Source organism: Nyctereutes procyonoides, unplaced genomic scaffold (genome assembly GCF_905146905.1).
Source record: "Nyctereutes procyonoides isolate TBG_1078 unplaced genomic scaffold, NYPRO_anot_genome, whole genome shotgun sequence".
NCBI lineage: Eukaryota > Metazoa > Chordata > Mammalia > Carnivora > Canidae > Nyctereutes > Nyctereutes procyonoides.
Window position 1 is genome coordinate 19,291,654 of NW_026575052.1, and position 144,179 is coordinate 19,435,832.

Consider the following 144,179-nt stretch of genomic DNA (forward strand, 5'->3'; position numbering starts at 1 on the left):
CAGGAGATCATTCATTCATTCATTTATCCAACAAGTTATTTACTGAGTGCCTTCTGTAGTTCAGGAATTATTCTCAGCAGTGAGGATATGGTAGAAAAACAGACAAATTCCCTGCCTTTAAGAGCTTCTATTCTATTAGGGATGTAATGTACAACATGATGACTATAGGTAACATTGCTGTATGATGCATAGGAAGGTTGTTAGGGAGTAAATCCTAAGAGTTCTCATTACAAGGAAAAAAATAGTTTTTGGGTCTTTTTCCATTTCTTTTTATTGTATCTATATGAGATGATGGATGTTAACTAACTCAACTGTAATCATTTCAAAATATATGTAAGTCAAACCTTTATGCTGTACACCTGAAACTCATACAGTGATGTATGTCAATTATATCTCAATAACACTGAAAAAAAAGAGGGTCTATTCTAGATGGGAAAGACAGATGATAAAACAATAGTCAGAATAAGTAAATATTGAGTATGTTAGAAGGTGATAAAAGCTATGGAGAAAAATAAAACAAAGGAGAGAGCATGGAAAATGCCACAGGAAAAATGTTTGCAATCTAATGTAGTGTGATGCCAGCACAGGCCTCAGTGAGACATGAAAGGAGGTAATTCCTATAAAGATACAGAGATTTTAGCTCAGTGCTGGTACAGCATAAGGCCTCAGTAAGCCAATTAACCGATTAACAATGATGATGATGATCGTGGTGATGGCAATGATGGTGATGATGATGATGGTGATGATGATGATTGTGATTATGGTGATGATGATGGTGGTTGTGATGATGGTGGTGATGATGGTGGTTGTGATGATGGTGGTGATGATGATGGTTGTGATGATGGTAATGATGGTGATGATGGTTGTGATGGTTTTGATGATGGTGATGATGGTGATATTGATGGTGATAATGATAATGATGGTGATGGTGATAATGATAATGATAATGATGGGGATGATGGGCATGGAGGAGACAAAGGAGAGACAAAGAGAAGAAGGGGGATAAGTCAACAATGGAAGTCCTTTGTAAAGAACCCTCTCCTAACCAGCTCATCACCAGGAGGTACCCTTCGCTCTTTTTTGTCCATTAGTGCCTCCTGCAGCTCTTTGGGCCTGGCACGGTCTCAGGCAGCAATTTCCAGTACCAGGAGAGGTGCACAAATGGTAGCCAATTCTTTCAGAAATTCATCTTCCAAAAATTGCTTTCCATCCATTTTGCTCCAATTCCATTTTATTTATTACCTAGCAGTGAGCAGATGGAGCCATTTTTCCTCAGAGCTGCTTGAAAGAGACGCATGGCAATTGTGCAGCAGGCTCAGGGGCTGATTTATGGGCTGTGTGCCATAGGAGCCAGGCCTATGCCCCTGCCGTAGCTACAGCTGGCAGGACGTGACACTGTCTGGCCTGACTCCCTTGTGGGCTGCCATTTGGGGACAGAGGTGATAGGTGCTGACATGTTACCTGGTCAAAGATGCCCCATCCGTTCCCATCTCATGCCTGCGTGGAGTCTCTCCCACCAGGCCTCCAACTCTGATCTCACTCTAGTGAGCAGGAAGGACAGAAAACGTTTCTCAAACACAGGCAATTTCCTACTGCCAAAGGAAACATTCGACTACGTCTTTAATCATCTGAATTTTCAAAGAGCTGGTGAGTTGGGCCATTTAGAAGTTATTATAGAAGCTAATTTCTTCTTTGACATTTTCTATTGAATTTTCAGTTCCCTCATTCAAACTTGAAAAGATTATGACCCATAATGTAACCTGTAAAACCACATTATAATTGGACCAAATCTTTATCTTTCCTCCCTCCTTGCTGTGTGACTTTGGGGAAATTGTTGAACTTCTCTGAGACTTAGTTTCCACATCTGTAAAATAAGCTGTCTCTTTGTGTCTGTCTCACAGGATCATGGTGAGGATTAAATGAGGTAATGGATGGGACTGCTTAGCTCTGCACTGGGTATATAATGAATGTACAAGAAATGTTGCCTTGGCCTATTAATAGTATTGTTTAAATGTTAGTGTCTTTTAAAGCCAAATTTCCTCTGTTAATTTGGAATCTACAGGCTACCTAAGTTTCTACTCATGTGATTTAAGATGGGTATTTTACTCACACTGATCCTCATATTTTATAACCATGAAATAGGGATAGCAACTATTTCCAGAGGGCTCTTGAAATAAATTAAACACTGTATGTAGAGGTTTCTTGTAAAAGATAAATCCCTGAATAAAGGCTGGGTATTTCTATCATTTTATAAACAAGATCTCTATTTATTTTTCAGGCAGGTCTATTTGAGAGTAGAGACACACACCGGCCTCCTGCTGCTGAATGTCACACAGGGTCTTGTTACCACTCCTCCAGATGCCTGCATCCTTTGGGTGACAGGGACAGAATGAGTCTCCTCCACTGCCTGGATGTTTCCCCAAAATGGATTCTGCAGGAGATGAGTCTGGGGCTCTCGTTGGTTCAGATGACTTCAGCATATTTTAGGAGCCTATGAGGACCCTGCACTTAGCGGTCAGAGTCTGGAGTCTTTGGTCCAAGATCAGGATGAGGTGAGCCTCTTACTTTATTTTTGTTCTGTGACCTCCTGGCTTTTCTCCCAGATGGACATCTAGGCTCTATTTTAGTTTTGGTTACTGACCGAATGATGCTGGGCCCAGGGAGAGACCTAAAGGGCCAGGAGGCTGGTAAACTCTGTATCTTCAGTGTTGTGAGGGATGCTGATGAATGTACTGTGTGCCTTGAGGCAAAGGTTATAGGGGCAGGGGGGAGAATCCAGTGGGGAGTCACACTTATACTGTCCATCCTGATAGAAATCCCTTCTTTTTCTTTTAAGATTTTATTTATTTATTCATGAGAGACACAGAGAGAGAGAGGCAGAGACATAGGCAGAGGGAGAAGCGGGCTCCATGCAGGAAGCCCGATGTGGGACTCGATCCCGGGTCTCCAGGATCACACCCTGAGCCACAGGCAGACAGATACTCAACCACTGAGCCACCCAGGTATCCTGAGTTCCCTTCTTCTGCCTCTTCCTCCTGCCTCCTGTCCTAACATGTCATACTGATGGGAGAGCTATATTGGGAAAGTTCAGCTCATAACATCTTTGTGAAAGCCCGGGCCCCTGAATCAGTCCTTACCTGTGATATTAGGTAACTCCTAACGTATGGAAAGCATTCTGATCAATATCATTCCTAAGATTCCTCTGGGCCAGTTGTGCCCTGTCTCAGGCTCAGAAACCTAGGTTCTATGGTTATAGCTCCATGGGGATGAGTCCTCATCTCATTATCCACACTCTTTTTATATGTTCTAGATCGGCATAGCCCAGTAAAACTTCCTGCAATATGGAAATGTTTCATATTGGTGCCATGCAATACAGTAACCACTAGACCCAAGTGGTCACTTGTGTGACCAAGGAACTGAATTTTAAATTTAATTTATATTCATTTAGTAGCCACACTGTGGCTGGTGGCTACCATACTGGACAGCATTGCTCTCTACAGTCTCTCCTTTATCTTATGGAGGAATTATTTGCCCAAGAGGAATAACTTGAGACCTCTGAGGTGCCAACCCCTGTGCCAGGCTCTGTAGGGCACACAGGAGAAGAGAGCACTTAGCCTCGGAAAAGTTTCACTCCTCACTTGGGAGGAGAGATGGAGGTGAAAAAACTTAAGGCAGAAGCAGGTGCTGGGCCAAGGATCTGTAGATGCTGTTAGTCTTATCCATCAAGGAGAGGAAGGTCCCTGCTCAGCCAGGGCTGGGTGCACAGTGGTTGTACTGATAAGGCCACATGTGCTAACAGACATGCTTTTTAGTCAGTGCCCACTCAGCACTGTCTGGGCAGCTTGGCATGGCTGGGAAGGTAGGAGTTCCCTGGTTTTACCTTAGGGGAGGAGACAGAGCCCTGAAAAGATACTGGCCAATCCTCAGAAAAACCCCCAGGGCTCCCCTCTCTACCCCACCCAGCAGCACCAGTCCTGGTACTCCTGAGGAATGACCGGCGACATTCAAACTTTGTTGCTTTCCATGACTTTCTGGAAGGATGGTCTGATCGAACTGCAGGCAGAGACCAGGGGTATATCCCAGCCTCCTTGCCTGACAGCTGAACTCACCAAAAACATTGAGGACAGCTGGCTTGCTGGCCTTTCTGTGCAGGGCAGATGGGTTCTGTCTGTCTGTCTGGAAGGAATGGTTTCCCTGAGTCACACACAGCCCTGCCTGTCCCTGAGAGCTGTGCCTCCTTCCACTTTCACCTCAAATAGCTTGGAGATAGTCTTTTCTCTAGGACAATGCCTCTTGCTCAAAGAATGCCATGGTAGATTTTTTTTTTTTTTTTGGTAAATAATTATTTTGAGAAATTTTCCCTACTCAAGAAGGAAGCAAATGGCAGTGGCATTTCTTTAGTAAACACTCTTGGTGCTTTCTATGTGCCAAGATTGTTCGATGTGCATTTCAAATAAGAACGTGTTTCAAATTTATAACAGTGGTAGGAGGCAGCTCTGTTTATAACCCCGTTTTAAACACTGATCAAGCTGAGGCGAACATAACTTAAGAGACTTGCCCAAGGTGACCTAGCTAGTAAGTGGCAAGCTTGCAGGTGAACCTGTAAGGTGACCAACCATCCTGGGCCTGAGGGGGTTGCCTGGGTCATGGAACTTACAGTGCTAAAACCAGGAAAGTCACAGGAAAACTGGGATGTTGGTCATCCTATATATCCTGGGGAAGTTTGGCTCCGGACTTATGGCTCTCACTCTCCATGTTGTCTGCTCAGTCATGGCATTGAGGTCACCTGGAAGAGGACTAGTTAATCAGAGTTAGCAATGTCTCCATCTCCTCATTCTATAGATGAGAAAGCTGAGGCCCGGCTAATTTTCACCCACACCTCAGGGAAGCCAGATACGGAGTTGGGACCTCACCTTTTTGTCTACCGTGTCCTGGCCTCTCTGCTCAGTCCATAGTTTCCCGGATATTTCTTTATTTAGAAGGTTTTTTTTTTTTCTCTTGACCAAATCATTATTATTCAAAATCTTTAGATAGGGATTATTTCCTAGGAGAAATAGCTTGGTGCTAGCTTCCTGTGAAGGCACAAGCATGTATCCATCATTGCTCATTATAACAGCCCTTCATACAAGCCAGGGCATCTTACTTGAAGGGCACAAGACAAGAGAGTGACCCAGAAAGTGGCTGAATTAAGGTGGTCCAGCTTTGATGTCCTCTGAGGGCTCGGACAAAATCCCAATAAAGTCTGAGGCAGAGGTGCATCTTATAGCCCAGATACAACTGAGGGTGTGGGGTCTGGAGCCCTGCCTTATTCCCTCCTTTTACCCTCACTGCCTGAGGCATTCCACAGGGCCATAAAGACTCTGGACTGAATTCTCTACTCAGGGTCCTGCCAGAAGACAGACCCAGGCCTCTGGAAGCTTGCATGGTACTTCTCTGGACTTGATGGCATCCTGAGCTTTAGGGTAAGTGCCCACAAGCATCGCTTCATCCCATCCTGTGCTTGAGAGGCCAGGTCCCGGCGGGGCAAAAGGCAGTATTTCCTGTGGTAGGGGGTGCAGCTGGCGAGCACCATTAGACCCTTCCTTGTTGGTTTTTCATTAGGATCTTAGTTGGCTTTTAAACAACTTCTTGGGTTTCTTTCAAGGTCGAGGAGGAGAATGCCACTGAAGGAAGGGGGGGGGGAGTCCCACTCTAATCAAATTTGAGTGGAGACAGGATAAAAATTAACCTTCATTTGAATATGTAAACAAATACAGTGTTTGGTAACTTCCAGCCGTCCTTGGCTTGGGTCGCTGAGGAGCAGCATAGAGTGATTCATCTGCCAGGTCTCTTCCTGGCAGGAAAAACTTTTTTCTTAAGGCTTTTTACACTTGAATAAGTGCTAAATAATAATAATAGGCCAAGACTGAAAGAAACTCTTTCCCCTGGAAGGGTGTCAACACAGGCAGGATGAAGAACTGGGAGTTCTTCTAGGGAGTGAGGGGGTGACAAAATCTGGGTTGATGAATGCTGACGTTCTGAATAAAATCACTCCATGCCTTCACCTAGGTCAAGAAACGACATTGTTTTCCTGAGCTGCGGTGACAGCGAGGTGACAGAGATTAATAGCTTGGTATTGACTGAGCAACTTCGAGTTCCTTATCTCTGTCAAGTCAAGGCTGTGTCCAAGGGCTGAAAGTGTTATTAGACTTATAATTGCAAAGACATTTAAAGGGTTTCCCCTTAAGGGACTATGAAATCCAATAAACCTTTCACAAAACCTCAAGCGCTGGAGTGCAAAGCCCCCGTCTGGGAGAGCTGCATGCTCCCAGCCAAGCGCTAGGGAAACCTTGAAGCCGCCAACATTGAATAATGTTTGATTTATGAAGTTGGTTTTGAATTTGTATCAGTTGTTTTATTAAAAATATATGAAAGGAAGTTTTAAATATGAGCAAGCCCTGTAGGCGCTTGTCTGCACTGAACCGCCTGTCTGAGCCCCGCGCTTCCTCCTTGCTCTGCTGCTGGTTCCTGGAGAAGCGAGGAGGGAGGAACCGGGTGGCTAATTTGCAGGGTTAATTTGGTCTGGCAGGGACTAGGTCTCAATTTCTCACCCAGGTCTATGGAAGAGGGTGGAGGGGCAGCAGAATATCGGAGTGGGCAGGCTTGATTTGTCATCTGTAAGGTGGCCCGGGGACATCACTCAGTGAGCGGGGCTGCGTTTACTTGTCTGTAGTAGCACCACGGAGTATATCAACTTCTGGAAAAGGCATTTCTGTTTCCATTCAGGAATGTTCTGACACCAGAGTCTGTGGCTGGTTTATAGGAGACTCATTTAGGGGCGCTGGATGTAGAGGTGAGGTGTTGCAGAGCAGATTAGGACTCTGGGCCTGAGTTTCTCTATGTGTCAAATGACAGGATTGGACTGCACCTCCCACTCCCATCACCTCTGGTCCTAATGTTCTTTGGAGCCCACCCGACATGGTAAGACCTCTAGGCCAGTTCCTCATCACTTCATGGCCAGAGGAACACCCACAGAGAACAGTGCCGTGAGGAAGGCAGGGCCCAAGGTCGAGCAAGCTGCTGGCCCTGGGAATGATCCTGTGGGTTCTTTAAGCACGTTGGTAAAGGGGGACCTCTGTCTCCAGGGCCAGCCTAGGGTGGCAGCCAGCACACAGACTGTGCTGGAGGGGCTGGGGGAATTTGTATGATTTGGGAGGGCAGCTATTTCACGTTCTATCTGGGAAATGTCCCAACCGACAGATGCTACTTTAGGTGTGAAGTCCTCTCTGCTGCTCCCCTGCTCTGGGACTTCAGTGAGGAGTATGTGACAGTCAGAGGTGCAAGGTGTGAGGTGTGACGGAGTCTGGGGGTCCTCCACTGTCTTTCCCAGAGGACACCACTTGTTCTCTCTGCCCCATCCTGGAGTGGGGCTTCCAGGGGCCTGCCTATCACTGCCTCATTGTGTCAGGCACATAGCAGGTGTGTAATCAGTATTGGAGCCATGAGTGGATAAAGGCCAACCATCAACTACTATTTTCCCCTCCACACCAACAGTGCTAGTCAAAGGTGGCCAGCCAGCATGGCGGTTCTGTCACAGGTCTGTGGGTGCTTGTCAAAACTGGGGGGAATGGGGCTGATTTCAGGTTTGACCTGAGAACCTCCCAACAGGTGGGTGGATTTTGAAGGTCCAGAAGTACTCTCTCGTGCTCGAATGCTGTACCAGAATGAGGAGGCTTGGAGGAGTGGGAGTAATAGTGGGCTCCAGGGATGAGCCCCAGGAGCCCGTTGTAGGGGTGGTCTTGCCCTCTCTCTACTGCCTTCCTGAAGTGAGGACAAAGTCTAGGTGCCTTGGGGCCCCCACAGCCACTCTTACATCACAGCTCCATCACCCTCACACTGCTGCTTTGTGCCTGGCACATTGTGGATAAATGCGTGTTGAGTGGATCAATGAATGAAGCCATCCACCAACTCCAACCCCACCCCCTCCATCCTGTAATGTTACCCAAGGGTGACTGGTCAACACTGACTCTGCCAGGGAGCTACGGGCATTGCAGAAATTGCCCCACTCTGGACCATGGTGTGCCATTCCTCCATCTTCCTAAATTCTGTCTGTAGGTATTATAACTCATTACCTCAGGCCTTCTAATATCATGACCTCCCAGTACCTTGCACTTATCCTGAAGACAGTTTAGCAGCCTTCCCTGAATCCCTTCTATGTGCCAGGCACAGCTGAACAGGCCATGACAGATGCCAGGGAGGGCAGTGATTAGGTAGCCAGACAGACTCAGCTGCAAGTCATGACTCTGCTACTTTTCAGGTTGGGCAAGTGATTTTCTCTCTCTGAGCCTCATTGTTGTCATCCATAAGATGAAGATAAATATTAAGATCTGCCTTAAAGGGCTCTCCTGAAAGTGAAGGATGTTAGCACCAAACATGTATTGACCATGAGCAACATGCTGAGGTCTTGATGGCTAATGCTCTGAGGTACATACCATTATCATCTCAAGAATCCCCACTTGACAGGGAAGCACACCAAGTCCTAGGTTAAATGGTTTGACTGAAGTGGCACAGGTCACAAGTGGCTGTTCAGGGCTTGGACCAGAATTTGAGCTGATTCCAAAGCCCACAATCATTGATAGCTTGCTCCAAACATTAAATGCTTCCATGGATGTTTTGGGGTGGCCCCTTGGTGCTAAGAAGGGGAGGGAGTACTTCTTCCTACTGCTCAATGAAGGCCACAGATTGAGCATATCCTTTGTGAGTACTTCTCATCTGGAGGTCCACAACTTTGGGGTTGGGATTGCAGGTTTGATTCAGGTAGACCTACAGTCAGTAACATTCCTGCTCCAAGGTTTTCCTTCAAACTATGGAGGACTGGCTTGATGGAAGCCTTCCCTGGGTGGTAGAGAAGTGTCCTGGTAGTAATAAACTTGCCCAGGTGGTAGAAGACTGCCCAAATGGTGGAGGACTGCCCCAGGTGGGGAAGATTACCTCTGGTAGTGAAGTGCCCCAAGTAGTCAAGGACTATCTAGATGGTGGAGGAGTACCCCAGGTGGTAGAGAAGTGCCCTAGGTGATGGAGAAGTATCCTGGATGGTAGAGGAGTGCTCTGGATGGTAGAGGAGTGCCCTGAGTGACGGAGGACTTCTCCAGGTGGTAGAAGATTTTCCCTGGTGTTAGAGAAGTGTTCCAGGTGGTGAAGGGCTGCCCTGTATGGTAAAGTACTGCCCCAGGTAGTGGAGAAGTGCCACTGGTGGTGGAGGACTGCTCCAGGTAACAGAGGACTGTCCTGGTGGTGGAGGATTGCTGCAGGTGGTAGATGATTATCCAGGTGGTGGAGGAGTACCCCAGGCAGACAGAGGAGTTCCCTGGATGTTGGAGGAGTACCACTGGTGATGAAAGATTGCCCTGTTGGTGGAGGATTGCCCCAGGTGGTAGATAACTGTCCCAGTTGGTGGAGGACTGTCCCCTGTCATAGAGAAATGCTCAGGTGGTGGAGGAGTGCCCTAGGTTGTGGAGGACTACCCCTGGTGGTGGGGGAATGCCCTGGTGATAGGACAGGGTACAGAATGCCCAGTTAGCTGATCCTCTGATTTGGAAAACAAGGCCTAAGCTTTCTCCCACTCTGATTCTGGGGATCCCTAGGACTCCCCACTTTTCCTAGGTTTAGTAGGCTGAGAGTGTGTCTCTCTGGACAAAATAAGGACAAGGCAGTAGTCGTATTGCACTTGAGCCAGGGCCTGTGAAGTCCATGCGGTTGCAATCCAGCTGAGAGACCACATATAGCATATGGGTTTCAAGGCAAAGCTAGTACTGTTGAGCTAGCACAGCCCTCCAGGAAGCAGGAGGAGTGAGGGACAGCACATCTCTGGCCCTTCCTCTGAGTGTGGGCACTGCCCCCTCTGCCCAAGGAGAGACCATGTCAGTTGGCAAATCTTTAGGGAAGATGGCAGAGAGGGACTACTCCCCATCCTGCTGAGGTTGTTAAGCCTTTCAGAAACTCTCTGCCCCTGCTATGGCCCCTCTGTTTGTAAAACAGATGGCCCCAAGGCTTCATCTCATCCCCCTTCCTGATCCCTGCTCTCCTCACTGTGCATGCTTACTTGTTGTGGGCAGGCTGGGTGTTCTGTGATGTCCCCATGACCTTGCATGGCTTCCTAGCCTCCTGGATTTCTCATTAATCTCCCTGCATGCTCAGGCTCACCACATGTCTTCCTGTACCAACTAAGCTCTGGGGCCCCAATATCTTGAGTAAACAGTCCTGGGAGGCATCACTGGAGAGGTGTCACCTCTCAGCATGCAGGACCCTGCTAACCTTTGCTCAGCCAGCCTTGTTACACGTGAACTTTGGGCCCTGCCTACTGTCTGGCAGCTTTCGGATCTTGTAATTTGCGAAACTCTTTGTTCTTCCCTGCCTGCTAGGTGTTTCAGGCAGACTCATTCCTTTCAGAAGTGAGCTCTTGTGACATTGAATCTGTGGGGTTGTGGACTGTTTGGAAGTTTGTCTTGAAGGTTGGCCTTCAACAGTCTGTCATGCTTTGTGCTTTCCACCTGCTTTTGATTAAGTTTGAACAGAAATTTTCAGTTCTGTGGTTTTAGCCACTGGAAACACCAAGGATTATGAAGACCTTGAAGGGAGACAGAAAAGGGTCTATAGACAGCTCCCCTTGAAAGAGCTCTCACGCGCTGCCCAGTGGCTCCCATGCCGGCTGTATACTCATATCATCTGGCTTCCTTTGCCGCAAGTGAACTCCAGCCTGGTGTTGGAAGACAGGTACAAAGTGCTCTGGCCACCAGGCCATTTGGAGGGCAAATCTGGCTGATGGAGCTTTCACTGTCCTGTGTCTTTCCTATGGGATATTGCAGGGATCAGTCAACTTTTCTGGTGAATTAACCCATGCAGGTATATCAGTGGGGGAAGAGAAGGTGTTCTTCTCCTCCCAGAGAACTGGGCTGCCCTTTAATTGGGAGTGAGGCAGGTAGGATCCTTTGAAACCAAATGACCGAAACCCAAGCCAGGTTGATTGGATCTAAAAGAATTGGTTGGTCCTTGCAACTGAGAAGCAATTGTGGTATCAGACAGCAGAACTCGGGGCTCAAACATTGATTTTGGAGCTTGGTCTCTCCTTATCTCTCAGCATTCTTTTCCTATGGGTTCACTCTTCTCAAGTAAGCTGGTCCCAAGTGATACCACCAGCAGTCCCTGATTTACACCACTTTCTTGGTTGCTAGGATGAAATTCTGGAGACTGAGTCTCACTGGCCCCACCTGGGCAACATGCCCATTCCTGCACCAATCCCTGGGTGGCAAGAAGTTGAATGGCTAAAACCAGTCATGTGCTCAGCTCTGGAGTTGGGTCAGTGTCTGGTGAAATAGCATGGATTCAGGGGAGTGAAATTAATGCCCATTAAAGGAGTCATTGGAAACCTTTGAACTTTCCAGCTACCCTTTGCTAATATTTTTTCTACGTGGAGCTGTCACCTATCTTCTCTGTTTCGTATCCCTGCCCTTCATTTCCCACCTCCTCATGTCTAGTGGGTCATTAATGTGACGTCAGTGTGTTACTTGGATAGACCTTTTGTTGTTTCATGCCTCAGTTATGCAAAGAAGGGGGATTAGAATAGTTCAGCTCCATGACTTCTTCTAGCTCCTTAAATACTAAGCTTAGCTCTTCCTTCAAGGCTCAACTGGAGTGCTGCCTTCTCCAGGCAGGCCTCCACTATGTGCATCCCCTGCCCAGCACTGATTTTGCCTTCAGCCTTGGATATTATGTATCCATTTTGTCTTCTTCCTACCCCATGAGCTTTTTGAGGGTAGGATCATATGTGATTCATTCCTGATTTCCTGACAGCCTGACAGTCACAAGACTTTTAGGAGTAGAAAGACATGTGGTAATGTCCGTATTTTGATTCCTCCTCTATATTAAAAAAACGAATAAATACCAAAATGGGGTAACAAAAATTGTATATTTTAAATGTTTTCTTTGAACAAATTAATGCTTTTATACTAAAGCAGATGCAACGGAATAATTTACTACTCTGCTCCTATAAAACACATGACTGAATAATTTTGACTAATGCAAAATGTCAGAACATTTATGGAAAAATAATGACACTTCAAAAATTTTGGTATAACAGGTAGTGTTATACCAATTACGGTCTGAATGATAGCTACACGTCACTCATAATCCTGAACTTAATTCTGGTCTTCAGTGTTCTACCGCAGGTGGCAATATCCTACAATGCAATTTGCTATTCACAAGATAATTACAGGATTTATTTTTAAGAACTTAATTTACAGCACCCACCAGGTGGTGGGGTCCAGTGAGGGGACCCATGTTTAAAGTTGGAAGATGAGGGTCTTCTCTCAGTGCTCTTGTGCATCGCTGTGACTTTATTTATCACATCATTTGGTGACAATGTGGAGTCTAAGTTTGAGGCCTTCTGTGACTCCACGGCCACCCCCTTCCCCTCACGGCCACACCTGCTAAGATCAGCTGTGTGCGGACTGGGATCGTGGAGATGCCTTGGGTGCATCCAGAGACGTGACAGTGCAGGGGAAATCTAGGACTGACGGGAAGGGAGAACAGTGCTGGGCAGGTTGGCACGGATGTTTTTGGCGACAGGCTGCAATGACACTGCGGGTGACTGGACAGCCTTCTTGGCCCATGCATATGCATCATGCCAGCCCTAGGGAGCTGGGGGCTTGGCCGGCCTCCAGAAAGGGCACCATATGGAAAGTGTGTGAGGTTTTAATTTTTTTTTTTCAAGACTTCACCAAAACAAAAGAAGTAAAAAAGAAAACAGGAGACAGGAAAAGAAAAGTTAAAAGTTAGGATCATACAAGGTTAATGATTAAAGAGTCACAAACATCAACAAACTGCTCCAATCCCCATATGGCCCAGATGGAGAAGCTGAGGCACAGAGAGTCAAGGGAGTATGTTCAAGTCCAAGCAAAGGTGGAAGGAGAAGCCAGGGCTCTAGCATAGTCCCTTGGAGAAGCATGACCTTTGGTTCCTCAGTTTCCTCCTGGTTCTTCTTGGGATTTCCTGACAGGACAGGGTAGCTTTACACTTCTAGATTCCTCTAATAACCAAGTAACTCCTTAGCAGGTGGTGTTTTACATGATCAGTTCTCCAAATCTATTACTCAAGATAATTCTTTTTAACTACATGAGCCTTTAAATTCTTCTTTTGGCTTAAACAACAACAAAAAAGTTTAATTGTGATAAAATAAGCATAAAATTTACCATCTTAATCATTTTGGGAGACAGTATAGCATTTATTGACATGGAAATATTTGCACAATATATTCTTTTTTTTATTGTGGCAATAAAACCAAATAACATAAAATTCACCCTCCCAACCATTTCCAAGTACACAGCATAATATTGTCAACCGAAGGCATTGTTGTACAGTAGGCCCCTAGGACACCTCCCACTCATCTTGCATGACTAGAACTGTACCCCTGTTGAAGAACATCTCCCTGCTTTTCTCTCCCTCAGCCTCTGACAATCACCATCCTGCTTTCTGCTCTATGAGTTTGACCACTTTAGCTACTTCATATAAATGGGATCATACAGTATTTGCCTTTTTGTGACTGACTTATTTCACTTAGCATAATGTCCTTAAGTTTCATCCATGTGGTAGCAGATGAGAGGATTTCCTTTTTTAAGGCCAAATAATATTCCATCGTATGTGTATATCACATTTTTTGTATCCATTCATCCACTGATGGACATTTAGGTTGCTTCCACCTCTTGGCTGCTGTGAACAATATTTCGATGAACACGAGGGTGCAAATAATCTCTTTGAGATCCTGTTTTCAATTATTTTGGATATATTTCCAGAAGTGAGATTGCAGAATCATAAGGTGGTTCTATTTTTTATTTATTTGAGGAAAATTTTTTTATAAATTTATTTTTTATTGGTGTTCAATTTGCCAACATATAGAATAACACCCAGTGTTCATCCCGTCAAGTGCCCACCTCAGTGCCCATCACCCAGTCACCCCAACCCCCTGCCCACCTCCCTTTCCACCACCCCTAGTTCGTTTCCCAGAGTTAGGAGTCTTTCATGTTCTGTCTCCCTTTCTGATATTTCCCACTCATTTTTCCTCCTTTCCCCTTTATTCCCTTTCACTATTTTTTATATTCCCCAAATGAATGAGGCCATATAATGTTTGTCCTTCTCCGATTGACTTATTTTACTCAGCATAATACCCTCTAGTTCCATCCATGTCGAAGCAAATGGTGGGTATTTGTCGTTTCTAATGGCTGAGTAATATTCCATTGTATACATAGACCACATCTTCTTTATCAAAAGATGAATGGATATTTGAGGAAATTTAATATTGTTTTACGCAGCAGCTCTACCACTTTATATTCCCATCAATAGTGCACAAGGAATCCAATTTCTTCACATCCTTACCTGATTTTAACCATTTTTGAGTGAAGAGTTCAGTAGTGCTAAGTATATTCACATTGTTTTGCAAACAGTCTCCAGAACTTTTTCATGTTGCAAAGGGCCTAAAACATTTGGTTTGGTTTCTATTGCTTGCAGTGAAAAAGTCCTAATTTATACAGCCCTCAGTAGGGTAGGCTCCAATTCCCTGGTGCATTATGTCAGACCATTGTTGGTTTGTACCAGTGGGTGGATATTGGGATGGCAGGAGGAAGCAGTGCCCTAGAGTTTCTGAGACAGAGTACCAATGCTCCCGAGAGCTTGGGGAATACACTTCGAGGTTCTTTGTGGGAGGAGAATGACAATCCAGTATGCTCAGATAGGGGGCATAGATCACATGCCCAGGCCTCTGCTCCCTGGCAGTCATGCAGAACTGTGTTTTTAAAATATTTTACTTACTTATTCATGAGAGACACACACAGAAAGAAGCAGAGACATAGGTAGAGGGAGAAGCAGGCTCCATGCTGAGAGCCCGATGTGGGACTTGATCCCGGATCCCGGGATCACGCCCTTAGCCAAAGGCAGACGCTGAACCACTGAGCTACCCAGGCCTCCCGAGAACTGTGTTTTTGTCTAACAAAAACAAATGTTCATTCTTAGCTGGTGATTCCAAATTTAGGAACATTTGGGGGCACTTGTTCAAAACATTAATGCCAGGGCCATGCCTTTTTCCTCAGGATGGGAGATTCTTCGGGAGGATATGCCTCAGGTCCAGGTAATAATTCTCAAATTTGGACTTTGAAGCAAATGTTGGTCTTTGAGCAGGAACTGCTGGCATCCCTTATGGGCTTCACAGGCCATGAAAAAGGAATCCTATTCCAATTGCATTTTCTTGCCTTTTCCTTATAGAAGGGTTGTCGAAGGTCATGTCACAAACCGGGTATGTATCATAATAGGTAGAATTCTTCCCTGATGAAACAGGTAGTTGGGGGAACAAGTGCTTGGCTTGGTGATTTCATAAGTCCTGATTTGTCAAAGCCAAGAATAACCTTGTAATAATAAAGGAAAACAATCGCTTGAGATTCCAAGGGAACCATGATTTAGCGATGGTCCCAAAGGAAAACTAGGGTATGATGGCTCCTCTCCTCCCTACTGCCTCCTGAGAGATGATGACTCATTTGTAATTTATTAGCTAATTATGCACGGGTAAAGGAGTATGAATCACTTCATTTAGATGGTAGCAATTAGTGAGGGCTTGTTGGAGTTCTTTCTGTCGGTATTCTGAGTGTTTAGACAACACAGGTGCTGTCGAGGCCAGGATACCTTTGGGGAGGAGGTACTCCATTTCCCCCTGCTCCTGCCCAGCTAGCAAGCCAGTTCTGTTCTAACTCCTCCCCTAACTTCCTCTGACTACATCACTTTCTGATTTATCTCCTCTTTATCCCTTATAGGCTCTATGAATGTGGGCAAATCACCTAACTTCTCTAGCCTTCTCTAGATCTGTAAAATGAAATCATCTACTCTTCTGGCTCCCATGTAGGAGTCTGGCTGGATATCCAGAACTTTAGACCAGGAATTCAGAACCACTGTTTGGTTTGCTCCTGACCCCTGTGAGGGTTGGGGAGATGTCAGTCCTTAGAACTCAGCAACTCCACGGCTTCATACTTACTGCAGAGACGCACTGCACAGAGGCTCCAGGATGCTTTTTGCATTGTGGCATTTATCAGCAAAGAGCAGCAGGCACCTCAGTGCCCAGGAATAGGGGAACAGCAAAAGAAAACGTAGCATATTCAAATGATGAATATCACCAAGCAGTTACAAGGATTGACCTAAACGGTCTGTATGGATAGTGGCATATGGCTAAATAATATATTCATTAGGATCTCATTTATGCTAAGAAATCAAATCAAAATAACATTATACTTTTTCTGTGGAAAAGTATCTATATCTGTATATCTGTATCAGTCAATCAATCATTTGTATTTCAATACAAATACATATTTGTATTCTGGTAAAGGATAAAACAGGTCCAGAAAAATACATCAAATTAATAGCTTAAAAGTATCAGAATTATTGTAAATTCCCTTGGCCACCTCATTCTCTGATCCCAACTATTTGATTACTTCCAAGGATAGTAGGATCTGTACTTGGGAGGATGACAAAGGAGACTTAAGCTTTATCTGAATGTTCTAATTAAATGAATTGTTTGCTAGGCAATTGTAAACACCTGATGCCCCACCTTGCTTCATGTTTTGCTCTGGACCCTAGAAGCTCCTTCCAGCCCACTGCCACCCCTGCTTCAGTCCTCCACCCCCTCTGCTCTGCTCCTCTACTTATACTAAGACAGATTTTAATAAAGTTGCTGCATGTGGAAGAGGATTATGGGTTCATCTGATTTCCGCTATTTGAAGTCCTAGGGGAAGGAAAGCCTTGTTTAACTCAATTCATAACACTATTAATCCAACCATAAACCTTCCAACGACTGGAAAGGAGAGAGGAGAATTCATTACAGCTCATCTCTAAGTGGCAGATCTTTCCTCTCACATACCAGCAGGTGAGACTCTGGGGCCAAAGGCCCCTCTGTCTCTCTGAAGGACATTCTCAGAAGCAGAATGCCAGTACAGAGCCCACTTAGTGGAGCTCTTGTTCCACACCTTCCCTATCCTTCTACACTTTCCACATGGGATAACTGGGGCCCAGAGAGGTTGTGTGAGCTTTCCAATATCACAAAGCTAAAAAAAGCAGAAAACCTACTAACTCGGCTCTTCTGATTTTATGTCAAGGTGTCCATCCACCATAAAAAGTTTTAATGCACTTTTATAGGTTTACACACAATCATTCTACTTCTGGAAGGCTAGTCCAAGAAAGTAATTCTAAATATGAACAAAACCCTACCCCAAAGTGTTCATCACAATATAAGTCAGAATTTTAAATCCTGAATGGGACTAGATGTATATCATTAGGGAAACAGTCCACTAACAGTATCCCATTTCTCAATGGGTTATTATACCAAAAATGGTTCAAAAGACTCAAATAACATAGATAATGCTCCTACTATGCTGATCAAAAATGGCAGGATGAAAATGGTGTATATAATGTTGTTTGATTATACTTTTGTGAAAAATAGATGTATAGAAAAAAAAAGATTGGAAGAAACAGAGCAAATTGCCACATAAAGCCTGCCATTGATTTCCCATGTACTCAGTAATGCATGATTAAGCATGCTTTATGGCAGTGGGGCCATGATACATATTTCTCTTTGTTGATTCTATTCCCCCTCAATTATCTGGAATGTGCTAATGTTGCTTTTTAATTAGCAAATTTTAATTTTGAACAAGTGATTTCACTTACTGTCTTAGGTCAGTTTACCTTCGAAACAGACTTTGAGTGAGAAATTTACACACTAAGTTTGTTGGGAAGAGACCTCAGCATCAAAATCTGTGTGTGGCAAGGGATGCAGGATTGGGCAGAGGCTGGGCTGCAGTGCCGTCGCAATAGAGTTCTCAGCTGATCTCACAGGCAGCTCTGCAGCTGCGGTGGGACGTCCAGAATTGAGACGGTGTACCATGGAAATGATGTACCAGCCTCTGTTCCCTCACAAGAACAGGAGTTGGATGGGGGGTGCTCCCATGGAGAAGGTGCAATCTTAGGAAAGGCAGCTTCCCTCAGCTGCAGGAAGCTTCTGGGGAGCTCTGAGCCATTAGTAGCCAATGCTGTGACAGGGCAACCAAAGGAAGGAGTGCCTTCGTTCTAAGGAGGGATCTGGGAAGTGCATCACAGCATCTACTAAATCCATAATAATTCAAGTGTACCTGGCAACAAAACTATGAGTTAGGGGACGTTGAACAGGACCCATTTTATAGATAGTGAAACTGAGGTATAGAGCACATATATGACTTTTTCCAGAGAATACAAAAAACTCTTACAAAGCCAGAAAATACATTTATTTAAGAATCATGGTAGCAAGCCCAGGACACGAAGTCAGGTGCTCTGATACCCAAACTGTCTACTTCACCACCTTGCCTAAGGCATAGCCTGAGAATTCCATCCAAAAGAGTCAGGGTGTAGGGCCAAGGAAGCTGGGGAAGCCAAGCTATGCCCTGGGGATCTAAGGTGGAGAACAAGGCTTTCTTCAGCTGGGATTGAGGTCCCTGCTGGTCTCTGGTGAGCCAGCTGGTAGGGATGATGGAATAGAGCCCACCCAGGAAGCACAAGCTTTGGTACTCTTAGCCCTGGGTGCTGACAGCAGTCTGCCTCCCAATCCCACAGGAGCTTCCTCAAGAAATGGGGGACAGAGCAGGGGAGATCAATGAGCAATCTGATCTTTGGTTTACTGGCAAACATTTTGTGTGGCACTGGGGACACAGCAGTGAATGAGGCAGATGAGGATGTCTTTGCCCTCATGGGGCTAGAGTTTTGTAGGGCATCCTAATGAGGCAGTGAATTGTATGGTCTCAGGGCTTGGGGGCCAAACAGCTTGGGTTTGAATCCTGGCTCCTCCCATCATGAGACCACGAGAACAGGGCATGCTCCCTGACCCTGCCTCATTTTTCTTACCTGTAAAAACGAGCTGGAGCACCTGGGTGGCTCAGTCAGTTAAGCATCTGCTTTCGGCTCAGGTCATGATCCCGGGACCCTGGGATTAAGCCTGGCATCAGGCTCCCTGCTAGCCTGCTTCTTTTCCCTTTTCCCCCCTCTGCCTGTTGCTCCCCCTGCTTGTACTCTCTCTCTCTGTCAAATATATAAACACAATCTTAAAAAAAAAAATGGGATGATGGTAGCAGTGCTCACCTTCTATTTCCTCTCCAATGCACATTCACACACTTTACCTCATTCAGTCCTGAACACTTAGAAATGTACCCCCACTGGGGGTGCTTGTGATGATAAAGCCCATGACGAATCTATCCCATCCCCAGGGGCTGTTGCTTCCCCTGGGGAGCCCAGACATTTTGCCAGCCAAGTGCCTCTTTAATCCCCAAGCTGCTCAAGCATTGCCACACCACTGCAGCTCAGTGACTTGGATAAAGGCTCTTATGTTTTCACACACAAGGCCTTTGGCTGCCCCTCATCAGTAGGGGGTCTCCTGCACACCTCAAGAGAAGCCAGTCTTGGCAGGGTTAGGAGTACTCCCCGGCCAGGTGTGTCCCCTCTCCCTTGCCTAGGAAGATACTCGAGATCCAGTTCTTTGACGTCAATAAATGTCACCTACTCTCCAGAGATGTTAACGGCTGCTCCTGTGTGGTCAAATAATTACTACTCCCCACAATCTAAAAAGAAATTCTAAATATAAATGCAATACAGATATATGATAAAAATGCAGATGGCATGAGAAGGTGAATCATGCAAACAACATACCTTTCTTCTCCTTCCTTCTCTTACCACACAACCCCACCTCTTCAGAATTAGATTCCCCAGGGAAATTGTTAATTTTTCAGGGTCTCTTCCAGTCAAAATATGCATACATTCTTAAAATGTAAACGAATGAGGTTATAATATAGGTATAGCTCTGCCTTGTGTCCTTTCACCTAATAATATTTGGTAGAGGAGACATGTTAGTACACATAGAGCTACTTGATCAATTTTAATGGACATAATGTTAATTCTAATTCCCGTAAGAGCTACTATTAATTTTGAATTCACGTAAATTTTCCATTCTAATTCTTTTTAATGTGTTCACCATGCCTTATTTAACTATATAGCTCTTTTTTTTAAAAAAAAAAAGATTTTATTTATTCACAGGAGACACATAGAGAGAGAGGCAGAGACACAGGCAGTGAGAGAAGCAGGCTCCCCAAAAGAAGCCCCATGCAGGACTTGATCCTGGACCCGGGATCACACACTGAGCCGAAGGCAGACGCTCAACCACTGAGCTGCCCAGGCGTCCCTAACCATATAGCTCTTGATGTGAGTTCCAGCTTTTGTATGCCCAAACAATGCTGTGATGAACATTTTTGAACATATATCTTCTAGAACATATCCTTAGGATATATTCCTAGATATAATTTTATTTTAAAGTTCCACGTGGGGATTTTATAAAACAAATTTCCTTTGTCACAGGCTTTTATGTTTACCCTCAAGATCAAGAAGTGTTTTGTTAAAGACAATCAAAATAGCCCTGTTGAGGGAGCCAATCAAGAGTCGTGGTCACATATGTGTTGTGAGGAAATGTTTGCTGAGACCTATCCCCGTCTCGTAGTGGGAATTCAGAAGGAGAGATGATGTGGTCAACCCAAAGAGTTGACCATTTTTAGAGAGTAAGTTGATTTCTGCTCCTTTACTCTAAACTTGGCAGGATCTAAGTGCAGGTGGTGGCTGAATTAAAAACTCATCTCGTGGTTTGTAATCAAGTTACAAATTGGCCTTTGTGCTTCTTGTTGCTGATGTCTGGCAGTAAGATGTGACCTGTACATATTTTTACTAGTTCTTTGGTAGACAGGTCACTCAGCAGCAGCAGTATAAATCTCTTCTCACATAGGGTGTGCGCATATGTGTGAGACCCAGGGGCAAGGGGCACAGTACGTATTATTAACTATACATAACATTTATTGAGTGCTTATTGGGTGCTGACATTATTTCAAGCATTTCCTGTGATTTAACCCAGTTAATTCCTAGAACAAACCTTGTGTAGGTTTGTAGTCTAGGTTTATTATTCGTATTTTACATGTGAAGGAACTGTAGTGGTTATTGGCACTATTCAGATGGTTTTTCAGTTTCTCTTTTGAATATATGATGAGTTTGCATTTGCCTGCCTACTTTGAAATTAGGTATAATCCTGTGAACTGCTTCGATTAAAAAAAAAAAAACTGTGAGCATAAGCTTCATGTATCTTTTCCAGATAGAAGTTTTAAGAGCTAACATGTGATTGGTTCCTTTCTGGCTGTCGCAGCGACTGGTAAAACTCTGTATGCTGGCTACTCTGTCAATTTGGGATCCAAAGTAAAAATACGTAGAAAAACCCTCAGACAATCAATAGTGACAAGAATTATACATGCAAAATAAATTTTGTTATTTTTAACCACTGTGATTCTGGGAATATTTGATATCATAGTATAACCTATACTATCCTGAGTGACACCACCAGAGAGATTAAGTGAATTTCTTAAGGTCATAGAGCTAATAAGTGGAAGACCCAGGATTTGAACTCAGATACTCTGGCTTCAGAGTTCACCTGTTTTTACCACTCTGATATACAGCATACTTGCTTAAGTTGGAATTTAAGGGACAAAAGCAAAAGGTCTTTCTAAAATTGAGTTTTGGGGAGTAGGGCTCCAGAATGTCAGGTTGACTGGAACTTCATAATCATCCAGGCTTTTCAAGTTGAAAGTGACAGAAACTCAGTGCAAATTGAACATGTATATATACATTTGTGGGGTGAGGGGCAGATGCATATGTCTAAATAGTTTATGGGTAGAATTGGCTTGAGAACCAGGGGCCCAGATAATTCCTCAGGACTTTGCCTCCCCATCACTTCACACTCCTTCCGTCTGTGTTGGCTTCCATCGAGGGCAGCCTCCTGCATTAGGAGAGCAAAGACTTCATCCTCCACTTTAGTGCCCCAGTGCACTAAAATGCATTTTTGTCCTGCCTGCCTCACAGGGAAGTTTTAAGAACCAGATAAAATGATGGGTATGAATGTGATCATGGAGAAAATGGAAGTGAAATATCAGTGTTTTAAGTGGTAATGTTAGCTGATGAGATTTTAAATGCTTCCCCTTTCATTGGAGGGAGGAAGGATTAATGACACTGAGGAAAGTCCCAGCTGCAGAGATCAGAGTTGAGGTTCCAGCACACAAAACCCAAAAGGACTATTTCATTCAAACCAGAGAGGCAGGAGCCAGCACTCATGGAGTGAGCTTATAGCAGCAGGAGGCATGGCAGTGAGGGTGTGGCAGCAGCTGTGAGTTTGTGTCATGCCTCCTTGGTATGGCAAACACCAATTGGGGAGCTCCTTGGATTAGGATCTTCCTTCTCCAGAACTGGTACTCACTCTTTATGGGGGAGCCTTCAGTGGGCATGTCTGTGTGATATGACCCTAATTGACCTGGAGAGGGAGATATGTGAGTCAAGCTAAGATAGTCAGTTTTTCTCTTTTGGTAATACAACACTTGGGACAGAGATTCAGAAGCTTGGGCATGACCATTCTTTTACTTGTAAGATTTTATTGAGGATCTACTAAATGCCTGTTATGTCCTAAATACTGAGGATTCAGATCATTCTATGTCAACATAGATTTATAAGCACACAAATATATATATACACACACACATATATATAATTTCAAATGATAACTTTTATAAATAAACTAAACAGAGAAATATGACAAATAATGACCAAGTAATCAGGGAAAGCTTCTCTGAGAAGGGTCACTGAAGCTAAGTCCTAAATGAAAATTTATTCATGGGAAGAGATAGGGAGGAGGATTCCTAGAGGGAAGAATAGAAAATACCCTGAGATAGGAAAATTAGGCATTATGTAGGGTCAGAAAGAAGCCCAGTGTGGCTTAGAGGATGGTGAGTGAGGAGGAGAGTGTAATGAAATGTCTGGAGGGTAGACAGGGACTGAGTCATGTGAGGCCCTAGTAGTCACAGAAAAGGGATTGGCTTTTATCTTATATGCTCTAAAAAGTTAGACCTGAGTACCCCCCTCATGTTGTTAAAGATTTGTTTTATTTTAGAGAGAGTGAGCATGAGCAGGGGGAAGGGCAGGGGGAGAGAATCCCAAGTAGACTCTGTTCTGAATATGGAGCCTGACGTGGGCTTGATCCCAGGACCCAGAGATCACGACCCAAGCTGAAATTAAGTTAGAGGCTTAGCTGACTAAGCCACCCAGGTGCTCCTCCCTCCTTTTTAATTGAGGTGTAATTAATATGCCATGTTGCCTTTGAAGCCAGAGACCTGCAGAGAAGGGTTCCCTCTGTGCTGCAATCCCTGGAGCTGGCCACGGTCCTGCCCTCCCAGAGATTTGCTCCTCAGCACTGCCTGATGGAGTGAACCAGGCCCCTCACCTGCCTCTCAACATCCTCTGTCACACAATCTTCATTTAGGAAAAATGTCAGCCAAAGCTGACTTCTGCTGGAGTCTGCTTATCTTTCCTTCTGCTCAAAGCATCCTGTCGAAAGTATAAGGTTATCTTTGGTTAGCTTCCCTAAAACCAGAGACTGGGAAGAAAATTATTGTTCAAGCAATCTACTGAGGGAGTATGCTCCAAAGAAACTTGAAATGGAATGAAGAAGGCAATGGAGGGTGGAACAAGAAGCAAAGATGTTTTAGTTGACATATAGCCTCAACCAGATTTCTCAGAAGTTCTCAGAGCATGCATGAATGGCTCCGTAGAGTTGAGTCCTCTTGAGGCAAGGTGATCGGGATTTTATACTCATACCCCTGTGCCAGTTCCTGCCTGCAGGCCTGTGGGCTTCTCTGGGCAAGTTGGTTCTCATTAGTCAAGGGCAATTCTCTGGATAAGGGTGCAGCTGTGAGTTCTTAGCCACCCAAACATGCAATGTATATGATTTGTAACTGGTCCGGTGATGAGGAGTTGGAAGGAGCATCAACAGCATCTTATATAAAGGGCATGGCATATTTCCCCAGAGAGAAGCTTGAGGCTGGGCCAAAGACCCAGGTTGATATGGAAGAGACAGTCCAGGCCCTGGCTGCAGAGACCAGCCAATCCCTGACTCCACCTGTTGGTGAGCTCTTGGTGACACTGGGCTTTCTGCCCTGGTTATAGCACTGGAATGAAGAGAATGGGCTGCCTGAAGGTGCCTATTCTGGGCCATGACCTGTGCTAAAGGCCACAAGTAACTTCATTTGTGTTGCTGACCAGCCTGCTATAATCTGAGGATCATTATCCTCATTTCATAGGTGGGGTAATACAGGCTCAGAGAGGTCATGTGGCTGGCTTCAAGTCATACAATCAGTTGGTCAGTGGGAAAACCAGAACTTGGATTTGATGGATCTGGACAATGACTGTGTCTACAGGAATGGGGCTGGGGAAAGGTTAGAAGGAAAAGCAGTCTCATTTAGTGAGGTCCTCTGGGGCCAGCTTCGTGTTGGGGCACCTCCATCCAACCTGGAAAACATTTTAGGCTGCAGTTTCTCACTTACTGTGTTCTTATTCATCTTCCTCTCAGGCTCAGGCACCCAAATTACATTTCTTTCCAGCTCCCACAGATGCCACATTTCTCTTCTCAGCCCATTGCTCATCCCCCTCCCTCCAGCAACTGCAGAGCCCAGCGTCAGCATGTAAGGTGCATGATAATGGCTACAGTGGGATCTCTGGCTCACTGCTCATTTCCGCCAGGGCCCTCCAAGACCTTAGCGATGACTGTAAAGCCATTGGCATGGAAGGCTTGGGTTAGTGGGTGGTAAGGGGTGACCTAGAGTTTTGTTAGTATACGAACTCCACAATTTTTGCCACACCTTCAAAAAACTTGGGGGTATCCTTTATTTACTTAAAAATGGATTGCTATTTAGAACCTAAAGACATTCACTTTATAAAGAAACTTTATCACCACTACCATAAATAGAAAACAGCACTCACTTGCCATTAACTACCTAACTTGAAGATTTATTAAAATGCTTAATAATTACAATCGTTTTGTGGACAACTGGGGTGTCTGGCATTTTAGGGAACACTGGCATAGTTGGTACAGGATTGGATATCAGAAAATTCTATCCTGGCTCAAGCTCCTCTATCAACATAACAAAACAACAGTAAGAATAATATTCAACATTTATCAAGGATATATAATGATTCAAGCATTGTGTTAAATACTTTTCTTCAAATCATTTCATTTAAGCTTCACACTCTTAGTTCGGGGTGCCAAGAAGCAGATGCTAAGAGGAGGATTCATGTGCAAATGATACTTTAAGAAACTGCTTTCGGGAGAGGTAGTAAGGCAGTGGTAAACTCTGGGGTATAATTTGGTTTTAGGAGCTGGTGGGGAATGTATTATAGGCAGACAATATTCTCGATGCTTCTCAGGTTATAGTAAAAAGACATCTCCATTAGTCAGGCATCTTTTGATTGTGTCAGAGACCCAAGTCAATATGACTTAATCCACAGGAATTTATTGACTCTGTTTAAAGAAAAATACCAAGAGTAGCTTCAGGCAAGGCTGCATCCAGTCATCAAACAATGTCCTCAGAGTTCTGTTTCCATCTCTTATCGCAGCTGTGGTCATGTCAGATTTTCCCATGAAACAGGCTCTCCCTACATTTTGGCTCCAGGCTTACATCATGCCAGATTATAACTACAGAGGAAAGAGAGAAGCTTTTTCTCATAGTTCCTTCAGAAGCCCTAGAGAAGACTCTTGCTGGCCCAGTGTAAGTCACATAATTATCCCTGAAGAAATCACTCTGGCCAGGAGATGGCTCTGATTGGCTAGACTTTGCCATGTCCCTATCTTTGGATGCTGAGGAATGAGGAGGAATCAGGCTCACCTGAACCTCATACCTTGAGATTGGGTGGTGGAGACATACCTAAAAGAGAACTTGGCCAGAAAAAAACAAATGTTTAGCTCTACCTGTCTACCTGCCAGGTTTGCTCTGCAGGTCAGGGGAGAAGTGCAAAGGATAGCAACGAACTGCTCACTTTTAAATGTGCTGACGACGTTCCGGGAGGGGGTTCCCACTGGCAGCCCGGAATGCAATCAACGTGCTGCTTTTGCTAACCCCAGCACCTGTCATATTTCATCTTCTTTTAAATAACTTCAAGGATATGAAAGTCATAAAAGCAAGCCCAGGTAGGGTCAGAAGTCACTGGCTCCTCTGGGTAGAGGGCCATCACTTTTTGGCTCTTCACCCTGCTGCACATTTGCATGGTCCCATTGGAGGCGAACACAACCCCAGAAATATTCAGATGAAGCTTATGAATATTAGTGGAAATAAATCACAACTGCTTGCCCACCCCCAGGATGTACTCAAAATAAAAAAGTACGGTGAACGTTACCTTCATCATAATTGTTATATATTTCTTTGACCTCACAGCAGCTAAAGTTGGCTTTCAAAGAAAAAAATGTTGTTGCTGAGCAGCAGAGAAACATTTTAATGAATACCACAGGGTTTACTGATCACTGTTAATGAGTAAGGAATGAGGGTCCTGCAGGAACCTTCTGTCTATCTTTAGAAAGCAGCCCTGGATGATGGAGGGTGGAAGGTGATGGAGCTGTGAGCCTGTCTGCAAACTAGAAAACAAATACATCATGTCTTCAACGCCGTCTGTAATGGACACTTCAGGAGCCAGCCAAAACTCGTTTGCACCTTTGTTTGTGCCCTCCCCAATCAATAGCGGCAGTTAAACTGAGATTTACTGACTTCTATAAAGAGTTGCAGCAGCAATATTCAAAGAAACGGAACTCAACAAAAACATTTCAATCTCTCCGGGGCTCTTCACCTGCTATTGTGGTTTGGAGGATGCTTGATGGGAAAGGCCCATTCTTGCCAAGTGCACATTTTGTGTGTGTGTATGTGCCCAAATCTTTGGTACCCACACATGAATAGACAGACCTACAGTCTATACCAGGACTGCTGAACAGTTTTGCTATCAAAAGTCACTGACCTGCACTCCTGAAATCAACTGGAAGCCCAAGGAAGTAAAAAGAAATTTAATGTAGCCAGTGTATTTGCTTTTAGAGATAGGAACATTCTCCTTGTTAGCTTATTAAAATTAAGAGCAGGGAAAAGAACAGTCTATTAACTACACATAATAAATGACACAAAATATGCTTCAGTTTTATTTTAAAACTGAAGCAAATAAGGGTGACAGAGACAGATAGGAACAGATACACGTAGAGATGCACTTAAAATAAGCAAAGAACCCCAGGGACAGGTGTGGCTGTAGTAACACAATTATTCATCAAATCTTGTGGAGGACAAACAGCTTTACACCTATAACGTTGTTAATGTGTCCCCTGACCTAGGGGCAGGCATTGTTCATATGCCCCCTTGTACAGATTGGAACAATGAGGGTGGGAAAGGTCAATACATCTACTCAAGATCACAGTATATGGGACGCCTGGGTGCCTCAGCGGTTGAGCATCTGCCTTCAGCCCAGGACATGATCCTAGAGTCCTGGGATGAAGTCCCACATCGGGCTCCCTGTATGGAGCCTGCTTCTCTCTCTGCCTGTGTCTCTGCCTCTCTCTGTGTGTCTCTCATGAATAAATAAATAAAATCTTTTAAAAAATAAAGACCACAGTGTTAGGAAATGGGAGGGCTGTGATCTAACCCTAGGCAGCTCAACTCCAAGGACTTTGCTCTCTCTGTGTCTGGACCACTTGGTTGTTTCGAATATTATTGTCCAAGAGATTGTGTGTATATGAATGTGCATGATAATTAACTATATAATCTTTTGTTTGAATGGGTAATATATTCACATCGCACAACTATCAAAACAGTCTAGCAAGATTGCAATGAGAAACGTCTGTATTGTTTCTGGACATGCCTGTATTAGTGAGGCTGACCAATCAGCCTCTCCAACTCCATCCCCACTGATTCCCTGTAGCCTCTGGCAAGCCTGGGCCCCTGGACCCCCATAGGAAACTATGCTGTCTCCCAGTCCTGGAGGCCTCAAGTCCCAGTTGGAAGAAAAGCTCACTCCTTCTCATGCTTCTCTGGTTAGGACAAAGTTCCTTGGGGAATGATCTTATCTTTAACACCTTTCTAATATTTGTAAATCTCTCCTTTATTACAACAAAGAAACAGATCTCAGGTGCAGAGCTTTCGGCCACCAACATTTAACTGGAATTTAACAGCTTTGGAGTGTTTAAAAATGCATTTTTATGATTTTCCTCTTTTGTTTGTGGCCTGCAATATTGTTTTTTTTTATATAATTGGTGAGATAAAGGTACACTTGGAAGCAAAATTTTTATTTTTTTATTTATTATTTATTTTTTTAAATCTTTTTTTTTAAATTTTTATTTATTTATGATAGTCACAGAGAGAGAGAGAGAGGCAGAGACACAGGCAGAGGGAGAAGCAGGCTCCATGCACCGGGAGCCCGATGTGGGATTCGATCCCGGGTCTCCAGGATTGCGCCCTGGGCCAAAGGCAGGCGCCAAACCGCTGCGCCACCCAGGGATCCCAAAGCAAAATTTTTAAAATAAAGGACACTTAATAGAAAAATATTAAGTAGATGAACACACAGGTAGACGAAGGAAACACCATAATTGTGAGCTTGGGAAGCTGATAGCTGAAAATGGGGAAGTGCTGCCTTTGGCTTTAGAGTTTAGAGCTAAGTTCAAAGGCACCTCATTTATGAAACTTTCCCTGATATCTTCCCCTGAAGCATTAGCCACCTCTCTCTCTGTGCCTTAAGAACATTTAGTTCACACTGTGAGTGTTATCACTGGCTCTATATCCTTCAGCCCAAATCAGAGATATTTTTTCTTTTTTAATTCCACTTAGGAAAACTCTCAGTTCTGGCAGTTCAAATGACATGGTTTTGAGTCTTTCCCCATTCTAGTCACCCTCTTCTGGATGAAGATTATTTATTCATGTTCTTCTGAAATCTGATCTTTTAATGTAGATCTGGTGATCTGGTACCTTACTTCTATTGATGTAAATGTGTGCATTGTGCATTGATGTGTATGTGTGTGTGTATGTGAGATACAAACATTTTTCCCCAATAAAAATGAGATCATGCTATATAAACTAATTTATAACTTACTTTTGTCACATCACAAGCATCTTTTTTTTTTAAATTTAAATTCTAGTTAGTTAACATACAGTGCAATATTGATTTCTGGAGTAGAATTCAGTGATCCATCCCTTACATACAATACCCAGTGCTCATCACATGTGCCCTCCTTAATCCCCATCAACCACTTAGCCCATCCCCTGCCCACCTCCTTCCATCAACCCTTAGTTTGTTCTCTATTGTTAAGAATCTTATGGTTTGTTTCCATCTCTCCTTTTTTTCTTTTCCCCCTTTCCATGTGTTCATCTATTTTCTTCCTTAAATTCCACATATAAGTGAGATAATATATTTGTCTTTCTCTGACTGACTTATTTCACTTGGGATAATACACTCTAGCTCAATCCATGTCATTGCAAATGACAAGATTTCATTCTTTTTGATGGCTGAAGAATATTCATACACACACACATATATATACATTATGTAATATATGTATATACACAACACTACATCTTCTTTATCCATTCATTAGTTGATGGACACTTGGGCTGCTTCCATAGTTTGGCTGGTGTTGATAATATTGTATAAACAATAGGGTGCATGTAGTCCTTCAAATCTCTATTTTTGTATCCTTTGGGTAATACCCAGTAATAGTGCTATTGCTGGATTGTAGGGTAGTTCTATTTTAAACTTTTTAAGAAAACTTCACAGTTTTCCAGAGTGGCTGCACCAGTTTGCACTCCCACCAATAGTGCAAGAAGGTTCCCCTTTTCCCACATCCTTGTCAATACCTGTTGTTTCTTTAAAATTAACTAATAAAATTAAAATCAACTAATAAAAATTAAATTAATTAATTTAAAAATAACCTGTGTTGTTAATTTTAGCCATTCTGATAGATGTGAGGTGGTATCTCATCATGGTATTGATTTTTATTTCCCCACTAATGAGAGATGTTGAGCATCTTTTCATGGGTCTGTTAGCCATCTGGATGTCTTTTTTGGATAAGTGTCTATTCATGTCTTCTGCCCATTTCTTGACTGGATTAGGTTATACGTTTTTTGGATGTTGAATTTGATAAGTTCTTTATATATATTGGATACTAACCCTTTATTGGATATTCATTTGTAAATATCTTCTCCTATTCATTAGAAAGCCTTTTAGTTTTGTTGATTGTTTCCTTCACTGTGCAAAAGCTTTTTATCTTGATGAAGTCTCAATAGTTCATTTTTGCTTTCGTTTCCCTTATCTCCAGCAACATGTCTAGTAAGAAGTTGCTATGGCCAAGGTCAAAGAGGTTGCTGCCTATGTTCGCCTCTAGAATTTTGACAGTTTCCTGTCTCACTTTTAGGTCTTTCATCCATTTTGAATTTATTTATTTGTTTTTAAAAGAGATTTATTCATTTATTCATTTGTTTGTTTTAGCGATAGAGATAGAGAGAGAATGAACAGAGCAATAGACAGAGGGAGAAAAAAAAATAGAGGGAGAGGGAGAAAGAACCCACAAGTAGACTCCTTGCTGAGTGTGGAATCTGATGTGGGGCTCAGTCCCAGGACCCTGAGATCATGACATGAACTGAAACCAAGAGTCGGGTATTTAACCAACTGAGCCATTCAAGTGCCCCTACATTTTGAATTTATTTTTGTGTATGGTGTAAGAAAGTGGCCAGTTTCATTCTTCTGCATGTTGCTGTCCAGTTTCCCCAAAACCATTTGTTGAAGAGACTATCTTTTTTTCCGTCGGATAATCTTTCCTGCTTTTTTGAAGATTAGTTGTCCATTTGGTTGTGGGTCCATTGATGTATGTGTCTGTTTTTGTGCCAATAGCCTACTATCTTGAGCCACAGCTTTATAATATAGTTTTAAGTCGAGAATCATGATTCCTCCAGTCACAAACATCTTTTCAAAGCAATAAATGTATATCTGCTGTATCATTGCTAATGGCTAGTGAATGGATATGCCATGATTTACTTAAGCAGTCCTTTAGGATTTTCCAAAATGTCCCCAACTACAAACCACATTATAATGAACTCAAGCCAAAATTTCTGACATAACATTGTCATTATCTCCTGAAGTGGTTTCCCTTGGGATCCCTTTCTTCATGCGATTGACTAACATTTACTGAGCATCTCTCTTGGTACCAGGCACTGTTGTAGATACACCGACAATTTATAGCACTGGGTCCTGCAGGGTATTCACTGAAGTATGTGTGAAATGTTCTGGGAGGATGGAAGGAATACTGGCTAATTCTGTCTCAAAATGGTTGAGGATGGCTCCCCATAGGCAGGGTCACTTAATTCAGGCTTTGAAGAATAAGTGAGAACCCATTTTTGAAAGACTGAATTCAGCTGTTGGCCCTGTTGAAGCCACTCTGGACATCCTACAAATCCACAACAAACACTTGAGCAAGTTATACTATGTGGAAGGACTCAAGCGCTTGGACCATGACTTTTGATAAAATGTTGGTCCCTTGGCCATCTTTACCTCTTTCTGGAAACCATGATCCTGACCTTTCAGTGAACAGGGATCTTGGGGGAAATTGAAGCCACAAGCAGCATGGAGGTAATTACAGAACCTTCTTCACAGTGAACCATGGGATATAGAACAGGTTTTTATTCACCCATCTGCACTCCTAGCCTGTTAACTGTGTGTAATCTCACCCCCTAGTCCATCTGATTGGTTCTGGCTGGTTAGGATGACTGACAGGCCATTTATTACTCCTGTCTGCCCCTGCCTGGCCCTTCTGGAGGCTTTTATTAGCCCCCTACCTAGGTGAGTTTGGGCTTGGAAAATACCTCTCCTTGAGGCAGTCTTAAGATTATGTTTTCTCACCTGAAATAACTGGCACAGTTATTGTTTTTGAAGGAAAGAAAAATCTCATAATTGAAGTAAAAGAGGAATATGTTTGATTTTTTTTAAAAGTGTATCTATAAGGCAGGGAGATGATTCTCTCATCTCAGGGACTATATTTCTGAATGAAAATGTTGAGTCCTGCAGCCATAACTCACTCCTAGAAAACTCACACCACAGCCCCTGTCTGTTAAAATGTCCACCTAATGGTTATGGAAAACGCACTCGCAAATTGACGCCTCATTGGGTTGAAAAGCTCTTAAAATTTTGGAACGTCATCAAAAGCTCTCACTTCTCCTAATGCAATAATGCTTCCCTGGATAAAACATCCTCCATGAGCCCCTTCACTACAAAACAGAAAGTCAGATGGAGACGGTTTTCAATAAATTGACAAACTGAGCTAAACTTTATTTAATTTAATTTCAGAAAGGATGGATCTGGAAATAACATCGCTGGTTTCACGTGCTAGAAAAATCGATGCTATGATTTTTTATCTTCTTCCTTTCTACTCCCTTGCCAGGGGCTGGTATAATAAGTCATTTGGACTGACCAAACAAATAACTTGCCTGCTAGCCCCTCTGGTTCATCATCAGCATCCCTCAGGGCTCCAGTGATGGACAGGCCTGAGGACTCCTTTACTGTTTTCCCACCAAAAATTAAAACGGGTTTTTTTTTTTTTTCAGTAGAGAAGACCCAGTGTGCTTAAGGGAAAACCCACCTATTTACAGAAATAGAAGCATTAGGAGCTAATTATAATCTTCCCTCAACCAAACCTCAATGAATTACTAAATTGCCAATTTGATGAGTTGAGGTAGACCATTTTGTCTTACCTGCAGTGTGGCCCAAAGCTCTTGTGCTTGAGCTTTGGACTAGGAGTTACCCTTCTGAACCCCCCTCTGGGAGGGAGTTTGAGAGGGATTTTGTCTCGAAAAGCATGAGTCCCAAAGCAATGGCCTGAGTTCAGGGTAGTTGTAGGGGCTTTTTCAGTTGTAAAATTGGGGAAAGGAGAAGTCCTATAAATGACAGCCTGTTTGCATACTATGATTATTAATTCTTTGATTCCAATTCTGTGTCTCCAAATTCCTTCTACAGCATGTTAAGCAAGAAAACAATTACAAAGTGAGACAAGTATTTTGGGAGCTAAAAGCACTGGGTAAACCCATGCTATTTATATTAGCCATGGTGTAGAGCAGAGCTTGACAAACTTTTTTCTGTAAAGGGCCAGATAATAAATATTTTAGGTTTTGTGTTGAAACCACTCAATTCTGCTGTTGTAGCAAAAGCAGACACAGGTAATATATAAGTGATAAGCAACACTGTGTTACTATGGTTTTATTAAATTTCATAGACACTGAAATTTAAATTTGAGATAACTTTTCTGTGTCATGATGTGTTTTACTTTTCTTTTTACATTTTTCAGCCATTTAAAAATGTCACACCATTCTTAGTTTGCAGGATGTACAAAAACAGACAGTGAGCCAGATTTGGCCTGTGGGCCACAGTTGGGCAAACTGATCCTTGGTGTAGAAGTCTCAGAGCAGAAGTTATCCTAAATTTTCAGCCCTTGAAGCTAACGCCATTGACCATTCACATGGCCCCTGCTCGGTGGTCAGACTGACTGTTGTGGCAGTAAAGGGCAGTCCTCAAGTGACGAAACATCCATACTCTCCTTGTTCAGTTGGTGTATTCTCTTCCCTAGGGTCACCCCATTGGCGGCTCAACTTCAACGTCAATTAGGGAAAAGGGGACTTTCTTTGACTCTTCTCTTTCCCATTCTGATCTTGTCCCAATTTATAAGAAATACTTTTTTCATTGGAATTCTTGATCTTAGGAGTTCTATTTGGGACAAAAAGGTTAAAAAAAAGGAAAAAATGCAGACACCTCACACCCAAGTGTATGCCATCCCCCAGAATGTGTCCCAGATTTATAGAGTCTCAGCAGTGACCAAACTGCCTTCCCAGCCACCTGGGAGAAGCTCCTTCTCAATCTGTTTGGCTCGAACACCCCAGTGACAATGACCTCACTACCCAAATTATTGGGGGCTCAGATGTTTAGAAAGGACTTCCTCAAATCTGCTGATATTCATTTCACAGGAATTTATGTATATTGCTCAGAGTTTTGCCTTTAAGAGCCATGCAACTTTTTATATGTGAGAAGTCACCTGAGGGTCCAGAATGAAACAGCACAAAAATAATTAATTTTCATCCAAGCAATATCTGCATGGCTAAAAATAATTAAAACATCATCTGGCCTGATCATGAGAACCAATAATACCCTGTCTCTCCCATCATTTCACTTAGTCTCCCTCCCCAGAGGCAACCACTTTTATTAAGGAAACTTTTAGTTGAAATACACCCTCCAAACAGAAAAATCACATATATCATAAGCATGGGGCTGACATTTTCATGAAGTGGACAATTTTGTAACTGGCATCCAGATAAAGAAGTGGAAAATGACCAGCACCCTGAAAGCCACTATCTGCTTCGCCTCAGTTTAGTCAAAACCTTGACTTCTAACACTGTAGGATAAATTGAAGCAAACACTGTAATTGTTTCTATTTTTAGTTCTTCTGGCAGTTTCTTCCACATGTCAAAATAATATAATTACACGGTGTTTTTTGATTGATCATTCTAGACACTGTCTTCTGACTTCCTCCCACAATAAAAGACTTAGTTTCCCTATACCAGCTCCCTACATATAATTAAATCACTATTTTCCTTCACTTACTAGTCATCTATGCAACTTTGGCTACATTCCATTTTTCTTCATTCCCTCCTAAGCCCCTCCACTCACCCAGGTGTGTTGTATCTACTTTTATATTATTAAGTTGGGTAACACTTATATTTTGTTCTATAACCAGTTAAGCCTATACAGTTTGCCTATAGATTGATGGGAAATTTGAAACTCAATAAATAGTATTTAGGTGATTTCTGTAACATTGCTCATTGCAGAATGGCTCAGTGCATAAAACACACAGTGCCCAGATTGGTGGCAGTCTTGTGTCTGTTGTTATTAGGACCAACCCTATTCAGTGTGTTTGCTTTTACTGAGAAACTGCTGAGAGGCTGGTGCTCCAAATGACAGGCAGCATTTACCTTTAAGATGACTTAACTACTTGGAAGGGCAGTGTCAAGAGCCCATGTGTTCTTAAATGCAGGTAGTCATAAAATCAGTAGCTAACTGATTTATGTCTGCACTCAGTTTTAGGAGAAGGGTGGCTCTGAGTGAAAAATACAATATGTGAAGGGGTTTAATTTTTTTTGGATTACCCTTTACCAGGTAGCGTGTAATTGCATTAGTAATCGGAGTCCTTCGAGCAGAATCTCAAACAAAGGATTAGCAGGAAGGAAGATGGAAGAATGCTGACTTCACAATAACTCACCGCCTTCCTAACATGATTATATAAATAAATTCAAGCAATATTTTCCAAGACGCTGGAGCCTGATCGTAAAGGCGTGAGGGGGCCCAGGGCCTCTGCATGGCCCCTGGTTGGCAGGCGGTAACTGATTGCTGTAGTAGAGAAGGGCAGTCCCCAGGTGGTGAAATATCCAATATCTCTGAATTATCTGTCAGCACTCAGAAATTATTGAAGCTGGGCTGACTTCTCCAGTGGGGAGCAGGAACATCTTGGCTTCATTTGGCTAAACAATGGGGTTAAAATGGAAACTCCCCTGCTGTGGCCTCCCTCCAGCCCATGTGGGCCATTCAGCTAGCTGTCAGTGATGGGAGCCATGCAGGGCTGGCTCTGGACACTGCGAACTTCTTGACCCCTGGAGTCAAGAAGTCCACAGAGCTGAATTTCAGTCTCCCATCTCACCACCAGCAGGGGATTAGCTAATCTATCCTGTTTTGTTCTTCCATCCACACCAACAAAGGCAGCAGGCACAAGTCTTCCCCGGGATGAATGGATGGAGGTCTGGATGACACATCAGAGATCAGTAACATGCTGGCTGCATTGTTTGCCAGAGAGTCCTTGAATTGCTGTTTTCACTTAAGCCAAAGCACTGCCTTGGAGGCCTTAGTTATTCTATTTTCTGGGCTGGGCAAGAAGCCAAGAGTAATGGAAGAAGTCGCTTTCCTCCTGGAGCCCCTAGACCTCTGTCCAGTTGCTTGAGAGAAGGATTGCAGTCCCAGTGGTTTTAAGCCACTCTCAAATCCAGGTCACAAGAAATTCTAGTCCCATGAACACTCCTTGGGAGGTGTAATGTGATAGGAGGTGTAATATGACACAAGGTGGTGGATACTTAAACAATGGATAACAGGACTAGGTTGTGAGGCTGGGAAATGCCAAGTAGCTGAGAAAGGCTTCAAATCCACTCTTCCTGGTTGTGTGCCTTAGGCAAGCCACTTGATTTCTTAGCCTCAGTTCCTTTATTATTAAAATGGGAGTAATTATACACTGTGTTTTTTTTCCCCTTGTAGGGACCAAGTGAAACAAGGATAGGAAAATACTCTGCAGGCCTTATTCAAAGGCAAAGGGTTGTTTCCTCTTTGGTTGTGCTCTTTGGCATATAGGCTGAGCTCCAATCGGATGAGTTTCTGTAAGGCATTTTATGAACCGAGCATTCTTCTGGTTTTCTTCATTCACTTCTCTGCCCGAAATGTTGTCTCCCTTCCTGCCTATCTGACTTCAGCCCACCCCTGATGGTTTGCCCATCACATTTCCTTGGTCTTCATGAACATCCTTTTCTCCCACAGTCTGTCCCATTAGGGGCCAGATGTCATAGTGTAGATGGTGGGTGGAGGGGGCGGGTTCCAGAGAGGAACCCAAAGGAAGCTGGTAGGTGTGGCTCTGTCAGTCCCTGATGAGGGATATAAATCATCATGAGTCTGAGAGCTTCTTGAGGGCAGAGATGGAGATTTATAACCCATCTATTGGATCATCCATTAATTTATTTTAATATCATGAATGGAGTACCTTCTGGGCCCACGCTGCACTCGCACCAAGATGAGTTGAAGCCTCCTTACATCTTGCACCCTAGACACCTCACTTTGCTTACCCTAGTCCCAGGTCTGCTTTTATGGGCCAGGCATAGTGGGGAATTCAGAGACAAATAATAAGGCATGGGTTTTGCCTTCAAGACACTTGCCATCTATTAGAAGGGACAAAGCAAGAATATAAGCATCAATAAAAAGAAATGTTCATTTCTTATCTCTAATTTATTCCACGCACTTTGCTAGATACTGAGCATTCAGGATGGGATTAACTCACTGCAATGGCTCTTGCAGAGCACCCAGCACAGTTGAGGACATGTCCATGGACAGTTACAGTCTAGTATGATACAGAGCATTGTAGGAAGGTGCAGGCTATGAGAGAACACTAAAGAGTAGTGCAGAATGGGAAAGCTGGGTAGGCTTCTTAGATAAGGAGGCAGCACTTCGCTGAGACCTGAGAGGTAAGAATGAGCTGGCCAGATTGAGGAGGGAGGCAAAGAACATACCAGGCAGAGAGAACAGAGATACACAAAGCACACATAGGAAACTGAGGTTGATTTGGTATTGCTGGAACTCGGGATGGTCACTGGGGATTGAAAGCATGATGGATCCTCTAATGAAACCTTGATTCTCTTATAAAATAGGCACTATTTTCATTATCGCTATATAATAGGTAAGGAAAACGAGGATCAGAAAGGCTGGGTAGTTTGTCCAAGACACAGAGCTAGAACAGAAAATTTGATCTTTATTGGTTCATTTCCGAAGCCCTTGCCTTTAACATGGGAACTATGGGAAGGGTTCTCTGTGAGGGGTGGTAAACATAGTGGCTAGACTGTCTGCTTCCACCTCCAAATCGCTGTGTGGCTTTGGGCGAGTTACTTAGCTACTCTGTCCTTCAGATGCCTCAGCTTGAAAATAGGGATACTAATATCTATCCCATAGGACTAGGTTTGCTGAGGATAAAATGGGTTAACATTTGTATCTTGTAGGTAGTCTAGCATTTGATGAGGGCCCCATAAATATAAATTACTATTATCAGGCTGGATTAAAAGGAGAGAGACTAAAACAAATACCACAACTCAGTTGGGAGGCCATTGCAGCTGTGCGGCTGAGAGGTGTTGGTGGTAGGGGTGAGGGAGAGAAACAGCGTGCAGATGAAATGCCACTTCCCTTTAGGCTAATGGTCTGGGGACTGGGACTTAACCAGTTTCCAGGCTGGGTGTCTGTGTCCCTTTAAGCTACCCACAGACCAGAGGGGATGTGCTGCCTGCACAAAGGTTGGTTGCTCCTGAGAATGATATAGATTTCTTTTGTGAGCTTCAGGAAACCACATCCCAGTGAGCACTGTGGTATTGGCTCAACCTGATGGGACGTGTGGTTGCCAGGGGCAATGCAATCAACTTCTGAGCCCATTCCTTCTCCCTGTGGCTCCCAATGACTTTGTTTCCATCTGAGTGGTTAGGGCCCTGTCACTTCTAGATCTTCTATTTTCCTGCACCGAAGGTGGGGAGCCAGATGTTAGGATCTGGTCGGAGGTGGAATGATTGGAGGGGCCAGCTGGGAACTCCCCACTCTGGGGTGAGAAGGGGACAGTTCATTGACTACCCTGGGCCAGGCAGCTTCAGCTTCAGTGGGATTTGAGAGGCACTGTGAAGGAGCATCATACCAGTCGTCCCTTTGTCCCTCTTCTTTGGGCCATGGAGCCTTTGCCCCTTGGCTGGCCACTCCCATGGGTGACTTGCACAATCTCTGTTCATGTTCCAGGATCTGTGGCAGAGGGAATCCAGGACAGAGAGGAGGGACGGTGATGGTTGGGGCAGTCAGGGGAGGCTTTTGGGAAGAGGGGGGCATCTGGGCGGAGAAAGAAGGAAGTACTGTGGAAGAGAGAGCATCAGATGGCATCCGAGTACTCTGACAGCAAAGTGTTCATTTAGTTTTCTCATTGCTGTATTCTCAGAACCCAGTCCTGGCTCAGAGCAGGAATCACCTGATAGATACCAGATGAGTGAATCAGATCCAAGATTAGACGCTGGTCCAAGTTTGGCTCCATCATCTTGTGTTGTGACCTTGACCCATTATAGCCACTCCTGGAACTTGGGGTATGGTTGATGCCACCCAAACCACAACACCTGAGATGGGGATATGGGGATGGGCGCTGGTCCCCCAAATTAAAAATTGAAGTGTCATTACTGTAGGCAAGAGAATGGATGGTCAGAGGGCCAACATATTTGCGCGCGCGCACACACACACACACGCATACATATAGACATTTGTTTTAGTGGTGCATTGCTCCCTGTGACTTTTTCCCCAAACCCTTCACAATTGCCAGTTTGCTTACAGTAATAATCATGGATCAGTGCATTTTAGTAGGTTATGAGTATAGTCCAAAACTCAAGCTTTTCAGCTCGGTGCTGGGTCTTCTTGCTCATGTCACACAGGCAGAGATGCTTAAAGTCCCTCAAAAGACTGAAAGTGATTTCCCAGGACCAGAGAATATTCCAGAGAGGAAAGGGAAAATCTATTGGCAGACCTATGTATTTATTCACTGCCCAGCATTTAGAGTGTCTTCTCCATGTCAGGCTCTAGAAGTGGTGAAGGGGAGTGTATGATTCAGATGAGCTATGTTATGCTGGAACAACAAATCTCCATGATTTAAACAACAAAGGATTTTTTTTGTTCACACTGTGTGGTCATTGTAGGTCAGCCTCTCATCCTTCCAGTGGGATCAAGTAAAGAGAACAGCTGAGAACAGGGGCAAATGGAGCTGGTGAGACACATCCTGGGGTTCAGTTAGAGATGAGTGGAGTGGGGGGCTAAAGCTGGTAGGGGATCAATAGTAAAAGCTCTTGAATGCCATAATAAGGACTCTGTACTTCAACTTCTAGACCTTCCTCAGAATTGGCCTTGCCTCTGGAGCTGAATCTGAACTTTCCCTCTTGGTGTCCAGGATCACAACAGTCACTTGCTCGTGACCGGCCCGTGGTCCTGGGAAGCTTCCCATCTGCAATTGCCCAGATCATCAGCTCATGCCTTGGCGTGGTCTGACCTCGAGAATCCATGACACCGAGGAGAAGCCATTTGGAAGAGATAACTGAAATGTGAGCTTTGCTTAGATTTAAGCTCTCACCAACTCACTATAATTAAGTGCCAAGTGGTTATTAAACAATACATTTACAGAATTCTGACAACTGTGTAGGAACTGTTCCTCTCCTACAGTGAATATTCCCCAGTAAATACACTTGTAATACTCCACTGGCTTTTAATTAACCCGACTCGCCTATAAACCCATTTATCTTTTAAAAAGAAGGTTGTTTCATGTGCAATATGTGTCAATAGATAATTAAAATGTTTTTCTTAGAGAATGAACAGGGAGATGTGATCTATGCATTTCAGAACCTTATTATTAAAAATGTTATTTATTGAGGTTTAAACACTTGTTACTTGGTAACTAATAGAGACCGTGTCTTTAACGCCAAAATTAAACAGGCACTGCAGACAGAATGTGCAATGTTAGCAAACCTCTTGGGTCATAATTAAATAGCACAAGTGACAAACGTTCAATTCTTGTTTAGGAAACAAACACCATGATCTGGCTTCCTTTCAATCAGAATATGGGAGGGTGTGTCCCTGTTCTTCTAGGAGTAGCCTGGTTGTGTCGCTGTTTCAAACGCAGACATTACAGATTTTCGGAGCACAGTATCTTCTGCAAATAACAGCTGCAAGCTGTTTTGGGAACTTCGGAATAAAAGACAGCATGAGACCGCTTTGGTGAATGGAGATACTTTGGCAGAACTAGAAGCTGACCAGAGCCCCATGCCACGGGTAGACCTGTGGCCTAGTGATCGCAGCCCTTGGAAATAGGCTGTTCTATACACTGGCAGAAGGCAGCTTGGCAAAGAGGGCTCTTTCCTGCTTCTCCCCTCTCCCCTTGTTATGGATTAAACTGTGTCCCCCACACTGTAGGTGTGCTAGTCTGCTAGGTCTGATGTAACAAAACACCACAGACTCCAAGGGTCGAATGAACGAGAGATACTTCTCCTCACATTTCTGGAGGCTGGAAGTCCAAGACCAAGGTGTCAGCAGGGTTGGCTCCTTCTGAGGTCTCTGTCTTTGGTTTTCAGGTATTCACCTTCTCACTGTGCCCTCACCTGGCCTTTCTCTGTCTGTGCACTCCTAGCATCTCTTCCTCTTCCTGTGAGGACACCAGTCATACTGGATGAGTACCAGACCAGTCATAACCCTACTTAACCTTAATTGCCTATTTAAAGGCCATATCTCCAATACAATCACATTGGGAGTGAGGGTGTCAACATGCAGAACAGGTCCTCCTTCCCAGCCCTCAGAGGGAACCAACCCCACCAAGACCTTGATCTCAGACTTCCAGCCTCCAGAACTGTGAGACAACGCAGTTCTGTTGTTCAAGCCATTCAGTCTATGGTTCTGTCGCGGAAGCCATAGGAAATGAATACACTCCCTGACAAAGAAATTCTATCATATTCTGGTCCTCCAGCAATCATCCTTGGGTTCTCTGGGAATGCTAACCCACTGACAGGAGGGACAAAGCAAGGTTCTCAGACATTTAAGGGGACGGAGTTGATAACAGAGGGTGCACAGATAGTCTGTTAGGGTGGGTCAAGAAGATAGAATATCATTTCCTTTTAAATTCCCATTTTGTGTGTATTTATCATGTACAAAATATTAGTATAGTAGTACATGCATGTGCTTTATAAATACATATGTGCACTTTACTGGGAGGTCCATGTTCAAAATGTTTTGATCGACAGGGATATATGATCAAAGCAACTCAGACACCACTGTTCTACGGGAGGGAGTCAGTGCTGAAAAATTAGAAAAGGCAGTTCCTGTGGAGCAGGATTTAATGTAAGAAGCAGAAGAAAAGATTTTTAAAACTCTATTGAGAATTCTTAAGGTTGTAAAAGAAGATTCAACCAACAAAGGATTGGAGACCAAAAGGCAGGTTTCTCTATTGCCCCTCGTACTGCACTGGGATTGTTTATGACATCATCATGCATGTCAGGGTTTGTAATGTTTGGACCTCCTTCAAGCCTCACCCCAAGGTGGCCGGCATCACGCCTGTCCGAGGTGAGGCTGCTGGCAGTAAATACGGCATTCTACATGGAGTGGAGTTGCAGGGTGTGAGCCAGCACCAGAACAGAGGGAGTCTTTCTCTTTAAGCCACTCCATCCTGAGAGTGACAGGTGAACTGCAGGTCAGGAGGAAGTTAGGGGAGAGTGAGAGAAAGAAGCAGGAAGTCAGCCTCAAAGGGAGAGGTAGGTAAGCAGAAAAAAATACAGAGGTAGGGCATCTGAGAAGCAGAGATAGAGCTGGTGGGGTGGGGAGTGCAGAACAAGGAGGCAGAAGGTTGGAGGCAGAAAAGCAGGGCAAAAATGAGAGATAAATTTGACACTGCTGAAGACTGTGCAAACACTTGGTAATTTTGTCAAACATCATAATTCCAATTATGTTTAGGGTTTTGCTTATACATTGATCCTGATGGGTTATCTTGTTCACACACTTGAATAAACATCTATGCATTCCTTACATCTGGTATTTTGAGCATTATAAGTTCTAGAGTGGGCCGGACCTCGGGCCTGGGAAAGTGCATAGTTTTGGGAGGCCCTCAGGCACCAGTCTTTAGGTTCAGGAATGGGAAGCTCTGGGTGTCAGCCATTAAACCACCCATGTGGGTGTCCTGGTGCTCTCTCCCTGGAAGCTGAGAACAGATGTTCTCTCTGCCCTGGTAGCTGCCTTGATTCCAGGAGAGAAGAGAAAGAGTGAGCAAGGGCTCTGGATGTTTCCCTTTCTCTCCTCCTGGTGTTACCATAGTATCTCGTTTCCTTGGTTACCGGTGGCCAAGGAAAGGACACTGGGCAAGTGCAGGATTTTGATGGAGCGCTCTAAAGAGAGATGTCAGCAAGGACCTTGTCTCTTTTAAAAGAACACTCATTCTGAGAGGTTGCTAAGGAATGGGGATGGGGAGGGGATTGGTGGATCTGTTTCCATGAAGTTGGAATTTAGAGATTTCATCTCACACAACAGAAATGAGGGGCTTAAAAGATAACCCCAAGGAATCAAAGCCAGGGAAGCCTTACCCAGCTTTGCACATTGCTGGAGATCTGAAATGGGCAGGAAGGCCATGATGCTAATTAAGAAATGATTTTTGCAATGTCCCCTTTAGCTACACCCAGCTTGGGCTAACATTGGTAACTATCCTGCTATTTCCCCCTGATAACTAAACACTTTGGGGGTATATGGGAACGTGCCATTTCTGCTATGAGCATCTGACATCAGCCTTTAACTGTTCCAAGAAGCCCCCAGTAGACCTATAAAGACTTTTCAGAGGGCCACTGGATCTTCTTTTTGGACATTTAAATGATGTGGAGGACAGCAGCCCTTAATTCTACCCTTCTTTTAAGAATCAAGCAAGATATCTCCACCTCTAGTAGATTGTCTTGACCTCTCTACCCAAGTTATGTACCCTTCCTCAAAAGCCCAAAGAGTTGCATGAACATTTTATCCTTGCATTTACTCCATTGTTCACTACTATACGGTTACTAGTCTGTCTGCTCTACCTGATTTTGAGTTTTCTTATTTTTATCTCTTTTTTCAAAGTATTTTATTTTTGGAAGGAGAGGTAGGTAATACGTAAAAGACCAGAAATGCCACCCTTTTTTAGCCCAGAGTGAGGAGTTCAGACTCTAGCACTGTGAAGGGAATGCTCTGGAGGGATAGGAGGCAGGAAATTGATGTATCTGATGGGCCAGACTATGATGTTCATGCTGCTTCTTCTAAAGTCTTTGTGTCACATTCTTAACAATTAGTCATGACTAGCCAGTACCTTAAATTTGTTAAAAAATACCACTAATAGAGAATGCTCCTGTGGAGCAGCCTTTCCCCTGTGCCCGCTCCTTCCTTTCCTTACCCCATGCCATGGCCCAGAGGCAGGATCATGGGACCCTGTCTTGTGAGCTGCCCTGAGGATATAGGAATCTGACACCCTCCTCAGTCACTAGTTGTTTCTTTCTTTCTTTTTATTTAAATTCAATTTGCCAACATATAGTATAACACCCAGTGCTCACCCCATCAAGTGCCTTCCTCAGCTGTTTCTTGAGCAGATCTCCTGTGTCTAGCACCCAGCTGGAGGCTGTGAGCATCTAGGAGTAGATGATGAGGTCTCTGCCCACTTCCTATAAGGAGCTTTGTTTAGTTATGAAGTTAAGACTTTCCTAAAATAATTAGTTAAGTGATTTAAGGCAAGATCAAAATTCGCTGTTAGATTGGATGGCTTGTAGGCAGCTAAGAACTATCGGAGCTCAGAGACCTGGTGATGTAGCAGACATGGATTCAGAGTTCCTGCAGAGACACCAAGCAGCTAGGTCCCTTGATAGAAGATTCCCAAATACATTCAAGTCCTGCCAAACCTGCTGGGAGAGAAGAGACACTCTGGAGTAAACCCAGGAGAGGACCTGATAGCAGCTGCCTCCCCTTCCACACACAGGTACACACACACACACACTTGCCCATGCACACACCTGCCTCTTTAATACCTGTAATCCTAGTAGAAGTGATAAGTTCACGGCTGAACATTACCACCCTGACCTTTAAATGTCTGCAGGTAAATAGCAAAGAGCCAGATGTGGGAGTGGGAACCCTCAGTCAGAATTTTGAAGTCCTGAGGACCGGCCCTGCAGGTTGTGCTACTAACCTGATTTCAGCATATTCAGAAAGCCCTTCTATAAAGCAATCTACTAGCCAGTTAGCCAACCAGCATTTTAAGTTTTTTTAAAATTCTTTTAAAATTTTATTTTCTCCAGTTTTATTGAGATATAATTAACATATCACTGTATAAATTTGAGGTGTATAGTATAATGGTTTGACTTACGTATGTTGTTAAATGATTCCACAGTAAGTTTGGTTAGCATCTATCACCTCATATATAGATACAATAAAAAGAAAAGCAACTCTTTTCTCTTAGGATTTGCTCTTAGGATTTACCATCTTAACAATGTTCGTTTTACCATACAGCAGTGATAACTATAGTCATCATGTTGTACACAGCATCCCTGGTGCTTATTTATCTTTTAATACATTTTGTACAAAAAATGTACAAAATTTGTACATTTTGATCATATTCCTCCTCCTACTCCTCCCCTACCTCCCCACCTCTGGAAACCACAAATTTTATCTCTTTTTCTATGGGTTTGGTTTTTCCTTTTTTTTTTTTTTTTTAGGATTTTATTTATTTATTCATGAGAGACACACACAGAGAGAGAGGCAGAGACACAGGCAGAGAGAGAAGCAGGCTCCATGCAGGGAGCCCGATGTGGGACTCGATCCTGGGACTCCAGGATTACACCCTGAGCCGAAGGCAGGTGCTAAACCGCTGAGCCACCCAGGGATCCCGGTTTTTCCTTTTTTTAGATTCCATATATGTGATATTATACAGTACTTGTCTTTCTCTGACTTACTTCATTTAGCAAAATGCCCTCGAGTTCAACCATATTGTTGTAAATGGTACAATTTCCTTCTTCCTTGTGGCTGAGTAATATTCTATATATATACCATGTGGACACTTACCAACCAGCATTTATTGGGTACCTGCTGTTTGCCTGGTGACACAGCTCTGATATGTGTCTTCAAACAGCTGGCAGCTGACTAAGAAAGGTGACATATGTATGGAATAATAACCAAGTGACAGTGAAGTGCCTGGCTCTAGACCACGAAGCCCTGAATCAGAATTCCAAACCCACCATTCACTTATGAGCTATGAAAACTACAACAAAAAGCTTCACCTCTCTATCTAGAAAATGAGTATTTAATAAAATCTTTTATTTAGTATGATGTGAGGAAGAAGCACAAGTCCTAGCAAATAGTATATACACTCAACAAATGTCAGCTCTTTTTGCAGTATTGCTTGGTAACTGTTATCCTTTTTTGCTGTACTTATTTAGATTAGTTATAATAATTGTATGTCTTAGACTGGTCTCCTACAGAGTTGGAGAAATGTGTGTGGAAGTTTTGTTGGGTGGTGCTTTTAGGAGGCAATGCCTATAAGGAGATGAGGGAGATAGGTGTGGGCAGGGAATAAAGCTGGTCCTATAGGGAGCTCTGCATCAGGGTGGTCCTTCAGAGTTGTCCCAATTAGAGACAAGGAGTTGCCTTTGTATCCTTGCATTAGCCAGTCATTGGCCCTGGGAAAGGCCTAACCCTGGATGAGGCAGTTCTCTACAGCTGAAGATGATTCCCAGAAGGGTACACAGGAGCCTACAGTAGCTGGGATTCTTAGTTGTCAATGGTTAGATGTGTCTTCCCCAAAGATGGGATCTGGGCTGGGCACCCAGAGTGCATTACAGTGTAGAAGGGACCTTCTGTAGAAGGGACATGCTGTGTTCCTTGTACGACCATAGCTTCCCCAAGATAAAATGAAAGTGTGGTCTGAAGTTACTTCCAAGTTTAGCACTGCAAGGGCTAAAGAATTCGGAGAAGGCTTTATGGAGGAGGAGTGACACGAACTGGGCCTAAAGGATGTCCAGAGTTTGGCTAAGCAGACCAAAGAAGGGAAGGAAAGCATCTGGGTATATTGGAAGGAGAGTGAGGACCCAGCCAGTATTCTGTGCAGGGTACCCTGGATCAGCTCAGTAAATAATTTTTGAATAAACAAACGAATAAAAACATAATATGTGAAATGTTACAGTAGGAATGTAGAAAACAGACCTTTGAGTCTGAAGACCTTAGTTCAAGTCCTAAATCTTCTACTTACTACCTGTATGGTCTTGATCTTGTATCTTGACCTTTCTGTGCCTCAGTCTTCCGTGATGCAAATTAGCTATTTACTAGGTTGTTGTAAGGCTCAGATGAGGTAAGATGAAGTGATGGATGTAAAAATGCTTAATGTCAATGATATCGGAGGAGATCAAATGAGTCCACCTTTCTGGTAGGGGGGGTCAAGAGAAGCTTTCAGAGAAGAAGGCATCTGAGCTGTGTCTTGAAAAGGAACATGTTGAGAAGTAGAGACTAATTTTAGGCAGAGAATAGGGCAAACAAAGAGGGATATTTGGCAAGAGAGAAGAAAAATTTTATGAAGATCCTGGAAATTATTTTCTTGCAGGCCTGGCCTAGAGATATCTTGGGGCTTCCCAGTTTCTGGCAGTCCTATCTCACCCCAGTTCACTTTTAAATTATAACCCAGTTTTATTTCCTCACCCTCCGAAGACACACCCCAAGCAAAGTACTTGAAAAGTCCCACCTTCTGGGAGGGTGCCTAGTGATTCCCTACCTCCTGGATTTTGCCATCCTGGGCTCCAGAGTGTGGGCTGGACCTAGTAATTTTTCCTAATGAATAGAATACAGCAAATGTGATTGGGTGTGACTTCCAAGATTAGGGTTGATGCCACACTCTCACATTCTGCCCCTCTCTTCCTGTTCACTCTTCTGGCAAAACCAGCCGTTATGTTGTAAGCCACCCTGTGTAGAGGCCCACATGCTGGTCAACAGCCAACAAGAAACCAGAGCTCCTAGTCCGATGGCCTTGGAGAATGCTGCCAACAACTGCCTGAGAGAGCCTGAAAGAGAGTCTTTCCAAAAAGAACCTTGAGGGACCATGGCCCTGGACTGATACCTGGATGTCAGCTCATGAGAGACAGACTTAGCAAAGCTGTGTGTGATTCCTGACACACAGAAACTGTGGAGTAAGAAATGTCTGTGTTTGAAGCCACTATGATAATAGGTAACTACCACATGAAGGAAAGGCAGAGGGAGTAAGTCAGTTGGGAATTGGAAAGTGATATTCCTTTAAGTCCCTGGGAAAAGGAGAGATAGGAAAGTGGTAGTTATCCAGAGAACATCACGAGGCATTCTAAAGCCACTGGGGAGGGGGCTTGCTCAAACACAGTGGGTGACCATCAGCTTAGGTTGCCAATTATGGACCACACTCAGCAGTAGATGAGTTTGTGTTGCCTACATAATGTTTAAAAATAGTTTTTGAGATGGTTGCTGTGTTCAAGTTCTAGATTTCATATAAGAATCTAGATTTCCAGCTTTTCTTGAAAAATGAGAAGATCTGGCAACACTATCCTGGCATTCCAACAGGATAGGGTCTTGTTATAGGAACAGGTAACTGGTCAGACGAGGTGTATGTTTCCCTAGTGTTAGGGAAACCAGCAAGAGATGGTACTGCACTCCAGGGTTGGAAACAGTGGGGGAGCCTGAAGGCACAAAGGGAGGGAACAGTTACAGCAAGCCAGAGAGAGTAGTTGTGGAAGTTGCTCTCTGATAGGGGATGTGGCCTCAACAGAGTCATAGCCAACTCTAAGCAACCTGGCAGGAAAGAAGCTGGGGAACAGACATCTTGTCCACTCCCCTCCCACCTTCTGAATAGGCCCCTGGAACTTCTCATTACTGAACTATTGCCACCCAATAGAACTTTCTGTAGTGATGGAAACGTTATATATCTGGACTATTCAAAACCATAGCAACCAATCACTTGTGGCTATTGATCACTTGAAATGTGACTAGTGTGACAGACCAACTAAAGTGTAAATTTTATTTAATTTCAAGTAATTTGAAATTAAATTTTTAAAAGACTTTATTTATGAGAGAGAGAGAGAGAGAGAGAGGAGAGGCAGAAACACAGGCAGAGGGAGAAGCAGGTTCTATGCAGGGAGCCCAATGTGGGACTCGATCCTGGAACTCCAGGATCACGCCTTGGGCTGAAGGTAGGTGCTAAACCGCTGAGCCACCCAAGGGATCCCAAAATTAAATTTAAATAGCTACATGCAATGGCTAATTTTGGGTCCACTTGACTGGGCTAAGACATCCCCAGATAGCTGGTAAAACATTATTTCTGGGTGTATCAATGAGAGTGTTTCCAAAGGGATTAGCATTTGAATCAGTAAAACTAAGCAGAGAATATTACTTCCCACCCAGTGCAGGTGGGCATCATCCATTCCACTGTGGGCTTGAATATAACAAAAAAGCAGAGGAAGAGTGAATTTGCTCTCTGCATGTGATGGGGCATCCATCTTCTGCCCTTGGATATTGGTGTGCCTGGATTTTGAACTCAGTCTGGAATTTACACCCTTGGGTCCCCTTGTTCTCAGGCCTTCAGTCTTGGACCAAATCATACCACTGCCTTTCCTGGGTCTCCAGGTGCAGATGGCAGATCATAGGACTTCCCAGCCTCCATAGGTGTGTGAGCCAATTCCTATAATACATCTCTCTTATGTATATCTGGTTCTTTATCTCTGGAGGACTCTAATACTCAACACGTGGTTAGTGGCTGACCATCTCAGATGGTTCTCAACCATCTGAGAACTACAGGGCCAGGGAGCTCTTAGATGCCATCCATAAAAACTGGCCTGCTGAGCACAGAATAGAGTGAATAAGGATGGGGGAGAGGGCTGGAGGGACAAACAGAATGTGCCCAACAGGTACCTTTGGCTGGGGCTGAGCCTGTACCTGTCTGATGTTTTTTGATACAAGTTACCACCCATGTGGGGATCACTTATTTGTTACCTCCATGGTTCTTGTTGTGACCTCCAAACCTGTTTAATGGTGTTACAGATGGAATTATTTCCCCCACCCCAAATTCATATGTCTTAACCCCTTTGGAATGTGACCTTACTTGGAAATGGAGTCTTTATTGTGGTAACCAAGTTAAAATGACATCATTAGGGTGGGTCCTAATCCAACATGACTGGTGACCTTATAAAAAGGGGAAACCTGGAAATAGACACACACAGAGGGAAGGCGTCATGAAGATACACAGGGGGAAGGTGATCAATAAGCCAAGGAGAGGGGCCAGGAGCAGACCTTTCTCTCAAGGCACTCAGAAGAAACCAGACCTGCTGACACCTTGATCTCAACTTCCAGCCTCCAGAACTGTGAGGCAATACATTTCTGTTGTGCAAGTCACCCATTCTGTGGTCCTCTGTTGTGGCAGCTCTAGCAAACTAATATACACAAGAAGGTCATTTCCCAAACCCTGGGATTGCATGAGTCTGTGTGCCCATTCCCCCAGAGCCAGGTGCAAGGAACTATGGTACTCACAGAGCGGAAGTTTGAAATACCACAAGGCATGACATATGAGGTGCCAGATCTCAGAAAGGCAGTGTGCATCCTGCGACAGCATTTCTGTGATAAGTTTTCAATGTTCTGTGAGCCCTTGGAAACCACCATCTGGGCTGCATTCAGAGCTCCAGAACTTTACAAAGGCTGCTGGCTGAGAGGTGCAGCTCTGTCAGCTGTGCTGGGCTTAGCCTCTGAGGAAGGGGTGCTTTGGTGCTTCTGGTTGCTGTGGGGTTGCTTTCATAGGGTCTAACAAGTCCCCTCTTAAATACTCAACCTCCTGTCTGTCTAGATTAATTGGTTGGTAACTGTGAGCTGTATGTGCCAGCAAAACTTACACCACATTAGCACTTGAAAATATTAAAATGGCAAGCAGACCACAGAAGAATATGAAGATGTGAATGCATATTTGACTCCCTTGGGAAGCTGTCTTCTCATCCCCTCTTCCCTGTCCGACAAGATTTTGCCTCCTATAACTATGCTAGCTAGACAATGCTGGAGAGCTGGAGGCTCCCTTGCCCCACAACCACCCTTCTGCTTGCTGGGGTTCCTGCAGGAGGGAGCTGTCACACAGGAACAATACTGAATTGACAGTGTGGTCTCATCTCATTAACAACTGAGCAAACTTCTGAAGGTCACCCTTTGAGACTTGTAACTAGAGAGAACTATTAATAGTAACAGGGCACAGATGTGACAGCTCTAGATCAAGGCAGGAGTTTGTTATCCACTCTTATGAAAGGAGTCTGGATGTGAGCGGTCTAGAACTCAAGGGGGTTATGCCATCACCAGGGTGCCAAGCTCTGGGCTCTTCCTCTTCCACCATCCTTTGCAGAATCAAGGTTGCCCTCGATCCAGAGGGTCTCTGGAGTCCCTGCTATCATAGCCACATTCCCACTAGGAAGCAGAAGAGGAATATGGCAAAAGGCCATGTGTCAGCTGTCACCTTCTTAAGAAGGGTGCCTCTACATCCCACCTGATATGTCTGTGTGCAATCTTCAAGGAAGGCTAGTAAATGAAGGATCTGCTAGCTGGGCACATTGACTTCAGAATAAAATTGGAGTCTCCTACTGAGGCAGAAGGAAGAATAGATACTGAGTGGGCAACTGGCCATTTCGGCCACAACCCAGACCAACACCTACCTAGGTCAGCTGACCACATGAAGGCAGGAATTTAGGACAGGATGATGACTGGACCTGCCCTGTGCTGGCCAGTCCTGCCCAGGGGGCTGAGTATGTGGAGACATGAAGTACAAGAAGCTTCATCATGGTGGTAACCTATGAATGCACAGGGACCCATGTGCTAGACCCTCATAGAACTTAGCTCTGTCTGCAAACATACAGACACAAATAGAGTGGTAAACAGAAAGAACAGCCAAGTGAACTGTGGCATATCCAAACTGGAGAACACTACACTGCAACAGTTAATGAAGAGGACCTCCATATACCCACAGGCAGCATGTAAACAGACCCCCGTCCTCAGGACACTGGTGCCTCCTTTCCTGTATTGTATGTTCTCCCAACTGCTCTGATCTTCTCAAGTGTGGTTTAGAGACTTTCTGCAGGAGTGGTGTGCTGCTTACAGAGAGAGAGAGAGAGAAAGAGAGAGAGAGAGGGGACTTCAGTCCAGGAGATTCTGGGAAAGGAGAGTAAATGCCCCCCAAATTTACAACAGAAAGAAAGAAATATTAATCTGGAGCAGAACTGAGAAATTCTCAAGGTCTGCAGAACCCAGGCAGAAAGCTGTGAGCCATCACAGGGCCCAGGCACACTCTTCCCCTTGAGAATTGGACCTGGGTGTACTTTTCCCTGAGAACCATTCTTACAAGCATATCATAGTTCACATAGCTCACAACAGTAAGACAAATACATATGTACATATAAAGAAAAAGATGAACTTAAAATATACCAAGGTTGTAGCAATGTTAATCTCTGAACTGTGGCACTATTGGGCATTTTGTTTTCTTTTTCTTTCTACTTTTCTGTATGTTCTAAATTTTCTATGAGGAAATATTTTGGGATGAGAGGGAAGCGAACTATATTCTACTTTATTACCTAACAAGTGGTTTTCCTTTGAAAAATTTTTGGATAATCTTTATAAAAATATGGAATTGATTCATTTAATAGAATACAAAATGGCACAAAGAAATAAGAGCAGCCATGATCCTCCTGCCAAGATAAGCCCTGTTGACTACAGTAAGCTTTTGTAATCAGAAATCAAAAAGTCACTTTAAAAAAATCAGTGAAAATTGAAGTTTACTGAAACTTCTCATATATCTATGCCAGATAGCCCCAAGTGGACTCCCAGAAATCAGGGCCCCAAGGATACAGTTCACTGTATAGTGAGAATTTTCCCACATCCATAGGTATTCCTCTAACACACAGCATGCATGGCTGTACATAGAGGGTTTCCTTATTTGATGAACCACAATTGCTCTGCCTAATTCTACTATTGTTAGATAATTATGGTGAATCTAATTTTTTTAATTGGAAACAATACTGCCTTGTATGTCCTCAGACACAAATCCTGGGGGACAGCACAGGTTAATATGTAGATACATTTTTGGAAGAAGAGTCATTGTCAAAGGCAAGCACATTTCCAAGCCTTCTGACACTGAAGACTCCTTCAGAAAACCCAGGTTAGCATTCATTCCTACCATTGGTGGATGAGAACACTGGGCTATCTTAAGGTTGGACTGAACTATAAAAACAATCAATCAGTGGTTCAGTTGAATATGCTGGTTCAGTTAAGCTAAGGGTCAAGTAGGAGTGAATGGGTAGGCCTACTGGAGGACCAACGTGCACTGTGTCAGTCATCTGCAATAGTAGTTTGGTCATCCGTGGGACTCCAAAGATATGTCCAACATAGGCCCTGCCCTCTTGCTCTTGGCAGGATAGGGAGACTGACAGAGCTCCAATGATCGTAGGGCAGGCCTAAGTCATTCAGGTATGTGATTGAGGTGAGCTCAGGGACCCAGTAGGGGACAGGACGGAAGGCTTAAGATAACTCTTGGTTATGTCTTGGTCAATTAAGGCTACTATGCAGAATACCATAGCATGTGTGGCTTAAACATTTCTTAAACAACAAACATCTCTCTCTTTCTCACAGTAATGGAGGCTGGAAGTCTAAGGTCAAGGTGCCAGCATGTTCAAGTTCCTGGGAAGGGCCCATTTCCTGGTTTGCAGATGGCTGTCTCTCTTCTTGTGTCCTCACATGGCAGAGAGAGAGAGAGAGAGAGAGAGAGAGAGAGAGAGAGAGAGAAAGAGAAATCTCTCATGTGTCTTCTTATAGAGGCACTATCTCATTTGAGGACTCCATCTCATGACCTATTAATTCACCAAAACCTCATCTCCAAAATCCATCACACTAGAAATGAAAGTTTCAACATATGGATTTTAGGAGGTCACAAACATTCAGCTCATAGCAGGCCATAAGGATACAACTAGGGCCATGTGAAGTGTGTGTGTGCACATGTGCTAGGGAATGAGGTCTGAGCAGAGACAAGAGTAGGTGCAAGGCTCACGAAGAAAGGAGGAGCCTGTAGTCTTGGTTTATTGATCATGTTCTTTATTAGCTATTAATTTGCATCTCTCTGAGCCTCTCTTTATTCACCTGCAAAGTGTGCACACTTGATGATAGCAGGCCTCCTTTGACTTCACTATGAGAACAGATGGGTATCCTGGAGGGAATATAAAGCAGGAGCTCAGACACATCTGTGTTCTAGCCCCAACCCCACATTTCAGTTTTGTGAGCCTGCAGAGACACTTAGTCTCTCCCTCCTTGTTTGCTTTCCTATAAACCGGCTAACAATAATACCTACTGTGGGGCTCTTGTGTGCTGGAGATAATGTTCATGGAAGTGGTATACAAGTGGTGGTTGTAGTTTATTGCTGCCCCCCCCCCCACATTTTCTGAGCACCTATGACGTGCTGTCTGCAAGAAAACATGGCTTCTGCTCTTAGCTCTACTCTAGTGGAGAGAAAGGACACATGAGAGCAGCTGAGATGTGATGCCATAAATGCCGAAATTGGCAGGACAGAGAGACCAGAGGAATACAAAGGAAGGCAATTGCCTGAGGGAGTCAGTGGAAGTTTTGACAGCCCTCAAAGAACTTTGGAAAAGTAATCTCAGTATTCTTCTGTAGAAGACTTAAAATAAAAAGCTTATTATATTATTGTACTTGTATGACTGCCAATATCTTGTGGGACCTTTCAAAAGTAGCAGTGAAATAGGCCAGTCACAGCAGGACAAATCTTGCATGGTTCTACTTATATATAAGGGATATGTAGCATAGTCAAATTCATAGAGGCAGAGAACAGAATGATGGCTGCCAGAGGCTCCAGACAAGGAGAAATGGGGAGATGTTCACTGGGTATAAAGTTTCAGTTAAGCAAGATGAACAAGTTCTAGAGGACTGCTCTGCTGTACAGGACAGTGTCTATAGTTAACATTACAGTATGATGCACTTCAGAATTTGTTAAGAGAGTAGATCTTATGTTTAATGTCCTTACCATAAAACAAAACAAAACAAAAAGAAAAAAAAATAAGTCACAAAGGACATAAGGAAACTTTGGAGGTGTTGGGATGTATCTGTTACCTTACTGTGCTGGTGGTAATATGAATGTTTGTATTTTTCCAAACTCATCCAATTGCACATATCAAATATGCATAGCTCTTTGTACTATTATACCTCAATAAAGCTGATTTTTAAAACAAGTAGTTGTAATAAGGCACCATCCCTGCATCATGTCTTGGAAAATTTTCAGTCTGAAGAATGCTGGGTGCTCATTGTTCCCTTCTGCTTCTCCTACTGTTCTGTGTCAGCCATCCTAAGAAGATGATTTCCAATCTTTCTTCATATAAAGAGAGGCTTTCCTTACTCCCCTGTCAGGAGTTCACAACCCTGACACTCTGGAAGAGACTTTCGTAGCTAAGCTAATGCTAACTGAAAGTTAAGTGTAAGGGGACAGCCCCTACCTCTACCCAAGACAATATGGAGCCCAGAACAAAAGGGACACATGACTTGAGCTAGCAGTTTCCCATGCCCCTTGGATAATTTGAGGGATTTGCTCAGAGTTTGCTTTTACCTGAGCCATGCACTGACCTTTCTTCAGTTACTGATGCACTTAAACACTTCTGAAGAGAGAAGAGGAAGAGAGGGTCTTATACTTTGCTTTAGGGTCAAGTTGCTTGCTCTGAGGTCCTGGCTGTGGCTCTTGGGTGAATCTTCTCTCCTTCAGCTGTTGGGAGAGACTCCTGGCCTGGATATGGCTGGATGTGGCTTAAATAAATGCATTTCAATCAATCAAAACAAAAATGGTAGATGTCTTCAAGACATAGGTCTGAGCTTACCAGCCACAAGTTGAAAGGTCACGGGTGGCTAATGAATTGGAATAGCGTGGCCATGTTGCCCAGGAAATCTGTTGGAGGTCACTTTTGTAAAGCTGCCTGTGGCTCAGGCTTGAGTGGGGAGGTTGCTGCTTCTGGCTTCATTGGCAATGGGCAGAGCTCTGAACACTTACTGTGTGTTAGGCAGTGGTTAAATAATAAGAAGTAGATACTATGACTGCAAAGTTGGCTGAGTGATTTGTCTCAGGAGGTGGAGGAGGCAAGATTGGAACTCATCTCTGTCTATTTTCAAAGCACATGCTCTGAAGTATACCCCCAGGAGAACTTGGTTCTGGCTGAGATTCCCTGACTTTTGAATCAGAAGGAACTTTGAGAAAAAAATTGTTTTTAGTCATGTGGACTCCTTTGAGAGGCAGCATGGCACCATATGTGGGGTCTAGAGCCAAGTTGGTTGCGTGGAAGTCCTGACTGTGCCAGCTGAGCATGCCTGGGTCTGAGTGTGGTGGCACTAAGCCCAAATGGGCTGGCAAAGAGGCAGCACCCTACAGTAAGCTGTTTTCTCCAGTGTGATAGGTAAAGGCATGAGTTTCAGTCAAGGAAATCTACCTTAGTGACCTGGGGCAGGTGTCTCCAAGCCCAGTCCCCTCATCTGGATACTGACAGAGGGATACTAATAGAACCCTGCCTCAGAGGGCCATGTGAAAATTAAACTAGTTTATTCATATCAAGTACTTGGAACAAAGTATAGTGCACAAACCTTTGTCAACATTGTTTACCTTATGGAAATCTATGAATTCTCTAACTTTCCAATTTTTGGACAGACCAAAAGTCATTTCTTATGCTTAGTGGACATGTCCAGCTTGATTGTGTAAGGGCATTTTTGTTTGAGAAGGCTAGGAGTGTGGACAGAGGTAAGCTACAGCCTAATGACAGCCTCACAGCCACACAGCTCACACAGAAGACTGGGCTTCCGGAGTATGTCCTCCAGCTCCTGAGCCATGCCTGCAACTAAAGAGGGCTATAGTTCTCCCAAATTGTGGGAGACACCTGTGACATTTCCCAGACACTTCCAAAACACCTTTGCCTTGCTGATTCCTCCCCCTTAGGCAGCCTGAGGCTCACCAGGTCTTTCTGCTTTTCTTTTTTTTTAATAATAAATTTATTTTTTATTGGTGTTCAATTTACCAACATACAGAATAACACCCAGTGCTCATCCTGTCAAGTGCCCCCCTCAGTGTCCGTCACCCATTCACCCCCACCCCCCGCCCTCCTCCCCTTCCATCACCCCTAGTTCGTTTCCCAGAGTTAGGAGTCTGCTTTTCTTTCTAACTATGATGATCTAACCTTCAGGTACCTATGGCAAGTGGAGTATCTGGCCTCAGCCCCTACTTTGCTCTCAGTTTCATTGGTCTTATTATGAATTCACTCTGTTACTGATTATGATAATAATTTTTAAAAGATTTATTTATTTTAGAGAGAGACAGAGAGCAGGATGGGGGGGAGAGAGAGAAGGAGAGAGAGAATTTCAAGCAGACCCCCCACTGAGCATGGAACCTAACACAGGGCTTGATCTCATGATCTTTAGATCATGACCTGAGCCAAAATCAAGAGTTGGACACTTAACCTACTGAGCCACCCAGGCCCCCATGATAATAATTTTTAAAATGATAATTCAGTGATGTTAACAATTTGCTCATATTGAAAATATGTAGTGAGTTGGGCACGATGCTACACAGTCTGTGTATCTTATCTCGGGTGATTCTCACAAAACACTAGTGATATTGTAATCTCCATTTTCCAGATAGGGAAATGGGCTCAGAGAAGAAGCTTGCCCCAGATCACACAAGGGATCCAAACCCAAGTCTCTTGGACCCTGTGGTAGTTCTCAGCGACTCTACTTAGTTATTTTCGGGTAGGAATTTGGAGACAGACCAGCAGTGGGGAGTGAAGGACTAGGGCGGGGGTTGGGGGTTGATGTGAACTCAAGTACATTTTACTTATTCTTAATTTAAGGATGTTTTGGTGGATACCAAGGACCAAGGCCCAGGGCAGTTTTGTTGATCTATCAGGGTCTCTCACTAACCCCATGCTGACTGTTCAGAACACCAGGATCAAGTCAGGACCTATCTACCCTCTAGCTAGTCAGCCAGGCATGTGGGCCAATGGTGCTTGGGAGAAGAAATGGGACAGACAGAGCATGGCCTGGGGTTGGCAGGCTGAAGCATGTCCCATTCTTACTCAGAAGAGACCCTGAAATCCAGATAGGCTGCTTCCCTCCTAAGTGTGCAAACCTCCCCACTCAAATTCTGTAGGAAGGGACCTTTCAAGACATTTGCTCCATTTCTTTCATTTATAGACTTTGTGGCCCAAGAAAAGGAAAGAACTTACCATTACTCTGCATGAGAGAGCTGAGAGCTGAGGCCACCATTTATTGAGTGGTTCCTGTATGCAAGACTCAGTTTTCTATGTTTTTCCCATTTAACCCCTGCCTCAGTGCTAAGTGGTTTTCTCTAGAACTTGGCATCTTGACAACCAGATCAGGATGGTTCATACTGCACCTCAGTGACTCCCCAACAACCACCGCTCAAGGGCATGGGGCTGCCCTCCTCTCACAGGAGCCCCAGCTTATCCAACATTCCTTGTCCATCAGAGGCAGCTGCCCACCCATCCTTCCACCCTTCCTTCTCACCTCTACTCCAGCCACACTGGCTGGCTCCCAGGGCCCTGAACAGACCAAGGTCTGTCCTTCCTCAGGGACTTTATACACACAGCTCCCTCTCGAATGCTTTCCCCATCCTGCACATCCCCCACTTTGCCTGTCCACTCCTGCTCATCCTCAGGTCTCAACTTACATGTCCTGCTCAAATAAATGTTTTCTAACTTTTCCTCCTCAGATTCATTTTTTTTTCCTTCATAGTATGTATCCCAATTTGTGAATCTAATTTTATCTGTGAGCCAATTTGTTGAATTCCTCCCTTCTGCTGAACCACGAGGTGATGGAGGTTAGTGGAATAGCTATTTTGTCCACCATAGAATGCTCTTCACCAGCACAGTGCTGAGCACAGAGCAAAGCTCCCTGGACATTTGTTGAATAAATGATAGATGGTCAGAATGGGCTGAACATGAGTCATTTAAAAATCTCCATCACTACCACTAGTTTTTGGAGTTCAGGCTTAAATGTTCAGGTTATAGAAGAAAACTGCTGAACTTTCTAAAAATTGATCAAACTAGCTAGAAATCAAAATCAGATTTGGGGGTCTAAATGGTACATTGACTCATAGCTGTCAAAGGCTATTAGGGATGCAGAAGTTGATGCGAGAGAATGTGAGTGACAGTTCAATGAGAAGCAGGCAAACTGGGGCTGTCTCCAAGTTTGAGATCATCTTTTGGAAAAGAAAGTTGTGCTATTGAGTTGTATTAATTGGTTGACAAACTCAATCCACAAACATCAAGATTTTAAGTGCAAGGAGCACCATTTTTTCTTTGGGTGAAGGGACAGTTGTGCAGGTTTGCAGGGATACAGCTACACTGGACCATCGGGAGCTTTTGGCGAGCTCCTGCACAATGGAAAGCTGTGTAATGCAGCCATTAGCTGTGTTATGATCCTCATTTATGATTTTATTTACTTAATAATTCAGTCTTTCGTGTCATGAATTTTTGAGAGAGACATTCAATTAGGAATTATGACTGCAGTTTAGAGAAATATATCTCCTCACTGGTGAGGTGGGTGCCAACTTTCTTTTATGGGTGCACCTGGATGCATTCCAGAACATTTGGAGGAAACAAATTTTAGCACTTCTCCCATTCTCCCTCAAAGCTTGGGAGTTGTGCCAGTTAGAAAAACCTTCCTGTGTCCTCTTAATTCTAGGTGTGGTGTTACACTGACAGCAGACTGAAAGGGCAGGGGTGCTCTGGTGATGTCTCCCAACTAGTTCACTTGGACAGATCTCTCTTGAAATTTCACAATCTCTAACTGCTTCCTCAGACCACACACAGGTAAAAAGTCCTCCTAATGTTAATGAAGTCTTTCTTCCAAAATTCTCATTCTGATGTTTGCTTTTAGTGTTTCCCATCTCACCAGACCAGAGAGTTCATCCTAAGCTTGCCCACGGAATACTCACAACCTCCTCCAAAAACCCCAATTTTCCATCTGGACTGTTCTCTATTAGTGTTCTTTGGTTATAAGCAATGGGAACGTACTAACAACACATGTAAAAAAATTGTATTAGTGGCTCATATTGTCATTGGAAAGCTGAAGATGTAGGTTTAAAAAAGTGAAAAACAAAGGCACTGAGGTGACAGGAGAACTGGACCATCTCTCCAGTCAAGGCAAATGGGCACCATCCTTTGTCTGTATCACTCAGCTCAACATGGAAACTTGAGGGGAGAAAATCTGATTGGTAAGCCTAAGAGGAAGAAGCCAGAGCACACTGATTGACAGTTCCAACAGACTGTGTCCACTGAGAGAGGTGGTTTTCCTCAAAGAAAACAAGGTATCACTGTCTAAAGAAAAGAGAACACATCTCGGTAGGCAGGCAAAGGGCAGCACAAGTCTGCTAAAATTGGGAGGGATCTGGACCCAAGCCACCCAAAGAATGGCCAGAAGAGTTGAAGGCCATTAGCCTAGAGGTAAGAAGACTGGGTGTTGGAATTCGGCTTTAAATTCTTGAAGAGTTGTTTGAAAAAAATATACACTTTTTTTCATTTCTTATAATGGTATCAGGAAGGTAGGGTTATTATCCCCATTTTATTGATGAAGAGACTGAGAATCAGAAAGATTGAGTAGTTTGTACAAAGTCACATTGCAAGAGGGCAAAGCTTGTTTAAACCCAGGTTTGTTGGACTCTCAAACCCATAATGAATGCTTCTTTTGTACTCTTTGAAGACAGAGTTAAGTGCAGTGGATAGAGCAGATAGAAAAATCAGGCATGGGGCATCTGGGTGGCTCAGTGGTTGAGTGTCTGCCTTTAGCTCAGGATGTGATCCCGGAGTCCCAGGATCAAGTCCTGCATCAGGCTCCCCAAGAAGCCTGCTTCTCCCTCTGCCTATGTCTCTGCATCTCTCTGTGTGTCTCCCATGAATAAATAAATAAAATATTTTTTAAAAATCAGGCAGAGACTGGGTGAATATCAAGGAGAACTTGTGTTGTTGTTTTGAACAGAGCTGTCTAGCAGTGTTCTTTAGAAATAAGGATCTTTATGGAATGGATAATCACTATTTTTGTTTCTCAACCCTATCCCTTCCTTCTTTTGGTAATCATAGGCCAATTTTGCTTTGCAGAAGACTTCAGGAATCTCCTTGGCTGGGTGGGCACTTGAGTTTGTATCCCTTATGAGAGTTTACAGTAGCTAATGTTTTTAAGCACTTATTTTCCAGGCACTATTCTGAGTGTTTTCCATCAATCAACTCATTTAATACTCATAGCAGCTTTATGAGATAGAAACAATTGTTATTCTACTTTCACAGAGGAGGAACCGGAGATATAACAAAGTTACACATGTAAAAATAGAGCTAGAATCTGAACCAGACTGCATGCTTCTGAGTCAGTATTATCTCTGTTATAGTGACACAGGACTTAAACTAAAAGATAAGTCAAGCCATTTTGTAATCAACATTTTAGAAGAGCAGAGGGGTCACATGCCAGCAGAAAATGGCAATCTGCAATGAGTAACTAGGAGATGGAGCAGGTGTTTAGGGAGGGCAGGAAGTATGGGGAGTACTATAAGAGAGAAGCACAGCTTTGGAAACTGGACATCCAGTGCCAGACCCCATGTGGCCCAACTATCTTGTTTCCTGTCCTTGGCCAGTCTCTGTTACCTGAGCTTATATGAATGAGCCTGTTTCTCACCTCTGTTTTCCATACTCTGAATTGTTCCACAACCTAAATCTCTGCCCAGAAGCAGTCAACAGTGTCTTCTCTTTACCCAAGGCTGGAACAACCCAACCAGAGGATGGGGAGCAAGGCAGCCCAAGAATGCTGGAAATTCCTCAACAGAGGATCATATAATGTTTTAAGGATCTTTGACCATGAAACAGCTCTCAGAATATCCTTCTGGCAATGACATTTTGGTTTGATGAAAATTTACAAATGCATAATATGCTTTTGAAAATTCAAGGCCTTGCTTCCACTCATACCCTTGGTAGCAAAAGCATGGCCAGTGACTCGCACCTGCCTCCAGGCAGAGGAAGCTCTCAGACTATCTGCTGGAAGTCTAGCCAAATCTGCATCTGAGGTATTGTAGGCTATCCATGGTGCTGGCCCACCCCCAGGCAGTTTGAGAGTGTAGCCAATCAGCAACAGCCAATCACTGTTCAACACAAGAAAAAGTCTCTGTGTCTCTCTCATAACTTGATCCTCTGACCTGTGAGGATCCTTCAAGGATCCTGGGCCTGGAAGGAAGGTGGCTTCCATGACACAGAAGGGCAGAGAGAAAAGATTTCTCATAGTCTACTCCTCTGAAGGATGCAAGGTCAGCATCTTGCCCTGGAAGAGGTTAGAGGCTTGCCTGCTTGGAAGACTTACTTGGGTTTATGGTCAATACATTTTGAAAATGCCCATTAGTATTACAAACCAATATAGAAGACAGGGGATCTCTGGCATCTGATGGCTGCCTTTGTGCAAGAACAATCCTGTGAACTATTCAAGTGGACCCGAACGGATTCTCCCTCCTCAAGCTAAGCCCAAGGGTGCTAGAGCAATTTCTTTCCCCAATATCTTCCTAACGTAAAGAAGGAACATTTATGGCCCTCAGACGGCCCCAGAGGAGCTGGCTTAGAATTGCAGCTTCTGACATGAGAAAAACAGCTACCTTCCAGGCACTGTGCCATGCTCTTACCCATGCCATCTCTCTAAATCTTTAGCACAGCCCTAAGAGATAGGACTGGGTGTGAATCTTCTGGGTGCTTCTTCTCTGCAGACACTTCTCCCCTAGGCCAGTCAGTAATCCTTAAGAAGGGATTGAGTTAGCAGCCAGACTTAGTAAAACCTAGTGGAAGGGGAAAGGCTATTAATTTAGCTCCATCTGTTCCTGCCCAGGAGAGAGTGCAGGATCATCCTTCCCTTCCTGGGGGACATTTCTCCCTGGCTCCAGGAATTGTCCTAAGTCATCTCCCTGCTGGTTTACTTGTTAATGAAGCAGAAGATCAGCTTTTGCACAGCAAAAGATATAGTCAACAAAACTAAAAGACAACCTACAGAATGGGAGAAGGTATTTGCAAATGACGTATCAGATAAAGGGCTAGTTTCCAAGATCTATAAAGAACTTATTAAACTCAACAGCAAAGAAACAAACAATCCAATCATGAAATGGGCAAAAGACATGAAGAGAAATCTCACAGAGGAAGACATAGACATGGCCAACAAGCACATGAGAAAATGCTCCGCATCACTTGCCATTAGGGAAATATAAATCAAAACCACAATGAGATACCACCTCACACCAGTGAGAATGGGGAAAATTAACAAGGCAGGAAACCACAAATGTTGGAGAGGATGCGGAGAAAAGGGAACCCTCTTGCACTGTTGGTGGGAATGTGAAATGGTGCAGCCACTCTGGAAAACTGTGTGGAGGTTCCTCAAAGAGTTAAAAATAGACCTGCCCTACGACCCAGCAATTGCACTGCTGGGGATTTACCCCAAAGATACAGATGCAATGAAACGCCGGGACACCTGCACCCTGATGTTTATAGCAGCAATGTCCACAATAGCCAAACTGTGGAAGGAGCCTCGGTGTCCATTGAAAGATGAATGGATAAAGAAGATGTGGTCTATGTATACAATGGAATATTACTCAGCCATTAGAAATGACAAATACCCACCATTTGCTTCGACGTGGATGGAACTGGAGGGTATTATGCTGAGTGAAGTAAGTCAGTCGGAGAAGGACAAACATTATATGGTCTCATTCATTTGGGGAATATAAAAAATAGTGAAAGGGAATAAAGGGAAAAGGAGAAAAAATGAGTGTGAAATATCAGAAAGGGAGACAGAACATGAGAGTCTCCTAACTCTGGGAAACGAACAAGGGGTAGTGGAAGGGGAGGCAGGCAGGGGGTTGGGGTGACTGGGTGACGGACACTGAGGGGGGCACTTGATGGGATGAGCACTGGGTATTATTCTATATGTTGACAAATTGAACACCAATAAAAAATTAAATTAAATTAAATTAAATTAAATTAAAAAAAAGATCAGCCTTCAACTCCATTATGTCACCTATCCAAGTAAGCCTCACACCTCTCTTTCCCCTGGGTCTCATCTTTGTATTTCTAGGCCCCATTTTGTAACTATCTCTGCTGACCTTTTACTAGGATGTATTTGTGAACACATTTTGTTTATCCCCTAGGGCCCTGGCATTCAAAGGCATTTGGAGTGGCTCTGTCATGGAGAGTTCTCTGGGGTGGTTATTTCTTTTCCCTTCTCTGGGAACCCATGACATAATAAGAAATCTATATAGGCATACCTTGGAGATACTGTGGGTCCCAGTTCTAGATACTACATTTAAGCAAATATCACAATAAAGTGAGTCAAATGAATTTTTTTTGTTTCCCACCACAGTAAAAGTCATGTTTACACTATATAGGAGTCTATTAAGTGTTCAATAGCATTATGTCTAAAATAACAGTGTATATTCTTGAATTCAATAACACATTATATAAAGAAGTTATACAACTCAACATCAAAAAATCAAACAATCTGATTAAAGAATGAGCAAATGGTCTGAATAGACATTTTTCAAAGAAGACATCCAGATTGCCAACAGACACACAAGAAGATGCTCAATATCAGTCATCGCCAGGGAAATGCAAATCAAAACTACAATGAAATACCACCTTACACCCATTTTAGGATGACTAAAATCAAAGAGACAAGAAATAACAAGTGTTGACAAGAATGTAGAGAAAGAGGAACACTGTTTGCTGTTGGTAAATGTAACTTATATGTGGTATCTGGAAAACAAACAAAGGCAGAAATAAGCACATAAATGCAGAGAACAACGTGTTGTAGAGGGGAGAAAGGTGGAGGATGGGAAAATAAGTTAAGGGGAGTGGGAGTTATAGGCTTTGAGTTATGGAAAGAATAGGTCATGGGGATGAAAGGTACAGCATAAGGAATACAGTCAATGGTATTGTAATAGGGTCATATGGTGACAGATGGTAGCTACACTTGTGGTGAGAATAGCATAACGTACAGAGAAGTTGAAAAACTATGTTGTATACCTGAAATTAATGTAACACTGCATGTCAAGTATGCTCAAATAAAAAGATTTTTTTCAATTTAAAAATACTTTATTGCTAAAATGTGCTAACCTTCATCTGAACTTTCAGCATTTGCTGGTAGAAGGTTCTGCCTCAATGTGGATGGCTGCTGACTGGACAGGGTGGTGGCTGCTGAAGGTTGGGGTAACTGTGACAATTTCTTAAAATAAGAGTGAAGTTTGCTACATTGATTGACCCTTTCACAAACAATTTCTCTGTAACTCTGTGATGTTGTTTGGTAGCATTTTACCCTTAGTAAAACTTTTTTTCAGAATTGGAATTAATTTTTTAAAACCCTGCTGGTGCTTTATCCATTAAGTTTATGTAGTATTCTAAATCCTTTGTTGTCATTTGAACAACCTTCACAGCATCTTCACCAGGAGTAGATTTCATTTCAAAAAACCACTTTCTTTGTTCATCCATAAGAAGCATCTCCTCATCCATTTAAGTTTTGTCATGAGATTACAGCAATTCAGTCACATCTCCAGACTCTAGTTCTAATTCTAGTTTCCTTGCTGTTTCACCATATCTGCTTTTCCTCTACTGAAGTCTTCAACCCTCCAAGTTATCTGTAATCAACTTCTTCCAAACTTCTGCTCATGTTGATATTTTGACCTCTTCCCATGAATCACAAGTTTTTGTCATGGCATCTAGAATGGTGAATCCCTTCCAAAACATTTTTTTAAAAGATTTTATTTATTTATTCATGAGATATATATAGAGAGATAGAAATAGAGAAAGAGAGAGAGGCAGAGACACAGGCAGAGGGAGAAGCAGGCTCCATGCAGGGAGCCCTACATGGGACTCGATCCTGGGTCTCCAGGATCAGGCCCTGGACTGAAGGCAGGGCTAAACCGCTGAGCCACCTGGGCTGCCCCTTCCAGAACTTTTCAATATACTTTGTCCAGACCCATCAGAGGAGCCACTATCTATGGCGTTTATAGCCTTAAGAAATGTATTTCTTAAATAATAAGACTTGGAAGTCAAAATTACTCTTTGATCCTTGGGCTGCAGAATGGATGTTGGGTGCGCAGGCATAAAAACAATATTAATCTCATATGTTTCCATTAGACATCTTGGGTTACCAGGTGTACTGCCAATGAGCAGTAATATTTTGAAAGGAATCTTTTTTTCTGAGCAGTAGCTCTCAACAGAGGGATTAAAATATTCAGTAAACCGTGTTGTAAACAGATGTGCTGTCATTAAGTCTTTGTTGCTCATTATTTGAGCACAGGCAGAGTAGATTTAGCATAATTCTTTAGAGCCCTAGGATTTTTGAAATGGTAAATGAGCATTGGCTTCAACTTATAGTCACCAGCTGCATTAGCTTCTAATAAGAGAGCCATCCTGTCCTTTGAAGCTTTGAAGCCAAGCATTGACTTCTCCTCTCAAACTATGAAAGACTTAGATGGCATTTTCTTCCAAGATGGCTGTTTTGTCTACACTCAATATCTCTTGTTTAGTGTAGCCACCTCCATTAATTATCTTAGCTAGATCTTCTGGATAACTTGCTGCAGCTTCTACATCAGCACATGCTGCCTCACCTTGTCCTTTGATATTATGGAGATAGTTTTTCTCCTTAAACTCATAAACCAAGCTCTACTAGTTTCAGACTTTTCTTCTGAAGTTTCCTGACTTCTCACAGCCTTCACAGAATTGAAGACAGTCTGGGCCTTGTTCAGGATCAGGCTTTGGCTTCAGGGAACGATGTAACTGGTTTGATCTTCTATCCAGACCAAGATAACGTTTTTTTAATTTTTTTATTTATTTATGATAGTCAGAGAGAGAGAGAGAGAGAGAGGCAGAGACATAGGCAGAGGGAGAAGCAGGCTCCATGCACCGGGAGCCCGACGTGGGTTTCCATCCCGGGTCTCCAGGATCGCGCCCTGGGCCAAAGGCAGGCGCTAAACCACTGCGCCACCCAGGGATCCCAGATAACTTTTTCCATATCAGCAATACAGCCGTTTCTCTTTCTGATCATTCATGTGTTCATTGGAATAGCACTTTTCATTTCCTTCAAGAACCTTTCCTTTGCAAACAACTTGGCTCACTGTTTGCCCAAGAGGCGCAGCATTTAGCTTGTCTTAGCTTTAGACATACTTCCCTCACTAAGCTAATCATTTTTACTCTTTTCCTTAAAGTGAGAGATATAGGACTCTTCCTTTCACTTATTATCACATTGGTCTGATTTCAATGATGTTGTGTTTGGGAGCACAGAGCTCTGAGGATAGAGAGATGGGAATGGTCAATCAGTAAAGCAGTCAGAACACACAAAATTCATTTATCAAATTCACTGTCTTCCATGGGTGTGGTTCACTGTGCCCCAAAACAATTATAGTAATAATATCAAAGATCACTAATCACAGATCATGATAACAAATAGTAATGAAAAAGGTTGAAATGTTGTGGGAATTACCAAAATGTGACACAGAGACACTAAGTGAGCAAATGTGCTGTTGGAGAAATGGTGCTGATAGACTTGCTTGATGCAGGGTTGCCAACAAACCTTCAATTAGTAAAAAAATTCAATACCTGCAAAGAGCGATAAAGTGAGGCCAATAAAACAAGATACACATATATACTGACCTTTGCCCCCAGTTTCTGACACAAGGCCCCTAAACCCTCATAAAAGGGTACTAGGAAAATAATTTATTCTTACATTTAGTCTTTGACTTTGGTTCCTGACGCAGAGCTCCTAAACCCCTTGGAATTTCCTGGGTGATAGGAATATGTTTGGTTCTAACGAGGTGACCTTTGATGAGCTCCTGTATGGGACTGGTTAGAGGAAAGACCAAGCCATGATAAGAACTTTCAAACTTCCCCACAACACACCCCATGCCTAATTCTCCAGCAAGGAGAGAGAGAATGGGAGCTGGAAACAGAATTAATGATTGATCATACATACATGGTGAAACCTCCATAAAAAGCCCAATAGTATGGGGTTCAGAGAGCTGGTAGGTTGGTGAACCATTTTCCTGCCAGGAGGGTGCTGTACCCCAACACTGTAAAAATAAGGCTCTCATGCTCAGGATCCTCCTAGACTTTGCCCTAAGTATCTCTTCATCTGGCTATTCATCTGTGTCCTTTATCATATTCTTTATTATATAATAAATTGATAAATGTAAGTGTTTTCCTGACTTCCGTGAGCTGTTCTAGCAAATGATTGAATCCAAGGTGGGGTTCATGAGAATTTCTAATTGGTAGCCAAGTCAGACAGAAGTTGTGGGTAATCTGGGGACCTACTAATTGTGATTTGCATCTGAAGTGGGGTTTGGGGTTTGTCTTATGGTACTGAATCCTTAGCCTGTAAGGTCTGCTCTGCACTAACTTTAGTAGTATCTGAATTGAATTGAATTGAATTGAATTGAATTGAATTGAATTGAATTGAATTGCAGGACACTTGGCTGGTGAGAAGTGCTTGGTGGGGGAAATGCTCCCTCCATGGATGGTGACGGGAAGTGTCAGAAATATAGTGTTCTGTATGAGTAGGAAAGAAGAGACACAGGGGAGAAGTGAATTTTTCCTTTACAGAACATTCTCTACCTTCCACAGAATGTTTCTCTGTGGGTCCGGATTAATGGATGCTGTGGGCTCCCAACCCCTATCTCCATCCTGGTCAGGATAATCAGACTGATATTGCCCATTAAGATTATACTAAGGGTTTTGAATTTGTGAAACCATGAGTTTAAAAGATCCATTTATCTACAAAAACCCAAACAGTATCCAAGTCATATTTTTTTCTCTTTATAGATTTATGGACTGAACCAAGGTAATTTTATTCTAATATCAGGAGAAGACCCTAATACCCACTAAGCCAGTTTGAACTTAAGTGAATTTGAAATCATCTGGAGGTTTTGGACTAGGTTCTCAAAAGTCTCGAAATGAACCCAAATAACTATTGCCACTGGGCTGCCCACACTGTTTTACTAGGACCATTTCTGATCCTGTGCCCTTTTCCTGCTGCCTGTGCAGTTTGCAAGTGTTGCTTTGCAAGGTCTTCCAAGGAATGGTAAGGTCCTGGACTGCAATGGCACCAATCCTAAGCTGGTCTTCACTGGGGACTGTCACAGGTCAAGAACCTTGGATATCCATGTGCCTCCTTCTTCCAGAGGTCCAAAGAAGGCACAGCCATCCTACCTTCTGTTCATCAGACTGATGCATTTGTTGGGCCTTCCTCCATCCCAGTGGTTCTCAATTTCAGCTCTACATCAGAATCACCTAGAAGCAAATAACCCTTCTGACCAGGAGGGAGAGGGGATTTGATTCCCTAGCCCAGCCTAGAGTGGCCACAGCTCCCACTGACCCTGGCCAAGGCAAGAAATGGTTCCATGAAGCCCACAGCTGCACATGGTGAGCCTGGGCTGCCTCCAGTCCCTCCTAGCCCCAAATCCCAATTCCATTTCCCCAACTATCATGTGAAGGTCTTAGTCTAGAAGTTATTGTAGCAGCTGCAAGTTCTTTAATTACTAGGAAGGTGAGTAATTTTACTAGAAAGGCCAGGAAAGGTATGCGAGCTCAGGTCCCTCAACTATTTTCTTTCTCTGGCATCTCCAGTGCCTACACAGTGTCTGGCACATAGTGGCATACACTAAATATTTGTGGAAGAGTAAATGAGTGAGTGAGTGAACAAATAAACAATACACACATAAAAACAACTTAGACTAGTTGCTCCCCTACTCTCTGTAGGTTCTTGTATAGATACGAATTTGTGTATTTAGGAAGGTTCTGGGATAGTACTACTGCTCGAGTCAGATTCTGATTGCATTATATTCTAACCATTTGATCTTGTAAGTTGCCCAAGCCTCAGTTTCTGTACCTGTGAAGTGGGAAAATAGTCCCTATATCACAGTGTATGAAAAACTCTTGGTGTAGTGCCCAACACACAGTAGATACTCACAAGTTAGCTATTTTCAGTGTTAGTAGGCAGGGTTTGTTTGTGTAGATGCATATCTGTACCTGTATCTATTTCCGCAGTCATTTACCCGCCATAAAGTTCAGGGTTAAACAATTGCTGTGTCTATCCTACAAATACTACTGAGTGTCTTTAGCCCCCCTGTACAGCTCTGACTTTTTGCCTCGCTTATTTTCAACTCATAAAGAGTCTCAGTCCATGTGTTAAGTGTTACATTTACACTTTCTTTTTGGTTACCAGAGTTACAGCTTATCAACAGCTCTCTTAAATTCTCCACGCCTGTTTTCTATCACTTGTCTCCCGGAACCATCCACTTGGCAAAGCTCTCAGCTCTCCCTCTTGGTATTTTTTTTTCTCTTGGTCACCTGATTTTATGCCTGTCTTGTCTACTGTTTTTATTCTTCTCAGCTTCTCTTTCTTTGGCAGGAATAGCAAATGGTTTGCATTGCTTGTGCCAGATCAGATAGCCTGGAGAGCTACACTGAGGCTTCTGAGGCCATAGCTGAGGTTGGTGGGGCAGAGCATCATGATTGATTAGCAATGTCTGCCACTGACATGGGAGGGCTGTGTGTGGTGGCCATTTGCCATTCTTATTTGGGCAGAAAGGAAGCACTGTGACATCATTTTGCAGCTTTACCATAAATCTTCAAGCAAAATCAAACATAGGCTAAAATACAAAGTCAAATCATCTAATACAGGATACCACAATTTGGACAGGCGCTAAAAAAAAATGCTTTCTTCTAACTCTGTCTCTTAGCTAGAGGGAACATCTATATCCCCCTGTCTTTGGGGAATTGGGATGCCTTGGTAAAAAAATGTTTAGAAAGCACAGACTACAACCTAACGATTGTTTCAGCACTAGTATTAAATTTGCTGAGCAAACTCAGTGATCTGTTTGGTTACAAGAAGAGCCAGGCTTTCTAAGAGATGGCAAGTGAGGACTGTGTGGTAGGACGGGTATCACTGGCCTAGGAACACCTCCTCAAAGGCCAGAATAAGGACACCTTGCCTTGTCTCCATACTTCAAGAAGAGGGAGCATCCAGGTTAGGTTAACTTGTGGGCAGAGGGCTTAGAAGCATCCATGCCAGGTGCTAATGCTTGTACCACATTTCCTAAAGATCTTGCCAGAACCAGGCTGGGTGCTAGGTACCCATGCCAGGTTCTGGCATTGACTTCTTCTGACCAGACATGAATAAAGCCCCTGCCCAGGTCTGTATACCCTGCCCCAGCATGGACCCATTACTGGGTCTTGAGGTTCCCTTGCTTAGAAAACTCTCCTCTGTGAGAAGGCACAGCACCAGCAAGGTCACTGACCCCATCTGCCTGACCATTCTTCTTTTGGCTACTCCCCTGAGCTCTCTCTTCAGTGATAACCTTTTCTGTGACTGGAGCCTCAGCATCCTTTATAGCCTGCAAGGCCCTGGGCAAGCTTCCCAACTGCTCTGTACCTCAGTGTCCTCATCTATAAGATGGTTATTGTACTAAGCACACCTACTTTGTAGGGTTGTTTTAAAGATTAGAGGGGTTAACACAAGGGAAGCTCTCAGAATATTATCTGGCACATGGTGAATGCTTCCAATGTTAACTATTATTATTAGAAGTGCTTTTTCTCTTGTCCCTTGTGACCCTCACAACACTATGAGGTCAGATGGGCCAACAAGGTTAGAATCTTTATAGGAGGCAACTGAAGTTCTGGAGGGGGAGGGTCTTTGTCCTAGAGCACCCTGCCGGGCCAGGTGCTAAGCCAGAACCCAGTTCTTTTGAGCCCATGTCTGGAACTCTGGCTTTGCCTTTGAATTTTTCACCAAAAAAAAAAAAAAAAAAAAGAGAGAGAGAGAGAGAGATTTTATAAGCAATCTGAGATCTTGATTGTGTCAAAGTCAGCTTGGAATATGTAACTCTATCTATGTACCTAAATATGTTGATTATATACCTTGATGTTACTCTTGATGATTTAGCATCCTTGAGAAAGAGAATGGGTGAAGACATTTCATCTTTTATGTCTATTGTAGAACTGCTGTTATTATTGGCTCTGAGACCATTTTAATTCCTTTGTACCATCACCCTGTTTTCCTACTAAAGAACCCTGTCTGTTATGGATCAAGGGGCAGGGCTCTTAATCCCTATTCTTATTGTTTCCAAGGGAAAGGGCTGCAACCAGAGAAACACTCTTGGCCTTCCCTTTATCTAGCCTTCATCCCTCCCCAGGGAGAGGGAGTGACTTACGTATTAGGTGCTTTGAGGGAAGGAGTTGGAAACTCCCACTTCTCTCTCATGGACTGCACAGCCCCTTCTCTTCTAAGCCGTGATTCTACAGAGTCAAGGCTCTAGGGGGACACCTGTGGTTGTCCAGTTCTGTCTATTAAGCTGGCTATTTCTGGAATTTTAGTATGTAGAAGCCTGTTGGTGAACACTGAAGCTACATTCCATAAACCTAGCTTTATCAATAATAGCTGTGACGTTTTCAGTTCTGTCTGCCTGACTCTGAATCCATCTCTCAATCCATCTCAAGTATTCTGAACTCAAGCAGAGAAAAAAGGGAGTGTTGTTTGTTAGCCCCCTTGAGACTCCAATACCCTTCCCAGCTCTCAACGCCACTTCCCAAGTCTGGGCTCCCATGTGCTTCCAGAGCGCACTCCCTATTCATTTGGCCACACTGAGAGGTCACATGATCCAAAATGCTATCCCTACATAGTGCTATGATTTCCACTGGAATTAGTCAGAGGAGCATATAAACCACACTTGTTGAGTGAAATTTTTCCCATCACAGAAGAGCCTGCCTGAGTAGAACTGACACCAAAGTAAGCAGAGCTGGAGGATGAAAGGGGACAGAGACCAAATGATAGTGACCATAAATCACCTCCACTTCTTGAGCTGATATGAGTTGATTTTCATTCTTTCAACCAGAGAGCCTTGGTTATGCAATGCTTCTCTAATAGTTTGGCAGAAAAACCCCTCAACTTGCTAATGAGACCCCGTCACACCTTGCTCCCAATATTGTCTGTATTTACCATACACGTCAATTTCCATGGATAATTCTGTGGCCCTAGCTGTCATATAGGAGCAAGTGTGAGCCTTATCTGTTGAATGGACTCAGTGAACTTCATGTAATAACTACATAGCTTAATGCACATGTGGTTCCTTTTACCTTCAGCATATTTTACATGATTCTGGAGCTAATTACAGTATCTATTATTCTCTCAAAACACATCAGAAAGGTGCCTCGCCACTCCCCGTGACCTCTGCACTAAATCTCACTGCAGACCAGAGGAGAGAGAGCAGTGTCAGTCTGGTCCTGACCATCATCATCTTTTGTTTGTTTGTTTGTTTTTTCCTTCTTTTTTTTTTAAGACTATGTCAGATAGATGGCAATTATTATTTTTTTTTTGGCAATTATAAACCCAAGGATATGATGGAGGAAAGTATTCACATGTGTATGGCCAAGGTGTGGTCTCAGAAGGGGCCCCTTGAGATGGGTGTTAACCTGGTCCTACAGTGAGAAACAGAGGCTCAGAGCTGTGCCATAACCTGTGCAGCACTCATGACTGCCTGATTCCAAAGCCTGGGTTCTTGGCCACAGTGCCACCCCAACCCTCTGGCCACAGACTCTTGATGCCTAGTGGGCAGAAAATGTTTCCATCCTCCCAAGCTCTGAGGCCCACTTCTCCACAGATCATGCCAGCAGGAAGCAAGTTCTCTGTCATCTGAACCTCAAGCATTCCCTGCCTTTATTCCTCCTTTGGTCTTAGCCTACACTGATTTGTAGTGAGGCATTTTTCTTTATCCTTCCAGCAAAAAGGTTGTGATGATATTACTAAAAAGACTCAAGTTGTAGGACAGACTCAGTGCCAGGACTAAGTGGGATCACAAAGGTGATAAGGGCTTTAGGGCTGGTGATGCATATGCATATGGTACCTGCTAGGTCAGAAGTCTCTCACTATTCTTATACACTATAGCCAGAACAATGAAACGATAAATTTTTTTTTTGGTGGAGGGAGCAATTTGGCACTATACATCAAACTTAAATGTGCATGCACAACGTATTAGTTTGCGAAGACTGCCATAATAAAGTACCAACAACTGGATGTTTAAACAAAAGAAATTTAACGTCTTATAGGTCTGGAGGTTGAAAGTCCAAGATTAAGGTGTGGACAGGGTTTGTTGCCTCTGAAGGCTGTGAGAGAGATATTTGCTCCATGCCTCTCTCCTACCTTCTGGTGGTGTACAGGCAAATTTTGGCTTTGTGTGGCTTGAATCTCTGACTTCATCTTCACACAGCATAAGCTCTCTGGGCTTGTGTCTGTGTCCCAATTTCCCCTTTTTATAAGGGCATTAGTCACATTGGATTAGGCCCCATGCTAACTACCTCAACTTAACTAATTATGTTTGTAATGACCCTATTTCCAAATAGATTGACATTTTCAGGTACTAGGGGTTAGGACTTTAACATATGAATCTGGGGTATTGGACATATTTCAATCCACACCACCTAGAAATTTCACTTCTAGGAGGCTACCCTTCCAATCTACTTGCATGTATTTACAAAGTGGTATTTTATAAGATGGTTTGGCAAAAGCAAAACTGAAATGTTATGCATTTTTAAAAAGGAGATAGATCCTTTTGATATGTACCTCTGTAAACTGATTTCCAAGGTATATTATTAAATAAAGAAGCATCTTATAAGAGGTAGTGTGCTCATAAAACAGAACGTAACTCTGATTTATGTAAATGTCCATAGAGATAATCAGAAGGATGCATGAACCAAACTGCTGAAGGTGGTAGACTCTGGGGAAAAGAGAGGGAGAAGAGTGGATAAAGGGCCAAATGGGGTTTCTTGCCACACTTCTGATCATTTAAAACTTTTATAATGAGAATGCACTCACATATTATTTGAGTAATACAAATAAAAAGTGTTTCTTTTCCACACCCAGTGGTCAAGATGGACCCAGACAATGTAGTTCTTTTTTTTTTATTTTTTTTATTTACTTATGATAGTCACAGAGAGAGAGAGAGGCGGAGACACAGGCAGAGGGAGAAGCAGGCTCCATGCACCGGAAGCCCGACGTGGGATTCGATCCCGGGTCTCCAGGATCACACCCTGGGCCAAAGGCAGGCGCCAAACCGCTGCGCCACCCAGGGATCCCAGACAATGTAGTTCTTAAACCACAGGGTCCCTAGAGGGTCTCCATGGCTCCATGGAGAAAGTGGTTCTGAGAGCCTGAGCAGGACCAAATCATTGTCTTTGAGAGTCTATGCTCAGAGGGCCGAGATGGCACTGTGGCCAAGAAACCAGGCTTTGGAATCAGGCAGTTATGAGTGCTGCACAGGTTATGGCACAGAGTTCTGAACCTTGGTTTCTCTCTGCAGGACCGGGTTAACACCCATCTCAGGGGGCCCCTTCTGAAATTACCCACTGGCCAGATGCCTATGTTCATATTAGCTCACATTTCATTATGAACCAGAAAATATATCTAAAATTTGCCTGGAGCACTGGCCCAGAATGCAGGCATCCCAATCAGGCATTTGTGAACTCTTCAAGAAAAAGCAAAGCTCTTGAGTTCGGCTTTAAGAAATGGGAAGAGCTTAGTAGGTAGGAAGAGGAGAACTGCAGGACTCTGATAAAAGTAGAAACGCTCCTCCCAACTCCCCCACATAGTCCTCTGCCTTCTTTATATTTAGTAGTATTTTTTTCTCAGATAAAGTCTTCACTTACTTTCCCTTTTTTAAAAATTTTTTTTCTATTTACATATGTATATACCGTTGATCCTTGAACAACACAGGTTTGAACTGTGTGAGTCAACTTATATACAGATTTCTTTGATAAATACAGAGCAGGATTGTAAGTGTATTTCCCTTTTTTGATTATTTTAATAACATTTTGTTTTCTCTAGCTTACTTTATTGTTAGAATATAGTATATAATACATATTACATCCAAAATATTTGTTAATCTACTGTTTATGTTCTAAGGCTTCTTCTGATCAACATTAGGCTATTAGTAGTTATGTTTTGGGGATTCAAAAGTTATATATAGATTTTTGACTTTGCGGGGGTCAGATCCCCTAATTCCCACATAGTTAAGAATCAACTGTACTTGTATGTAATGTTTATATTACAGACCATGTGGATATACATTAATCTCTGTGTGTGTGTGTGTGTGTGTGTGTGTGTGTGTGTATTGTGAAAAATGGGGAGGGGATAGAAAGAGAGAGGGGAAGGAGAGAGAATTTCTAATTTCTATTCATCTCTGATTGGTTAACTGAATAAAGAAACAGGAACAGAACTAATTAACTAGAAATTCTGATTCCATGAGATATGTCACAAATATCCCTCATAAATGGCCAGCTTTCAGAAAGATAGAGTTCAATAAATTCCCTTAAAATGGGCATTATTCAAATAATCCTCTAATCTCTTGTTTGGTATTCAGAAGGACCTTCAAGGCCTCAGTATGTCTCAGGGTCACCATTATAAACATCTGTGACCAGTGAAAACAGGTTGGTTATTTGAGTGTTCTGAGTGTTTGGATATGGATAAAAAGGAACTGATGTTTCTGTCTTATTCATCCAGCGATCTGGTGGGTTACAGCTCTGTCTGCTGCCTGTGTAATTAATCGTAGGGCTTAGCTAATGCCTCCTAAATTAATGCAATTATCAGTGTCTCCGAATAACCACCTTCGTGCAGTGCTATCAAAACACTCTGTTGATAGATCTGCAGCCAAAACAGGAACGCTCTGAGACTGGAGTTCGGATTGATTTTAATTAACTTGTTTCTCATATTACAAAGGTGAGAAAAATACTGATTCTCAGTAGCTCCAGATTAAAAGAACGGGAGAGGAGGTGTGTGGATGGGCAGAGAGACTCATGAAAATAATAGCTACAAGGTATTTTTGTTCCAGAGTCTCCATGTCCACGCGCTATGTTTTATTACCACAGTTGGCCAGGGCTCAGCCCAGAACCCGTTAGCTTGCTCTCTGCTTCTCATCCCAGGACTTCAGTCTAAGGAGCCCCTGATTTAATTTGCTTTGGGCTGAAGTGTGGCACAGTCTCAGGAGCAGGGCAACTTATCTCTCTTTGCCTCTTCCATCCTGATATTTCATTAAATATTTCATTAAATATAGAGCTCTGGAACTAAAATAAGGTGAGAGAAAAAGCTCTTTTTATGTTTGATCTTGTTTTATGCTGCGGCTTCACTTTTAAAGGCTCATGTTTCCAGAAACACAGCCAAGTCTCTTGGTGTGGAAGGATTCCTTCTCCCCTGGGTAGACGCTTAGAAAGGGGTGTCCATTCTTGGGGCTTGGATCATGAAGCAGCATCATTTCGCATGCTATTTTCCAATGTGTTGTTCTGCTGGATATTGGTCTGTCAGATGGTCCTTGGAAAAAAGGAAAGGTCAAATAAATTTGGGAAATAATGTATATCCCAGCATACTTCCCCCTTCCCACCAACCTAACGTCCTATGTACCATAACATATCAAAGACTCTGAGAAGCCCTGCATCAAGCAAGCATGTTCTTGAATCCTTGTTCAACCCCAGAACTACCCTTAATTGACCACAGACCTCTTCACTTGGACTTTATCCCTATTAGCACTGGACAGAAACAGTGTTAAGTAGAACTCACCTAAGGTACTTTCCTGCTAGGGAAGAACTTGTGATTAGGGCCTTACCTGGAGACCTCCATTTTCCCCAGGTTTGTCACTACTTACCGTGTAAACTTGGCAAGTTGCTTCCTTTCTCTGGACCTCAGACTTCCCTTATGCATGAAGAGGTTCTTCCCTTGGATCCTATGCTTCTGTTGGGATGACAGACAGAGTCATCTCGGTGAAAAATCAGAAGATATGAAGGTATCTTCATATACCTTCTGGTATCCCCCAGAAAGAGGGGGAGAGACTAATTGAAGGAAAGAAGACAGAGAAAAGAGAGGGACAAGGCTTCATAGTGAGACCACCCTGAGGAAGATAATTTTCTTTGTAGAGGGTTAGGACTAACAGTAAAGAATCTGAGATCCCCTCTTCTAACAGCCTCTGGTGCTGTTGAGAAGGGGGCAGACCGGTTGGTCCACTACCAGGAGCCACTAGTTTTGCAGCCAGTATTCCTGCTGCCCACCCCATTCCTACCTCCCAGCACCTGTTGGTGTCTGTCATCTGATCAGGAGGCAAATGCAATGTAGCCCAGTGGGAGGGACCCCTGGTCCCATCCCTGTAGCTTGAGGCTGCTCCTTTTTCCAGGAGAATGCCATTGTCACTGCAGTGGAAAAGTCCTCCCCCAGAGGTCAGCCAACTTGGCTTCAGGAAACTGGGTAGGAAGAATGTTACATTGCAACAGCTGAAAACAGAGGACTGATAGTTCTCAATGTGATCCTTATAACCATCTTCATCTGCCCCAACAGGGGGGATTTGTTGGTATGAGCAATGGAAAACTGAGGTTTGTGTTCTCAGCAGTCTCTTTCTGAGTTGCCTCCCACTCTGCTCAGGTCTGTTCTTCTGGGAGATGGGTCTGGCTAATAGTATTAATCACCATTTTAGTAAAATCTTAAATTTTAAATAAAAATTATTTTAATATGGATGAAAATCACTTTAAAAAGCCTAATCACATGGAGCCTTTGGTGTAGACCAGACAGACACTGAGCAGGCCACCTGTGTATGATCTTACCTCCTCTTCCTGCAAGCCCAGGTGGTCGGCACTGCTATTGTCCCATTATAGAGACAAGGACCCAGAGACCAGAATGGGCAGTTTCTCTTCATCTGCCTGCTTAGAGGAGAAGCTCCAGCCTTGACTGTCCCTCCTACCTAGTCTGCAGATTCAAATATCCCCTTGATCAAGAGGAGAGATTTTGAATGACTAGACCTTGTGGTCTTTTACTGGTCCTTTCTGACATCTCAGATAATCAGCTCTCTTTTTATGTTCAGACTTCTTTCCTTAATTGCTCAGTGGTTGCTGTTCTGACAACATGGCCCTTCTCGTTCCCAATGTCACTGAGAGATGTTCACCGGGTGGGAGCCTCTGTGACAGTGCCTGACAGGTGGAGCACACTGACGCAGCCCTGGGTGGTCCCACCGCACCTCCTTCTGAGGGTTATTTCCAGTGAGCTGACCTGCCCTATACCACATGACCCTGCTACCCTGGCTTATAGCCAGGGAGCAAGTCCCCAGGCAAGCAAGCAAACCATAGAAAAGTTTAGTGTGCAAGTTCTGGCAGTCAGAGCTTCCTAGACTTGTGACCTTTGACTAAATCTATTATATCCTCCCTTTTGAGGACTTTGAACTTCAGCTGTAGAAACTGAGAAGTTGGTAGAAAGTGGGCTCCAAGACAAAGAACCACAGAAAGAAAAAAGTGAAAGACATGAGACGACAGAAGACAAAGGGAAGATGAGTAGTGGTGGTGGGAATGGTGGGGACAGAGATGAGAAGAGATGAGCCAGCACGATGGGAGTGGATACTTGGGGCCAGTAAGTAAAGGATGGGGGTGGTCCTGGTGGGGGAATAGCACAAAGTCCAGGTATTGCCCCTTTCTCCCCATGTCTATCCTGGGTCCTAGAGTGGAGCCACTAGGTTTCCATTTTCTGCCCTGTATCCTAACATTAATACTATGTAACCTGTGTGAGGGGCTGGAACATGACTCTGACCCTAGGAGCCAGAAAACCAAGTGAATGCACCTTGTGACTCTTGTGCCCTGCTAATGACTTCAGCTCATTAGATGAACTGGCTGCTCTTCCTTGTCCAACTGAATCACTTCTCCAGTCCCCTTCCTGTCCAGTTCATTTTCAGTGGAGACCTGATGTGTGATGCTCAGAGTCTCACTCTTTCCCCTGTCCCTTGCCCCTCCCAGTTTTCCCTTCCTGTCTCCTTCCCTCTTTCTCTTCTTGATCTTTCTCTTAAATGAGACTTCAGAGCTACTTGGAGTAGGACAATGAAACAACCATGCTCTTTAAAAACACTGTCTGACAAAGGTGTAGGAGGATTTTACTTGATAAAGAGAGAGCCAGAGAGAGAATTTCCTGAAGAAATCTGTCAAGTAGCTTCTTATACCAACCTGCACATCCCGCTGGCTTGCCTGTCAGTCTTTGGTGGAAGCAGAAGGAAAATCTCTCATTGTGCTCATTGCACTGAAAGGATATATGTCCCATCAGTTCTGTTTCTGAGTATCCCAGGCTCCATTTTAGGAATTTCCCAGCCCAGTGGGTCTGAGGTGGGCTTGAGGCTTTGAGACTGGAGACACAAATGTCCAGGAAAGAGCTCTCAGTGACTGCCCCAATGCCACTGACTCACTATTTATTAGCAATTCTCAGGAAGGAACATACTGGTGTTTTTCCTGGTCTCAAAAACCATGCGGATTCTCTTGCACATGAGACCACCAATGACCACACAGCAAACCATAATTTCTAGGGAGATACCTCAGAAACTAAGGCCTTATCACTTCCAACTATCTTGACCTTTGATCTTGTATCATTTAGGATTATCTGGTTGCCAGTGACAGAAATCACTCTGGCTAATCTAAATTTAAAAAAAAAAAATCATTACAAGGATAGGAGGTGGCTTATAGGAAGAGCTTGACTACAAAGCTTTGAGGAGACAGAAGCAGGCCAGTTCTGGAGGACAAGGCAACAGAAAATGATGGGCAGTCTGTTCAAGTCATCACTGGTAGGATGAATCAGCAACCTGCATTTTCTGTCCCTGTGTCACTCTGCTCAAGGCTCAAATTCTCATCAGGTAGAAGGACTAATTGGCCTGGTTGGGGTAATGTGCCAGGCATTGCCAGGATCCTCTTGATTGGCAGTCCTACTCAGAATGCCATTACAGTGAAAAAAGGGGAAAACCAAGGTCTGTCATCAGAGGAAGGGGACGTGGGGCTAGGCAGTCACAGCATTATCTCTCAACCACAGATTCTGATTTTCTGTAACTGTCTTTGTTCTATCCTCCCTGCTCTGCTGTACCATTCATGGATTTGACACTTCCCAACATTCCTCCTGATGTTCTCATCTCAGGTCTCTACTCAGTCATCCATTTGTTTACTTATCCAACAAGAGTGCACTGAATACCTACTAGGGGTCATACACTACATAGGATCTCTCCCTCTCTGCCCGCACTGATCTTAGCATTCTCTGTGGTCCCCTCCATTCCTTGGCTCAGTGAAACCTCCTGCCTTAGTGCAGTTTATCTCTTTGAATGATGTCCAAATCTGGCCAATTCTAGGTATATTCATTGTGGGAAGAAGGAGAAAATATTTTGGGAAAATGTGACTCTCTGGATAAGTAAAGGGTTTTTGGTAACCTTTAGCTATTAGCACCAGAGAGTAAGTCAGTATGTGTCCTTTAGATTGAGCAAATCCTTTTGCATGAGGGGATAGGAAAGAAAAGGTGTGCTATCTGGGACACTAATGAAGGCAGCTTATTTGGGTGAGGGAAATGTACTAATAACATGGGGTCCAGGGCACTTAAGTGGAGTTAGAGGAACATGCAGACAGAAGTAAAGATTAAGACAGAGAAAAATGACTCCTGATTTGGAGTCTGAGGACTTACCTCTGTATCTTAACCATATTGTCTACCAGCTGGATAACCTCAGGTCCCTAATGGGGTCTGTCTCCTAAGTCCTGCCCAGATGAAAAAACCCAGTCTTCAGATATAATGTGTTCTTTCCACTCCGGATCATGTTGAATTCACATTTCCTCTTTATGCCAAAGCCAAAGGAAACAATTCCAAAGGCTGTCACTTAAATCGCAGGAGATGTATTACTTTCAACCAGGGAGAAGCTTGTTATAAGAGGAGCATCATACATGCTCGCAAAGATGGGAGCCTAGCTCACAGTGTCCTTGGCAGCTTGTCAAGAGGTCATCCATCACCACTACCACTCATGCCCACCTTTGTGGCAGTTCCTGGCCAAGCATGGAGCAGGCTTCTGACCCTTGGCGTGAAGCCCAGAAAGAGAATTTAGAATCATGTCCTCCAAGGGAGAGGGACATTTAGATCTATAGACCCCAATCCCCACATCTTTTAGAGTTTGTTGGGATCTCTTTGATGGTTTCTCTAGAACTAGAAGATTGTCATTCAAAATGACCTTAGATATTTATTCTCTGGTCAGTTAAAAGTATGAATGGAATACAACTGCCCCTCCACACATATACAATCAGGGAGGACTGGTCAGGTTGGATGCTTGCTGGGCCACAGGAAGTCAGGTAGTCCGGGGTTGGCTGCTGCCCTTTGTAGTGCTGGTTGGTGATATAAGCAGATTTGGGAGAAAATGGGGAAGTAAGAGGCCAGGGACATGCCTAAAAAAAACTAGGGGAGTCTTGGTTCTGCCTTTGGCTGAGACACCTCTCCAATCTCCTTTTAGGCTGTGAACAAGGGCTGTTTCCTAGAGCACAAATACCAACGACCAGGACACTGAGTGTGGTGGACACAATACTCCAAGTCCTTAGAATGGCTTAAAATTTTGTCTGTGGTAGTCTGTGCTGAGTATGAAAAACATAAACTGTGGAGGATTATAGCAAGTCACTTGGCATCTATCGTAGTCTGTTGAGGCAGCTATAACAAAATACCAGAGAGGGAGTAGTTTATAAACACCAGAAATTTATTTCTCACAGTTTGGAGGCTGAAAGTTCAAGATCAGGATCCCAAGCTTGGTTGAGTTCTGGTGAAAGCTGTCTTCTGGGTTGCAGACTTGTTACTTGTTGTAACCTCACATTCTGGAAGGGCCTCTTTTATAAGGGCCGTAATTCCATCTATGAGGGCTCTGCTCTCCCGACCTAATCACCTCCCAAAGGCCCCACCTTCTAATACCATCATCTGGAGTCTTAAGTTTTCAGTGTCTGGATTTGGAGAGGACACAAATATTCAGACCACAGCAGCACCTGTGAGCACCTGGTGGTAATATCTACCTCTCTAGGTTGTGGTAAAGTCTCAAAGATCTAATAGGAAGTACCCAGAAAACTCACATGTGCCACATAAACGTTAGCTGTATGTCTATACAAAGATAATCAGAGAAAGTTTAAACCGGTCTCGTGTACCCCTATAGCAGGGAGGATGGCTTCTTTCATCAGCATGAATTCTTATTTAGCCAGTCCCCACACTCCTGGAACTAAACTTTAGGTTCTCTCCCAGGCAGAGGCCACATTTTACTCTGCATTCCTCAGTGCTTAGCATTGGACCAGAAACACGAGAGAGGGTCAATACACACCTGTAAAAATGCATTAGGAATGTTCAGAATGTGCAGAATGAAAACTACAGAATATGAAACAAAGAAGGTTCATCGTCACAAACTTGTATGCTTTTAAGGGTCATACAAATAATGTTCATGAGTGAAGTGTGTTGGGTGGAATCCAATAGTAAAGCATGGGGATTGTGCTAACTTCAGGGGACATGTCATATCTCTGAGAGGCAGTTTCTCATTTTCAGCTAATTGTTGCCAGGAGAGAATGTGGGCCCAATAAATCCAGATCTTCAGAGTATTTTGAGCAGAGCCTGAAATCTACATTGTAAAAATGATGACCTTGTATTTATAAAGTTTGGCAACTAATTCAAATACAAAAATAGGACAAAGCAGTATTTGGAGCCCTCAAAACACATCTGTGAGACCCACCATTTTGAGACTTTAAAATACTACCTCTTCCTTTCATAGATGAGGAGAGAAAGGCTAGGGATGGGGAGTGGCTTGCCAAAGGAGGCAGAGGTGGTGATAAGCAGAGGGTTGTGGTGAGGAGAGAGGCAAGGCAGTGCTTAGGAGCATCCCTGTGCCTTTTGCCTTCTGGGAAGGCAGGACACCTTTCCTTCTCTCCCTGGGGTTCCTGTGCTTCCTTATCCAGCCTGCTGGAAAGAGGCTCTGGAAAGGGCAGGCCGCAGCCCCTGATCTGCTTGCCATGAAGAAGCTGCCCTCGTGTTCTCTGCATGAAGAGCACTCATTGTGGGTCCACCTCCGTGATTAGAGCCTGGGCACTGACAAGTGCAGCAAGAGGAAAGTACAGAAGTGTGGAACTTCAGAGGAAAGGGGTTTCCTAGATGCCTAGTCCATGGTCTTGGCCCTGGCCTTCTGAAAACAGGCAGCTTAGCAAGCCTGTTAACTCAGTGCACACAGGCAGAAGAGGGGCAGGGAGGAGGGACTTAGGAAGCCACAGTGAGGAGTAATGAGGCCCCTCCCAAGGCCCCCCCCCTCCCCACCCCAGAAGCTATTGCCTAAGACCCTGGCATGATTTGTTTGCCCACAAATCCAAATGGGATGACAAGCAAATCATCGGATTGGCTGAGAATGACTGGTTAATTAGGAAATAAAATCGGGGCCTGTGCGCTCAGAGCTGTTTGTGGGTTTGTGGGAGTTTGTTTGCTTTGTTTTATTGAGTGGGTGGCTCTCACCATCATGATAATAGAGAGCTGATGAACAGAGAAAACACAGGAAATCATTTGGCCTTCAGCCCAAAACGAGGGCTGAAGGGATGAGGATTTCAGTGTTGGAGGAGGGGACAGCCACTGTTCCTGTCAGTGCAAACCGGGACTCAGCTCTTCTCAGCCAGAGCAAACCTCCCTGCCTAGGCCCTGGACTCACAGCCTGGGTCCCTCCCAAGCTGCAGCCAGTCAAGGCCAGATCCAAGCTGATAATCAATGCGGCTATGAGCTCTGTAGGGAAGCTTGTACCACGTAGGGATCCTCTATAAGGTGGAAAAAAAAAAGCACAAATTTAGGTGTGAAAATGAATATTGATTTAGAATGAAGAAAGGAATTAATAATGAATAAGAACGATTTTAAAAACCAACAAGATCCACAAATATCAGAAAAATAGCAATGTATTAATTAACTGCGAGTGCACCTCTAGAATACTTTTTATTTTCTACGTGTTTTGGCTTCATACTCTGCTCGCTTCTTTATATACAATGATTAGGTAATATGATTTTTCTACAGAAAGAATAGAAATATTCTTTGTGCAGAAGGAATCTTTCATTTTGGTGAGGTGTAAATGAGGATGAATGCCTTCACTTCCCATGGTACATGTCTGAAGTTTCCAACAATGTCCTATGCACTAGCTTCTAGCTCTGTCCATTCCCTCACTTTCTTCTGGTGTTGAGCATGACCCCTAGCCTTATATCTTCATGTTGTGATGCCAGGTGAGTCAATAAGAGTGAGAACTGGAATATCCCTGGAACCCATTCCCATACCAGGACAGCTGGCAATAGCTTTACTCTACGTAGAATTAATTGAAAGCCCTATACCTACAGCCTAGTACCCTCATGGTAAATGTCATACTAACCCAACTTCTTTTTTTGTTTGTTTACTGTTTTTTTTTTAATTGGAGTTCAATTTGTCAACATATAGCATAACACCCAGTGCTCATCCCATCAAGTGCCCCCCTCAGTGCCCATCACCCAGTCACCCCCAACCCCCACCCACCTCCCTTTCCACCACCCCTTGTTCATTTCCCAGTTAGGAGTCTCTCATGTGGGGATCCCTGGGTGGCGCAGCGGTTTGGCGCCTGCCTTTGGCCCAGGGCGCGATCTTGGAGACCCGGGATCGAATCCCAGGTCGGGCTCCCGGTGCATGGAGCCTGCTTCTGCCTCTCTCTCTCTCTCTCTCTCTCTCTCTCTCTGTGTGTGTGTGTGTGACTATCATAAATAAATTTAAAAAATTAAAAAAAATAAAACTTTAAAAAAAAGGAGTCTCTCATGTTCTGTCTCCCTTTCTGATATTTCAGACTCATTTTTTCTCCTTTCCCCTTTATTCCCTTTCACTATTTTTTATATTCCACAAATGAATGAGACCATATAATGTTTGTCCTTCTCCGATTGACTTATTTCACTCCGCATGATACCTGCCAGTTCCACCCACGTCGAAGCAAATGGTGGGTATTTGTCGTTTCTAACGGCTGAGTAATATTCCATTGTATACATAGACCACATCTTCTTTATCCATTCATCTTTCGATGGACACCGAGGCTCCTTCCACAGTTTGGCTATTGTGGACATTGCTGCTAGAAACATCGGGGTGCAGGTGTCCCGGCGTTTCATTGCATCTGTGTCTTTGGGGTAAATCCCCAGCAGTGCAATTGCTGGGTCGTAGGGCAGGTCTATTTTTAACTCTTTGAGGAACCTCCACACAGGTTTCCAGAGTGGCTGCACCAGTTCACATTCCCACCAACAGTGCAAGAGGGTTCCCCACTAACCCAACTTCTTAGCCAGATCCCCAAATACCCACAGCTGACCAACACTGCCTGATGGGAGCACATTGCAGGGGAAAGAAACAGCAGTCTTAACTGATGTGGTTTAAAAGTCTTACTCTTGTGACCCTTACAAAAACATCTGGGCATGTGAACCCAGTGTTAGTGCCCCTCCTAGGGCTTTGAAGAGAGCTGTTGCTTGTGAGGACCCTGGAATTCCATTACCTTTCTGATGATTCCACTTCTGTTAAAAATCCAACTCTTCCAGTCCTTTTGTTCTGCCTCTCCTTCATCTCAAGACTTCTCAGGTTTGGAAGAGTGGAATTCAAATTCCCAGCCCTGACCCATACTGGTTGTATGGCTTTCAGGAAGTCACCAGACCTAGCTAAGCCACGGCCACCTTGCCTTTATGATGGGAAAGTTCCAGTTGCAAAGACAAGGAAAGTTTTCTCCCTTTCATGGGGTAAGTATTTGGCAAAGGGAAGAGCAAAGTCAGTTTGAGCAAGTGTAAGCATCATCTGGAAACTGCTACTGACCTTTCAAATGATTTGGCTCAGTATTGCCCTAAGTCTATCCCGTGGAACATGAGTCAGCTGCTTGGGTGACAACATTTATTGAACACCCACCATAAGCCAGACACTCATCAAGGAAAGTAGGACTTTAGCCATGAATAATGAAATAAGGCCCTGCCCTCATGGAGCTTATTTTTGTTGTGGGGGAGACAAGGAAGATACTTGAAAACAAAATAATATTGTTGCAGGTAAATGTAAGTGGTGAAGATACTAAGCAGAGACTACTGGTAAAGGAAGGTGAGGTTGCTGAAGCAGGAGAGCAAGGACTTCCTGGAGACCTGAGCAATGAGGAGGGACAGCCATGTGAAGAGGAGTAGTCCAGGCAGAGGGCCCTGATCTGCAGCCATCCTGACTGGTGTGAGGGGCAAATGGAAGGCACAGCAGATGACAGAGGACAAAAGGAGATGGTTTGGTAAGGGAACATGCACAATTTTGAACTGAGGTATGGAGTAGGGATTTTATTCAAATTGGGCTGAGAAGCCACTGGAACAATCAGGCACATGGTAGGATCTGCTATGAATTTTAATTAGATAATTCTGGTCTGTGAGAAGACTCCTTTATATAGGTAAAGGAGTGAAGCCAAGAGATCAGTTGGGAGACCATCATGTCGGTCAAGCTGAGGGATTTTGGTGGGTAGGCTGGGGTGATGGAGGTGGACATGGAGAGAGATGGTGGAATGCAGGAGATAGTTTGGAGGCAAAACCAACAGGATTAACACTTGGACTGGATGTAGGTTGTGAGGAAAACAGAGGGTTCAAGCAACATCTAGGACCTCAAATGAAGCTATGCAGACTCTCTTTCCTTCTCTTAGCTTCCATTCTCACATGGGTAAACTCCTAAGGGTAGCCAAATGGCTGCAGATTCACTAGCTTTATATCCTTACAATGCCAAGAGCTGAAAAGAGAGCCTTTCTTCCCCTATATTTTGAACAAAAGTCCTGGGACTGATTCCCATTTCCAATGACTGACTTTAGCCTGGGTCCCATGGCAACCTCTTAGAGACAGGAAGTGGGCCCTGACCCCTCCAAAGATGGGTTAAGAGTGGGATAGAGCTGTCTCTATGCTCTGCAGGCACAGAGGTGGCTGAAACCAAGTGTCCCTCTCACAAAGCTCACAATCTCATGGGAGAACTGGTACACGTGTAAATAGAACACAGGTGGGAAGGAGAGCACCGGAGGGGCAGTGTGTATTTCCAGAGAGATAGGAGGGGCACCTGAGGTGGTGCTCTCATCTTAAAGAAGGAGTAGGGGTTAATCTGAGACAGGGCAAGGGTGTTCCAAACATAAGGCACAACAAGAACCAAAGCAAGGATTCAAAATATAGTGACTTCGAGGTGAGTGAAGAACTACAGCCAGTTCTCTGTGTTGAGAGAGTTAAAGCAGAAGTGACAGAGAAATGACCTGGACTGGGGAGCCAGGCTAGGACCACAAAGGCCTTACACTTATCCTTAGGGCATTGGGCAGCCTATGAGTAGGCAGCGGACAACCCCATCAGGTTTCCATTCCCAGTGGGTCTCTTTAGCAGAGGTTAGAGGTGGATCAGGAGGGGCTAAGTCAGAGCTTAGGAGGTGGATAATGAGGAGGTGGTCCTGATGGTCTAGGCAGGAGGGGAGTGGATCTGAGGGAGAGAAAGCCAGGAGGACTGACAGAGGAGGTGAGTTTTGAAAGGAGGACCTTGGCCAGTGCCAGTGGGAAGGCAAGCTTATTACAGTTCCTTTGGCTCCATGACAGGTAGAGAAGATAGAAGTGCCTCCATTCTCTGGAGGCTGGCAAACTCAGCCCTCAGCACCAGTCCCAGAGGAACCCTTGCATGTGTCCCAAAGAGCCTTCACAGGGAATTTCTATGAATTGTTGTGTGTAATCGAAAAATTAAAAGGGGGATACATCCTAAATGTTCTGCAATAAGGAACGGCTAAATTAGTTACAGTGTAACCAGCCTGTGGAATACTACACAGCAGTTTAAAAGGCAAATGTTCTGATGTGGAAAGATAGGCAAGATACCTTGAGTAGGAAAGAAAGTGGGTTGTCAAATGACATGTAGAATATATTATAATTTAAGAAAATAAAAACAAATACACATATATCTGTATCTATCTAAATTTCTGTGTGTACATGTGTAAATGCATCAAAAAAGGTCTGATGGACTACAAATCAAGCAATAATGGCTTTGACCTCTAAGGAAATCATGGGGAATGGGAATGTCATTCAGGGAACTTTAGCTCTACCTCCAATGTCTATATGTTTACAGTAGGGCCTCTGTTGAGTTGAGGGGCCTGTATGACCCCATGTGGTGAGTCCACCACATAGCTGGATGTGTAACTCAGATAAAACACAGATTGCAGACTTGTTTGGTATACGCATGCTTCAAAATGCTGTGCTTTAATATATTCTCTTAATTAGGACTGCCATGGATATAAAAAACAGAAACCTGTTCGAGCTACTAGAGCAAAAAAGGGAAGATGTATCCTAAGGACACAGGTTCTGAGACCCCAAGGCAAGAAACATGACCTCAGCGAAGTCTAGAACCAGGGCTGCAAAGCCACCAGGTATTAAGACCACTTTTCTTTATCACATGCTCTCTCCCTCTTGTCTGGGGAAAGCCTGTTAAAGATCTTTCCCAAAGCAAAAAGTTGATTTGGATGGAGACTTTTCATCCCATCCCACCACCAGACTATCCATTTTCCCCATTCACAGGGGTAGAAGACCCTCAGAATATCCTGAAAAAGTCAGGATACTGCCTGTCTGCCCTGGTCACAGCAGTATTTGTGGCCATCCACTGGGGAAACACAAAGAGCCTCCCCTTCTCCCCACCTCCTTTTTTGCTAATTCAGCTCTAACTTGGTTGCATCTGCTTTGCTGGCAACTTCATGGAAGCTAAAGGAAAGCATCAAGGAAAAGAGGAGAAAAAGCTGCCGGAGACTTTCCTGTGACTCGTTGCTAATAAAGTTGATTAGACTGACAAGTCGCTCCTGTTTTATTACTGACAGCTTGTGGTCTCATTTTGATTTATCACCACCACACCTACCTGAGTCAGGAGTGGAGATTAGCCCAAATTAAAGCTCAAGTGACTCAGGAAGCTGAGGCGTGACAGCAGGTGGGGGTGGAGCAGGTGGGAGGATGGACACAGATGTTAGTGGCAGGCCTCCAAGGAGCAAAAGATGGAGGTCCCAAGGATTGACTTTCCTTATTTATTTGGGAGGAGCAAGATTTTACTGTTTTCTCTCTGGCCATGGAGGAAAGTCCATAAATAAAGCTCGTGGGTGTTGTGTGTGGCTCTGTCAGCCTCAGGGGGTAATAAATCTTAGCCGAGACTCATCTCTGCAGATACCTGGGAACATGAGCTAAATTATCTCCAATATAAAGTCATGCATTCTGCTGTGCTATTTTCCAGAAACACTGAAGCTGGGACCATAACCCAGTAGTTTCTAAGTGTAGGCAGGCCAGATGTGAAAACATGTTAAGTTCCTGGGAAAAGCCTGGAACCCATCTACAGACCTTCCACAGCACCCCTAGAGGCCCTCTGGCTACTCACAGTCCAAGGATTTATCATTTAGCTATGAATTTTAGTAGTCAGACTCCATGCTTTCTGTTGCTCCCCAAGAAGCCCAATTCCAAAGACTTGCCAGAACTTTTCAGGGAGCACAGATAGTGAATGGGACATCACTGGAGGTACTCAAGTCTGGTGCAGGCAAACATTTGGGGGACATTTGAGCAATAACTCTTTGAGATTCCTTCTGAAATGAGCTACCAAATTGGGAAATTCTTGGAATAAATGAATAAAGCACCAATACTTACTGAGATGATCCATTCAGCAAGGAAAGTAAAATCTAGAGAGTCCCATTATATTTCAAGGATCCAGGGTTGACTGTCCTATCCTTGAAACAGGGTCATGCCATAAGTCTTATTCTTTTCATTATAACTCACTGAGCAGAGATCCTTGAGCACAGCAGACACTCAACGAGTGCTTCTTGAATAAGTGAACAGTGAGCTGATTGGAAGAGTAAAATTCAGAGCTTGATGGTTAGAAAGGCTGGTCCAGAGAATTTAACACACAACTGAGCTGTTGACTCCTATACCCAAATGCCTTTCTGACCTCTCCACTTGGATGCCAAATAAGGATCCCAAACCTTGGATATCTAAGGCAGGACTCAGATTGTTTCCTGTCTTCCTAACTCAGTAAGGGCAGACATCCAATCAACCAGCTGCTCAAGTCAAAACCTGAGTCATCTTTGTATTTCTCCCTACACTGGAGTGCATTAGTCAGTCCCATCAACTCTACTTCCAGAATATACCCCCCATATCCATCTACTTCTCACTCTCTCTCTGCTACTACCTTGGCTCAACTGTTCATCATCCCTTGCTTAGACTACAGCATTAATCTTTGTTTTCTCTGTTTTTATTCTTCCACACTACCACATCCTTCAACAGCCCATTATCCATGTGGCAGCCAGAAAGGTATTTCCAAAACATAAATCAGAACAATTGTTTCCCATCACAGCTTCTTATTATAAAAGTCCACAAATTTCTGCATGATCTTCATCTGGACTAATTTTTTTAAACTATCTCTACAACTTTTCCAGTACTCACTATACTCTGGCTATACAGAAATTCTTTATTCTTCCAACCAAGCTTCTTTCTACCTCAGGGCCTTTGCACTGCAGTTTTCTCTGTCTAAAAGACTTCACCCAAATTGTCACATGACTGGCTCCTTCATTTCATTCTAATCCCAGCTCACATCCCTTCCTCTACCTTTTTTTAAAAACACTTTTCCAATTTCTAGTAGCCCTTTATAGATTTTCCTTATAGCATGTTCACTATCTGATATTATCTTATGTACTTGTTTATTTATGTGTTTATATAAATAATAGAATATAAACTACTAGAATATAAGCTCCATGAGCTAGTCTACATTGTTTACTGTTATATCCCCAGGGCCTAGAATAGTGCTTGGTACACAGTAGGCATTCAATGAATATTTACTGAACAGGGATAGCCTGCAAGATAATGGTTCCAATCAAAACACTGATATAAAGGCTTCATGGCCAGACTTTTTATTCCTAAAGGATCCAGGAGCCATTCTGTTTGTGAATTGAGCTTGACCTTAGCAACCAGGAAATCATAACTTATCAACAAGAATTGAGTCATGGGATAAGGAAAGGGGTCTGCAAAAGCAAGATTCTACTTGCTGCCCAGCCTCTCTGAGACTTCTCAACCCTATTTTATGGACTTTATTTCTTATCAATTTTCCCTACCCACCTTCTGGAACAGGCCTTCACTTGGGGCTTCCAAAACTCATGACTTGGATTTGGAAACTCATATGCCTGACCTGCAAACCAAAGCCAAGCATGAGGAAGCCTAAATTGCAAAAAACAATCAGAAAGTTGAATTTTCATCAGAGAAGATAAAACTTGTTGTATTGATTGGGGCAAGGGTAGGCAGGGTGGTAGGAAGCAGAAAACAGCCAGAAGCTCCCATTTCTATCTGATCATAATCAACTCAGAGGTTTAGCTTCTCTGTTTCATTACACTAGGGGAAAAAAAGAAAGAACTGATCTAACCCTACCCCCACAATCTAACACACCTGCAGGTAATATCTCTCTTGCTTTCCAAATATTTTTTTAAAAAACTATTTTCCTTATTAAACTTGCACTGGGTGAATCTCCATTGGCCTATTGATTTGAGTATTAGACTGTGTATCAAAGATATGAAAATACAAATTGTTGTTTCAGACAGAAATGACTGTCTTTATATTGTTTCTGTCTCCAGGGTTCTGAATATTCCCTGGGGTTCTCAGGCTTCATAGAATCAGAACGAAGGCATCTTCTTGGCAAATATGGAGTAAATTCTCAGGGAAGATCTGAACAACCCCTTCCTGCTGTTGCTGAGGGGTCCTGTAGCAGGGCAAAGAACTTTCTACTTACACTTTTTTTAACTACAAAGTCTTGTCAAAGTGGGATATGCATGAAGACATTTTCTAGACATGTGCAGCATTTAAATTTTGGTAGTGGCCTCTGAATGGGATCCCATCTATTGATTAACCAGGACACTGAGAAACCCCCTTCATTAATCTCATCTCTGTGTCAGAGGGCTGATGCATACAATTATTAGCCAATGTGAAATCTACTCCTAGAGGATAGTTGGGGGGCGGGGGCAGAGGGGAATGAACATAGTATGGAGGAAGGCAGAGAGAGGGGAAGGAGCAGGAAGCTGGTAGGGTTTCTGCAGGTTCTTAGAAGCAGGTTTAAGAGCTCTCAAGCCAAGCTGGAATTTTGGTTCAGTTTATGGGTCTTTAAGGAAGCACGGGTCTATTATGCCTGTGGCATTCTTTTTCCTTTATTTGCACTGATTTAGACAGGGCTACTGCATGTAGAGTGGCTGTACAGATCATGACCTGGAACAGTATGCTTGGTTGATGGGCACATGGGACTGAAGGTAGCTGATGCTCTGCTCACCACACTGTGTAGCCCTAGCTCAAAGCTGTGTCAGCCCTAATAAAGGAATATCTTTAAAAATAATCCTTTTAATGATAGTCCTTCCAGTTAAGGTATTTTTATATAATTTTCACAAAGACCCAGTATGTTTTGGCAGCTGCTCTGAATCTATAATTCCACCTTCCTTTGCCCAGTTTGCTTTCATTCCACTTTTGCAAAAGTAACCAAAATTGGGATACTCCTCATCACCTTCATGTCAATTTAATTCCCTCTAGTATATATTTTTTCCATCTTAAACATTGTATATTTCATCTTTAGAAGTTCAGTTTGGGTCTTTTTCTATTTTTCATAGCTGTCCTTAATATGTTTGGACTTTCTTCCATCTTCTTGAATATATGGAGTATGTATATAACAGATATTTTAATGTCTTTGTCTACCATTTTTATTACCTGTATCATTTCTTGGTCTGTTTTTGTTGGTTGATTTTTCTTTTTTATTATTAGTTGTATTTTCCTTACTTGAATGACCATTTTTGGCTGAATATCAGACTTTGTGAATTTTATCTTTTGTGCTGTATTTTTTGTATTCCTTTAACAGTTTTTGAACTTCATTCTGAGACTCATTTAAGTTATTTGGAAACATTTTGATCTTGTTAAGGCTTGAGTTAAGCTTTGTTAGACTGGATCACAGCAGTCTTTAGTATAGAGCTACTTTGACCTCACTACTGAAGCAATACCTTTCTGGGTACTCCATCTGATCACCTGTATATTACAAGATTTCTCTATTCTGGATTTCAGGAATGTGAGCCATTCCAGTGATGTGATACTATGCATCACTTAGTTCCTTTGGCCTCTTCAAACTTCCAATTCTATCTCTTCAACTCAGAGAGACCACCAGGCTCTGCCTGGGATGCCCCTTCGTGCACTGCAGTCTGAAAAATCAATTCAGACAGTAAGCACACAGAATTGAAGGGCTCACTCTATTTGTTCCCCCTTTTTTTCCAGGAATCCTGCATCATTTCTAATACATGTCTAGAAACTATTTTACTATATATTTTGTCTGGTGTTTTAGCTGTTTAAGGGAGGGAGGATAATTTTGGTTTCTGTGCCTCTATCTTGACCAGAAGCTAAAGGGCCTCATATCAACTTATAAAATTATTTTTTTCATATATGTGTGTGTGTGTTTGCTTTGCTTTGCTTGTTTGTTTGTTTTGGCAACAACCAGGTGACATCAGAGGTACAGATATTAATAGCCCATTGTAAAAGTAGAAGAATTGAAGACCAGAGAGTTCAAGGTGCTTGCTTGAGAAGATGCAGCTTGTGAGTGCTAGAGCCAGAAACCAGAACCCAAGCCTTTCAACATGTTCTTGTTCTGCTGGATCACTGTATATTTTCCCACTTCCTCAGGTCTCACTTACACTCACATCCTCAAATACCTCTCCCTGATTACCCCTGACAACCAGTGCATCAATTACACTTAGTACTTTTGAGATAAAAAATTTCCCAGCACCCTTCAGAAGGGCCCAATAAATACTTGTTGAATGAGCAGGAAACACAACCAAATTCCCAGGGATAAAACCTCTTTGATCTCCAAGGTCCAGGACAAGGATTTTTTGGACATATGAGCTGGTGTTTCTTCTGTCCCATTTATGTCATCAAGACTTGCAAGTGACAGAAAATCCAGCTTAAATTGATTTAAGGCATATATATATATATATGATATTATATATAAATAAAATAAATATATTTGAGCTTAGCAGATGAGGTTGTCTTCAGGCATGGCTAACTTCAGCCACTCAAATGCCCCTTGATCAACTCCCTGCTCTGCTCTCCTGTGTTGGCTTCCCCCTCAGATATATTCTCCTTATGAGGCATTGAAATGGCTACTAGCCACCATGGACCCACCTCTGTGAAGAGAGAATATCTACTCCCAATATTCCAACCAAAAGTTTCAGTTTTACCCTTGTTGGACCAACTGGGGTCACCTACTACTCCCCAGACATATCACTGTGGCCAGAGGAGATGGAATGTGCTGATTGGCGGAGTGCAGGGTAAATGCCCACTTGTGAGATAAGGGGGCATGGGTTGTCAGCCACACCTTAACTGCATGAACAGAGAGTGAGGAAAGAGTCTTTCTCTAGAGGACAGTTAAGTAGTCATTACCAGAACAAGGGGAGAATAAGTTTCAGTAGGCAGAAGCAACAGATAACTGCTGAATACTCTTAGATTTTCTGTGTATATGCATTAGTGGTGACAGAGGTGAGAGGTAGAGCCATTACCCAAGACTTTCTCTGATAAGGACTGCTTTCTAAATGCTTCTAGAATCATATAACCTAGTAGAACCTCTTCATAAAGACTCCTGAGGCCTAGGGAATGGAAACCACAGAAAAGAAAACATTCCTGGAGGAACTGATTTCCAGGCTCCTGGCTGCCAACACATAGAGATGAGTTAAATATCACGTTGTCCAGCCAAAACTTCACGTATCTTGTAATCACTTGTGGAATCTGTATCTTAGGGTTAAGTGAGACATACGTGGTGAGCGCCTACTACGTGTCAGGCACCATGCTTGCTTAGGGCTGTGCTTAGCGAGCCCTGTCCAGGCTGGGCAGTGAGGCCAATGGGAGGCTAGAGCTAGGGGCTTGGGAAGCACAGCTTATGCTTTAAGCTATGCAGCTTAAAGTTCTGGCCAAGAGAGAGGAAATGGTAGGGTGCCTCCATCAGGAGTCTCCATGTTGCAGAATTGGGGCAAAGACAAGATCATGTGCAATGATACGGCTCAGACCTTGGGTCCTTGGATGCTTGGGCACCTCTCCTGCTACTATAGGATGGTCTTCACTAAAGCTTGGGTGGTTAGAACAGCAAGGATGGTTCTGGTGGCCTTGTAGCCCTGAGAACTTCCTCCCTACTACCCCCATTTATTCTTCAAGGTCCAGCTCAAGTGCCACCCATTCTAAAAAGCCTCTTTGAATCCCCAGTTAGGCTCTTTTCTTCTTATTCCCATAGAAACTTGATCTCTTCTATGGCTTATTCCAAAGTCCTCACTGTAGTACTGGTGACAGCGACAGTAATAATGAGTGGTGATGAGGATGGTGATGATGACAATACAGATACCATTTACTAAGCATGTGCTACCTGCTGGGAATTTCACATCTATTATCTGATTCAGTCCTCATTACAACCTCAAGATAGGCACTCTAGTGACCCTCACTTTGCTGAGAAGAAACAAAGGCACCAAGACCACAGAAGCTAGGTTGCTTGCTAAAGAAATACAGCTGATCTCTATCTCTGGCTTGTGACTGCTCATAGGTTGGGCCATGGTGGGATTTTGAACCCAGATACTCTGATTCCAGAGCCGGCTTACAACCTCATTGTACTACATCTATCATAGAACTACACACCAATCTAAGTATATATACCTAGACAAGATGGTGCTCATTTTCCCAAACAGCCCAAGTTCCTGGAAAGAAAGACCTGATTCTTGCTAACCTTTCCATTCCCACATTGTCCAGAATGTTGTTCACCACTTAGTGAGTATTTGTCACTTATCCCGAATTGAGTATCTAGAGCAGTACCTATACCCTGAGATAGAAATGGAGTTGTTTACATCACAGCCTCTCCTCTCCCTGGCTCATCTTTTGCTGCATCAAGACTAATAGCTCACGTAAACAATATTAATCTTTTGGAATAGCCAGCTGCCTCAGCAGAGGGACTGCAAGGATCTCAGCTCAGGATCCACACGTACGGGAGACTTCAAGATGCTACTGCATCTTGGCCTAGCGTGGCCCTTCTGCAGTCTCATTTCATTTCTCATCCATGGAACTAACGATTTGTCACTGTGGGAAACATGTCTCTGTTTTTAGTGTCAGGGCCTTTAGGAAGAATTGGAGGATTTTCACTGAACCAGCCTCTCAATGGTGAGAGCTGGAGGCTACAGATGAAGTTCATAGGTCCAGTTCATGAAGGGTTAAGCTATGAGTTAGTGACAGAAACCCAAATCAAGAGGGCTCCAGCACAAAGGATGTACTATCTCATGTAACTGGAGACCAAAGGGTGGCCTCCAAAGGCTCAAGTGAAATTGTTTTCTCTGTGTTTCTCTGTATCTCTCCCTGGATTTCTTTTTTTTTTTTCTCCCTGGATTTCTTATTTCTTGATCTTTCTCTATGCATTGATCTCAGTCTGTGCTACCACTGATGGACTGTATCCTTAACAGTTCACAAAGAGTAGGCATTGCCTTACTTAGGTTTAACATCATGTAACTCAGTAACTGTCAAAAGGAAGTGCTTCTCCAGCCAGTATTGGGAGAAAAACAAATCCATGATGGTCTCTGACTGGCCCACCTCTGGTCATGAATCCAACCCTGGGCAGTGATTGCTGTCTGAGGGGAGAGAGACTGTGATTAGCCAGGATTATGTCACATGCCCATTCCTTGGCCCATGGGGAGGGCAGTGTGATTGGCAGCCCCTCCAAAGTACATGAAGTGGGAAAGGGGCACTCACCAGTAGAAACAGTTTGCTGTTGCAGAATGGAGAGGCTGCTGAGCAGACAAAACAATTGATATACCTTAGGAGCACTTAGGAAGGTCCACAGAGCTGCAGACGAAACATCAGTCCTGGGGTATGAGCCTTTAGCCTGAGGATGCTCCGACAGCTACCAAAAACCTCCTATTGCCTCCTAGCAGAAGGACCTCTGGCTTTCCCTATCTTCACACTCTCTCTGGCCTACTGCTCAATGCATAAAAGGACCTGCCAGGCCTTTAGTGTGAAAGGAGGCTATTGGATTCAAGGTGGTTTTTAAAAATTTTTTAATTGTTGAGATCATTGTAGATTCACAAGAAGTTATAAGAAATCATTCAGAGGTTACTTGTATACTTTGCTCAGTTTCCCACAATGGTAACATCTTGCAATGATATCACAATTAGGGTATTTATGTTAATACAAAAATAAAACCAAAGCTCCAGGGCACCCTGGGTGACTCAGCGGTTTAACGCCACCTTCGGCCCAGAGCGTGATCCTGGAGACCCGGGATCGAGTCCCACGTCAGACTCCCTGCATGGAGCCTGCTTCTCTCTCTGCCTGTGTCTCTGCCTCTCTCTGTGTCTCTCATGAATAAATAAATAAAATCTTAAAAAAAAAGCTCCAAATGTTTGTCTTTTCCCCATTTTTTTAACCTTTTCTTTATCCGGGAGCAAGAAATCAAAAGTGAGACTTACTCATTATAATCAGCATATTAAAGACTCCAGAAAAACTTGACCCAAAATTTAAAACAAGCTAAATCTTGATGTGGGAAATTTAGAAGGTAGCTAACTTGTCAATTAGCTTATCAAAAACTTCAAGGCCACACTAAGGAATTTGTCTATGAATGTAAACACCTGGGTTTAGAACCTTTCCTCAAAGTGGGAAGCCTTGAGTTTCTTAAACTTTCTTCTGGCCTTCTTGGCATTGGTTGGGCTATTACCTCCTTTCATATAGCAACTTCTGGGAAGGTAGACATTCTCAGTTACCTCCTTTTGTAGGTCTTGCAGATAGTCCATTCAGCAACAGGGCCAAGTCCATACTTGATTAACCCCCCCTTTGACATCCCACTTGTCCTTCCACCCAGCAGTGATATTCAAAATATTTAATAACCCTATGTTTACTGCAGCATTATTTACAATAGCCAAACAATGGAAGCAGCCCAAGTGTCCATTGATAGATGAAGAAGATGTGATATATAAATTTTTATATATTGATTGATATGTATATCAATAGAATATTACCGAACCATAAAAAAAGAATGGAATCTTACCAAGTGCAACAACCTGAATGGAGCTCAAGAGTATAATAATGCTAATAAGTCAAATAAGCCAGTCATAGAAAGTCAAATACTATGTGATTTCACTCATATGTGGAATTTAAGAAACAAAACAAGTGAACAAAGGGGGAAAAAGAGAGAGAAACAAACCAAGAGACAGACTCTTAACTCTAGAGAACAAACTGATGGTTACCCGTGTTACCGGCGAGGGTTCGGGGGGCAAGGGTGGAATGGGTGAAACAGGTGATGGGGATTAAAGAGTACCTATTGTGATGAGCACAGGTTGATGTATGAAAGTGTTAAATCACTGTATTGTATACCCGAAACTAATATAACACTGCATGTTAACTAGTATGGAATTAAAATTAAAAACAATACAAAAATACAAAAATAAAACCTCAACGTATTTAACAACCTCTGTGACGGGGACACCATGTAATCAGAATGAATACCAGTCAGCTATAGCATGAGGGCCCTTCTCTGCCAAGCGTTAACCCTTCAGTTATTGGGTTATGGGGAGACTGGGGACTCTTGGGAATATGGCCAGGGGAGCTGAGGTTATAGAGGGGCCCTATGGGGAATGCAAGGAATTAGTTATTTAAAAATGAGTACAGAATTATTGTTATTGTCTCAACAACCAGTATAGCTCCACCAGTGCACACAGGCTGGGTATCTGCTCTGTTTCTCCCCTTACCCCAAATACTCTTAATTGATGATTGTGACCTCATTCATATCAGGGAATGCACATCTCACTTACCACTAGGCTTAGTGTCTGGCAAAGTGGATAGGAGCCCCATAAATGTTTACTGAATTGGTATATGCATGGAAGGTCCTGTATACCCAAGGAACTACCTCTGATTTGAATGAAAGTGATTTTTCTCCCTTCCCAGACCTCTTATGTAATATAAACTGGACAGATACCTAAACACTAAGGAAGAACAAAAAGTAGGATATAGCAAGGTCTCAGTCTCAGGAGGCCTTCCTTCCTTCCTTTTCCTCATGTTTCTTCAACAAACTTTGCTTTAGGCTAAATAGTGGGGATAGAGCAGTAAACCAGACAGATAAGATACCTGCCCACATGGAACATTCTGGGAAAATAGAATAGACTAGAAAGTGCAGAGCTAGCAGGGAAGTCTGTGTGGATAAAGGGGTCTTATAAAATGAATAGGGTCTGGGTGTTAGGAACAAAGTGTAAGAGGACTATGAAGTAGAAGCAATAATAGACCAATAGGATGGAGACAGGAATAAACATCATGCGTGAGGGATGCTGTGAGACCAGCAGAGTGGCCTGGGAGTGGTTTGCCTTGGGAAGGAGCAAGGCTTTGAAGAGGGACACAGATAAACTAGTCATGTCTCTGGGTTGCCAAGAGTCACAGTCCAGGGAGGAGATGAGCATGTAAACAACTGTGGCGATGAGCATGGCTGGGTTGGGGCTGGAGCTGTAGGGTGAGAGTCAGGGCAGGTTGTGGAGGCATTCAGAAGCTAGAGAGAGAGATCCCCTTTATGCAGAGGATGGGGAGGAAGGAGGAGCTTGGAGGACAAAGTCAATAGTGATGATATAAACCAGAAGGGGGACACTGGATGCTCTATCAGTTTTGAGGTAGTACGAGTTGTAATGATGGATGGCAATAGAGTCCCTTGATTTAGAAGTGTTCTCAGGGCCTCCTGGTGGGGATGTTCCATGGAGGCTTGTTGACTGTACGGAACACAGACAAGCAGGATGTTTACCAGTCACAGAATGAAACCACTTGTGTAAGAAAAGAGAATCACAGAGTCTGTCCTTCAAATACCCAAAAGACAGAGTGACGAAGGGCAGATCGTGCCACCTAAGCCATTTCTGACAAGCAAGGCACTGTGCCAATATTCCAAGCTGTGACCTCTAATCGGGGTCCTCAATCCTTCCTCCCTGAGACTGTCTCCAGAAAAATACATGTTTTTTATCTGTGTCATCTTAATGTCCCCAACCTCCCAGCACCAATTAATGTATCAATGGGCCTGGGGGATTTTCACCCAAGATGTTACTTCTGCTGGGAGCATCTGGCAACATCTTTAATTTTATTTGGTTTATTCTTTCCTTCCAAGGAACATCCTGAAAGGAGCAGATGGCAATAAGAAAGGGCAGATCGATGCTATGGAAAGTGGCCTAGTTTGCCCTTGGATTCTCAGACTCCTGTTCTGTGTTGTTGAGAGTGGTTGCTAGAAGTAAGCTCCTAAGGCTAATTATCTGTGTGTCCCAAATATCTCTGGGAAGTCAGAGCTTATTTGTTTGCCTTGTTTATAGCTATGTTTCCAGACTTTAGGACAGGATCAGGCCCACTTGCAGATGTTCCAGAAATTCATTCACTGATCAACAAATATCTATTGAGTGCCAACCATGTACTAGGCCTTTTTCTGGAAACTGGGGATTCAGCAGTGAACCAAATAAACAAAAATATGTTTCTTCATGCAGCCTACAGTCTAGCTGTTTTGTTGACTGGTCATTGACTATCAAATTATTGATCACTACTTTATGCCAGGCAGTGATGGGGACATAATGATGAGCTCTTGCCCTCTGGGGGTTTGTTTTCCAATGGTAGTATAGGGTCACAACAGGCCTGAAGATCAGCTAAGATTCCTCGTTACAAGCCTCAGGGACAGACGCTGGTTACCTCCAACAAAGGACAATTTATTTAGAAGGCTGTCAGGGAAGGTGGAAGAGGAGGGAGGTGTAGCAGGCACTCTTGGTTTTGCAAAACTTGAACCATCTCCCCCATCGCCTTTTTCCTGGCTGGCAGATCCTTGATTATGAACATGTGTTTACAAATTAAGCAATCTTGATACTGCTAAGCCTCTGAATGGCTGGTAATGTGAGATAATAAAATTCCCATTTTATTTTCATAAGGCTGTTACTTGCAACCAGGAGTGGCCTAATTGAAAAGAAGCAGCAGAATAAGGCTTAGAAACAGGAGGGACACAGAATTTTCTCATGGCCAAAATTAATGACCCCTCCACCAAGAACACTCAAAATGGAAAAGCAAGGTTTTCTCTATTAAATATACAGCTATAATTAAGGGAGAAAATTGGTTCTGGGAGACAAAATCAAACAGCTGTGCATTACATTCTATGAAGTGAAGTTTTGAAGCACCGTCCCTTTGTTACGAGTTGCTTTGGGTGGTGCCTGCCCTCTTTAGAGATATAATGTCGTGTGATGGGAAGACTAGAGGGAGAGACTTATCTTTGTAAAAATGTACATACAGAAAAGCCAATCCCCCTTTTAGGAGGGTACAGTTCTGAGTTTTAACAAATAGACATCACTATAATCAAGATACAGAACAGTTCTATCACCCCAGAAATTCCTCCATGTGGTGCAACCCTCACCCCCTCTTATCCCTGGCAACCACTGATTCATTCCCTATCCCTGTATTTTGCTTCCTCCTATAAATATCATGTAAATGGCATCATGGAATTCAGCCTTTGGGACTGGCTTCTTTCACTCAGGATTGTCCTGTGAGAGCCATGTTGTTGCCTGCATCAATGGCTTGTTCCTTTTTATTACTGCATAGTATTCCATGTTTTGGATGTACCAATGTTTCTCTATTCATCCACTGAAGAATATATTTACAATTTGGGAGTAGTTATAAATAAAGCTGCTATAAATGTTCATGCATAGGATTTTGTCTGAAAACAAGCTTTTATTTCTGTAAGGTAAATACCTAGGGATGGGATTGTTTTGCCGCATGGTAAGCATATGTCTAACTTTATAAGAAACTGCCAAACTGTTTTCCAGAGTGGCTCTACCGTTTCGCATTCCCACTAGGAATGTTTAAGAGTTCCAGTTATGACACATCCTTGGCAGTACTTGGTATTATCAAGATGGTTTTTTAAAAAGCTATTCCACTAGAAATATAGTTGTATTGCACTGTGGATTTAGTTTGCATTTCTGTAATAACTACTAATGGTTTTCATCTTTCCACATGCTTGTTGGCCATCCACTTATTTCCTTTGTGAAGCATCTGTTAAGATATTCTGCCCTCTTTTTTACTGGGTTTTTATTTTCTTTTGTTGAGTTTTGCGAGCTTTTTATATATTCTGGGTACAAGGACTTAGGAGCCTTGTAAGTATTTTCTCCCCATCTGTACCTTGTGTTTTCATTCTCAGAGCAGTGTCTTCTGCAGAGCAAAAGCTTTCAGTTTTCATGAAGTCCAATCTACCTTTTAAATTTTCTTTTATGAGCATGAACAGAAATTTCACAGAGGAAGACATAGACATGGCCAACAAGCACATGAGAAAATGCTCCGCATCACTGGCCATTAGGGAAATACAAATCAAAACCACAATGAGATACCACCTCACACCAGTGAGAATGGGGAAAATTAACAAGACAGGAAACCACAAATGCTGGAGAGGATGTGGAGAAAGGGGAACCTTCTTGCACTTTTGGTGAGAATGTAAACTGGTACACCCACTCTGGAAAACAGTGTGGAGGTTCCTCAAAGAGTTAAAAATAGATCTGCCCTACGACCCAGCAATTGCACTGCTGGGGATTTACCCCAAAGACACAGATGCAGTGACACGCCGGGACACTTTAACTCCGATGTTTATAGCAGCAATGTCCACAATAGCCAAACTGTGGAAGGAGCCTTGTGTCCATGGAAAGATGAATGGATAAAGAAGATGTGGTCTATGTATACAATGGAATATTCCTCAGCCATTAGAAATGACAAATACCCACCATTTGCTTCGACGTGGGTGGAACTGGAGGGTATTATGCTGAGTGAAGTAAGTCAATCGGAGAAGGACAAACATTATATGTTCTCATTCATTTGGGGAATATAAATAATAGTTAAAGGGAATAGAAGGGAAAGGAGAAGAAATGTGTTTTCTTAAAAGTTTTAGAAGTTTCACATTTTACATTTAGACTTGTGGTCCATTTGTAATTTTTATATAAGATGTGAGGTATACAGCAACTCTCCTATCCTTACTGCTTCTTCCTATCCTTACTGCTTCTTTTTTTTTTTCATTTATCCATTCTTTCTTTCTTTCTTTTAGCATAGGGATGGTCAATTATTCCTACACGATTTGTTGAAAATACTATCCTTTTTTCATTGAATTACCTTTGCATCTTTGTCAAAAACCAATGGACTATGTATTTGAGTGTGTCTATCACTAGACTCCCCATTTCATTCTATTGATCTCTGTGTCTCTCCTTTGGTCAATAAATATCATACCCTCCTGATTACTATAGCTTTATAATAAATCTTAACATTGTAGAGTATGAATTCTCCAACTTGGTTCTTTTTTGTAAATTGTTTTGGCTACTCTAGCTCCTTTGTTTTTCTATTCAAATTTTAGAATTAATCTGTTTATATCTACAAAAATCGCTACTGGGATTTTGATTGGAATTGCATTGGATACCTAGATACGTTTGGGAGAGAATTGGTCTCTATGTTGGGTCTTCCATTCCATGTACACAGTATGCCTCTCTAATCGTTTAGATTTTCTCTCATGTCTTTCGTTAGTGTTTTGTAGTTCTCAGCATGCATATCCTGCACATATCTCTGTTAGATTTATATCTACTTAGCTACTTTCTTTTTTTTTGGAGCTATTGTGTATGTCATTTTTTTAATATTCCAGTTTCTGATTGCTCATTTCTGGAATATAGAAATAGAGTGGATTTTTTTATATGTTGCCCTTGAATCTCCTGACCTTGCTAAACTCACTTATTCATTCTAGTTTTTGTTTTTTTATAGATTCCTCTGAGATTTTTAATGTAGACAATCATGCTATCCATGAATAGAGGCAGTTTTATTTCCTCTTTTCTAATGTCTATGCCTTTTTTGGTTTTGGTCTTATTGCTTGATATAGGATTTCCAGTGTGATGTTGAATCAGTCATGAGTAAACTTTTTCTTGTTCTCAGTATTAAAATGAAAGCATGCACTTTTTTTTAACCATTAAATATAATGTTAGCTGTAGTGTTTTTGTGGATGCTTTTTACCAAGTTACCTGATTACCAGATTACCTTTGTAATCATAGTTTGCTGAGAGTTTTTATCATGGATGGATGTTGAATTTTTTAAAATATTTTTTCTGTATCACTTGATTTTTCTCCTTTAATTTGTTAATATGAAATATTACAATGACTGATTTTCAAATGTTGAACCAGCATCTCATTCTTGGGATAAATTGTGTTTGGTTGTGATGTACTATTCTTTTTTATATATTGCTGAACTTGATTTGCTAATATTTTGATGAGGACTTCTGTATATTCATGAAGGATATTGCTCTGTAGTGTCTTGTATTGTCTTTTCCAGATTCTGCAATCAAGGTAACGTTTGCCTCACAAAATACTTCTCAAAGTATTCCATCCTCTTCTATTCTTTGGAGGAGTTTGTATAGAATCTTCTTTAAATTTGATAGAATTTACAGGGAAACTATCTGGGCTTGGAATCTTCCTTTTAAGAGATTTTAAATGATAATTTCAATTTCTTATAGGCAGGGCTATTCGGGTTATCTATTTTTTTTTCTTGGCTGAGTTTAGTAGTCTGTGGCTTTCAAAGAATTAAGCGATTTCATCTAAGCGGTTGAATTTATGTGTATAGAGTTGTTCACCGTCTTCCCTCATTAAACTTTTAGTGGCTGTGTGGTTTGTCCTGATAACCTCCCTTCATTCCTAATAATGGTGATTTGTGTCTTTTCCATTTCTTTCGGAGCCTGGCCTTAGGTTTGTCAATTTTATTGATATTTTCAAAGAACCAACTTTTGTTTTCATTGATTTCTCCATTTTTCTGTTTTTAATTTCATTGATTTCTGCCCTCATCACCATCGTCCCTTTCCTTCCACTTGCTTTGGGTTTATTTTTCTCTCTTCCTTTAGTTTTTCTAAGGTTAACAAATCTAGGTTACTAATATGAGACATTTATTTTTTTTAAATATAAGCACTTAATGCTGTAAATTTCTCTCTAAGCACTGCTTTAGCTGCATCCCACAAATTTGGTGTACTCTAATTTATTTTTGTTCAATTAGTTGTTCAAACTATTTTTCTGATTTCCCTTAAGATTTCCTTTTGACCTACAGATTATTTAGAAGTGAGTTGTTTAATTTCCAAGTACTTGAGGATTTTCCCCCATAGATCTTTGTTATTGATTTCTAATTAAAGTCCAGAATGTTGGGTTTTGAGACTCATGCCCTATAGCTGGAGGTAAAAGTTGGGGCCATCTTTTGAAAGGGTATCTTAATAATTGCAGCAAAAGCCTGAGAAATGTTCACATACTGTTCTTTCATCTAACAGTTCCACTTCTTTGCTTATATCCTGAAGAAATATTCATGAATGCACACATAAAACTGTGCAATCCTCCAAATCTGAAAAAAAAAACAACTAAATGCCAAAAAATAGGGAACTAGTTAGCTAAATTATGGGATCCTAACAATGTAATGTTATGCAGCCATTAAAACTTATCCTGAGGAAGAATGTGGAGTGCCATGGGAAGGAGCCAATGATGTATGAAGTCCTTTATTGTCTGTCAACTCTTCACTGGAGTGTCACCTCGATGAAACAACCAACTTTTCTGTCTTGTTTATTGTTATTTCTTCAGTGCCTGGCACAGCGTGGCACATGGAAATATTTTGCTAAATAAATAATTAGGAGAAAAGTATCTTTTATCATTATTATATCATTATTGTATTCTATATTATTCTATATTACACACATATGTATATATCATATCATATGTATATATAACATGTGAATACATGTAACGTGTGTGAATGTATATAACATATATGTATGTATGCACATATATACACACATGAAATCTCTTCTTATGTGCATTGTATTCTTGCTCTTACACTGCCTTTAAGTGCTAAGCCTTTCCTGTCTTTCCTCTGCAACCACTCCGGATCCATTTCAAATGATACCCTAATGCTCCTCTGTACTGTGGAGCAAGTCCTATTTAGGCTGTGCTTATAGTTATCACTTGTGATCACCAATTGTAATGTCCTCAAAATTAGTAGGTAGAAGTCACTTCATTTTTCTGAAAGACAGATATGAGCACACATGACTTTTTCCTAGAGGCTCAAGGTAAGTTAACGGTAAGGGTGAGTTTTAGGCCAGGATACCTTGCTCCCAGCCAGTGACCTTCCCCTCTAGTGCCCCATCCCAGCATCTCGGTCCTACCAAAGATAATGACCCTGAGGCATCTGAGGGCTCCTGATTCCACCTGAGGCTATGAACCCCTCATCATCAGAAATATCTAGGCTTCAGTACCATATAAAATGCCAAAATAGCCTTGCATTCTTGCTGGTTCTTATATTTCCCAAATACCAAAAGGGCACAGTATGCCATAGCAACTAAAAATCTGAGAAACGTAATTGCCTTTTTAAAAAATATTAGGCAACTGGGCCACTTGTGCATTTCTACTTTCTAGCTTTTACAAAACAACATAAAATACCACAAGATACACCCAGAAAATCTCCTCGGGCTTTGGTGAAAATAAATGGGTTTGGAAATGAACTGATCAAGGATCTGGTTCTGTCACTGTGAGAACGCAGGCACGTTTCTGAATCTCTGAGTTCACTTGCCACACTTGTGGAATAAGGCTAGGTGAGTATTGAAAATGATATCATACCCCAAATGATGAGCACCCTGTGCCTGGCAAATAGTGAAGGCTCACTAATGAAGATATGCTGCACATCCATCCTGGTTGATGATTGTGCTCTAAATTCCCTTCTAAGCTTCCAGCTTGCAATCAGGGTGAGCTCTATCTAGCTCAAACTGCCTCAGAGAAGGCTTGCTTCCCTTCTTCCTTCTCTGATACCCTGCATGTATCAATGATTGCTGCTGATGGGTGAGATCTTGCAGCTTCTCTGGCCTCTCTTTGGGATAAGAGTGTAGGAAGATATAAGTGGGACTTCTTGCCTTCCCTAGATTTGTTCTGTTGGACTTTTGTTAACTTGGAATTAACTATGTGTGTTGATACTGGATATGCTGTTGGAGAACTCATGTTTGGGGAAGTTTCTCTGGACCCAGAAACTGGGGACCCCTTGACTCTGAAAGGTATTTTCAAGAGCTGATTTTCTATCCCACCACAGGGTCAGTCGACCCTGGCCCAATCCTTTTGCCTAACACCCAACCCTGTCCCTGGTGCTCCCTCAATGTCTGGGGCCTCGCTCCATGATATCAGCACTCTCTCCTTGACTAGTACCCACGACTAGTTTGTTTCCACTTTCCTACCAGACTAGGGGCATCCTGAGAACTAAAGTCACTGCTCTTCTGTCTCTCTGCATCCAGTACTGAGTTTAGTAATGGTCACTGGAAGCCGGGGTGAAGGTTGACTTCATTTGAATCCTGAACTGATAGTCAGTTTATGCAAAGGAAAGCAATATTCCCTCTCACCCCCACACAGACCTGAAAATATGCATTTTTCAAGGGAGGTTTAGCAAAGGGGCTTTGTTCTTGGGCACAGAGCAGGCATCGTGACATCGCGTTTGAGTAGCTTTTCTGCTCCCTCTGCCTCTGAGTGTCTAAGCAAAATGTTCTGGTTTGATTGTCACTCTTCAAACAGCATGTTATTGTCATGCTTCTGCTTCTTTTTAATAAAGAGAAACGAGCAGGGTTTTTTGTACATGCAAAATTAACACAAATCAAAACTGCTGCTAGTCTTTGATCCATTCTGGACTCTGATCCACATCGGCCTTTTTATTTTCCCACTGAGAGTGTACTGCTCAGGAAGGATTACAGAGGGTGGAAAACCGCTTACCACTTCCCATTTGATTAACACGATTTAATGCAGCAATAATGCAGTGGAAGTTCATTACTTGGGAAAGGCTCTGATGCGGCTGCCCACAGTGTCTGGGGACTGGGTCTTTTTATTTAAAACACAATCAAGCACCTACAGTGAGAGGATGTGTGAAATCCTGCCTAAGCTGGGGAAGGTGGAATTTCCATATAATGTAGACGGACAAAAATCCTTTCCATTTGTATAGCTTTTGATAGTTTACTCATTCCATCTATAAGTATTTAGTGTGGTTTATTAAGTCCAAAACACTGGGATCAAAAAACAGCAAAGGTCTCTACCCTCACAGTAATAAGGCACCTATCTGGGCAATCAATCAGGGAAGACCACCCTGAGGAGGTGATATACGAGCCAAGATCAGAAATATAAGAGTTTATTTGAAATAGATGACCGGGAAGGGATAGACTTTTTGAGGCTGAGAAACAGCCTATGTAATAATTGTGAAGCAGCAGTATGAGCTATGAGCAAAGCTGTCAGTTGGCTGTTGGGTCTGGGCAGGTGGAAAGTAGGTGGCAGATAGGGGGTTGGGTTGGAGGAGTGTCCATTAGTGCACCCTCTGCCTCCCTGCATCTCAGTCAGCAGCAGGCTGGTGTGGAAGATGAAGAGTCAGAGAATGATAGAAATTGGTGGCCTCGATCTCAGAACAACCCCCATCCCTCACCCTCCAGTGATTATCACCAGTCCTGGGATAGGTAGACAATAGCCCAGAATGTCCAGGCTTGACGTCCAACTCTGCCTCTTCTCGTATGTGACATTAGCCATGCCATGTAGCCCACCTGCGCCTCAGTCTCTGTCTCTGCAAAAATGGAGCCTTTCTGGTCACTTTTTGCTTGCCTCCCAGCACTACTGGATTAAAAAAAAAATAAAACAAGAGTTTCAAGACATTCTGGAGAATACCAGGCTCCTGGCAATCATTAACAGGACACACAGCACAGTGTGAGTGAGGTTGTTGCTGGCTGGGCTTGAGGCAGGAATCATGAATTGCATTGAGATTGGGAAGCTTCTGCCCAATTTCTAGGAGTAAGATTAAGGTCTAGTGAGGAATTGGGCTATTTGAAATAATCCTGTTTTAGTTATGATCAGATGCATTCCTGCTGCAGTAAAAAACAACCCCCACACCTCTGACTTCATATCACAACACTATTTCTTATTCACACAAAGTCAGCTCCGGGGCTGGTCAACTGTCCAAAGCACTGTTCTGTACACTGTGAGTCAGCGGCTAGTGCTGAGGGAGACTGTAGGCCATGGTCACGGTGGAGATGGCACACCGGCTCTTAAATGCTTCCACCAGAAGAGACATGTCACACTTCCATTCTCACTGCAGGGGCCAAAGCAGATCATGTGGCCACACCTAACCTCAGGGAGGCAGAGATGTGCCACAGGCCCTGATCTTGGAAAGGACATAACTGGAAACCCACAGTTCTTCCCTTGCTTGGTCACTTCTAGTCACAGAGCTCCAGACACAGTCCTTCCAGAGCCTTCTGTCTTCCCAGGACAAAATCCAAACCCCTCACTATAGCTAAGGAGCTTTGTAATCTGGTCCCCACTTTGACTACAACTCACCCCATTGAAGCACCTGCTCCAGCTAGACAAAACCTCTCTCAAGTTCCCAGTCTTACTGCTGTCTCTCTTCTGTGACTTTCAGCCAGGTGTCCCCATGGCTAGAACACATTCCCACCCTTTGTGAGGATAATGTCCTTTGAAAAATCAACCCGTTCTCTCTCTCTTTCTCTCTCCATCCCCAGCCTCGGCTGGCCACGTCCCCTCTTTGTCCCAACAGTGCTGGGTTGCACGGCCACCTGCCCTCCAAATCCCACCAGCCAGCGATCCTGCTTCTCCTTAACTGTACTCCTTCACTCCTCTGCCCTAGCCTTTATCACCTTATGACACACTATCCAATGTATTTCTTATGTCTATCGTTCATTTCTTGCCCTCCCACTCCATCACCCAGAATCTGACTCCACAAAGGCAGGGATCATGCTCTGTTTTGCTCACAGATACATCTCAAATGTCCAGAAGGGTGCCTGGCGCATATCGGATGCCCAAGAGATATTTGCTGAATGTCTAGAGAGAATGCCCAGTAATGCCCTAGTGCTCTCATGTGTTTGTGGTCCAGAGAAGGGAAATTTCTTTTCTGGATTAATGTATTTTTATTTAGGGAATCTAAAACTCTAAAAAAAAATGTGGCATCTCTTGGTCAGCTTTACTGCCTATCATGATGTCAATAATAAATGAAAATAAGTAACTAAGATCCAGACAGTGAAAGACACTGCCATGAAGAGCAGGGAAAGCCAGAAAGGAAAGGCCAGAAGAACTGAGGTGGGCATCCCTGTGGGTGGGAAGACACATCTTCAACCCCTAAGTGCTCGTGAAGAGGATAGAGGAAGACCAGCTCTTTCTTATGATCTCTGAATGTCAAGGCAGGGGCTCATATTGAGCAAGATCAAATTGTCCTGATTTGTGGAATTGGACCAAAAAATTTAAGTAGAGGCTGGAGAAGAATCAGACCCATAGAGCCACCTGGATTTGACTCTTAGGTCCCAGGGGAGGAGGGCAGGCAGGGGGGTTTAGAGGTTTCCTCCTTATTTGCTTGCTGGGGTGAAGTCAGCTTTCTCATCCTGCAGATAGTGTCTCCTGCAGCCTCAGGAACACACTTCCCTTCCCCCTGGCAGGCAGAAGATGCTCCACCGTCGGGGAGAAAACTCCTGCGTGAGCAAAGGGACTTGCGGGACTTGGGGGAGGACTTCCCTAACTGGCTGAAAGCCTGGTCTGACTGTTGGGCCACTTGGGTCACACTGGGTGATGGGAACCTTTGCTGACAAGCCCTTAGTCTGTGGGACACAAGCCCTTACCCTGTGCAGCCCCCCCCCCTTGTGTCATACACTCTTAATTCACTGCCTGGAGGATTCTGGAACACAGGCAGAGGCCTGCTACAATTTTGTAAGCAGGGGAGCGTGTGCACAAGTGCGACCTGGCCCTGTCTTCCCCCACGGAAGATAGACATCGTCAGCCTATGTTTGGGGTCACCTCTGTTCCTCTCATTCCTCTGCTGTGCTGATTACATTCTTGGGTCTTATTTTGATTTTTTTCATCTGTGATGGTGAAAGTGAGGTGTGGGCTTGCAGTCTTGGCCCGGAAAACATGTGAACTAGTGGTCATAACGTGGTGGCTTATGTTGTGGGACGCTGTGACCTTTCCAATGAGCCTCCACGTCCAAGCTTGATCCTCCAGCTTCCCCGCCAGGAAAGCAGGATGAGGAGGATTGTCTTTCTATTTGCAGATGGAGCCGTCCAGGCTCAGAGAGGAACAGTGCCTTGCCTCAGGGTCCAGAGTGAGCTAAAGACAGACTGAGTAAGAACCCAGCTAGCCTGGATTTTGTTTCTTAGTGTGCTGGACAAATATTTAGTGAGCATGCTACCCGGTGCCAGGCATTTCCCCCAGGGCTGGTGAGATGCTGCAGAGAAGCAAAGGGCTGTGCTCTCATGGAGCTTACATTCTTGGGGATCCATCTGAAAATAGAGGTACTTTAAGGTTATTCACAGCTCCTGTGCAAATTAGTTGTCTTCTCTTGATTTGATTTTAAAACAAGGCTTACGATACAGCATTGTTGCTCCTTCTCTGTTTCTTTCTTTCTCTCCCTTCCTCCCTGCTTATCTTCCTCTGCCTCTCTCGCTTCTTTTTTATTTTCTGTTAGGATGGGGGGGGGGTTCAAATTCACGGTCACAGCTGTCTACTGCTTTCTTTTTAAAATTTCTTTCCTAATTTCAATAACTTTTGATACAATGCACCACAGGCTTTTCTTGCACAGGAACAAAAGGTGAAATGTTAATATAATTTTATTTGGACTCAGATTGGATAAGGAAGACCTTTTGTCTCCTACCTTTCATCCTCAATTTGGCACTTGTTAATTAAATCGAGCCTGTGCAAAGTGACCTTTGAAGGGGAGGGGGGGTTCCTGAGAATATAATATGTTTTAATCAAATATGAGCCAAAAAAATAAATAAGCAAGTAAAGAGCTATTAGACAAAGAAACACCCTGAAAACTTCCAGATGAGCACTCTTGAAGGAACAGTGGTTTGCTTTTTGCTTTGGGTGAAAGTGCATACGTAGGTAATGAGCCACAGAGGTCCTGAAAATGGGGTCACTTGGGCAAAATCATTCACCACCTCTACCAGATGCCCTTAGGATGAGGGATTGCTCTCTGCTGGTTCTGCACCCCCGGAATACCACTTGTGGTTTCCTGCCCGCCGATTGCAACTCTGGGTGGCCTGATTTCTCTGAGCTTGTGCCTCACCTGGCCACTAGGGGGCGCAGAAGAGTTGCTTTCCTCTGCCTGAAGAAGTGAACCTGTGAGGCCTCGCACCTCTGGGCCAGGTGTGGAGGACGACTTGGTCTGCGGGGCTTCCGGGCGCTAAAAGGGAACCAAACACCTGCCTGTTCTGGGGGAAGGTGGGATCACCCCCAAAGTCTGAAAACTATGTCAGGAGTCAGGCCGACTCTAGCTGGCCAGAGAAGAAATAGAATGGGAGCACTGGGTGGGCTTTGAAGGCTCTGAAATTTACTCTGTAAGTGACTTTAAGTGAGCTACTTAGCCTTGCTGAGTCTCAGTTTCTCAATCTATAAAATGGGGACATAATCTTCTAAGGTTGTTAGGAAGAGTCCATGAAATTAAAAATATACTAAGTTGGGACGAAGGTGATAGGTGCTCATTAGGGATGGTCATTGTGATGACTGCCCCAAATCATGCTGCCTACAGGAAATTCAGCATAACTCACTACCTTTTTCCCTTTGCATTTTTTACAGAATGTTATAATTAAATATATGGTAAATTTTTAAAAATCAATTAACCAATATACAGTGTACTATTAGTTTCAGAGGTAGAATTTAGTGATGCAGCAGTTGTATAAAACACCCAGTGTTCATTACATCATGTGCCCTTCTTAATGCATATCACCCAGTTACCCATCCCCTCCAGCAACCCTCAATTTGTTTCCTACAGTTAAGAGTCTCTTATGGTTTGTCTCCCTCTCTGATTTCATCTTTTTTATTTATTTTATTTTTCTCTCCCTTCCTTTATGTTCATTATATGGTAAATATTGTAATGAAGTTGTTTTTGAATCTAATATATATATTATTTATATTCATGCATTCATGTAATTATTGAGTGAAACCATGTGTTAGATACTCTGCAGGGTGCTGGACATAAAGTGGAGAGCAAAAAGCAGATGCACTACATGTTTTTTTTTTTTTACTATTTTGGGCATTACATTAAAAAATATTTTATTTAAATTCAATTTGCCAACATATGGTATAACACCCAGTGCTCATCTCATCGTGTGCTTTCCTTAATGCCTGACACCCATTTACCCCATCACCCCACCCACCTCCCCTTCTGCAACCCTTTGTTTCCCAGAGTTAGGAGTCTCTCACAGTTTGTCTTCCTCTCTAATTTTTCCCCACTTGGTTTCCCTCCTTTCTCTTAAAGTCCCTTTCACTATTTCCTATATTCCATATATGAGTGAAACCATATGATGATCGTCTTTCTCCGATTGACTTATTTCACTCAGCATAATACCCTCCAGTTCCATCCACATCAAAGTAAATGGTGGGTATTCATCCTTTCTAATGACTGAGTAATATTCCATTGTATACATATACCACTTCTTCTTTATCTATTCATCTGTGGAAGGACATTGTGGCTCCTTCCACAGTTTGGCTATTGTGGACATTGCTGCTATGAGCATTGGGGTGCAGGTGTCCCATTGTTTCACTACATCTGTATCTTTGGGGTAAATATCTGGTAGTGCAATTGCTGCAGACCCACTACATGTTCTTATGGAGCTTCTGATCTAGACCAATGCTGTCTAGCAGAACTTTCTGCCCTGCTTGAGATGTTCCATATCTGTGTTATCCAATAGGGTAGCCATTAGCCACAAGTGGCTACTGAGTACTTGAAATGTGGCTAGTGAGAGGAAGTGAAAGTTAAATTAACTTGCACTTAATTTCAGTGGATCTAAACTTAAACAAGCATATATGACTAGTGGCTACTCTCTTAGTGCAGGTCTAGAGGATAAATGTGATAATATTTAGCAAAGACTCTTGTACACAGTCAGTACTCAATAAGTGCACATTTCTTTTTCTTCCTTCCACCATGTGGCACTCGATACCTTATACATAACCCCTTTGCTATTACTATACCTTCTCAATGATGAGTGAGGTCATCCAAATAGACTCTAGAAAGGCAGGCACCAGTTCGGATTACTTCATGTATACTTCATGGGATTTTCCACACATTAAGTGCTCTTTAAATGCCTACTAAGCTAAAGAGACAATGCGGTGTAGGGTAAGGAGCATTCTTTGGAACCAGAAGTGAATTTAAATTTTGTCTTCATCACTCACCAGCTGTAAGATAGGAGCAAGGTCCTCTCTGGACCTCAGCTTTCTCTTCTGTAAATTGGAGTGACCATAGTTTTTTTTTTTTTTTTTAACAATGTTTTTGTTTTTTTTTTTAATTTTTATTTATTTATGATAGTCACAGAGAGAGAGAGAGAGGCAGAGACACAGGCAGAGGGAGAAGCAGGCTCCATGCACCGGAAGCCCGACGTGGGATTCGATCCCGGGTCTCCAGGATCGCGCCCTGGGCCAAAGGCAGGCGCCAAACCGCTGCGCCACCCAGGGATCCCAGACCATAGTTTTTCATGGGATAGTTGTGAATCTCCATGAGATCATGCAGTGGTCATGACACCAAGTTGGTCTTCAAAGATGAGAAATCCAATTGGAAGCCAACTATAGTCAACCCATGATGATGCTTCTCTGGACATTCCCAACTTGACAGATCTGCCCCCTGTGGCATGATTCTGTTTTTCCTGCCTTATTGATTGGCCTAGGGGCAGGCACCTGATTCCAGATAAGCCAATCATGTTCCTGATTTGGGAGTTTAAAAAATACTAGATCTAAGGGAACAGCTCAGCCCTTTTTTGGTGGTAGGAACTGAGAGAAGTGAGGCCTGGAAGTTTCAGCACCAAGATCCCCCCAGGTGGATGAAGTCAGGCTGCAGCAGGAAAAAATTAAGCCAACAAATACACAAAGGAACTGCAATAAAAAATGAGGAGAGAAAGGGTGCCTGGATGGCTCCATTGGTTAAGCATCTGACTCTTGATTTCAGCTCAGATCATGATCTCAGTGTGGTGAGATCGAGCCCCGTATTGGACTCCACACTGGGTATGCAGCCTGCTTAAGATTCTCTCTCTCCCTCTGAACTCTCCTTTTTTTTTTTTTAAGGGGGAAGGTGGAGAGAGAGAGAAAGTAAGAGAGCACAAGTGAACCCTGAAGATGTTCATGCCCTGATCAATTGACCCCAAGACCCAGCTGAAGCTCTAGTGTTCCCAGGGTTACTTTAGGTTGCTTTTCCATACTTCCCAAACATTCTCCGTTCTGCCCAAATGTATTTGGGCTGGTTTTTCTCACTTGCAATGAAACAAGTTTTAATTAAAACAGCCATCAATCTGACACCTTTTCTTTCTTCTGCTCATCTGTATCCCATCAGAACTTTGCCTTAAACTTTGTCCTACATTCTATATCCACATCTGCTGTGGGATAACTCAGAATCTGGAGTGGTTTGGGGTTGGGAGGCAGGAATGCTAAGTCCCTGGGAGTTAATTAGTGCAGTTGGAGTTGTTTTCTGTAATGTTTATGTGATATTGCCTCAGGACAATTCAGTAGCAAAAGAGCAAATGCAGGTGTCTCTAAAGTGGTCCTCTGAGAAGCAGCCCCATGCATGGGGCAGAAACCGTGTTGAATCAGGAGCCAGGGGACCCAGGTTCAAGTCCCGGTTTGGCTTCCCACTAATGTGAACTTGTACATGTCATGGCCTGGGCCTCAGTTTCCTCATTAGTAAAATGTAAATGATAACACATGCCATACTTATCACTGACTTATGGGGTCGGTGTGTTTGGGTGAAAGAATTCATGAATTCAACAAACTCTGATGAGTGGCTACTCTGAGCCTGGCACTGTGTGTTTTTGCAGAGCACTTTGAAAATTGTATATTCTCTCATCCATCTTATCCTCACTCCCTTAGGAAGAACTGGAAGGCATATCTAAGGAAGGAGGGAATTTCCTACCTGTCTTTTCTTGGGACCCCAATGGGCCAAGGAGGAAGTGGGTTCATAGCAGACTCCAACGAACATGGGAAGTTGGCAGTTTTCCCCTGAGACCTCAGAACCCAGACACTTCACAGCTCACACGTCTGGCTCACCTTATATGAGATAAGCACCTCAGCTGGAAAGCCACCTTCCCTCCATTCCTTTATGTCAAGCACCAGGGCTTCCTTCCCTTGCCAAGGATCCAGAATCATCAGGCTTGCTTCTTACATAGTCTTACAGTTTCCTGCCCCTACCACTTTCCCAACTGGCCAAAGCCAAGGTTATTCTTTCCTTTGGCACTGTGGTGTCTTGACCTTACAGATTCATAGTATCTGAAGCCCTTCTGTGATAATTCCTGCGCATAGCTGACTTGCTGCAGGCACAGGTGAAACCACCCAAACTGAAAGCTGGCAGCCCTGCCTGGGTCCTGGTCCCAGCTTTGCTCTCAGACCTTGGGCAGGTCATATCTCACACTCTCTGTTCCTCAGAGTCCCCATCTACAAAACAGGAATAAAAATACCTGCCCTCCTGACCTCACAGTTAGGAAATTAGATTAGAGATGTGAGACACAGCAAAGCACTATGTGACTGCAAGGTGCTAGTATTGTCTTTTATATAACCTTAAAAATGTTATTACAAAAATGATATATGATCATTGGGGAAAACTTAGAAAATGTAGATAAGAAAATGATGAAAATAAAAATAGTCCATAATCTTATCACCTGGAGAGAACTGCTGTAAATAATTTAATGGATATCTTTCTAAGATCTACATCTATCTACTTGGAATGGGACAACACTCTTTATGCTATTTTGAAATCTGATTTTTTTTCATAATAACTTGTAATCCAGGGCACTGGGGTACCTAGTGATTGAGCATCTGCCTTTGGCTCAGGGTGCTATCCTGGGGTCCTGGTATTGAGTCCTGCATCGGGCTCCCTCCAGGGAATCTGCTTCTCCCTTTGCCTATGTCTCTTTCTCTCTCTTGGTGTCTCTCATGAATAAATAAATAAAATCTAAAAAATAAAAAAGAACTTGTAATACCCAGAGGTATGCTTTTCCAGAGATTAAATTTGTGGGATTTTCTCCATCTATCCCAAACTAACACCACCTTGGAATTGTTGAAGGTCATTTCCTCCACACTTCAAAGAGTAGGTGTAGACACCTTGGCTTCACTTGGGCACCTCCCTCAGAAGGAAGGGGTGTGGTCCAGTGTCTGTGGGAGAAGGCTTATATAGTAGGGCCTGGGTGATTTGAGGTAAAGAGGGAGACCTGCCTGTCTCAGAGGGGAGGATCCCTGTGAGGCAGGGCTTGGTGGCTCTGGTTCTAAGAGATGGTGAGAAATGGGTATAGGGACTATCCAGGGTCCTTGGAGGTGATAGAAGATCTCTGGAGGTGGTAGGAGAGCAAGTGAGTTGTGCCATTCCATGCCCAATTCCAGGGGGACCTAAGCCAAGCTTGATACTGAAGGAGTGATTTTGCTGTTCCTGCCCAAAGAACAAAACAGCCTCTATAGGGATCTAGACTAGGGATGAATTACAACAGCTCACTAGCATCTAGGAATGAGTTTTCTTCAATGTATTGGTGCTTGGTCTACAGTAGCAGTGAACTGATCCATCTCTAGAGTTTTCTCTACGTGAAGAGGTGGGTTGACCATCTGCTCCCCCCACACCCCAGTAAACTATGATAAGCCCGTAGAAACTAGAAAAGCCATGATTTGGAGATGCTTTAAGAGGAAGAGATTAACTGCTTTCTTTCTTTTTTTTATGATAGTCACACACAGAGAGAGAGAGAGAGAGGCAGAGACATAGGCAGAGGGAGAAGCAGGCTCCATGCACCGGCAGAGGGAGAAGCAGGCTCCATGCACCGGGAGCCCGACGTAGGACTCGATCCCCAGTCTCCAGGATCGCGCCCTGGCCCAAAGGCAGGCGCTAAACCGCTGGGCCACCCAGGGATCCCCAACTGCTTTCTTAATTATGAGGGTAAAGGATTGAGCAACTGATCAGAAAAGTGAAAGATGTCAGTCACCCTTTGTGACTCATGTTCAATGGTTCACCCACTGCAGTGGTTTGATATGCTTACCTGGAACCTGTGAATGTGATTTTATTTGGAAAAAAGGTCTTTGCAGAAGTAATTAAGTGTGGGATCTTGAGTTGATATCATTTTAGATATAGGTAGACCCCAAAACCATGACAGGTGTCCCTATAGGAAATAGGGATATTTGAGACAAAAGAGAGGGGGATATCTATCTCCCCCTAGAGACCTCTATTGGCAGAACGCAACTGGAGGGCTGTAGTTTGGAAAGTCGGAGCCCCAGCATCACGGAGTAGAATGTAGAAGGGTAGGTTTGGAGCTGAGACCCAGCAGGTGTGGTATCTGACATACGAGACTTGACTTTGTTCATATCCAGTCCTGATTTTACAGTATCTTGTGGATCTTGTGAACCCCTTTTATGCTTCTAGCGAATCTACTTTTGTTCAAGTAACCAGAGCTGTTTTCTGTTGCTTGCAACCAAGAAACCTTACAAGTACAGATGTTACCTTATGTTATCCTCACACAGCTCCACGAAGAAAACAGATAGAGTGATACCCATTTTACAAATGAGAAAATTGAGGCTTGAAGAGCTTGTCTCCTATTGAAGCCTAATCAGTGATAACACGAGGACTAGACCAGGTCTTCTTAAACCAAGGCCTTCCCCTGTCAACTTTGCTTCTCATTTGACCTGCTAGGGCCAGAAAAGAGAAGAAGCTTTCGAAGTTCCCAGCTTGGTGATGCTCTCCACCTTGTGCAGAAAAGAAAATAAAAGATGTGTGGATATTCTTCACATTCAGCCAGTGTGGCAAGTCTGTTTAAGCCAAGTGTCAGTTTGCCCATTACCTTGATGGAAGAGAAGTGAGAGTGGCAATGTTAAGTTGTTGAAGGGGTGGCAATTGAATTTGAAACAAGAAGCTTTTAAATTTCTTCCCAGAATGACTTTGAGACAAGTCCAAGAGATGGGGAATGTTGCTTTCCATCCAAACCCTCCCCCTGTCCTTCTCCAGTAATCTCTCAAGTGTCAATAAAAGCCCTGGGAAAGTCTGTTCCCCAGGAGGGCTCTCTCCAGCAGTTTCCAGGTAAGGCAGGGTTTTCAGTCCCTAAAATGAATCTCTTTAGGCATTCTTGAAAGTTAACCATAAAGACGCATTGTGCCTGCAAGAATTCTGAGATAGAATAAAATCTCTTTGAGGTTTAGAAAATAAAAAATGACTGAGACACTGTTCTATTGATTTTCTTCCCCTCGTCTCACACCACTGGGTGAATAAATTATTCTTGGAGGTTTTGTACAAATTACTCAATAAAGTCACAAGCAATGTGTCTGGTAAATGTGGCCTGCTTTTATTCCAAGTCCATATGGCAGACTGTAGCAGAAAATGCTAAGTGGAAAAGACCTTGAGGGTCATGGAATTCAACTTATTTCAAAGGTATGAGTAATAGGAGGTAGGGAGACTGGGAGGTGGATCCAGGGTCACAGAGTAAGTTGGTGGCAGAGTTGAAATTAGAACTCAGAGCATTGCCTCTATTTTTGAAAGTGGATACAGTTAGGAGCCTTGACATGTCCCTCGAATGGTTCATTTTATGTGTCAGCTTTACTGGGTCATGAGGTGTCCAGACATTTGATCAAATATTATTCCAGGGCTTTTTGTGAGTGTGTTTCTGCATAAGATTAACATTTGAATCAACAGACTGAGTAAAGCAGATTTCCCTCCCCAGTGTAGGAGGGGGCGGGCGTACTTCAGCCAATCATCTGAAGACCTGGCTAGAGCAAGAAGGCTAAGAAAGTGGCAACTCCTCCTGCCTGACAGTTGAACTGGGACATGGGTCTTTTCCTGTCTTCAAACTTGAACTGAAACACTGTTTTTTTCTTCTTGGATCTTGAATCTGCTGAAATTTCGACTGGAACTCACACCATTGCTCCTTCTGGTTCTCAGGCCTTTAGAGTTAGGATAGATAGATAGATGATAGATAGATAGATAGATAGATAGATACAGTAAATGTATGTACATATACAGGTTGTTTCCCTGGAAAACCATGACTAATACAGTGCCCATGAATTGGAGAGAAAAAAAAAGGAATGATTTATCCAAAAGCTTGACATCTGAAGGAGCTAAAAAAAAATATTCAGCATCCTTACCTGAATACACAAATGGGTCATTACCAAAGGGCCAAGACCTATCTTCCTCATGGGTTCCTTGTTTTATTTGTTAGTTTTAATATACAGAAATTTGGGTCCATTGAATTTACTAACATTTCTTAAACTGCATCTGTCATCATGGGCTATAGCAGAGGTTGCAAAGTAGTAGCTTCTGGCTAGCATTGTTCTGAAGATGTGTTCTCTTTGGCCCACATTGGGGGGTTTTTCTCCATACTGTATTTTGGCAGTTGTTTTGAGCATCCTCTGCTTTAAACATTGTTAAATTTAAAAGCCAGAGGACTGCACATAAATATTCTACTTTTCTTGCTCCAAAAACAAAATAACAAGATTTGGTAATGCTTGGCTCTTCAATGGCTACAATCAGCTAGCACCAAATAGCAGCAGTCCTTTCATTTAGTGTATGTGCCAGTTCACCATGGTCTCCACCATTCCCAAATGTCTCCCTGATGCTGAAGCTGAAGATCAGTGCATTTATCATCATTCATGCACTGGCCAGATCAATTATCAAATAATTCAGAATGTCTTTGAGATGAAGACATTGATTCCATCAATTAATATTTCTTAGCTACTGACTTTATTTCTAGAACAGTGTTGGGAAGTAGCAATGCAAAGATAAATTTGGCATGGCTTTCTATACCCATGTCTCAATCCACATTTTCTGTACCTTCATCAGGTTTGTACATTGCTGGTTTGGCTGGAACTGGTATATATGGAAAAGAAGTGAAGGTGGGGAAAAGAGATAGGGCAGTGTCAAGTTGGGGTAGACTGAGGCAAATGTGGGCTTTATCTGTGCCTATTGGCTGTTCTGGAATAGTTTCTGAGTGGCAGTATGGCGTGATAATAAAAAAAGAATAACTGGCAGAGACTAGTAGTCCATCAAGCCACTCCTCTGTCCCCCTCACCCTCCCTCCAGGCACTCAGCTAAAGTATATTTCTCAGCATCGCCTGTAGTTAGGCAAGACCATGTGACTGTGTTTCAGCTAATGGAATATGGGTGAGAATGATGGCGCTTCCAGAATGGACTTGGCCAACTTTCCTTTGAGAGAGCTTCCATTTTCCTTCCCCTTTCAACAGTGGAATAAGTGAGATTCTGAGGTTGTAGCCACATAATGGAAAGAGCCTAAATCCCTGAATCTGTGTGTGTGGAGGGGACACTTGCAGTGGACTTTGATGTGAGCAAGAGGCAAACCTTTGCTTTGTTAAATTACTGAGATTTGGGGATTGATTTATTACAGTAGACATCGTTTCCTTAACTAAAAGTAACAACAACAGCAAAAAACATTCACTAAGTGCTTATTCTGTATTAGGCACACTTCTAAGTCCTTCAAATGCATTATCACATTAAATTATTGCCATTCCTTGAGGTAGGTATTTTTATTACTATTTTCACCCAACAGTGAAGAAATTGAAGCACAGAGAGGTTAAGTAACTTGCCCAAGATCACACAGCTACTAATTAGAAGCTATACTTTTAGCAGGGGCTATTCTAAAGCAGAGGAGAAGCTCAGGAGGGAAGAGAATTAAATGAAGCAGAGAATCACTAGAGCAAAGTAAAATAATTTGGAATTCCATGTGGTTTCCTTGTGCCTACATCTGGGCCAGCAGTGTCTGGAATCTCAGAATATGGTAAAACAGCAACAAACCCACTCAAAATAAAAAAAAAAAAAACATTGTAGGTCCACAGAACTGCTCACACCCATTCCAGGTCAGACAGACTCTTGGTGTGGGGACAGGGATACCTACGTGCCAAAGGAGATACCCACTTTCCCAAGTTGTATCTTTAGGCTTAAAGACTCTTTAGCATCTCCAAAGAGCCCTTGCTCTTCTGCTTCCAATATGTGAGTGTTCATAATTTGATAGAAGGTCCTTTTGAGAGAAAGTTTCCCCAGGATTATGCAATAGTATTTAGGTAGGAGCATTTAACTCATGCTGGCTTAGACCACAGAGATGAGCTCATGAACTCAGACAGTGGCCCTGACCATTGGTGGGCTCCAGACCCTGAGTTCTGGGTGCCCTGCAGGAGTCTCTGTGAAGAATAGTAGTGACGCAGTAATGACTTGCATTTGAAGAGAGCTTGCTGCAGACATATTTCTCATCCTCCTTCAGCAGGTCACTGTGACCCAGACTGTGTTCTCCAGTGTTAGGGAAGACAGGAGGAAGCAATGAAGGTAGCCCAGCAGAACAGAGCTCATCCAAATGAACCTGTGCTGGACCAGAGGTGGGCCACTTTGTACCCACCCATCCTACATGGGATCCTCTATTCCTTGGATGTTTCAGTCAGCTGACAAGAGTTCTCCGAGTACCTACTTTATGCCCTGCATTACCCTGAGTGTTGGGGAGCGCACTCTCAGCCAACAGGTAGACAAGAGCTTTCCTCTCACTCAAGAGCTCATACTCTCCTTTGGGGAGACAGCTAGAAAGCAGGGAAACAGATCAGCAAGATCATTTCAGATCTGAGGGACACAGTGGCATGGGGCATGGGTGTTAGGGAAGGCATCCCTGAAGAACTGACACATGGGCTGAGAACTAAATGCAGAGCAGCTTCATTGAAGACCAAGAGAAGTATCCCAGGTAGAAGCAACAGCGAGTCAAGGAAATGTGCCTGGAAGAAACTGTCTAGGAATGAGCTTGGAGAGTTTGAGCAATAGCATGGAGGCTAGAGGACCTGACAGGAACCAGGCTGAAGAGTGAAGACTGGAGAGGTTAGCGGGGGCCAGATCACACAGAGTGTGCAGACTGTGGGAAGGGTGTGTGTGTACAGGCCTGTACTCTGTCTCCTCCAAAGTCCTTGGGGACAAAATGCCCAATAGGCTGTCCAATGCCAATTCCCTAGAGAAACTTGCTCCACTACTGGCTGGCTTCAGGGAGTTGGGTGAGGGATGTCTATGAACATTCTCTGGGTGGCAGTGCAATGGGATAGTTAAGGATAGAGAATCTTAAAGTCAGGGGACCAAATCTCCATGTATGAAATCTAAGGATGTGGTTTTGGATTCCATTTTTCTCATCTGTAAGAAGGCAATACTAGTATACCTACTTGTCACAGGTATTGAGAAGGTTAGATGCAGTAGTGAAATTCTAGAAACACCTAGCATGGACTAATGTTCCATAAATACTAGCCAGCCAGGCTTATTAGTCATGTTGAAAGGACTAGGTGAGCTACTAAGAGGGTTCCTGGAGGGAGGTAAGTTCTTGATATCCGTAGTCCTTTTGGATTGATAGTAGTAGTAAAAACAGCATCTCACTCTGCCCCAGGCTCTGTGCTTGCTGATGCCATTAAATTCTCAGGACTGTAGGTATAAGAACTGTTCAGATCCCGTTTTTCAAATCAAGGCAGTGACATCTAGAGAAGTTAGTTGACTTTCTGACAGTCCCATAGCTGACACATGGCAGAACAAGAACTGAAAATACAGGTGTGTTGGACTCTGGAGCCCAAGATCATGGCAACTTTGCTAAGTAGTCTGTGGAAAAACTCTCTCATTTTTCCTTTGAGCTCCTCTAAGTTCTATCTACATGGTGCACCCCTCCCCCCAAGCCCTGAGATGTCACTCAGACCTTTGTCTTTCCTGCTTCTCTCTTTATTTTTTTTATTTTCTTTTTTGTTGTTGTTATTTATTTATTTATTTATTTATTTATTTATTTATTTGCTTCTCTCTTTAAAGATATGTGGTTAAGTCCACTATTTCTATAGCACCCAACAATTTGTCAAGGCCATGCACATCCAGCACCTTACTTAACCATCACTGTTACCCACACATTCCTCACCTGGATGCATCAGCCAACACTCTGAGGGGCTAAGGCATGGCCAGTGCACTAGCTTCACATGTCCTTACTTCCATCCAGCCCTCTGACAGGACACCAGGCTGATTCTGCAAACAGAGAAATATAACATACCTGGACTCTCAGTTCCAGAATCGTCCTTAACTGCAGGCTTCATCAGCCAATGGCCTTGATGGCATGGTCAAAGCTGGGTTGAGCTAGGCCTCCAGGAAAACCCAGCCAGGAACTGCAGTGCGGGAGTCCGCTCCACAGACACAAGCCATTACAGCATCTCTTGCCTGCCCGCCAAGCTTCCTTCCCTCCCCCGCCAACACCTCCACCCCAACCCTCACCTCAAGCACCAGCAGGAGCTCTCACACTTCTCCTGGCCCCCACCCTGCTGCCATCTGCCAGGCCGTGCACTAGCCTAGCAGTGCCCAGGAGTGGGCACTGTGCCATGGCAGCACACGGGCCTGCATGCCGGGCGGCCGGGCGAGCATGTGTGAGCCCTGCGTGTGCCGTGATGCTGCTGCACGGCTAGGCTTCTCAGGCAGGGAAGGCGGCCATGTGGCATGATTGGCAGGTGAGGGTGGGAATAGAGGCCTGAGAGGGGATGCAGGCAGGATGCAGGCAGGATGCACACTTCTGCAGCTGCCCAAGTAGACCTCCAACCGCAGTTGGGATGGGAGGGGTGGGTGTTGGGGAGGTGGACTAGCTGGACAATAACAACATGGTTTCCTGTGTTGCTGCTGAGTCAGCTCTGGATACACAAGGAGGGGCTCAGAGCCTTCTCCCTCTTTGGTAAAACCTTGCTTTCATGATGAAATCTTGCATTAGTGACCATTTATTGAGCACTTGCTGCATGCCAGGCACCATGCCAAGCACTCTCCTAGATGGTACTGAGATAGATGACATCAAGTCCTTGCCACAACCACATGAGGTAGTGGTTACTATCATCCTCATTCTTTGATGGAGGAAACAGAGCTTGGGGATTGAGCTTGGTTGCCTGAAGTTACCCTGGGAATAAGCGTCCAGGCTAGGACTCAACCCTAGGTCTGTTCTATTCCAAACGTCAGAGTGTGTGTCCAGATAGTGCTGTGTCCAACATTCCACTCTTCCACATTTGGGAGGCTCCCAACTGGCTCTCTATGACCTGATTTTCTCAAGTGGCATTTATGGGGCACTTACTGTTTGCTTGAATGGGCTGGATATTGGGAAGGGAGTGAATAACATTGACAGACCTCCAGCCACTTAGTATTTCACTGGGAGAGTTCATGTGAACTGTGGACTAATCAGGACCACTGGAAAGATTCCCAAACCTGACTGACAGTCTGAACCACCAGAAGAACCCCAAAAATATGTCCCAGACCTACGTGGGCTTCCTGAATCTGAGTCTCTAAGAGAGGGTGCTGGCATCTGGGCTGTTTTGAGCTTCCCAAGTAATTCTGATGGGATGAAGAGTCCATGGTACCCAAACTCAAAGGAAGAAATGATTCCTGGAGTTTGGTGTGGTCAGGGAGGGGTTTCAGGAGAAGCTCAAGCGTGAGTGTGTGTGTATGTGTGTGTTGGGGGCTATTTCATACAGGACTTGGGGCAGGGACAACAGGATTGAGGGTCAGCAGCAGGCCTGGGCAGCATGTGTTTGGGGAAGACAAAGCCACTACCATGAGAGTGCAAAGACAGGAGTGAAGTCCTCAGGGATAAGGCCAGCAAGCACCGCGGTTACCATGGAAGGCTCAGATGCCAGCCTTCGACAAGCCTTTATTAAGCCTCCGCTTACTACGCGCTGGGCAGTTTCACACACTGGGCGTTCAGCAGTGGACGGGTAGGAGGGAGGCAGCATTTTAGTCGTTGATTCAGGAGTGCAGAGACATGGGGCAGAGGCGTGTTCCTTAGAGGACTAGCAGAAGCAGGGATGGCGAGGAAGCAGCTCTCTGGAGGAAGAAGCCTGCAGGCAGGGACAGCACTGTGGCAAGCTTTGCCAAGCATGTTGGTGGATTATCTCCCAGGCCAGTGTGGCCAGGGCAGAGTGAGCAAGAGAGAGGTCAGCAGGAGATAAGGTGGGGAGACGGGCAGGGCCGGGTGCCAGGAGCCACACAGGCCACAGCAGGTGGGGGTCGGTGTTTAGATTGAAGTTGAAAGAAAACCTTGTACATCCCCAACTTTAGGATCAGGTCAGGCTGCAGACTGATTAGAGGCCGTCAGGCCCCAGAGGGGAAGACAGGCGGGCTGAGGGGGCTCCTGCTGTAGAAAGGCCTCCCCTCTTCTCCTCAGACTTTTAATGGTCCTTTCCTCTCCCCTTCCTACCTTCTGCTCAAGCTCTCCAGTTTCCCTTTGTCTTTCTAATGCTTGATTTCAAAATCAGCCCTGCCATATCTCTCCATGGAAGAGCCGTCTCTGCCTGTGTAGTAATTTCCTTCAAGGTGACCATCGGTAGGGGAGGCAGGCAGGTGGCGTCCCAGGCCCTTGGCCACCACCATCACCTGTGAAGCCTACAGTTCCTTTGAAGACATTGCTCTGATGGTCGCTTTGTTCTGCAGGAAGGCAAATGTGAGGGGATTCCTGGGTGGCTGGGGATCCCTGGGTTCAGTGCCCACCTTTGGCCCAGGGCGTGATCCTGGAGTCCCAGGATCGGTCCAGTCGGGAGCCTGCTTCTCCCTCTGCCTGTGTCTCTGCACGCCCCCGCCCCGTGTGTGTGTGTGTGTGTGTGTGTGTGTGTGTCTTTCATGAATAAATAAATAAAAATCTTAAAAAAAAAGGAAGGCAAATGTGAGTGATTTGTCACCTTCACACTCACGATTTACCGTACAATTGGCCCAACACTGCAGCATTAAGAAACTTAATGTTTTTAAGCAAAAGTTAATTGATTGAAATTAGGCAGATGGCAACAGCTGTGGAATGGCAAAAAAAAGTACTTATTTAACTGCTGAAGCTCAAGTTAAACCGGGGATGGCTTGCAAACCACTTAGTGCAGAATCGTGGGAGTTGTCTGTGTGCTAGCATGCCTGTGTGTGCTTGTGTGTGCGTGCATGTGAAGAGAGGTGGGACTCTAGATTCCCAACACTCAGAATCTAAAGGTTCATCTGATACAAAGGCTCATGCATGGAAGTGTCCCCTCCTTCCTGTCTTTAACCCAGGGATGTGGAGAAAAGCCTCTTTTGACAGGTTTTTTTAATTATAAAAATTCTTTCTGAAACATTGAATTCTCTTTTCCAAAACAGACCATCAAGGTCAGTGAGAGGCACCAATGGAGAAGGGGGCCAAGATCCATACTATTACGGAGAGCATTAAATGCTAGAACCATCTCTCCCTCCCCCATCTTGGAAGTTGACTTTTTGACCAAATCAATCTCATCACCCTATTTTGGTGACACCACCCAGGTGCTAAAGCGGGCATTAGCAAAATCTGATGCATGGAGGCTCTAGGCTCTAGCTACAGAGTCCATCATTTCCACTGTGATGTGGGGAACCACTCACATACACATAAGAAACCATGCTCGGTCTGTGCCTGCAGCTCCTGCAGAACTCAGCCTGGCCCCATCCTCAGTGGAAGAAACAGACTCATTAGAGCCCGTAGGTAATAATGACCAATGCTGAGCATTTCAGCATGATTTCATACTTTCCCTCCTTTTGTCCCTACATATAAAAAGAAATCACAAAAAGTATTTACATAGTGAATCCCTTTTCATATATTTTCCTTCAATCAAACCAAGGCCAGTTCCATAGATACTGACTTACTCACAGGTAGGTTCCTTATAAACTCCAGCTTTCACTATTTTTCTGGATCTTCTTTTTCTTTTCCAGCCAGTTCTTCCCTCCTATGTTCCAGGCACATCCTGGCTTTCTGCTCTCAACGTGTCAAGGATTTGAACCTGCCTTTGAGCGGATCCTCCTCTGGTCCAGACTTTGGAATATTTGGTTTTATATGGTCATTCTGATTTCAGCCTGAATTTCATCTCCTCATAGAACCTTCCATCTGAACTAAATCAGAACCTTCTTCCTCATGATTGCCTCACAGTATTAGGAGGAATTATCTTCTTAGTGTTACCCCAAATTTTAACAGTTCTTTTGACTCTATGTCTGTTGTTACTTTAAAACGGGAGTCTTGGGATGCCTGGGTGGCTCAGCGGTTTAGCGCCTGCCTTCCGCTCAGGGCATGATCCTGGAGTCCCGGGATGGGATAGAGTCCAGATCGAGTTCTCCATCGAGCTCCCTGCATGGGGCCTGCTTCTCCCTCTGTCTGTGTCTCTGTCTCTGTCTCTATCTCTCATGAATAAATAAATAAAATCTTTTTTAAAAAAATTTTAAAAACGACAGTCTGAAGACCATGGCCCGTGGGTTAAATCCAGCTGATGGCCTATTTTTGGTATGGAGACAAGAGTGTTTTTTTAATATATTTTTAAATGTTTGGGGGAAAAATAAAAGTAATATTGCATGGTGTGAAAATGATATGAAATTCAAATTTCAGTGCTTGAAATGGAAGGTTTTTAATTGATATATAATTGATATATAACATTATATTAGTTTCAGGTGTATAGCATAATGATTTGGTATTTGTATACATCGTGAGATGATCACCACATTAAATCTAGTTAATATCCTCAAAATTAAAGTTTCATGAATGCACAGCCATGCCCAATTCATTTCTGTGTGGTCTGTGGCTGTTTTCATATGGCAACAGCAGAGGTGAGTGGTTGTGGGAGAAACTATGTGGACCAAAAACCTAACACATTTACTGTCTGACCCTTCATAGAACAGGTGTGCTGACCCCAGACCCAGAATGAGAGATACAAAAAAATAAGGACTTTGTCTATCTTACTCTCTGCTCTTGCCAAAGTCCTTATTCCATAGTATTTTTTAAATGAATTTGCTTTTTTCCTGGCTGACTTTTAGTTTGCTCTTCAAGATTCAGCTGAGTTCCTACTTTCAGAAGCGCTTTCTGACCCCAGTACCATGAGCTATCAGCGGCCTAACACTTGGTAGTAACAACAGCTGACATTTGTTGAAGCTTTGCCATGGGTCAGAGCACTGTTACTGTCTTTGCTCATATTTTTTTTTGTCCTCACATATGCCAGTGAGGCAGCTATTATTATGATGCCGATTTTATAGATGAGGGAGTTGAGGCACAAAGGTTACCAGCCCAAGGTTACATAGCATGTTGGTGACACACAGAAATGTGAGCTTGGGCAGTCTGACTCTTGTGCTTTTTTATTCTCTATCTCCCCACTCAGAGGTAAGCTCCTTGGCGGCGAGGCTGTGCTTTCCTCATTTCTGTGTTCCAGGCCTGATCAAATAGGGGCTAGAAATGCTGGTTGAGTGAATCCATTTCCACTGAACTAGAGACTCTTTGGCCTAATCCACCACATGCATATCCCTTCCTCCTCTCCCATTCATGCTCACTTCATTCATTCAAACATGTCTTCCCCTTGAAAGATAGTCCGGGCCAATGCCAAAATCCTCACTGGATACATGGAGAAACCAAGACTCTGAAGAATTAAGGGAAATGCCTAAGACCAGTGAATGGCTGAGTCAGGGTCAGAACACAGGAGTCTTGCCTGGAGGTTTTACCAGAACCGGCTCTTTGATCTATGGATGGAGAAACCATCCTATTGGCAGGTGGATCAAGGGCATCCCTTTGGTCTTATCTTGTGAGGTTCTTTGTTACCAATAATTAAAACACGACCAACCCCACAGGCAATTTGCCTGTGATGCCCTTGACTGTGATTTCACCTGACAGGTATTATCCAGGCACATGTTGCAATCAAATGCCAGGCTGCCCCCGCCCTCCTGCCCTGTTCCTCCTCCTCCCTCCTTCTTCCTGCACACACACTCCTGTCTCCAAGGGCACAGGCTTCCTGACCAGCCAGCCATGCTCTAAAGCACAAACAGGGTAGGAAATGAAAACCCCGGGAAGAGCAGATGATGCGAGCAGGAGGTGGAGGTACCTCCACTCAGTGTGATCTGCTCGGCTCCCCAGGCTGGCAAGAAAAACTTAAACATTATTTACTCAACCATGTGAGGGTTGAAACCAATATCTGCTGGCCATCTGTTCAGCCGAGTGACCTCTCGGAACTTCTTGCCACCTCCATGTCGTCAGCATCATTTCTTCTCAGCCATCTCATTGCTTCCTGGCTCTCTCCCCTCCCCCAGGGGCTGACATGGGAAGGGGTGAGAAGGCTCCATGGTGCACAGGGACAGCACTACAAAACTCCTTCCAAACATGCAGCCACGGAGGTTATTGTGAAACCTGCAGCACTTGGTGTTCGGGACTGCTTTGTTGTATGAGGCTTCTCTCCTGCTCAGTGAGGTTCAGCGAGAGCCCCACATCCTGGCTCATCCACTGCAAGTGGCCCTAGTCCTGACCCCAACTAATGGTGTAAGCTTGGGTAAGTCCTTTCCTAGCTTCGGGTCTCAGTTTCCTTTTTGAGCACACATGGGTATGCACCAGCTCCTCTTTAAGATGTTTCAGCCATAATGTCTCCCTAGCCCCTCCTCTTTGGGTTGTATACCCCATTTCCAACTTAGGATCCTCACACCACACATTACTAGTTCTCTTCTTCTAGGGAGGCTCTATTCCCTGCTGCACCCATTTACCTGTATCTGCCAAGGACAGCTCCCTGCCATGATGCCTTCCTGTTACCTGGCAACCATCATCACCATGCAGGCTCTGGGAGCCTGCCAGACCCTGTGTCCATCCAACATGCACACACGCTCACACACATAGGGTCCAGTGAGGGAAGAGACCTTGAGGCACAAAGGACAACTGTGACTACTGGGTAGGAATTAGGATGCATAGGAAAAGGGTCCTGGTGCAAAGAGCATTGGGTTGAAAATAAGAAAAGGTGAGTTCCATCCCCTATACTGATGGCAGACTGCTGTGTGCCCTTGCAGAGATTCTTTCCCACTCTGGGCCTCAGTTTCCCCATTCGTGTAGCAGGGAGGTGTGATTTCTTACCAGCTTCCCAACTAAAGTTCTTTTGCTTGATAAAAGATCTGGGTCTTGGCAATCGCACTGCTAGGAATTTACCCCAAAGATACAGATGCAGTGAAACGTAGGGACACCTGCACCCCGATGTTTATAGCAGCAATGTCCACAATAGCCAAACTGTGGAAGGAGCCTCGGTGTCCATCGAAAGATGAATGGATAAAGAAGATGTGGTCTATGTATACAATGGAATATTCCTCAGCCATTAGAAACGACAAATACCCACCATTTGCTTCAACGTGGATGGAACTGGAGGGTATTATGCTGAGTGAAATAAGTCAATCAGAGAAGGACAAACATTATATGGTCTCATTCATTTGGGGAATATAAAAAAATAGTGAAAGGGAATAAAGGGGAAAGGAGAAAAAAAGAGTGGGAAATATCAGAAAGGGAGACAGAACATGAGAGACTCCTAACTCTGGGAAACGAACAAGGGGTAGTGGAAGAGGAGGTGGGTGGGGGTGGGGGTGACTGGGTGGCGGGCACTGAGGTGGGCACTTGACGCGATGAGCACTGGGTGTTATGCTATATGTTGGTAAATTGAACACCAATAAAAAATAAATTTATAAAAAAAAAGATCTGGGTCTTGGCATCATGTGAAATATATGGAATGGAGTATAATTCTATAGCTATGGTCCTGCCATGTTTGAATGCATGCAGGGAGGGGCAAAGGCAGTGGCTGAGGTCAATTAGATACCAGGCCCATGCCCTCCAACTAGAGGTAGCTTGGCTCCCGAGAGCTGACCGTGTACATCTCTTCCCAACCCCATGTTCTGTGCTGGAAGCTTGAGATTGACCATGGTGGGAGCGTTTATTCCATGGAAGTTGGCAAACTCTACAAATCAGGGATTTTTTTTTTTTTTGAGAGCTGTTGTTACCCATTCATCAGCATGCCAACTACCTCCAGCCCCTTCAGGCAATGGGCAGTAGGATTTCTTACAAAAGGCAGAGCTTCTCCTGAGTTTCTTCCAATGGTATCCACACCCTTGTATCCTGCAGACGGCGTTCCACTCCCCACTTTCCTGCCAGGTGGGCTTCCAGGAACGCCGATCCAGAATGACGAGAGAAGAAGAGGAAGGGGCACTTGCTTCTAGAGATGCCTGTTTGTGGCAGCTGGGAATGAATTACACAAAGACTAGAGCATTTATGTGCTATTTGGAAAGACACGTTAATACCAGGGTGTTAAAATATGTAAATAGCATAAACATGTACCACATCCTAATTACTGGTTTGCATTATCAAGTCATTTACTCTTTATGACATTTTACGACTGTTCAGCTGTGTCAGCAAACACTTAGCAGAACCTCCCACCACGGATGATGGAACACATTGGCCCATCTCCTGCTCTGGGGGCACAGGGGGCCCAGGGAAACAAAGCCTCCCTGTTCCAGGCACCTGGGCTGTGGAGGAAGACGCCCATTGTCGGAGATTCTCTTTGTGTGAACAACATATGTTCCTGCTTTCTGGCATTTTCTCTGTGGTTCTCTCATCCCACTCCTCACGGAGGCAGATTTATATGCTGCCTAATGAGAGCTGACATTTCTGGTGCTGGTTGCTACACTTGCTGCATTGACTGAACGTAGTGCAGGTGTCAACCAATCGCAAAGGCAGGTTCCCTGGACCCTTCTTTAAAGCAGCGGAACAGTCATGAGTGGAGAAGCTGGCTGCCCTGCGAAGCAAGGTGGCTTTCGGATTATCCAGGCCTGGGTTCCAGCACTGGGATCCACCCGCAGTTTGGGCTCCCTGTCAGCTCCAGAAGAAGAAAGTTTCTTGTCAGAGCAGACAGGCTTGAGTTTGATGGCTACTGAGTTCTTTTTAAAGAGTCAGTTTAGACCAGAGGTCTCACACCAGTGGCATACATACCAGTTTGTTCATAGATGCATTTTGCTTGGCCCCTGAAGAGTTAAAAAAAAAATGATTTTCCTTGCCGACTTTTAAAAATTGGGACATTTCGTGTAAAAGCTCATATTTCTGATCTCTCTGAAAAAATACAAAACATAGCATTTCTTGTCTGATATTAGGTGGAAATCATCAGTTGGAGGAGAAGAGTGGCGATGAGTTTGGCTTCTGGCTTCGATGGCATGGGTTCAAATCCAGGGCTTAATTGCTGTGTGACTTTGAGCAACTCACTTACCTTCTCTGTGGTTCAGTTACTTCATCTACAAAAAAAGGGGGAACGGTTCCCTAAGTCACCCAGTTACAAGCACTCAGAATAGTACCTTGTCCTTATTAAGGGTTATGTGAGATTTATTTATTGTGACTAATGGCTGCTGCTTTTAGGTGAGGGGTGTGCTCCTCCTGTGTTAGACCCTGGGAACTTTCCTGTGCTAAGATAGGAGACATGACCCGGGTTCTGACGAAGCTATCAGTAGTGGCGACATTGCAGGTGAGCAGGTGCAGTGACATCCTTATGTATGGCCAGCACAGGGAGGAGGAGGGGAAGGAACATTCAAATAGTGCCCCTCACATTTTTACCATCAGCTGTTTACATCCGTCAAGGTCCAATGTATTCTCCAAATGACAGGTTCACAGAGTGAATAATTCTGCATTGGAGATTATTAAAGATCGGGTGTCGCTAGCAGGAAAAAGGGAACAGAGAGGTGAATGGAAACAATTTCCATTAAAATGGAGTCGAGAGACAAAAGGCACACGGAGAACTATTTTGAGCCGAAGGCAGGTGACACAGGATTCAAAATTTAATGAGCCTTAAATGCCATTGGATGAATATAGCTGGAGACGTACAGTTACATCAGAAAAGGCCCACACAGTTGCATGCTTTTCCATAATACTCAATTTTTTAACAGCTCCTTAGAACTAACAAGCTAAAACTCAGTCAAATGAGGGAGTCATAACTATTTGCAGCTAAGTGATCTTTCAGCTGCACAGGGAGAGGTAGCCCCAGCCTATCTGACTGCTGGTGTGTCACCCTGCGCTTGGGGACACAGGCCTCCACACTCACCTGAATGTCCATGCCCCACAGACTGACCATTTGCAGGTACCCCCTGTGTCTTTGCCTCCTCTCCCCCGTGCCCTCATTGGGATGCCACCTTCGGCCCTCCAGCTTCTCAGTGGGGTGGTTCTGTCCTTGTCTGTGACAGTAGTGTTCCCCGCAGGGTGCTGCTGAGTGGCTGGGCTCAGGTAAAGGGCTTGCATTTGTCTCATGCATAAGCAGAGGGAGTCAAATTCATCTCACAGCTGAGGTTGTTAGCCTCTGGCAATACGAGGAAGTTTGGGAAAAATGAAACCCCATTCTGCCTTTGAAAAACATACTCATTCGGAAGTAAAAGCCCCCATAGCAGCACAGATTCCCCAAGGCCCTTTCTGGCTTCCTTTATAAGGTCCCTGGCCGCTTTCCACATGTGCTGTAGCCTTGTCACACAGACACAGAAGGTCAGGCTATTTGGGGTCAGTCGTGGAGAGGAAGTAACTGAGACCTGGGGGCAGACAGGAAACCTCTCCTGCCCCTCCATGCCTGTCACTTCCCAAGCTGCCTCTTCCCAAATCTGCAGTCCACGTCCCCTCTGCCATCTCAGCCATCGGTGCTGCCCATGCTTGGTTGTGACAATCCTACTCCTCAAAGCCTTGGCCGTTTTTATGCCTGGTTTTTGCCATATGCTTTGTGTTCAGTAGTACTTAGTACATTCAAACACCTGTGTTAGGCTCAGCGTAAACAACAGTTTCTGAAATCACAGATCTGATGCGGTGGCTGTATTTTTTTTCTACTATTCATGAAAATAAATATGTAACCATCAACTTGGCAAATGTCTCTCTGCATACCACCTAACATCTTCCTGTGAGGGATGAAAAGTATGATACTTTTGGAACACTGCTCTAGATACAATGGGACAAACTTGTTACCCCCAGAAACATCTGGAGAGGTCATGATGCAAGGTTTGTGGCTAAGGAGGATTTGAATTCAGAGCCAGAGCATGAAAAAAGTAACTCCTCTGGATATGGTTTGGAGATGCATTTTTTCTTCCCCCAAAAAGACTTGATTGGTCTTGCAAGATAAAGATATCAAGCATTTTATGCTTAGAAATCCAATCAGAAAATTGAAGCATAAGGAAGAACTGGGGAGAAGTAGGGTGGGAGACGCACCCCCAGTCCCTGTCTAGGAAGGGGGAGGGATGTTTTCCAAAGTAGCTCCAAGAAGATGGCAAAAATAGAAAATTAAAAAAAAAATTCCTGTTGCCCTGTCTCCCTTACCACATGACCATAGGACAAAGGGTCATAAGGCCTGTGTTAGTTTGCTAGGGCTGCCTTAACAAAGTACCAGAGACCAGCTGGCATAAACAAGAGAAGTGTATTTTCTCACAGTTCTGGAGGCTGGAAGTCTATGAGATCAAAGGGTCAGTGGGGTTGGTTTCCTCCAGGGTCTTCCTCCTTGGGTTGTGGATGCTATCCATCTTCACATGGTCTTCTTCCTGGGCATATCTGCATCCAGATGTCCTCTTCTTATAAGGACACGAATCATATTGGGTGAGAGCCCAACCCATGATCTCACTGGATTTTAATTACCTCTTACATCCAAATAAGGTCACATTCTGAGGTACTGGGGGTTAGAACTTCAACATATGAATTTTGGGAGGCCTAGCGTCTTTGAAATCAAAGAAATGGAATGTTGAAGTGTTGTGCTAGAGCCTCATTTGGCTGCTTCAAGATGGAATTGTTGTATGGCCACCTGAGCCTAAGGAGGACAGGAATTTTCTGGCATCCAGAAAAGGCTATTGTCAGCCTGTTGGGCCAAAAAGCTTACAGACACAGGGCATCACAGGCTCTTCCCCTATAAGAGACACTTTGGACCATTGTTCTTCACTGCTTGGAGCTTCAGTATCTCCGCTTCTCTGAGGCTCCTCTTGCCTCCCTAGTCACTAGCAGCCAGCTGGACCACTCCCTAATTCCTGATTCAGTTCTGAACTGTACAGTCTTGTCCTCCTGTTGACTCTACCACAGCTTTTTCTCATACCTAGCCACCCCATACTTCCCTGGTCCCCTGATGAATGGGTCAGCGTCCTATCCCAGGCATGGTAGTCAGGTCTGCTTCCTTGGGAAGGTGACAGTGACTGGCCAATAGCACTACTGAAAGAGAGGGAAAATATCTCAAGGTATTTATTAATCAAGAGTTACCTATCCTAGATACTTCCTGTTATTTCATAGCACTCCCCACTGGGGCAGGAAGCCATGGATCATCCAGTCTTCTAGAGAGGGGTGTCACATCAGAATCAATGAGCAAAGGAATCCAATTTACCACCAAGTTTCAGGCTTAAAACAGATTTAGAAGACTTTGGTAGTTTCAGACAGATTTTGCTGTCCCTGAAGATATAAAAGTTCTCTAGTCTGAGAGAGAGAGAGAGAGAGACAGAGAGAGAGACAGAGAGAGAGAATTGAATGGGAATAAAGGGAGATAGAAGCTGGTTTCTTTCTAAGAAAATCTCTCCCACCCTAGGAGATCTGAGACCAAAGGGGACTCCACCTCCCTTCTCGGGGCCTTTCACTCAGAATTCTCCAATAACCAGCATGGAGAAGGAGCAGCAGAGGTAAAGCCATAGGGCATGTCTAGGCAGAAAAGGCAGGCACAGCCACCCAGCATTTCTTAGGGTTTCAGAGTGAAGTTAGAGAGCGGCCATTCCTACCACTCCCCTGTCCCCTACCCCTCCACCCCGCCCCGGCCACTTGAGAGTAACACACAAGTAGCTAAGAGCAGAAGCCAGGCTAGGAGAGGCCCAAAGGTCAGACATAAGGATGACACAGTCATAGCTGAGAATCAGCCAATATAGTGCACTTCTTCAGAGGATACTAGCAAGGATCAATGACACCCAAGGACTAGATACCCCACTCCAATCCCTTGGCAACCATTAGACTTGCCCCTGGCACTTACAGCAACAATCCTGGGGAAAAAGGAAATCTCAAATTGACTGAGTATAACTTTCAGCTACCTAGTTGAAGGGGGACAGATAATGATGATGAAGTTCAGTGTATCAGTTTCCTATTGCTGCTATAACAAATACTACAAACTTAGTGATTGAAACAACACAAATTCTTACAGTTCTGAATATTAAAAGTTTGATGCCATTTGTCACTGGGCTAAAGCCAGGATGTCTACAGGACTGTATTTCTTTTGGAGATGCTGGAGGAGAATCTGCTTCTTTGTCTTTTTTAGCTTTTTTGGGCCTCCCCAGATCCTCAACTTGAAGCCTCTTCCTCCATCTTCAAAGCCAGTATGGTAGGTCAAGTACTTCACACCTTGTATCACTCAGATGTCCATAGTCACATCTCCCTTTCTGACTCCTTATTCCACCTTTAAGGACACTTGTGATTACATTGGACCCACTTGCATAATCCAGAATAATCTTATGGTCAGCTGATAAGCAACCTTAATTCCACACACAAATTTAAGTTTCCTTTGCCATGTGGTCACAGTTTCTGGGGACAAGGATGTGAATATCTTTTAGGGGCCATCATTCAGCTTTCCATATTCAGTGAATAGGTCAGTAAATATATATTTCTTGCCTACCTGAGTTAGCATCCTAAGATTGTGGTCATGACACTGGTGTGTCTAATACAAAAAGAGATTCTGGTTTTGAGGTTCAAGATGAGGAAGTGTCATGAGTTTTCAACCCTGCATGATTTTACTATAAGAAACGTGGTCAGACCAACAACTGGACCCAACCTTGGAGAGAGACTTGAACTCAGGGATCATGAAATCATAGAATCTTAGGGCTATAAATACTTGGGGTTGGGAGGTCTCTCACAATGGACCGGAATATGCTTCCTATTATTGAACCTCCATTTTCACCTCCACCATCTGGTTCCTCATTTCCATCCTCCACCAGCCTCTCAGGTCCACTGCCTGCTTTCATTTCCCACACAGTCATTTTCCCACACAGTGGTCAGAGAGATCTTCTAAAGAGGCCAATTAAATTGCAACACTCCCATACTCAAACCCCTCCAAGGGCTCCTCTTTCCTGGTGATGCAATTCTGATTCCAGATTCTGTTCCATGGTCCATACAGCCCTATCATGTGATGCCATCTGTCAATCTGACTTCATCTTCCACCACACTTCCCCTCTTCTGTGTTCTAGCAAACTTGATCTTTCTCTATTCTTCATTCATATCAGGTTGGTCCTCATCCTGAGAATTGGGGCATGCTATTCACCTTAACTGGAAATGCTCTTCCCTTGATCTTTCTGTATTTCCCTTCCTCACCTAATTCAGGTCCCTTTTTCCAGGCATCCTCTGCCCCTCTTTGGTGTCCTTTATCATAGGTACTACCAGCTGTCAACACATGACATGTGTTTTCCCCTTTTCCTTCTGTCTTCTCTCTAGAATATAAGCTTCATGAAAGCCAGGACACTAGCAGCCTTATTTATCCTCATTTATCACCTACAACCAGTAGATTGCCTGATGTATAAAAGATTCTTAATAAATATTTGTCGAATGAACAAATGAATGAATGAGTGAATGCCCAGTGGGTCCCAAGTACCACTTTAAGAAGCCACCTTTACCAGTGCACCATGTTGTTAACAAATTGAACACCTATTTCATTCAGAATTAGAAAAAAACATAAGACTCATTTCTATCAAAGAAGAAGCTTGATATTCTGTCCACAGTAAGGACTTCCCACAGTAGGGGCTGGGAAACACTCGACCTCCCTGAGGTTGAGGAAGACTAATCACATGTCAGGATTGTGATAGGTACCCAGAGGGAAGCAAAGATGAACACAACACGGCATCTTCCCTCAAGGAAATTATAGACTGGGAGGGCAAGATAGACACATACACACATTTTTCTGTTTTCCTGACACAAGCAGAATGACATAAAACATAAAATATGAATAAACCTTGGAAGAAACACATGAACTTTGGCACCTTTGCTGTCTCTGAAATGGTGGCCTGTGTCCCCTGTCAGTTGATTTCAGCCAGAGGACGTTAATTATATTGCTTAATTACACCAGAGCATACCAGAGTTGTTTTTTTTTAACATTAATTCCCTACTGGGTTCCTGATATTTGCCTTACATTATTGCCAAGCACCAGAGAGGAGCAACAAACACAAGAAGGCTCTTAATATTTGGAATTCTCAGCCCTGCTGTGAGTTATTTGCCTTTCCATTTGGAGCTGGAGGACGCAAACCCTTCATCTGTTCCCTCGACCCGGGGAGCCGGGTTCTAGGAAAAAGGAGGGCTGGAACAACGTGGCGAGACATCCAGAGAACATTCTTAACTTTGCAAGGCACCAGAAGCTCTCATTTGACCCTCTCAACCATCCCATTTAAGGAGGTCATGGCTTCTCTATCTTACAAATGAGGAAACTGAGGCATAGATAGAAGAAGTGCTTTATTTGCCTATAGTTAGACAAAGCAAAGGTGAGACTAGAACGCAAATTTACCAACTCCAATCCTAAAGTGTTTGCAACTAAAACATGAACTTTTCACCAGGATAATTACATCTGTGCCAAATCACATAATGCACTTCATAATCTATCCTTAAATATTATTTTTTCCTAGTGACAGCTTTAGGTTAGCATATGTGTTTAATTAACATTTCTTTTTTTAAGATTTTATTTATTTATTCATGAGAGACAGAGAGAGAGAGAGAGAGGCAGAGACACAGGCAGAGGGAGAAGCAGGCTCCATGCAGGGAGCCCTACATGAGACTCTATCCTGGGTCTCCAGGATCAGGCCCTGGACTGAAGGTGGCGCTAAACTGCTGAGCTACCGGGGCTGCCCTTAATTAACATTTCTAATTAAAACCATAACATGTAAAAATTTAAAAAAATTCAGAAGTTACATTTCTTCATATCTGTAAGTGATGCCAATTTGGACATGCTAAGTAAATTTTTTTGGTTTTCCTGGTGAAATCCTCTGATAAAATTTTATAAAATGGAACCAGTGGGAAGAAGTTGAAAGCTGTTAGCCAGCTCTCCACTAAGGCACAGATCAGGAAGCAAGGGGTGCTCTAAGGGGCTGCTTTTTGGATCTGGGATAGACAAGCACATTCTCTAGGGCAACATATTTACTCTCCACAGGAAATTCACTTGGAGGAGACAGGTGGTTGGATGGTATGGAATGTAAGAGAGGACTTTGCTGCAACAATGGCAAAGGGAGGGGGGTGGGAAGTCTATAAAGAGATGGCTGTAAAGTTGAGGAGATTTTAAGTGAGAATTGCCTTGATTTGTTATTCTATTTCTACATGGTCCAAAAGAAGATTATGAGCAGGGTATGACACTCATTTATGAACATGCGTGGTGGATTGCTTTTGCCTGCAATAAGATTTCCCAAAACCTTAATCATTGCATTCATATCCTAGAGCTACTTATCCTATCATTCATTTAATTTTTTTACTCTTAATTGATTCATTCTACTTAAATAAAGTTATGTACAAAGGAAGTATCACATCACTATCATAAACAGAAAACCAGTATAAATAATATGTATACATGTACATGTTAAAATAACTACTAAATAAAATAAGTAACTACTGAGAAATGCTTGTGGGACTCTGGTAACCATTGCCTCTGCTGTTGATGGCCTGTGTACCAGGCTTTAGAATACACCGGATTCCACTCTGCCAGAACATCTTCACTAATAATTGATAGAATTTTGAAAATTTATGATAACCTGCTAATGGTAGTCTTAAATTCACAACTGAATTGGTAGACAATTCATAACTGAAAAAGAGTTGTGATAAATGAGATAGACTAAGAAACAGAGTAGTAACAAAAGACATAAGTATATCTTCCCTTCAATTGTTCAGCTAGAACTATAGACGTGTATCTCCCCTCACCCCACTCATAAATGTGTAAATGTACTGGGGTCTCCCAAAGAGATATCACAGGCCCTTTAACTCTCAAACACTGGAGGATTCCTCTGGAGAAGTCCACCATTCCAGTCCTCATGGCTCCTCCAAGGTGGTTCTCTGTTGCTGCTCTTCCGAGCATAGGATGCATGACTCTCTCTACTGAGGTTGAGAGGAGAGTCCCTGCCTTCTTTCTCCTGCTATTTTCAAAGACAGTTCTTTCACTTGATTCTTTCAACACTAAAACTTGGTGGCCCATCAAACTCAGAACCAGAAACATTAGCAACCAAGCTTTTAAAAAAAACATATGAAGGGGAATATTCCTCTTTCTATGAGGGCAGATTGGGTATGATCTGCCTGGAAGTAAAGGTAAACCACATTTTGTCCTTCCACTGCAGCACGAAGAAAAACAAAGGAGCTAACCCTCCATGATACAATAGGCTGTGTATTCATGTACTGCTAATATAATCCTTTTGATTGTAATGGAAGCATCTGATGCGCCAAGCATATCGTCTCATTTCATCTACACACCAGCCATGAGTTAGGCTCTGGTGTAAACCCCACTCCACCATAAATGAGGACACAGAAGCTCAGAGAGGCTGAGCAAGGAGCCCACAATTACCCAGTTAGTCAGTAAGGGGAAAATATCAGGATTCGAACCTAGCACTACTTTGCTCAAGTGCCTAGATGCTCACAGGGTAATTTGTGGATCATAAGTACCTTGCAAACAGCAAATAAATATACAGATATCAGACTCATTACTGTTTTTCCAAGGATCACTCATTATTCTCACTTGCAGATAAGGAAAAAGAATTAGGTGATTTTTCTCCTGATAAAGCAGTCAGCACTGGTGTTAAAACTTGAGTCCCTCTGTCCAGGAGTGCTCGTTGTGGTTCTGATACTCAGGCTAAAGGAAAAGACATGGGAAATGCCTAATTCTTTTCTAATTAAAAAGAATATGTGGCAAAAAATAATATTGATAATACAATGGCAGAGCAGGCTATTTCATACATTGCAGGTGGGAGAGCCATTGGGACATCCTTTCTGGAAGGCAGTGTGGTAGAGTCCATTACAATCTTTAAGAGCATGGAACCCATGACCTAGCGATGCCACTGCTTGATAGCTCTCTTGGGAAGATCCTTTTCCAGGGACTCAAAGAGGCACAACCAAGAAATTTTGTTTGTAGAATACAAACTCAGGAATGATGAACATTTTATCCAACAAGAGAAAGGTTGAACATATGCATTACATTGATACTATGGAGTCTCACACAGGCGTTAAAAATGAGGAGCTAGAGCTCCATGAGGGCACCAAAAGCTTCCTGAGATGCATGGGTAAGAGGATGGAACAATTGCAGAATAATGAGTGTGCAATGTACCTCTGTGAAGCAAGAGAAAATGGTCTAATGATTTGAAAAGACATGAACCAAATGATGATACTAGGGTTAAACTGGTCCACCAGATGGAAAATGGAGGAGAGTTTTTGTTAGTACTCTTTATTTCTCTTTTTACAGTGAGGATATTTACATTGCCTATGTAACTAAAAAAAAAGTTAATAATGTTTACTTAGATAATTTAAAAATACAGATATGTAGGTCAGCAATAAGGAAGAAAATTATAAATTAACACCCAAAGATAATCATCACTAACATTTAGTATAATTTCTTTTATTTTTCTCTTGCTTATACACACACACATTTGATTTTTTACATAATTGGGAACTAATATATCTGTAATTTTATTAAAAAAGATATTTCCTGTGTCAGGGAAGCTTTTACTTTAATACAGTTACGATTTGTGCATTCTTTAGGATTATCTCTGCATGAGATCATATTATCTGCAAATAGAAATAGTTATACTTCTTCCTTTCCAGTTTGGATGCCTCTTGTTTCTTGTTCTTGTCTAATTGTTCTGGCTAGAACTTTAAGTAAAATTTGAATAAATATGATGAGAGCAGACATCCTTTTGTTCCTGATCATAGTGGGGTGGGCGGGTGGGGAGAGGGAACATTTGCAATACGTCCATTAAGTATATTAGCTGTGGGTTTTTCATAGATGCCCTTTATGAAATCTAGGAAGTTCCCTTCTATTCCTAGTTTGTTGAGTGTTTTTATTGTAGGGTGTTGGATTTTGTCAAATGCCTTTTCTGAATCAATTGAAATGCTCACGTGGATTTTTTCCTCTCTGGTTCTATTAAAGGAATGTACTATATTGTTTGATTTTTCTTATTTTTTAAAAAAATATTTTATTTATTTATTCATGAGAGACACAGGGAGAGAGAGAGGCAGAGACACAGGCAGAGGGTGAAGCAGGCTCCATGCTAAGGAGCCTGACATGGGACTCGATTCCAGGTCTCCAGGATCAGGCCCTGGGCTGAAGGCAGGCGCTAAACTGCTGACCCACCCGGGCTGCCCTGATTTTCTTATGTTAAACCACCTTTGCCTTCTTGGGATAAATACAGTCATGGTGAATAATGTTTTTTATATTCTACTAGATTCAGCTTGATAATTTTTGTTGAGGATTTTGGCATCTATCCATAAGCGATATTGGTCTGTGGTTTTATTGTGATGTCTTTTTTTGGCTTTGTATTAGGGTAATGCTAGTCTCAGAATGAGTTAGGCAGTGTTTCTCCTTGTCTATTTTTTGAAAGAAGTTGAGAAAGACTCGTGTTGATTTTTCTTTAAACTTTTGGTCCAGGGCTTTTTTTGGTTGGATGTTTTATTATTGTCATTGTTATTGTTATTATTAATACTACTACTTCTACTATTACCACTTACTCAATCTCTAAACTTATCATAAACCCATACAGATGTTCTATTTTTTGTTGAGTCAGTTTTGGTAATTTTTCTGTTTTTAGATATTTGGGTTTTTTTTTCCATTGTTTTCTAATTTCTTGGCATGTGATTATTCATAGTATTCTCTTATAAACCTGTCTTATTCCTGTAAGGGCAAGAGTAATGTACTTGTTTTCCTTCCTAATTCTAGTAATTTGAATTTTCTCTTTTTTTCCTTGGTCAGTCTAGCTAAAGTTTTGTCCATTGTTTTGATCTTTTCAAAGAATCAACTTTTCAGGTTTGTTCATTTTCTCTATTATTTTTCTATACTCTATTTCACTTATCTCTGCTCTAATCTTTATTATTTCCTTCCATCTACTTTCTTTGGGTTTAATTTATTCTTATTTTTTCCCTTTCTTAAAGTTGAAGTTTAAGATATTAGTTTTGGATTTCTAT

The 144,179-nt window shown here is 43.4% G+C and overlaps 1 long non-coding RNA gene across 1 annotated transcript; it reads left to right on the top strand.

The window, feature by feature from the left end:
• The first annotated feature begins 2,325 nt into the window (after nucleotides 1-2,325).
• On the top strand, nucleotides 2,326-86,675 carry LOC129514171 (uncharacterized). Its single transcript, XR_008665354.1, has 3 exons — nucleotides 2,326-2,552; nucleotides 5,383-5,462; nucleotides 86,286-86,675. It is a non-coding gene; the product is annotated as an uncharacterized LOC129514171 (long non-coding RNA).
• Nucleotides 86,676-144,179: the final 57,504 nt, after the last annotated feature.